Source organism: Muntiacus reevesi, chromosome 3 (assembly GCF_963930625.1).
Source record: "Muntiacus reevesi chromosome 3, mMunRee1.1, whole genome shotgun sequence".
NCBI lineage: Eukaryota > Metazoa > Chordata > Mammalia > Artiodactyla > Cervidae > Muntiacus > Muntiacus reevesi.
In genome coordinates, this window is record NC_089251.1 from 32,669,609 (window position 1) to 32,806,337 (window position 136,729).

Consider the following 136,729-nt stretch of genomic DNA (forward strand, 5'->3'; position numbering starts at 1 on the left):
GATGCCATCCAACCATCTCATCCTCTGTCGTCCCCTTCTCCTCCTGCCCTCAATCTTTCCCAGCATCAGGGTCTTTTCCAATGAGTCAGCTCTTCGCATCAGGTGGCCAAACTATTGAAGTTCCAGCTTCAGCATCAGTCCTTCCAATGAACACCCAGGACTGATCTCCTTTAGGATGGACTGGTTGGCTCAATAAAAGTTGTCCGAAAGCAGTAGCCTCTCATCTCAACATCTTTTGCTTGGCTGGGTTTTTGTTTTTTGTTTTTTTTTTTTGGCTGAGAAAGGCTCCTGACGCCGCGCCGACCCCTAGCGTGGAAGAACCCGGCAAACGCCAACGACTACAAGTCCCAAGCTGCCTTGCGGGTGGCGTCACGCGCCGCGAGGCCCTGCGAGGAGACGTGGCAGAGCGCGGCGCGTCCGCACCGGACCGGAAAGCTCGGGGAGGCGGCCGTGGCGGGAGGGTCGGAGCCATGGCGGCCAAGACGGCGGGTGGGGGGCACTGGGAGGTGGTGAAGAAGGGGCGGCGGCCTGGGGCCGGCAGCAGTGGTAAAGGCGGCGGAGGGGACCGCCGGGCGCTCGGGGAGGCGAATGGAGTGTGGAAGTACGACCTGACCCGTGAGTACCCACCCGGCCCGCCGGCTCCTGTAGCCCTCGCCCGGCCCCGGGTCTGCCCCCCACCTCCCCACCCGGGGTGATAGCGAGCAGCTCCCGGGGCCCAGAGGGTCCAAACACCCCTGGGCTCCTGGAGTCGCGAACTCTCCTGCCGATCGGTACCTTCCCCTTGAGCCGGCGCTCCCCTGGCGTTTCTCTTGACCCTCACAAGAGGTAGACAGCGCGAGGGAGGTCGCCGTCCTCGCCACTCACATGAGTAAACTGAGGCCCAGCTAAGTTAGACGCCTTCCCCAAGATCACTTGTTAGAGGGGACCGGGAGTCCGGTCTTCGGACGCTCAGCAGACAGCACACACTCCCTGCCAGCTGTTCCCGGACCCTATAGCCTGGCCTCGCTGGGCAGGTGTCCGAGAGCTGCGGAGGGGCAGTCTGGTTCATCATACACTGGGCCCCCCGCCTTAAGTAACCGGCATGTAGGGTGTGGGCGTGGGGACCGGGACGCTCATGAGGCCCGGCAGTGGGAGAAAATAATCCACCAGACACATCTCCACACCCATCAAGTGTTATTCCAAGCGGTGCCTGTTTCCTCAAAGCCTCTCGTAGAAGCAGAGAAAGCTTGCCACTTGTTGATTATAGAGTTGTCACATCAGAGCCAAGAGGAACTGGGGTAGAACCAAGATGGGAAAACCGTGATCTCCCAGACTGGTAGCCACTCAACAAAGAAGACAGCCCTCTTTGTTGGACACCACCCACCCACCCACCTAATTTTCCCATACTCTGATTTCCTAATGAAGAAATGCCTCCTCTCTGAAAAAGCCCATGAACTCAAGAGTTGTGGTAACTGAAAGAAGCCACCAGGAGGGCTCCTTAAGTAGGATGCAAGAAAGGGCTTTGAGGCAGGCTCCTCCCTGGAGATTAATTAAGTGCCAGTGTGTGGGGAGGGACCACTATTTCTGTGAGGCCCTCCTGATTCAGGGCTGCCCCCCTTTCTCTGCCTGTCATTACCCCAGCTCCAATCCAGACGACAAGCACCCTGTATGAGCGGGGCTTTGAGAAAATCTTGAAGCGGCAGAATAAGGAGCAGGTTCCACCTCCTGCTGTGGAGCCTAAGAAACCGGGGAGCAAGAAGCAGGCTAAGAAGGTGGCGACCCTCACCAACCAGAACCAGAAGCAGGGCCGCTTTCGCAGCCTGGAGGAGGCACTGAAAGCTGTGAGTGTGCCGAGACTTTAGGCAGGGGAAGAATGAGGACCCAAGGAGTAGAGAGGGTGAAAGAAGTGGGACAGGGACGGGCTGCTGAGGGACCTGTGGGATGAGGAACACTGCTGACTGAGAGGAGGCCTTCAGGAAAGGATGGAAACACAAAGGGATGCAGTGTCTGCACTTAGGATAGAGAGGGAATGAGTTAATAGAGAACCATAGATTAGTGAGAGGAAAACCTTGAAAATCCAGAGATACACAGAGGGTTTAGAAAAATTGCTTGTGGTTCCTCCCACCAAGGAAGGAGTGATCTTTCATTTTCCATCTTGTCTTCTGTTTTACCCCTTGAACAAGTGAGGGGCCCAAGAGTATTAGTTCTTGAGATCAGCAGTTACAACTGTCTTGTTTTCTAGTTCCTGAAAATCTGGATGCAGAAAAAGTATAGCATTCCACATACTTGCATCGAAAAGCAGAAACCCTTTGTTTTTCCTGCCACCACCTAGTTCAACCATTTCCCCACTTCTGCCCCGTTACTGTACACCCACAACTCACCATGAGGTACCTATGTTCCTGGCAGCTGGACCTGGCAGCTCTGCAGAAGGAACTGGACAAGAGCCAGAGCGTGTTCTCTGGGAACCCATCCGTGTGGTTGAAGGACCTGGCCAGCTATCTCAACTACAAGCTCCAAGTACCTCCAAGTGAACCCACACTTAGCCAGCATCCTCACGGTTAGTTCTCCAGACGAGTTGAAGAAAATTCTGAAAGGGCTGTATGTAAGTGCATTACTTAGTAACTGAGCCCCATGCCCCCCACTGCCCTGACTTACCTGGGTGATTTGAGCTGTCCTCAGATTAGCATGGCTTCAAAGTTTCTGGGCCTCCTTTAAATAGGGGGGATGCCAGTCACAGTGCAGTGACCTCTGCCTTCACTTACAGTTCTCAGGAAGCAAAGCAGAGGCCTCAGAGCTAGCAGAGGCTTCTGGTGCTAGCTCTCATGTGAGGCCTATCGACCCCAGATTATCCCTACAGCCTGGTGAGCCGGGAGCTGCGTGGCATCATCCGAGGGCTACTGGCGAAGGCTGCAGGATCCCTGGAGCTCTTTTTTGACCACTGTCTATTCACCATGCTACAAGAACTGGATAAGACTCCAGGTGAGAGGGTCCCATGAGAAATAGGCCAGTCCCATCTTGGGAACCTATCCCCCTTTCCTGCTTCTAGAGTAACTGAAGAGGTTCTGTTTTAGCAGAGAAACATGCTAATTCCAGCACTCTTGGAAAAGAAGGAGGATGCTAGGACTCCCTGGGGCTGGGTTCTGGGCTCTCAGCTATTGAAAGGGAGATTACAGGTTTGGGGTGCTGATTAGTACATGTGGGTCTGAGAATGTGTATCTCCAGGGGAGTCACTGCATGGTTACCGCATCTGTATCCAGGCCATTCTGCAAGACAAGCCCAAGATTGTCACCACGAACCTAGGCAAGGTGAGCTCAGGGTTGTGATGGGACCATCGGGAGGCCAGGACTGGGGAGACTGGGCAGAATCGACTCTGTTGAACCCAATTAAGGGATGCGGGAGGTCCTGTAAGACAAGTAGTAATAGCTAACGCCGTTAGCACTATGTATATATATGAGGTAGGTGCTGCTATTCCCATTTCGTAAATGAGAAGATTGAGCCACAGAGGGGGTCAGTTACTTTGTAGAGTTGGTCAACTAGTACGTGATAAGTGTGAGTGAAGACCAGAGCCTGTGCTCTGAGTCACTTCACCACGTTACCACACTGCTCCCTTGTCCTCTCCCAGTTGAATTCTGTCTTATTCCTTGGCTTTGGGGGTGCTCCTGGTGCTTTGCCCTTTCCCAACCTGCCTCCCTCACTGGTCTCCCCAGTTCCTGGAACTGCTGAGGTCCCACCAGAGCCGACCAGCCAAGTGTCTGACCATCATGTGGGCCCTGGGTCAAGCGGGTTTTACCAACCTCACTGAGGGACTGAGAGGTAAAAGAAAGAAAGAGGTTTTGGAGCTGGAAGTTCCTCTTTAATGTCCCCAGTGGGTCCAGGCTTGAGGCTTCCTCCCTGACCTTTGTCTCCACAGTGTGGCTGGGGATTATGCTACCTGTGCTGGGCATCAAGTCTCTGTCTCCCTTCGCCATTGCATACCTGGACCGGCTGCTTCTGTGAGTAATGGGGGGTGAAGGGAAGCAGCAGGCCCGGGGTGTTTTTAGGTAGCTATTTCAACAAAATGGAATGCTGTGATCCTGGTTTCCATAGATGTGAAGGAGCATCAGGACCAGTTCCTCCCAAGTCAGAAAGTGATGGTGAAGAAGGAAAGGAAGGGAGCCAGGAAGTGGGGCAGGGGGTGGGGGTGGGGGATGGAGTGGAGTTTATGGCCTTTTTCTTAGATGTTCTTAGCTGGGACTGTGGCCAGGGCAGGTGTTCCCCAACAAGCCTGTTTCTTTCCTCCCCAACAGGATGCACCCAAACCTCACCAAGGGCTTTGGCATGATTGGCCCCAAGGACCTCTTCCCACTTCTGGACTTTGCCTATATGCCCAACAACTCCTTGACTCCCAGGTAGGGCTGTCCCGGGCCACAACCTGCTGTGAAGGACCCCAGCAGAGTGTTAGGACACTATATTTGTCCCTTCACCTCCCACCACCCTCAATTGAAGATTATCAACCCTCATGTTCACGGGATCATTGAACCCCTGGAAGAATTACATGTGCCCTCAATGGTGATTGCCCTGTGGGCATTTTCTGGGCAGGGGACCCATGACTCTGAGCAGATTTTCCAAGAAGTCTCTGAGTCTAGAAAGATGCAGAACCATTACAAGGCCCTTCATGACCACCACCTTGGGCAGGGTGTGGACTTTGCGGCAGGTACAAGGGACACAGCACACAAAGCCAGTTAGAGTCTATACTCAGCTCTCCTCTCAACCCCCTCCACAGCCTGCAGGAGCAGCTGTGTCAGCTGTACCCACGACTGAAGGTGCTGGCATTTGGGGCAAAGCCAGAATCCACGCTACATACCTACTTCCCCTCCTTCCTGTCCAGAGCCACCCCTAGCTGCCCTCCGGAGATGAAGAGAGAGGTGAGGAACTGGTGGGAGGTGCCTCTCTTCTTCCTGGGGTCTGTTGGGAGGTCCCTATCTGCTGACAGGCTCTGCCACTGGGAGCCTGTTTTCTCCCCTCTCCGCCCCCCCTCCCCAGCTTGGTCCCAACAGCCAACTGCTGGCTCCCTTATGCTTCACCCTCAGAAGAATGGCGCTGAAAAGGCAACCTATTCAGATCTGACCAATCTCTCATGGTCCCTTGCAGACAAATGAATGTTGATCTCAGGAGCCCCTTCCTTCCCTTTACAGCCTCTTGGAGATTTTGAGGGTATGGGCACAATTTCTCTGCCCTTCGGGGTGGAGTGCTGCCTGGGAGGCCCCACTTGGCACTAACTAGGAGGGGGAGGTAACTCTTAGCACTCCCCACCATAGCCCGGGACCCAGCAGGCTCTCCCTTCTATCTCCTGTGCAGCTCCTGAGAAGCCTGACTGAGTGCCTGATGGTGGACCCGCTCAGCACTAGCGTCTGGCGGCAGCTTTATCCCAAGCACCTGTCACAGTCCAGGCAGGTTGGGGGGTGGGGGTCACCTGCCTCCGATCCACACAGAGAAACCTTAATTCACGCTTCATGATGTGTCCTGTCCGAAAGCAGAAGGGGGATGTTTGTCACTGTTGTTCAGGCTCATACCTGTGGGAGCTTTGCAGAGAGGCTTCCAGGAAGCTGCTCCTCTGTGAGGATGGGGGACGGGACATGGAGGGTCTTTCAGCCTGAAGGAGCTGGGGCCCATGGATGACGGGAGGGGCCAGGTGGGCCTCCTGATGGGAAAGGATTGTGCTTTCCTCACAGCCTGCTGCTGGAGCACCTGCTCAGGTCCTGGGAGCGGATTCCCAAGAAGGTGAGGAGCTGGGGACACATGGCAGGCTGAGCCTCGTCTGGGTTCTGGGTTCGTACCCTCCGCCACTGGCCCCACTTTCTGGGAAGGCGCTCCATTAGCACTTTCGGCGTGGAATACAAAGCAGAATGGAAGCTCAGGGTTCCCTCCTGGGCTAAATCTTAACATTCTCAGCCTAGACTTTTCTTTCTCTACAGACACAGAAGTCATTGCAAGAAACTATTCAGTCCTTCAAGCTTACCAACCAGGATCTGCTGAGGAAGGGCAGCGGCAGCAATCAGGATGTCGTCACCTGTGACTCGGCCTGCAAGGTGCCAGTGCCCAGCCCCCTGCCCTCGCCTCCCACCACCATCCACACACTGTTCTCCTCACAGTCTCTGCACACCCTGAGTTGGACCTGTATAACATTCCTGTCCCACCTGCCGCTGGAGCCCCCACCACCTCTGGAGTAGCGTGAGGGCTAGATCCTCTCTGTGGAAGGCCTAGCTTGGGGCCTGCCTTAGGAGGCCAGAGCCAGCCCCTCTCCCTTCTGACCACTGCTCCCTGCCCCTTCTCTTTCTAGAGTCTGTTGCAGCAGGCTCGGGGCTTCCGGCTGCCCTGGGCACGGCTACTCCTGTTGGTGCTGGTCTTTGCCGTAGGTTTCCTGTGCCATGACTTCCGGTCACACAGCTCTTTCCAGGGTAAGCAGGAATTGGCTGGCAAAGGAGATAGCCAGGGGCTTTTTCTGGGGACACGGAGCTGGATGTACCACTCCCCACCCCCACACACATTCCATAACAGACATTTTTCTGACAGATGTGTCTGTGCTTTGCATTGTAGAAATGCTTGCATATTCATGGTCTCATTTGAGTAGTGTTATCTTGTCTTTAATTTCTGAGGAAATTGAGGCTCAGAAAGATTTACCAATTAGCATAAGATCACAGCTAGGAAATAGAAAGGCTGACCCTCAAACCCAAGGTTTCCTGATGCCCAAGTCCACGGCTCCACCTGGCTGCACCCTTCTTGCTCCCCTGTCCTGCATCCCTCCCTCCACACGTGCTCCAGAGCAGACTGGAGCTGGCTCTATGACCCTGTGAGCATGTCCAGTTCTGCCCCATCCCTCACTAGGCCTGCTCTGGGGCCTGTAGTGCCTGCCTCCCCGGTCCCTGCCCCGCTCCCCTCCCCACTCACCTGAGGCCCCCTCTCCGCAGCCTCCCTTTCTGGCCGACTGCTTCAGTCATCTGGTGTCTTGCCTGCTGGCCAACAGGCATGCACCAAGATCTACTCCTACAGCCTGCAGGGCTACAGGTGAGAACTCCAGGGGTGGGGGTGGGGAGACCTAGTGGGGAGAGGGAGGCATGGGAGTGAGAGGGCTTGCCTGTTCAGGGTGGTGACGGCATTGACAATCAATGGGAAGCCGCTGTGAAGCCTTTCCCAAGGCCTCCCTTGCCCCAGCTGTTCTTAGGCCAACCTGCTTGGGAGACTCAAGACACCTTCTTCCTCCCCTGTGTCTCCCCTACAGCCTGCTGGAGGAGACATTGCCAGCCTGGGGCTCCCACCTGCTGACCGTGGTGAGGCCTGGCTTGCAGCTGGCCTGGGCCCACACCAATGCCACCATCGACTTCCTTTCTGCCCACTGTGCCTCACACCTTGCCTGGTTTGGTGACAGCCTTGTCAGCCTCTTCCAGAGGGTAAGCCAGAGACAGGGAGGTCAGAGAAGGCTGGTCTCGCCGGATGGCTGTGTTCTTGGGAAGGTGCAGCCCCACCTGGACTGCCTTCCCTGTCGTTCTAACACGTTCATTCTTCATGGTCCAGCTACAGACCCAGCTCCCTGACGCCCTGAACCAGCTGCTCCATTCTCTGAGGGAGCTGCTCCTGTTTCTTTACCACAGCATCCTGCTGCCCACGTGGCACATGCTGCTTGAGGCCCTGGCCCAGATCCAGGAGCACTGCCATGAGGCATGCAGGTGAGGCCCTACCCCAGGGCTCCAGCAGGAGGCCCTGGCCCCAGGCCCTTTCTCCAGGGACATAGCTCCCCTTTTGGTTTTCTCGCTCTGCCCTGCCCCCTGCGCATCCCTTGGGCACTTTGAGATCCATGTTGTGAGTCTGAGCTACAGCTCTTTGACTTGACACAGCTGCACATCACAACTGCCCAACCCCCAAAATGTCTGCTTTCCTCCCAGAGGCGAGGTGACTTGGGACTGCATGAAGACACAGCTGAGTGAGGCTGCCCACTGGACCTGGCTCAGCCTACAGGACACCACAGTGGCATTCTTGGACTGGGCACTTGCCATGATATCCCAGCAGTAGGCCCTGCCTCCCTGGCCGCTGGGCTCTGTAGCAGACCATTGGAGACTGCTGGGGCAGAGAGCGGCAGTTCTGCAGGGGCGTCTTTGTTACTTGGTGCCTGAGTTCTGTCTCCTCAGCAAGTCGTGGGCTGCCTCTGCCTCAGTTCTTCCGCTTTGGTGGCAACGAGCCCAGAGGTATCTCAGCCTCAGACCCACGACTCCACTGACCACTGCTCTGCCCGACTGCACATGGTTCCCAGCCTCTGTCCTTGGGCCTGGTAGCCTCTCTTGTCTCTGCTCTCCACTTCCTTCTCTCTCATTCTTGAAGCCTCAAACAGCTCATCTTGAAAAGGTGGACTCCAGCAAATGGCTTCTGCGTTCTTCTGACAAATGATTCCTGTTCCCAGACCTTAACCACGGCAGAAAAAAGAAAGGGACTTCTAGAAGAATCTAGAAGAATGTAGCACCACAGTGGGCGGCAGCAACTTTGTCTCTCCCCACAGTCTGGGTGTGGCTGTCCGTGGATATGGAGGCCTGGGTGGAGAGGCCTCTCACCTCAAAATGTTCAACCTAGGTCCTTCAAGGCTCCTACTGCCCCTGCCATCATGGTCCTTGCACCCTTGCTCTCTGTCCCCCTTCAGTGCTGGGGGGTCTCGACCTCCGTGTTAAGCCCTTCTCCACTGCCCACCCCTGCCATCTATCTGGAGAGCAGAGCCCAGGTCATCATGTGCCTCAGGCCCAGGAAACCATCCAGCAACCTGTTGAGACAGGACACAGTATGTGATTTGTGGGTATGCCCTCTTGGTGGAAATAAAGGACACAGATTTGATTTCTAGTTTTCCTCTGTGCCTCTTCATACAGAAATTTCTACAGTTGTGGACAAGACGACAAAATGTGAGCTCCTGCACATTCTTTGGCCCTCTGCCCTCCCAAAGGTGTGTAGCCTCTGGCCATAGTTGAACTTCTGGCAAGAAAAACCTGCTTCCATCATTCTAAAGTTTGGCCTGTCAAGCGTTCTAGATACCCTACTTGCTCACTATGGTCTCACTTGTCCTTGTGATTCATGTCCGTAGCTTGAGGATTATATGCCTGGAAAAGACGAGGAGAGTGTCCTAGAGGAATTCTTGGCCAGCAATCAGAGGATGTCTCCTTCCTTGCCAGGACCTTCATTTATTAATTGGTTCATTTTATAGGCAATGAGTGAATGATTCAGAACTCCAAGAGACACATGAGTCAAGGGTTTATCACCCATGTCCCTTTTAATTTTTGACTTGAAACTATAATAAGTCAACTAACTACGGGATTTTCAGCTCTCACCTCGTTTCTTTCCTTGAGTGTTTAAAGAATATAAACAGTGCTAGAGGTGCACTTGCCCACTTCAGCGTCCATGGGCTGAGTTCTGTTTCTATCACAAACACCTGAGATGACTAGCAGGGGTGATGGCCAGCTTACCACTTTCCCTTTCACAGGCAGCCCTGAGGTGCTGCCTCCGTTTTTCAGCCCCAGGATTATAAAGTAGCAAGCATAGCAAAATCTTGACACAAAGTGAGGTCATGAGGACTGTAACATCTCCCTTTCCTTGTTAGGATGTAAATTACCACACTGGGCAGAAGCCTGCTTCTGTAGTAGCAGTCAGCCATGACCATTTTTTCCCAGGAAAAAAAAAGAAATCCCACCTCACGAAGGACCAAAGTGTAGGCCTGCTAGCAGGACTGTCCATAGGTCTCCAGACATGTTCTACTGCTTCAGTTCTCTACCTAAAATCAGTTACAGATGGGTTCAATTCTTGAGTGAATCCTGGTAACTGGCCTGAATTCAAGGCAAATTGAAGAAAATGAGCTGGTATGAGCTTGGGTTGGCACCAGTGCAGGGCCAGTAAAATGGTGACACTGCCCTACAGTGACATCAAGTCCAACCAAGGCTGCGGACTGGACTTTCAAGCCAGCAACTCAGAATCCCACTTACAAGTGCTTCCTTGGTTTCCCACATGTACACTACTACCTTATTGGGTTCATCTAATTTCTAACATGTAATCCTGGGATGCAACATTTTTCTTTAACTCAGCTTAACTGGGGTCTCCACAGCCTCTCACAGAGACACTACTGACACCTCAAGCGGCATTATTTGATAGATACCTGATACTGGAATGGTCAGAATGTTTCCTCTACCCACTGCACCTGCTATTCATGAAAGCTAGATCAGACATGTAGATATTTCACTTTAGCACAACTTTACAGGAATCCAAGCTGAGCCAGTTAGCTGAACCAGTATAGACTGGTGGAGCACACTGACGCTGACAGGCGGGCAGTCACACTGACGGCTGGTGTTACTGGAAGTCGACTGACATCTTGAAGGTCACTTCTAGACACTTTTCACACACAGCTGGAGTTCTACAGATAACACATCGTGTAACTGAAGGTCAGTTTGAGTATTATCTCTTACTAGCTTTAGTTACTAGTTTTTGTACGAACTTGCATATTATATCTCAACACTTCTCTCCATTTTTCTGAGTCTCAATGCATATTTTTGGTTTCCCTGTCTACAGCTTCAGCTTTAGAGCAGGGTGGGCGGAGGGGGAGCCTGTCTTACTATGGATAGATAGTGTTGCTGGACTCATGCCTGTAGCGTTGCCAGCCTGTTCCCAAATGCCATCATTCTCAGAATGGAGCATTTCCCACAGAGACAGGCATACCTGTTCCGCCCTATTCTAGAGTGACCCAGTTGTCAATTATACAGATATTTCAATGGTTGGATGACCTCTGAGCATTTTAATATGTCTTATCTCTCCTGAAGGAGTTTGGATTTAAGTGAACACTTAAAAGTGATGAATTTGTTTTCTAATCGCCTTCCTGGTTCTGCTCCCAAAAGGACTTGAGGGTACAAAGGATCTTGCTTTTCTCTATCTGGTGTTCCATTCTTAACCAGTGGTTTCATTGCCCAGACCTGAGGTATAAGAAAGAATTTTCACCATTCAGTGTATGAGCAAATACCTATTGAATATTTTACCTATTAGAATTAGGAGTTGAGAAATGTTGGATATGCCTCAGTATAATATTTTTACTATTTTAGTACACAAGTTATTAATTTTTAATAGATTTTTTTACAGCAGTTTTAAGTTCACATCAAAATTCAGCAAAAAGCACCATATCATTGCCCCTGCACTTCAGTTTCCCCCACTGTCAACATCAGTGAACCTGTACTAACACATCACGATCACCTAACACTATCACCTCAAGTCTGTAGTTTACCTTAATGATACTTTGTATGATTTAAATCGCTTTAAATTTATTAAGACATTACCTAATATGTGGGCTATCCTAGAGAATATTCCATGTACTCTTGAGAAGAATATGTATTCTGCTGTTGGAGGGAATGGTCTGGTTGGTAGGCTGGTCAAGGCCTCTGATGCCTTATTGAGCTTATAATAAACACATTATTGAATTTTGAATTATGAATTCATGATTCACATTATTAATTCACATTATGAATTATTGAATCCAATTACAAATCAGTAAGAAAAGCACTAAGCAACAATAAAAATATGGATGAAAGATACTTTATGAAAGAAATGCAAATGAACAGTAGACTTGGGAGGAAAAGTCCATTTCACTGCCAAAGAGATGCAAATTTAAAATAAGATACCACTTATTTTTGCCTATCATGTTGACAAAAAAAATTTTTAAGTGATTTACTCAGTGAATGCTATGATAGAAACTGATATAATGTTTCTAGGAAGTAATTTAGTAACACTTGTCAAAAGCCTATAAAGTTTAATATTACTTTACCAAGTAGTTCCACTCCTACGAATATATTCTAGAAGACAGAAAAGTAAACAGAAATGTGAACAAAGATTTACATATAACAACATTTATTGTAGCAGTATTAATCATGAAAAATTTGGATATAAACTGTCCAACAATAAGATGAATATTTCAATAAATTTTGGTAAAAAGCAGATGAGAAATGGCTAGTCAAAGAGTGATTTAAAAAATTTTAATAACAGAAAATTGCTTATTATTAATTGAGCTCAACTTATTGAAACATGGGCTACAATAAAAAATACAGAAAATAATTGTTGACAAGGATGTGGTGAAATTGGCACCCTCTTACATTGGTGGTGGGAATGTAAAATTGTTCAACAGTTGTGGAAAACAGTTTGGCAGTTCCTCAAAGAGTTAAACATACAAATAGCATAAAACTCAGCAATTCCATTCCTGAGTGTACCCAAGACAAATGAAAACATACATCCACACAGAAACTTGTACACAAATGTTTGTAGCACTGTTATTCATAAAAGCCAAAAGGTGGGAAAAGACATAAACAGAAGAATGGACACTCAAAACATGAGTGAAAGAAATCAAGCACGAAAGGTCACATATTTTATTGTTTTATGTGAAATCTCCAGAATAAGGTAAATCCTTGGAGACAGAAAGCCAATTAGTCATTGCCAGGGGTTGGGTGAAATGCGGATGGGAGTACTTACTTTCAGGGTTAACGGGTGTTCTTCCAGAGTGAGAAAAAAGTTTTTCAACCAGAGAGAGGTGATCATTTGCACAACACTATGAATGTACTAAATATCACGGAATTGTTCATACTTTAAAATAGTTAATCGTATGTTATGTGAATTTTGCTCAAAAACAAAAGCCCCAATGTTACATAATTAAACACATTCTGCTTTCCGACCCTACCTTCCCGCAAGAAAGAGAGTGTGGTAAACACCTCTCCAAGAAAACCACCCCGAGCTAATGCTCTCTGACACAATGGTAGGTAGCGTTTGCAGCAGCAGAATGAAGTTAAATCAATGGGAAAATGTTAACCTGTTTTGTGGATGCCCACAGGCATCCCAGTGTGCGTTCGGTAACAACACAAACCTCGGATTTAAAGCTAGCCTGTTCATTTCCAAGGCAAACCATTCAATATCATGATAATCCAAGTCTATGCCCCGACCAGCAACGCTGAAGAAGCTGAGGTTGAACAGTTCTATGAAGACCTACAAGACCTTCTAGAATTAACACCCAAAAAAGATGTCCTTTTCCTTATGAAAGAAAGAAAGTGAAAGTGAAGTTGCTCAGTCGTGTCCGACTCTTTGCGACCCCACGGACTGTAGCCTACCAGCTCCTCCATCTATGGGATTTTCCAGGCAAAAATACTGGAGTGAGTTGCCATTTCCTTTTCTATCTTTTTCCTTATAGGGGACTGGAATGCAAAAGTAGGAAGTCAAGGGGAGGGAGGTGGGAGGGGGGATCGGGATGGGGAATACATGTAAATCTATGGCTGATTCATGTCAATGTATGGCAAAAACCACTACAATATGTAAAGTAATTGGCCTCTAACTAATAAAAATAAATGGGGGGAAAAAAAGTAGGAAGTCAAGAAACATCTGGACTAACAGGCAAATGTGGTCTTGGAGTACAGAATGAAGCAGGGCAAAGGCTCATAGAGTTTTGCCAAGAGAACACACTGGTCATAGTAAACACCCTCTTCCAACAACACAAGAGAAGACTCTACACATGGATATCACCAGATGGTCGACACCAGAATCAGATTGATTATATTCTTGGCAGCCAAAGATGCAGAAGCTCTATACAGTCAGCAAAAACAAGACCGGGAGCTGACTGTGGCTCAGATCATGAACTCCTTATTGCCAAATTCAGACTGAAATTGAAGAAAGTGGAGAAAACCACTAGACCATTCAGGTATCACCTAAATCAAATCCCTTATGACTATACAGTGGAAGTGAGAAATAGATTTAAGGGACTAGATCTGATGGAGTGCCTGATGAACAATGGACGGAGGTTCATGACATTGTATAGGAGACAGGAATCAAGGCCAACCCCAAGAAAAAGAAATGCAGAAAAGCAAAATGGGCTGTCTGAGGAGGCCTTACAAACAGCTGTGAAAATAAGGGAAGCGAAAAGCAAAGGGGAAAAGGAAAAATATTCCCATTTGAATGCAGAGTTCCAAAGAATAGCAAGGAGAGATAAGAAAGCCTTCCTCAGCGATCAATGCAAAGAAATAGAGGATAACAATAGAATGGGAAAGACTAGAGATCTCTTCAAGAAAATTAGAGATACCAAGAGAACATTTTATGCAAAGATGGGCTCAATAAAGGACAGAAATGGTAGGGACCTAACAGAAGCAGAATATATTAAGAAGAGGTGGCAAGAATACCCAGAAGAACTGTACAAAAAAGATCTTCACGACCCAGATAATCACGATGGTGTGATCACTCACCTAGAGCCAGACATCCTGGAATGTGAAGTCAAGTGGGCCTTAGGAAGCATCACTACGAACAAAGCTAGTGGAGGTGACAGAATTCCAGTTGAGCTATTTCAAATCCTAAAAGATGATGCTGTGAAGGTGCTGCACTCAATATGCCAGCAGATTTGGAAAACTCGGCAGTGACCACAGAACTGGAAAAGGTCAGTTTTCATTCCAATCCCAAAGAAAGGCAATGCCAAAGAATGCTCAAACTACCGCACAATTGCGCTCATCTCACATGCTCATAAAGTAATGCTTAAAATTCTCCAAGCCAGGCTTCAGCAATATGTGAACTGTGAACTTCCAGATGTTCAAGCTGGTTTTAGAAAAGGCAGAGGAACCAGAGATCAAATCCGTTGGATCATCAAAAAAGCAAGAGAGTTCCAGAAAAACATCTATTTCTGCTTTATCGACTATGCCAAAGCCTTTGACTGTGTGGATCACAATAAACTGTGGAAAATTCTTCAAGAGATGGGAATACCAGATCACCCGACCTGCCTCTTGAGAAATCTGTATGCAGGTCAGGAAGCAACAGTTATAACTGGACATGGAACAACAGACTGGTTCCAAATAGGAAAAGGAGTACGTCAAGGCTGTGTATTGTCACCCTGCTTATTTAACTTATATGCAGAGTACATCATGAGAAACGCTGGGTTGGAGGAAGCACAAGTTGGAATCAAGATTGCCTGGAGAAATATCAATAACCTCAGATATGCAGATGACACCACCCTTATGGCAGAAAGTGAAGAAGAACTAAACAGTCTCTTGATGAAAGTGAAAGAGGAGAGTGAAAAAAGTTGGCTTAAAGCTCAACATTCAGAAAACGAAGATCATGGCATCTGGTCCCATCACTTCATGGCAAAGAGATGGGGAAACAGTGGAAACAGTGGCAGACTTTATTTTTCTGGGCTCCAAAATCACTGCAGATGGTGACTGCAGCCATGAAATTAAAAGACGCTTACTCCTTGGAAGGAAAGTTATGACCAACCTAGACAGCATATTAAAAAGCAGAGACATTACTTTGTTAACAAAGGTCCGACTAGTCAAGGCTATGTTTTTTCCAGTGGTCATGTATGGATGTGAGAGTTGGACTATAAAGAATGCTGAGCACAGAAGAATTGATGCTTTTGAACTGTGGTGTTGGAGAAGACTCTTGGGAGTCCCTTGGACTGCAAGGAGATCCAACCAGTCCATCCTAAAGGAGATCAGTCCTGGGTGTTCATTGGAAGGACTGATGTTGAAGCTGAAATTCCAATAGTTTGGCCACCTGATGTGAAGAGCTGACTCATTTGAAAAGACCCTGATGTTGGGATGGATTGGGGGCAGGAGGAGAAGGGGACGACAGAGGATGAGATGGTTGGATGGCATCACCGACTCAATGGACATGGGTTTGGGTGGCCTTAGGGAGTTGGTGATAGACAGGGAGGCCTGGTGTGCTGCGGTTCATGGGGTCGCAGAGCTGGACACGATTGAGCGACTGAACTGAACTGAGCTGAGGGACCCCAAAAATGTCGGAGTCGCCAGAGGCTTGAAACCCTCGTCTGACCTGGATTCGCCCTGGGCGACTGTGACCCGGGGTAGCTCAGGCGGTGGTCGCAGAGCAGGCAGTGGAGATCGGGTCTCCCCGCACACCCACCCCGCCACAAGGCAAAGCCGAGCTGCACACACGAAATGGGTTCTAGGCGCGTTTCTTTGTTTTAAAACCCCGGGAGCTTCTGGTGGGCAAAGGATTGTGGGCTGGCACGTCAGGCCCCTGGAAGGAGACGCAGGTGTGAGGCCGGCAGGGGCGGGGGTCTGGGGGAGGCGAGCGGCCCGACTGCCCGCCGGGCTCCGGGCTGCGTCGGGCGTCGCTAAGCCCTCGGTGTCCCGCGCCGCCCGCCCCGGGCCGCCCCCCTCGCCTCCAGCAGCTTTGTATCTTTCTTGCTCTTAGGAGGAAAGGATCCCGACAAACATGGGTTAATTGACTTGAATGAATGTCCTTCCTATCTGGAGGAAAGTAGGACTATATTGGCGCCCGCGGAGACAGCGGAGGGAAACAAGGAGCGGAAATAACGAACGTAAGCCTTCGGCTTTGCAAACCCAACCGGCGCCTGGCGAGAGTAGAGCAACTGGGCATGCTGGCCAGGCTGGAGAAATCAGGAGCAGAAGTCAGGGTCGTGGGCCGGGTCTCTAAGCGTCCGCAGTCCTGTAGAAGCCACCGCGGGTGGAGGGTCGGGGGCCGCCGTTTTGTAAAAAGCACGGAAACGGAAGGGACCTGTGTGGTCTGTGTTTCCTTGGTCCAGGTAGGAAAGCGGGTCCTTTGGCAGCGTCCTTTGCTCGCATTTCTGTCTCCAGGTTCCTCTGTTCTGTGCAGCCTGGAAGAACTTCTTTAGAAGGTGGGCTCCTCAAAGCTTTTGAGACCCTGGAGTGTGGCTTTGGTAAGTATTAGAGGGACAGCGGCAGCCGCTAGTAGCAGCGGGGCCTTCGATAGCTCAGTTGGTAGAGCGGAGGACTGTAGTGAATGAACTGTGGTAATCCTTAGGTCGCTGGTTCGATTCCGGCTCGAAGGACTTCGTACGCTCTTTTTAACCTTCTCTTCCTCGCAAGAGAAAAGCTTACCTAGAAACCCACTGAGTTTGCGCACTGCCTGTGTTCCTTGAAAGATATATGCGGTAAACACTCGAGGTATGGTCCTGCTGTCTTGTGGGTTACAAGCAAAGGAGTGCTAATCTGTGCTTTTAAATAAGGTTTATTATTGCTTATGTATAATTATTATATGCCTGCTTTTAAAAATCCGGTCCGCGGTCCCACTGCACTCAGTGCTAAGCCAAATGAATTTCCCCAACCGCGGCGGGTCCGCTGGTCAGCGGACACCGCAGAACAACCTGTAAGGCAAAAGGAAAGCAGCCAAAAGCAGCTGGGGGATTAGCTCAAATGGTAGAGCGCTCGCTTAGCATGCGAGAGGTAGCGGGATCGATGCCCGCATCCTCCACTCGGTTTTTGCCCCATGCATTGGAATACTTCCCCAACCGCGAGTGGCTGAAGCTTGTGAGTGTTTTGTGATACACAAAGGAGTACGGTAGGCAATGATCAGCTTCACACGCGGCCCTTTTATTTTGCAGGTGAGTCTTTTCCAGGGTCCTTTTTGATCACTGCCTTTTTCTCCTCCCGGTAGCAAGGCCGTTAACCGTCTTCCGAGAAGGCGCGGGTGGAATCCTCCCGCCGCGCCTGCAGGTCGAGCCAGCAAACAGCCCCGGCTCAGGTACCCGCTAAACGTGCGAGGGAACCCCGGTGTGCTGACCAATGGCAGCGCGCCTTACTGGGCGGGTAGCCAGCTGTGCCCGCGGCCAATAGGCGTGAGACTTCTTGTTTCCTGGCAGAGCGGGGTCCCGGCACCGCGGCGCTCGGGTTTTGTTTGGGTCCTGGGTGGAGGGCCCGGGTGCCGGGGCCCAGGTGGCGCCTCGCTAGCGGGAGAGGGAGCGGGATCACCGGCCCGGAGAGAGGTGAGGGGCTCAGCGTGGAGTGCGGGCCCCGGCCCCGCCCCCTTCTCAGCCCTCGACGGCCCGCAGCCCCTCTGGAAGCCCACCCGGCTGGGGTGGCTGGGCCACCCCGCCCCTCGCCCGGGCTGGTCCCGCCCCACCCCCACTCCTGTGGCCTCACCTCTGACCCCTACGCCCTGCCTTGTTAGCCTCAAGTCCGCCCCTACCCATCCCAAGTCAACAAGCCGGGGCAAGCTCGGTCCTGGTGTGAGGGTCCTTCGGAGTCGTGGGTCGAGAAGCCATCCCCTGTCCCCAAGTAGGTCTCTATGGGCCACTTTTGTCTAGAGATGCTCAGAATACCCATTACTCACCCACAACTACCAGGGTAGCTTTTTCAGGGGCCTCAGTGCTTAGGGGGGCGGTGTGGAATAGACTCGTACCCTTAGGGGGATTAAGCTGCAGTCTCCATGTGAGCAGGTGGCTTCTGCCCAGTTAACTTTGGCTTGGCATAGGCCACATATCTAGTTTGATTTCATAATTAATAGGCATGGGGTAATTAAACAAAAAGTACCAGCCCTTCCAGGGCTCAGGGAGCAGCAGAAGAATGCCAGGTCAGTACTTGTGAAAGCAGAGGAGTGGGGAGAGAGAGCTGTCGATCTCAAGTTAGAAACTTGGTTCTCTCCCTTCTGCTCTTCTCCAGAGCAGGGAGCCAGTCTAGGAACCAGAGATCCAGAATGGCCCATCTTTCTAGCTGGCGTTATGTTGTAGTTGGTGTATCATGGCTAGATTTGGGCAGTTGGACCTCTCTATCTTCTCTCATCTTTGGGCTGCAAAGAAGCTTAGAGTCTAGTGTTTCTCGACATACTTAAGTCATTGAGTATTTCATTTTGGAATAGCCACACTGTGGTAAAATAGGTCCTTTGAGGTCAGTTACAACCCTTAGTGTGGGGACAGAATATTGCTTATTCTTGGCCTTTGCTGGAAGGCCACATATACCTTTTTTAAAGGGGAAGAGAGCCTCTTCTTATGGTACTTCCTTAGAGGAGCTCTCATTTACACAGCGATACCCAAAGAACACGTTTTCATTTTTCTTCCGTCTCCTCCCTACCCCATGTTTTTCCAAGCTCTCAGGGCCTGAGTGGTGCAGGAGGATGCTTTCCCAGCCCCACCATGGAGCTGCGCTGTGGGGGATTGCTGTTCAGTTCTCGCTTTGATTCAGGGAACCTAGCCCATGTGGAGAAGGTGGAATCTGTGTCTAATGACGGGGAAGGAGTAGCAGGTGGGGCCTCAGCCTCCACCAGCAGCATTGCCTCTTCCCCTGACTATGAATTCAATGTGTGGACCCGACCGGACTGTGCTGAAACGGAATTTGAGAATGGGAACAGGTAAGAAGAAAGGAATGGAGGGTGGGAGAAGGAAAATAGGCGGGCCCCACGTCCCTCCTCCTGTTAGCCCTTTGAGAGTTCGTGCCAGCACACCATCCTTCCTCTCCCACCCCATCCCCCTCCTCATTCTCTACCCAGTAGCCCTTTCCCGGTTTGGCTTGCTCCAGTCCCTCCCCCCACCCCCACATAGCCCCTCTCCAACCCTCCTGTGTAGAATGATGTGTCTCTTCTACTCTGGCCCTCAGGTCATGGTTCTACTTCAGCGTCCGAGGAGGAACTCCAGGGAAACTCATCAAGATCAACATCATGAACATGAACAAGCAAAGCAAGCTGTATTCCCAGGGCATGGCTCCCTTTGTGCGTACACTGCCCACTCGGCCACGCTGGGAACGCATTCGAGACCGGCCTACCTTTGAGGTAAGTTTTCCATGAGGAGGAAAGACAGACTTGGGTTTCTCTGGTGCCAGCTGGAGTCTGAGATAAGCCCCTGCCTCGGGAAGCCCAGAAGAAGCTGGTTGTCACGGGGTATCGCAGAGGGAGGGGTGTTGGTAAAAGCGACGAGGGTGTGAGGTCAGCTCCTGGTGGTCAACCAGTAGGCTCTTAGTTCTGACACCAGTGGTGTGTTGCCCCTCCCTCTTCCTCCGCTGCTCCTCAGATGACAGAGACGCAGTTTGTGTTATCCTTCGTTCACCGTTTCGTGGAAGGCCGTGGAGCCACCACCTTCTTCGCCTTCTGCTACCCGTTCTCCTACAGTGACTGCCAGGATTTGCTAAACCAGCTAGACCAGCGCTTTCTGGAGAACAACCCTACCCATAGCAGGTGCCAACCCCATTCTTACTCCTGTCATGTAGTCCTGGACCGCAGAGCACCTCTGCTACTCCTGGAACTTGCCCTCAGAGCCCTGACCCCAAACCTCATCTGTCCTTTCCTCTGTACAGCATGTGGGACTTCGGGTACCCCTGACAAATGTTTCTGTGTGATCTTGACATCCCACCATCCACTCATCACCTGCCTACTTCAAGTCTCTTAATATCCCAGCTCCCATCAGTCACCCAGAATTTAGCCAGCACTGCCACTGCTCAGCACACATTTGTTTTTTCCTGCCCCAAGAGAGGCCACCTCTCTGTGTCTATGCAAAGTAGTCTATCTTAGGGCACCATAAACTGGGGAATAAAACCTTAACTTCATCCTGTCCTGTTCCCTGCATTCTGATAGTGTAGACCTGACCCAAATCCTCAGGCTCGTTTAACACTGTGAGGGACTAGAAGGCCCCAAAAGTTAGGGTGAAGGAACAGATCCTACAAATCCTGGGCTGGTGACCATGCCCACTGGTTGATAGGACTTCAGGGACTTCTGGCTTAATGACTTTTACACCTCCAGCCCTCTGGATACCATCTATTACCACCGGGAGACCCTCTGCTATTCTCTGGATGGACTTCGTGTAGATCTACTGACGATCAGTTCCTGCCATGGGCTTCGCGAAGATCGAGAGCCCCGTCTAGAGCAGCTATTTCCTGATGCCAGCACCCCCCGACCATTCCGTTTCACAGGCAAGAGAGTGAGTAGAAATAGCATAAAGGTAGTACCCTGGCCTTGGCTGAGCCCCGGGCACCGCTGGTAGGTTGAGCTCATATTATCCCTTGGCCCCGTGGACACGACCTCAGCCTGTGTTCTTAGGCAGGTGTGACAGCTCCTATTCCAGTTGCATACTCAACCAGCTGGAAATCCAATGGCTGTTTCCACCTCGTCCCACCGCCATCCCCACATGGTTACCCTGGAATGTAGAGCAAATGACCTAATAACTGCTCTCCTCTTCACCTCAGATATTCTTCTTAAGCAGTAGGGTACACCCCGGGGAGACTCCATCTAGCTTTGTCTTCAACGGTTTTCTGGACTTCATTCTTCGACCTGACGACCCCCGGGCCCAAACCCTACGTCGCCTGTTTGTCTTTAAGCTGATTCCCATGTTGAACCCCGATGGGGTCGTCCGGGGTCACTACCGGTAAGAGGCATGCCCGGCCACATGGATTGTCCCGTCCCCTCATAACCTGCATCTCAGTGGCAGCTGTTAGCCTCATATCTAGTGTCTGTGTTCCCAATCCTCTTGCACCCTAACACAGGCAAGTCCCTGTGATCATCCAGTGGCACTTTCTAGGGGAGTAAAGCCAGCATATCCGTAGATCCATCTGGGTAGAGGGAGCTATCTTTTAGATTTCTGTAGGAGGGATAACAGCTGACCAGGGAGAGGGCCAATGTCAGTTCTGTCTTTCCTGTTGCAGCTTCAGCCTCTCGTTTCATAAATCAGTTTCCTTTCCATCTGCCATGTGTCTCCTTCACTGGACCAGCCTTCAAGCCCCTGCTTTGGTCCTTGTCTCCCTACAGCACAGACTCACGTGGAGTGAATCTGAACCGTCAGTACCTGAAGCCTGATGCAGTCCTACACCCGGCCATCTATGGGGCTAAAGCTGTGCTTCTCTACCACCACGTGCACTCCCGTTTGAACTCCCAGAGTCCCTCTGAGCACCAGCACAGTTCCCATCTCCCTCCTGATGCTCCCCTCTCTGACCCTGAGAAAGCTGACAGTCTCCAAAACAGAGCTCACCTTGGGCGCTCATCCAGCGGGGATAAACCTGAGGCATGGACACAGACTGAGGCAGCTGAGCAGAAGCCCAACAGCGTGTGGATTATGCCACAGGAGTCAGCTGAGGTGGAGCAGCTGGCCCCCGATGCCATCCCCCCCAGAGAGAGCGGTGTTGCTTACTACGTGGACCTGCACGGACATGCTTCCAAAAGGGGCTGCTTCATGTATGGAAACAGCTTTAGTGACGAGAACACCCAGGTGGGAATCTTTAGAACATCATGTGAGTGTGGGGAGTGTTGCAAGTCAGGAGATGAAGGTCAGGCTATGAACGGAGGGAAGAGGGCCTTCTGGCAGGAAGGCCTGGGGCTGGCAAGAGGCAGCTTATTCTGAGGGAGCTCCAGGGGCCAAGAACAGTCAGCACCTCATTGTGTTACATCATGACCTCTGAAAGAAGATCAAGCTACTAGCATCATAGGTTTTCTAGAGTTTGGAACACCAGGGGAGAAGGAGAATTTTATATTATCAGAGAGAAGGGCTTAAAAAGAGGTAGAATCATACCTTCCCAACACCTAGAAGTATTGTCAAACATTCAGTGAGAATGTAAGCAATGCTGACTACTGCTGATGGTTCTGAAGGTGTCTGTCTGCTGTGTGAAGGCACGTGACCCCACACTAGGCATCTCTTCCTTGCCCTATCCTTTCTTTCTCTCTGTCTCTCCTTCTGAGTTGCCTTTTTCCTCACCCAAACAGGTGGAAAATATGCTGTATCCAAAGCTCATCTCCTTGAACTCAGCCCACTTTGACTTCCAGGGCTGCAATTTCTCAGAGAAGAACATGTATGCCCGAGACCGCAGAGATGGCCAGTCTAAAGAGGGAAGCGGCCGGGTTGCAATCTACAAAGCCTCAGGGATAATCCACAGGTTGGGTGGAAACTGAGATAACAGTGGACGAAATAGCTGCCCAAAGAAAACAATAACCCAGTGTAGGATGTATGAGGGGCAGGGGATGGATGAAGTCTTCCCAAAGGACAGATTCAGTTTGTGGTGTTGTCTTTAAGTCTGGGACAGTACCTTTTGGGGGACCTTCTGTGATAAAGTGCCAGGGTCAGTTGCTAGTTGCTAGGGATCAGCCCTTTCTATTTGTGCACACTCTACCCCAGCTGATTATCTCGTAGACCACCTAGTCTGTCCCCCATGGTTCTGTCCAGATTCTGTCTGATAAAGGTCTCCGTGTCTTAGCTACACACTTGAATGCAACTACAACACTGGACGCTCAGTAAACAGCATCCCTGCCGCCTGCCATGACAATGGGCGTGCCAGCCCCCCTCCCCCGCCGGCCTTCCCCTCCAGATACACTGTGGAACTGTTTGAGCAGGTACGAATGCAGGGGATGAGTGGGGAAAGGGGAACCTCAAAGTCTGGAAAGGCCTTCACCTCTGCCACCTGACTCTCAGGTCCTCTGAGGAAGGCTCACCATTGTCACTGTCTTACCTCTCAACCATGGTGGTGGTTTTCCTCAGTTAATAGGCACCAGGCCTCTGACTGTAAAGGTATCGAGGGGATGAATGGGCCCCAGCCCTGCCCTAGAGACTCTCCTAGCACAGCTGGGTCACATTCTTTGCCTGTGAGCTTATCTTCCCCCTTCTATTGGATTAATTCCCTACTGAGTTCAAAGCACCCCCTCTACAGAGGTCCTGATGATCCTGGTGTCCTGGGGCACATGAATGGAACAGAAAGAACTGTGGGTTATAGAAGAGATCCCAGTGCCTTCTTCTGCTGGTAGAACTCCTGCCTGGAGCCATCCCGAAAGCCCACCTGCCCCTGTTCATAATGGATGAGGGCTCCAGACGGGCAGCAGTCTAGGGGACAGCCCTAAATCCACTTTGCAGTAAGAGAGCCTGAGCACCACAGTTGACAGAGTCATTGAGCAGATGTGAGGCCAGTCTCTCCGTCCCTTCCACGGGGCTGTGCACCCCAAGCCAACACAGCACCCGTGGATGGAAACAGATTCCTGGGTTGGAAGACCAAGACACTGAGCCAAACCGGACTCCCCACAGGTGGGACGAGCCATGGCCATTGCAGCTCTGGACATGGCGGAGTGCAACCCGTGGCCCCGAATCGTGCTATCGGAGCACAGCAGCCTCACAAATCTCCGGGCCTGGATGCTGAAACACGTGCGCAGCAGCCGAGGCCTGAGCACCACTGTGAACGTGAGCATCAGCAAGAGGAGAGGCTCTCGAACTCCACCCAGGAGTAACAAGTAAGACGAGCGGCGGGGGGGAGAGGCTGGGGCACTGGAACAGGGCTCTAGAGCAAAGAGTTCCAAGGAATTTGTGTGATTCCCAACTTCCAAAAGAACCACATGGTGAATTCAGATTAGGAAGGCTAGTGCATTTTTCAGAGAATGGGATCCTCTTTCCATTTATTGAGCACTACATACTTCCAAGATGTTGGAAAAGCAGGTTTAGGGGATTCCCTGCTCCAGAGCCCTGCACAAAATCAAGTAGAACTAGGGTGGGGGTCCCCAGGGGTGGGTCTCACCTTCCCGTTGTTGTGAATGTCTGAGGGGCCAGGGCAGCAGCAGGGTGACAACGGGGACCTATCTGGGAGTTAAAGCTGCCCAGGGCCAGCCCACATGGCTCTTGGTATATTCTCAGCAGGAGCGTGCACGTGTGAACAAGGGCCCCCAGGCAGCCTGAGATGCCCCAGGTTAGATTCCTTATCCGTTTACACAGATTCCTCCCTGCCACCTCGGAATGAGTCCCTGAGCCTTTTCACCCCAGAGGTGACACTGTACTGGGCATCAGACCAGGGAGGACAGTGCAAGACAGCCTTCTGGCCCAGGATTAACTGGTGTCTGCTTCTTGCAGCGGACTGCCTGTTTCCTGCTCTGAAAACACCTTGAGCCGCGCACGAAGTTTTAGTACTGGCACAAGTGCTGGTGGTAGCAGCAGCAGCCAACAAAATTCTCCACAGATGAAGAACTCCCCCAGCTTTCCTTTTCATGGCAGCCGGCCTGTGGGGCTGCCAGGCCTGGGCTCTAGCACCCAAAAGGTCAGCCATCGGGTGCTGGGCCCCGTCAGAGGTAAGCTAGTCTGGGAGCCCCTGCAACAGGTGTTCGGTTGTTTGGGGCATTGCTGGGGGAAGTGAGAGCTTGAAGATGCACACTCAGCCTGGGACCAAGGGGTGAATCAATAAAATTAGTTTGTAGCAGAATCTGTAGCCTCTTCTGCGACCTTGGTGTTCCCTGCGGCACGAGCTCCAGACGGTACATGTGTGGCAGAGGCGGGAGTCCAGGGTCTTGGATTTCAGCAACTGCTGGGAGGCAGGAAGTGCCCAAGGAAGACTCACTGGCTAGAGCAGGGTCATGCTGAGACATGGAGCCTCCACGTCAAGGACAGGGTCGGTCAGTCTTGGGAGCAGGAAGGATAAGGAGGTTTCCTCACAGTCAGTCTCAGCACCATGCAGAGATGGTGAATCCTACCCAGGGTCTCTACAGCTGAACTTGTTCCTGGCTTCAGAGCCTGTTCAGAAAGTGTTAGAAGGATGCTCACTTTTCCAAAGAAACATGGAACAACTACAGACAGCTTCTATACTAGGCTCACAGCCCAGCCCCTTCCAGCGGTAGCCACAGTCCCTCAACTGTGCCCTTAGGTTTGGCCAATAAGACCCTACTTGACCAGAAACAGGTGGGCCTTTAGGGAAAAAGAAGAGAAAGGGACTTCAGAGTTCCTTGGGAGTGACCTGGACTGGAGTAGAGCGACTGTTGCTGTGGTATTCCTGGAAATAACACTAGATCAGAAATCAACATTGTACGTGGCTTCTGGGCTGTGGCAGTCTGGCCAGAGTATAGAGGTTTATACACTAGAACTCAGCTTTGCTGGTCTTCAAGCTGCACTTGTCCTTGTCAGCACTTCCCAGCTGCTCAGCTTGCAACAAAGCTTTTGGTGCAGAGCAGAAACTTGCCCTGGCGTCAGTGGCTGTGGAAATGACCGCTAATTAGAGCAGCCACAGGAGAGAGAGAGGTGGTCCTCACCAGCTTTGACCAATAAGATGTTGTCCCTGGCAGACCCCATAATTACCTCTGCTTAGGTTCCAAGCCCCACTCAGAGAGTCTGTCTTCATCGAGAAAGGACACTTGTACACTGTTTTTGAGTATTAAAGCAGTAATAATGTGTTATATTTAAATAGCATTAAACAGTGAACAAAATAGTACCGCATATTTATTTCATTTAATCCTTACAAGGACCCTGAAGATAGGTGGTATTTTCATTTTTCTGATGAGGAAGCTGAGGGGTGCTGAAGGTTAACTGGCCCAAGGTTGCACAGCTATTACGTGGCAGTTATTCAAACTTGTGTCTTTTTGTGTTCTGGCATACTTGAGTTTCCTATCTTAAATCTGGATATTTTTTCTTCTTTTAATTTCTTTTTCTCGTAACACATAGGAATACGAGCACCATAAATCTTCCCTGACTACAAAAGGAAACAGTAAAGAGCCTTTTCTAGGTCGTCACTGAAGGATTCTGGGCAGTTTTTAGTCAATATTTTATTAACATCTTCCCTGCTCCACCCACCCCCCACCCCAATGTAGAGTGCTGTATTAAGTTCCTTGAGTGAGAAACATGTATTCTGTTTCTTTGTTACTTCCCCCAAATAACTAATAGAAAATAGGCACAGTCAGTACAAAGTAACTCCTGGTGGACTGACTGGAAACTTCATAAGGGACACAGGGCTGTAAACACAGCAGAAAAGCGCACTGTTAGTGGGGAACTGGGGGCCGCTGTTGTGGATAAACACAAGAGTCATCGCCCAAAGGATGATCAGTGGAGAAGTGGTTTTGAGGAATGGGTGTGGTTTATGGTTTAACAAGAACACTCCAGAGATGAGAGTGATAGGCAGGATCAGCGCTATGTGTAGAGAGGATGACAAGCAGACACACTAGCTGATTCAAAGAGCAAACCCTTCCCTATGGAAATCAGGAAGAAAGGTGGGAGGAAGAATCCGAAATGGCTTGAAAACAAAAGACATTATGGGTTAACAAGACATATGGCAGTGACTGTGTTTCTCATGATGGGAACAAAAGATCTGCTTAAGCGAGCTGTCTGTGAACTGTTTATATGGAAATCAGGCAGGGATGGGAGATGGGGTCTTTGCAGTAGTTTACACATGAGATGACGAGTGCCAGGGTCTACGAAGGTATATAACAGAAACAAGTGGAGGGATTCAGTGGTGGTGGAAGAGAAAGACAGAGAGCTTCATGGTTACAAGCTAAAGGAGTATGTCATGATCACATTAAGACATTGTCTGAAGAAGAGTGCTGAGTTTATTTATTTTAGACATGCTTGGATATCATGAGCTAGCTATATGGAGATGGCCTACAGGCAGAAAAGGGCTTCCCTAGTGGCTCAGCTGGTAAAGAATCTGCCCACAATGCGGGAGACCGGGGTTCGATCCCTGGGTTTGGAAGATCCCCTGGAGAAGGGAATGGCTACCCACTCCAGTATTATAGCCTGCAGAATTCTATGAACTATATAGTCCATAGGGTCGCAAAGAGTCAGACACAACTGAATGTCTTTCACTTTCACAGGCAGAAAAAGGGCCAAACTGCAGAAAGGTGACATCAAAGTTGTATATGAGAGTCCTCCACATACAGGTGCAGGTGAAACCAAGTGAGAAGCTATATTCCCCCAGGTAAATGAGCTTAGAAGCAGAAAGAGAGCTGGTCTGAGAATCAGGACACCCTGTGGACTTGCATAAATATTTGTAAGAACAAGAAACTGTCTCTGAATTCAAGAGGGCAGGAAGGTCCCTAATAATGCCAGAGAGGAACACTGGAAGGTGCTGAAAGCGCAGACCCAGGGAGCTCGACTCCTCTGTTCCGAGCATTTGCTGGTGCTCCAGTGTTTGCCACTTGCATCTCAAAGTCTCTGATAAGACTCCAGGATGGGAGACTGGCCTTGGCTTGGGATAGGGACCTCTGATGCATACTGTGGTACTGGACTTGGCATCTTCAATTCACCTTGGGAAAACTTCATTTTGTCCTGTGCTGTAGCTTTGTGACATCTCCTGGTTCCACACACCTGGCTCTTGGCCCCTCACCACATCTAGGCATCCTTTGTCTTCCAAGATAAGAAAACCATGACCCTCATCTCTCTGAGATCTAACTAAAAAGCATCTGTAAATACACCTTCCAAATCCCCAAACTAGGATTGCTGAAGTTTTTTTTTTTTAAACTTACAAACTTATTTTTAGGAAAATTCCCACTAATGCACAAAAAATGATATCCCATGTAACTGTAGGTTAGTTAATGGCAGTCCTTTATTGGCTAGAACAGAACATGAGGTTGGGCTATCCAGAAAACTTCAGACAAGATTTAGGTATCCTAGTTAGCAGCTCAAGGCAGGGCCTCAGAGAACTAACTAGTCTGGCTGGGTTTGTCCTTAGAGGCTGGGGGATGACATTTTAGAAGCCAAAAAGTAGCCAACTTGGGATGAATAGAAATGTTGCAGGGGCAGGAGGCTGGAAGATCCTGAGTAGGCCTTGCTTCCTAACACTCCCCTGGCTATAGTGCCAGAATCACTGGGGAATAGCTAATGCCACTGCTAAAGTGGGCAGTTAAGTGGTATGAAAGCGGATGCAGACAGTTCAGAGGAGGGCCTGCTGGGTAGAGGGTGGAGAGTAAACGAGCTACTCCTCCCGTTGGCTATGCATTCATGAAAACAAGGCTGGGGGGCTGGGGGTGGAGAGACACCAGCGAGGTGCCCAGGACACATGACTGAAGAAGGCACTTGCTCTCAGGATCAGGCAAGGACCTGGACCTCCCTAAACTGCACCCGAGGCACTCCCCTTCCAGCCTACACAGCAGGCTACTGGTGTAAAGACCAGGCAGGGACCTGAGAGTAAAGCAGGGAGCCTTCAACCATCAGCCTACCATGGCCACTCTAATCCATCCCAGCTCTGGCACTTAAAGCTGAGATTACCAAAACTCTTTCCTGGCCTCCATGCTGCCTTGTCTCAGCTGGCTGGCAGCTTTTGGTGGAGCACCTCAAGGCCGATGATGAGTAGAGGTTCCTTTGAGAAGTGAGTCAAAGGACATAGGAAGCCTCCAGCTCCATCACTTTTACCTTTTCCCATGAAAACAAAAGTTCCATGTTAAATAGCCGTATGCCCTTAGACTAAAACTTATCTGATGGCAGGAAACATTTCCTAACACATCTGTTCATTCCCTTATCACCTAGCAACACGCTTGGCACTTATTAAATGATTTCCAAATATTTGTTGAACAAATAAAAGGCAAGAAGCTGGGAGGTGAATGGAGGCTTGTCTGCCTATCCACCCCTTAAAGGACATAAATCAGGTCTGTGATCATCCTAGGGATCCAGTGAGACCTGAGTGCTACTTGGAGGGACAGTTCTAAAGATGTCTGGGGAAAGTGGGGATGATGCCGGACCTAAGCCCAGGGTACACAACTGCTCCAGAATTGTGAGCCCTCAGAATATCCATTCTGACTCACACGATGGTGAGGGCAGTCTAGTTCTGCGTCTTGGGCCTCTGCCCAGGACTGACCCAGATGGAACCTTGGGGCCGATGACCATGCTGCACCCTCTCAGAACTGGTCACAGATGCGCAGCTGGTCCCATCACCACTTGCGCTCAGCCTTAAGCTGCCGTTTCTAGTTTAGAACCAAGAAGAGTTGGAGCTCCTCCCTTTAATTCTTGTCACAATGAGACTGGATAAGCCTGGAAGACCCCAGGGCCCAGAAGTCAAAACACGAGAAGCTGGGCTGTGTGCTTACGCTGCCAAATTTACGGGCAGGCCCCGCCACATCTTAAGACAGGCTTTTAAGTGATGACGTGCTACCTTTAAATGCCTCTCATTTTTCAGATCAAACCTCTCCTAAAGCAAACTTGTCTCCTATCCTGAAACTCTCTTTAGTGGCAGGATTCCAGAGATATATTCTTAATATCTTTCCCTTGATCCCTACATTTCACTTGGCATTTTTTATATCATTTGCCCATTTTGCTTTGTATCTTCTTGAGTGTCACTTGGTTCCTTATTGGAACCTACAAATGTCCCAGAGGCCTTCACTCTCTTGCCTGCACTCTTTTATCCTTTCTTGGGGTAGGGTGAAATTTCATCCCCTAACATGGTTCCAGCATCCTTCTGTGTATAGATATTTCTCAGATCATCTATCTCCTGCTGTTTCTCCCTCTGTCATAAAGTTCATTACTTGAAGTGACTCAAGTGTACGGTCACTTGACAGCATCTTGACATCCCTGTTTTTTTGTTTTTTTTTTTGACATCCCTGTTTTGACTGAAGCCACAACCAAGGTCTAGGCTCTGCAGTATCTCTGAGTCTCTGGTGGTGGATAATGTTCCAAGTTATTTGACTGTGGCCATGAGTCTCCGGCTTCGGCTGTTTTGTTGGCATCACTGTGCCAACTCTTACTAGCCCCCTAAGGTCTGGTTGTTTTTGACTCCTGTCTGTGGTCTTATACTCTAATTAGTACCCAGCATCTCAGCAATCTCCTCAAAGCTAGAGTAGCTTCCTTCTGAGATCTCTCCCTTTTTTCTCGTCCTTTTTCATACAAGTATCAGTTTTTTAAAATTTGGTTTGGAAACGTTCCAGAAGTACCCTTGTCACTGCTAGTGTAGTTAGACAAGATAATACTCCTGTTACCTACTTCCTACTTTTTAGATGAGGCTTTTTACATGTAACACATGTTGCTTTGTCAGAAGTCAGCTGGCATCCTGTAACCAGCATCAAATTCCGCTCCACAGAAGTTAATGGCTCATTTGGTTGAGAACATTTGGAGCCTGCTATCCCCCTATGATGAGGACAGACCTGCCATGCCTCAGCACCTCCCTGCCGCTTCTCATCACCATCCACCCAACTGGGACCCCGCCTTTCAGAATGTGTAGCAGTGAGGCTCTAGCCACAAAGAAGGGACCAAGAGAGTTGCCCCATAAGAGTATAACCATATGCCCTTAGACAGAGACTGCTGAGTCAGCTCATGGTCTGCAGTGGGTGTCTGCTCTCCAGGCAAACAAAATCTTTAAGGTCTTTGTTTTTCCAGGTAGTACTTTACAGGCCCTGAGATACAGTGTTGAAAAAGACCAGGTCCCTACCCTCAAGAAACTCAAAATTTCAATTAGAATATTAGCTAACATATGTGCCAGGCACTGTTGTAAGTACTTTACATATACTAACATTTAGTTAAGGAGACAGAAACCATAAACAGTTACTTGCCGAGGGCACAAAGAACAACTGAAGAAAAGAGAACAATTAATTTTACTGTTAATGGTCAGGGAGGCTTTCATAGAGGTGACATTTGAGATGGGACATATAAGATGTCCAGAGTTCACTGGAAGAAACAGGCATTGCAGAGGAACAGCAGAGCCAGTAGCCACAGAAGCTATAGCAGAGGATCAAGTCAGCATCCTACTGAGGGTGTGTAGACTGGACCGATAGTAGGTGGGGCTTTGAATGCCATGTTCAAACATTTGGACTTTATCCTGTAATAGACCTTTAGCATCTCCCCCTTGTCTGAGCCAAAATGATTTTTGATCAGGTCTGTATTTTAGAATAATAATTTCTGGCACCTGTGTGAAGGATGGATTATAAAAGGGAATAGACTCAAGCTTGGGAGGCCAGTGGAGAATATTTTTTTTAAAGCCTGGATGAGAGATAAAGATTGTATCTGGACACTGGTAATGCAAAGGTGAATAAAGGGGGAACTCAAGGCAGTGGGAGAACTGTCCAGGTTTGGGTTAAAAACAAATCTAAATGTGAAGGAGTCAAAAGATGAAACAAATTTCTAGCAGATTTTTCACCAAGACAGGGAGAAGGAAAGGAAGCAAAGGGTCATGAGACACTGCTAGGTAGAAACAACCAGTAGATAGTTAGAACTGCAGCTCAGGAAAAAAGGGCGAGAGGGAGACTCAGGAGTTTTGACCACATAGAGCAGGAGAAAAGGATAGAATGGTGAGGGATACTGGCATTTAGGGGCAGGACAAGTAGTTGAAGAGGGGCATTTAGAGGGAAGAGAAAAAGCCAAGCTCAGTAACTTAAGAATGAACTGGTGTGAGTAAGCTAGTTAGCTACAGAGGTGAAGTGGGATGAGGGCTGGATGAACAAGGAAAGCTGGAATAAGTTATTAGGTCTTTCTACCCATCTTAGATTTACTTCAGAAGAGGGATGCTGGTGTGATAACAAGCTGGAAAACAGGCATCTGCTGACAAGGGAAAGCCAGTGGGGCAGTGGAGTGACAACACCTCACTTATTTGCCTTTTTATCTGCTTGTGTCCCTTCCACTCAGAGCCCCGAAGCCAGGACAGGAGACGGCGGCAGCAGCCAATGACCCATCGCCCTACTTCAAGCAGCCTGGCCCCATCCCCAACTCCTGCTAGTTCTAACCTAGCCTCTTCACACATGGGCTCCTGCCTACTGCCCAACTCACTCAGCGTATCAGGTCTGTATTCACTGCCACTGAAATCTGGGTTGGTCAACCTCCTTCCTTCCCTACCTCCCAGGGTGTAGACCAGAGTCCTGACTAGTCTTGAAGAAACCCCTCCAGGTGCCATGTGACCTGCACCTCCTTCTTGACTTCATGTTATGCAGGCCACTCCAGACCAGGGCCATCAGTTATCCTCCTGGATTATCCTAAATCCCTAAACTAACATCAGTGCCCTTGTATAGGAAGCTAGAATTTTATGAATGTATAATAAAATAAGTTAACCACTTACTGAGCGTTTACTATGTGGCAGGCACTGTTCTAAGCACATTATCTTATTTAATCTTATTTTTACAGTTGAGGACCCTGAGGACTTTTTTCCTACCTGCTTTTATTCATACTCCCTGACTCCAGGAGCTGGGCAACATTAGACAAAACTGAAGAATGAAAACAACATAGGCCTTTTCACCCGTCATCACCACACATGTTATGGGATCGTGTCATTCACATAGAGAGCCTAGACCATCTGCTTTCCTTTTAAGTTCTAGACCCAGCCATGTAACAGACTGGATGGGAATGATTTCTAAGGCTCCAGTCTGACATCTTCTGCCTCCCCTAGAGCCTGCTACTCCCAACCTGTTAACTCTTCGGTGGGTAGTCCTGAATCCACCGGTCTTGGTGCTGCTTGATCCTTAAATACTTACACACACAACTGAGATAACACTAACAAATTCAAAGCAGTTCAGCTTGAGTGGGTTCTAAGTCAAGCTCCAAGTTGCCATTCCACCCCTTGGACCAGACTAGAGCATGCGGTGCTTCTGAACGAGGGGCAGTTTTGCACAACAGTAGACATTTGCCAATGTCTGGAGAAATTTTTGGTTACAGTGAGGAGGAGGCAGGAGAAAAAATGCCATCTGCTGAGTCGACGCCAGAACTGCTGCTAAACATCCTGAAACACACAAGGCAGCCCCCCACAACAAAGAATAATCCTGTCCAAAATGTCAACAGTACCAGTATTGAGAAACCCAGATGGAAAGAAAGTTACCTCTTCTCCATGGCCCCCTCCTGATCCCATTTCCTTTGTTCCCTAGGGAGCAGCTGCTCATTCCTGTCTTCAGGAGACAAGACAGAGGCCGTCATGGTGATAGGGAAAGGTCTGCTGGGGGCTGGACCTCGGATCCCCTGTATTAGGACCCGACTGCAGGTAACATTTTGGGGTCTTCCCCAGCCCCCAGCTAACAACTCTTGGCAGAGCCCAGCAAGGTGCTGTTCACCTGGGGAGCGGGAGGGAAAATGCCCAGCACTGCTTTACATCCTTGCCCCACAGCCATAGCAGGGAGCTGCTCTGATGCCTGAATGCCTGTCTGTCGAGTGCCCCCCGTCCCCTTCAGCCAGGTCTCTTGCTTGCTTCCAATCCCAGCATCCCTGCCAGATATACCCTCACCTCAGCCTGCTAGCTTTGGCTTTGCCTGCCCCTGCCCTTAGCTTCTCCTCTCTTTCTGCCCAGACCTGCCCGAGGAGACTTCCTGCCAGGAGGGGTCCCGGATTCCCCAGGTAACACATCTGGTTGCTGCTCCTAGGACCAGCTGTGCCACCCACTCTGATTCAGTCCAGATCCCCATACTAGGCTGACTGAAGTTGGGTATAGGCAGAAGCTGCCTGGATGGGTGAAGCTTAAGCTGCTCTGGCAGGGGCTGAGGCAATGAAGGCTCTGAAGTAGACCTACTAATACTCCAACATCTTCCCATATCGTGCTTTTCTACTCCTCCAGATCTCGGCTGTGGTATAGCCATGAAAGTTAAATGCTGGGTCCTTTGACCTCCCCTAGTTAAGTAAAGCTTGGACTGTATAATCATAGACTGAACCAGAGTTTTTTAGCTATTATCCTGCCTGACCCTCTCAGCTAGACATAGTGCCCAAGAACTCAAGGTACCCATGCTGACCCCTATTCTATACTCGTACACGTGGAAACTAGAAGGAAACCTAGAAGCAAAAACGTCCATGGAAGAATCCAGCCTCTTAGCCTCCCCCTGTCCACACAGGCTAGGCCCAGGTTGGCCCAGGGCTCACCACCGACTCGCAGAGGGATGAGAGGCTCTTCGGGCCCCACATCCCCTATCCCCCAGACCAAGGAGAGCAGTGAGCCGGAGCTGGGACCCCGCTGCACACCACGGTGAGCACCAGTGTCCAGCCCCTCATTCCACCTCTTATTCCCATTTCTGCCATTCAGGACCATTTTCTTCCTCCCCTTCTCCCTTTGACCCCCTAAAGACTAAATGTACCTCCAATAAGAATCCAGTCGCTGACGTTTTTTCCATCATGCTCTCAGTCTTCACTCCAGCAGACAAGAGAACAAACTTCCAGTCAGGACCTCAGGCACTCCTATCAGACCACTGTGCAGTGCTCAACCTACCTAGCCTCCCCCATCTTGTCTGTCTCATCTCCCAGCCCCTGGCTAAAAGACCAGAAGAAGGGCAGAGTTTTCAACCCTGATTCTTCTCTTTTCTCTGTTGCAGGCTGCCTCAGGCCGGGCCCCCACGGCCCCGCTCCGCCCCCGCCTTTTCTCCTATTTCCTGTAGTCTCTCTGACTCCCAGTCTCGGATTTGTTATAGTGGGGGGCCCTTGGGCCAAACCGAGGTTTGTTTTGTCCCTAAATCTCCCCCATTCACTGTTTCTCCCCGGGTCTGATGCCTTGACCTTCAAGTCCAGGGTATGACTCCACAGTGGGGAACACAGTGACAAATGTGCTAGTCCCCTTTCTCAGCTGCTGATTCCATGTGACAACTCTATGTAACTTCTTAGAACACTCACCACACTGTTCTGAGACATTTGCAAAGCATTACCTTGAGACAGGACAAAGTAGGGACCTGCCATCCCTTCCCTCCCTCCACAGCACAAGATTTTGGGACCACAAAAAATATATATATTTTTTTATATTGGGGGGAGGGAGTAGAAAACAAAGTTGCCCCTATACTGGGCCCTATTCAGTGGCAGCTTCTTGTTCCATAGGGTTAAGGAAGACTTTGAGGAAATAAAAGTTGTTTGGAAAAATCCAGGTGTAGTTGCTTTGTATGTTGTGATGGGTAGAAGGGATGAAGTGAAGTGTGAAGGCCCCTCACACCCTCCATCTTGCCTCAGACTATGTCCTGGAACCCTAGAAAAGAGGGGGAAAGACCTGAGGTAAGGACAATGCTGCAGCTCTCCTCTGGGGCTATCCTTTAGAATCAACTCCCATCCAGCTTGTTCCCACCCTTACAGTTCTCACCCACTGTTACAGGTTGGTTTACAAGCCCTTCATACAACCTCCCCCCATCCCACTCTTATCTATGACTTAGGTCTATAGTAGCCACCCCCAACATAAGCGCCCTGTTCTCCTGAAATAGAATTCTCTATTTCTACAACCCCTCACAAAAAAATTATGCCTAAATAAAGACCTAACAACCTTGGAAAAGTAAGGACTATTTTAAGTGAAGGGCCCAAATCTTCATACTTGGATGGCATCGTCATTACCTTTATTCCTTAGGGTGTCAGTACCTCCTTGCACCCATACTATCAATTTGGAAATTGGGAACCACATGAAGATGGGGACTGAGTTGACAGTACCCACCCCGTTCTAGCAGGGAGCAGTTTAAGGGGGAAGGGGGTAGGGCACTCGCTACTTTGTGTGGATAAAGGGGCCCAGTTCTGGACTGTATCATGCTTGGCCCAACACGTTCCGGTTTGAAGTCTCGAACCCTGAAGGCCCTGGCGCGGCCTTCCCGCTCACTCTCCAGGGGCTACGCGCTACAGCCCCGCACCGTTACCTGGGGCAGAGAAAGCGCCACTCTCATTCCTGCTTCTTGGGATTGTTGACGGCCACGTAGTGATAGAGAACGACAAGCAGGAAGAGCGACACGCCCAGCATGTTGGCGAAGATGGCGAGCTGCACGTCCGTGATCATGCTGAGGAGAAGAGGAGCGCCTGAGCCGCGGACCAGCGCACTCCTCACCCAAACCAGGACCCGTTCTTGCTCCCCCTGGTCCAGTCACCGCCTATGGGTCTGGGATCGCGCCTGCGTACCTCTTACCTGATCAGCTGGGCTCGGTTCCGACGCGGTCTGGGGTCTATCTTGAGGTAGGAAACCTGAACCGGAAGTTTGCAGCGCCAATTCTACTCCAAACCAGGCATTTCCGGTTGTGAGGCTCTGCCGGTAAGGGCTCTCTAGCTTCAGCGTCTCGCCTGCTCCCGCGGCGCGCTCGCGAGGGGCTGGGTCTTGGGTCGGGCCGTAGAGGGAGGGGCTGCCGTTTGGGTCGCGGGGCGGACGCGCGCTCCGGACGCCGCGCTGGGCAGCTGACTGCAGCTGGCGCTTCCCCGAACGCGGTTAGCGGCCCTAGGGCAACCTCGCTGGAGCTAAGGAGTGGGCTAGAGAGAGGGTGCGGCGGCGGGGCCGGGCGAGGAGCTCGGCCTGAGCCTAGACGGTGCCCCCCCACTCTCCTGTCCTGGGCCCCCGCGCTGCCGCCCATCCTTCGCTTCCCGGCCCGGCCAGGTGCTTCCTTTGCGCCCTGCCCTCAGGGTCCCCTCCCTGTCCCGGGCGGCGGAGAGAGGGATGAGAGGCGGTGTAGAATGGGAACTGGAGTGGGGCGGCCGGGTCCCTCTCCTTGGCGCGCCAGCCTTTCTGCCCCACATGCGCCAAATAGAACGATCCTGCCTGTGATCTGACCGGTGCCTCCCTTAGTGGGACTCCCTCCCTCCATCCCACCCCAAGAGGTGGGCGTCGGAAATAGGGCGGACCCTCCTGGAATCAAAACCCAAACCGTGGGACTTGGGCCAAGTGGGAAATCACCCCCCGGATGTCAGGGAGGGGGGAAAGGAGGAAGGGCTGGGAGCGGCAAAAGGGGTCGTGTGGGTGGTAAGCAGAGTGGGCCTCCCAGGAGAAAAAAAGATGACAGTGGGTAGATGTCCGAGGGTCTCTCGTGAGGGGAGAGGCAGCCCGGGGCTTTACAACCCTCTGCCCAGCCCAAACCTACTCCCCCTCACTTCTTGCTTTCCCTCAGCTTCACCATAAAAGGGAACGGCACTAAGCCAGGCTGGGGCCGGGGGCTGGGCTGTTGCTCTGGAGCTGTCAGGGGTAATGGAAGCCAGTTGCTTTGCGGTAGAGGGGGGCCAGGGCTCAGGGGACGCCTCTGGTTCTCTGAGCCAAAGAAAACTACGGGAGCTGCTATGGGGCTGGAACAGCTGGGTGAGGGGGCTGACTCGCTCCCTGTGTGCACAACGAGCTAATAAGGGTGCACTCATTAGCCGGGAGTGGGCTTCCCTGACTTGGGACCATCAGCAGTTTGTCCCCCATGCTCCAGCCCAGTGACTCCTAAACTCCATCTCTGCCTTTAGCGGTCTGTATTTCCCCGGCCTCCCCTACCTCATCACCCAGCCCCCACCCAGTATTTCCCAGAAGTTTCCTATTTAGAATCCCAAGCGCATGTTCCCTGCACATAACAAAGTGAAACCCAGCCGTGTACTCACTCCCTCACGTGTCCCTCAGTGAGCAGTCTGTTCCCATCTCTGCTCTGGGAGAATGAGGGTCTGGGTCTTAAGGGATTACACACGTTATGCTTTGCATCTCCTGGAAATTTAAAGCAGATCCAAGTGCAGCCTAACATTTAGATCTACTGTTGAAACAGAACTAGATCCTAGAAAGTACACTTTCTAGACTGTAAAGAACATGAGGGAAGACCTTGGAAGTGCTTCAGCTTCTCAAGGCTGTCCTAAAAAACCAGCTGACCCGGGTGTAAAGTAAACTAGACTCTCAGAGCTGAAGGGGGCCTTCAAGGTCATTTTACGAGGCAGGAAACTGGAGCCCAGAAGGTAATTGATTTGACCAAATTTCTACAAATGGCTAAAGACAGTGTCCCCTGATTCCTGCTCCTCTGTTCCATACTCCCTGTCAGATAGCAGACCCAGTAGATTGGCCTAGGGTCAGGGACAAGCGGAATAGGCTTTGTTTTTTATAATCATCCAGAAATGTCCTTCACCTCCCAGAACTTCCTGTGCCTAGTTCAGCGAGTCTTAATCAGCCTTGAATGGGTCAGTTGGCTTAGTGCCTGGACGAACTTTTTAACCAAGTTAAAAATGATCTCCAGGGACTTCCCTGGTGGTCCACTGGTTAAGAATCTGCCTGCCAGTGTAGGGGACATGGGTTCAATCCCTGGTCTGGTAAGATTTCACATGCTGCAGGGCAACTAAGCCTGCGTGCCACAGTTACTGAGCTTGTGTGCTGCAACTACTGAAGCCCACACACCTAGAACCCGTGCTCCGTAACCTTAAGAAGCCACCACAACAAGAAACCCTCACACCACAACAAAGAGTAACCTCTGCCTACCGCAACTAGAGAAAGCCCGAGTGTAGCAACAAAGATCCAATGCAGCAAAAAATACATAAATAAAATAAGAATGGTCTCTAGGACTAAGCTGTGCATGCGTGCTAAGTCACTTTAGTCGTGTTCAACTCTTTGAGAGGCTATGGAGAGTAGCCCGCCAGGCTCCTCTGTCCGTGGGATTCTCCAGGCAAGAATACTGGAGTGGGTTGCCATGCCCTCCTCCAGGAAATCTTCCCGACCGAGGGATCAAACCCACATCTCTTATGTCTCCTGCATAGGTGGGTTCTCTACCACTAGCACCACCTGGGAAGCCCAGGACTAAGCTAGGAACTAACAAATCTTGAAAAAATCTTGGGTGAAAAAGCATGAGGGAACTGAGTCAGGTGAAGCCTTATCCTGGGGGGAATTAGGGGAGAGAGAGGATGGGGGGGACAAAGAGTGGGGAAATGTGGAGCTATGTCTCTGTGATTAATGTGACATTTTCAAGAAGTCATGGTCAGGATTAGGCTCAGGAGTGAAAAAGCAACAAGACCTGGAAAAGAGGACTGGGTTCCGAGTCCAGGGAGGTTGGCTCCTAAATATGACACCTGTGGGAAGGGTTGGAAGGAAAAGGTAAATGTGTGTAATTGTGCCAGAGTGAACCTTTGCCTAAGAGTCCCTACAAGCTGGAATTCCCCTCTGGATTTGTATGACCAAAGGCCCAGTTCATATTATTCCCCCTTTTTTCCTCCCACCATTCAGTCTTCGGACAGAGGGCGGGTAGCCATAAAACGCTCCTTACTGCCCATGCCCCTGTTTGTCCTGGCCCTGATGTAGGAGCTCACCGCTGTCAGTGATGGTTGACTGAATGAGTTAGTCCCCTGCTGTAGCCAAGATTTCCCATTGGCACTAGACCTTTGGCAATTTCCTATCTTGGAGTGGTTATAAAATAGACCTTGTCCTACTGCCCCAGGGACGCTTAGCCTTTTTTGGTCTCAAGAATTCTCTTGCCAGTCTCTGGAAATTTATGGCTGCCTATCAATACCACCACTGCCGCCACTGCCTTCCCTGAAAACTTAGTCTCCGGTGCAGCCGGCTTGTCCAACCCCTCAGGCCTCCCCAGTGAACCCAGGAATTGTCCCCCTGCCCCCCCCCCCGGCAGTGAACCCAGAGCCACTGATTTCTTTTCGATCTCATAAACATTCATGTCAGTCCCTAGATTTTGGCTCCTAATTACAGGACTAAACAAAATGCAACCTACTGCCATTATATCTCAAAGCCAGCATTTTTAACTTGACACACTTAAGATACAACAGATTTTTTAACTTGAGGGGTCAGGCAAAGGCATCGGTGACAACTGGGTAGTAACAAGATGGCTGGGATGACTTCAGGTTGCCGGCGGCTGCTGAAGGGAAGCAAGTTGGCTTCCTACCAGGGCCAGAGCCAGGGCCTAGAACTTATGCGGAGACCAGGGACAAAGCCGCAGCCTCCCAGTAAAAGTGACTTTGAAATCAGGACCTTCCTAGAGATCATTTCCTTCAAGTCTCCCTAGGTTTGGGCCCCTCACCTCTAAGGAACAGCCACAAATTTCCATTTCCAATGGTTCCAGTATTTGCTTTCACCATCGTGTCTTTTTGGCAACATTTCTGCCAGTCTTCAGGATCGTATTCTGGGCCATAGGACCCAAGGGTGCATCATTCAGAGTCACATTGACATGGTGGCACCCATTCTCATGTGTGTGCTAAGTCGCGTCAGTCGTGTCTGACTTTTTGCAACTTCTTGGACTGTAATGCACCAGGCTTCTCTGTCCATGACATTCTCCAGGCAAGAATACTGGAGGGTTGCCATGCCATCCTCTAGGGTATCTTCCCCACCCAGGGATCGAACCATGTCTCTTATGTCTCTTGCATTGGTAGATGGGTTCTTTACCATCAGCTCCACCTGGGAAGCCCTACCCATTCTCATAGTTTCCAACTATTGCCCTGCAAATGATTCTCAGAATCAAGACCCACTTTGCTAACCATCTCCTTTGGATGTTTATTTCCATCCAGATGTGTTGTTGTTGTTCAGTTGCCCAGTCATGTTTGATTCTTTGTGACCCCATGGACTGCAGCATGCCAAGCCTCCGTGTCCCTCACCCCCGGAATTTGCTCAAGTTCATGTTCATTGCATCAGTGATGCTGTCCAGCCATCTCATCCTCTGAAGCCCTCCTCTCCTTCTGCCCTTGATCTTTCCCAGCATCAGGGACTTTTCCAATGAGTTGTCTGTTCACATCAGATGACCAAAATACTAGAGCTTCAGCTTCAGCATCAGTCCTTCCATTGACTATTCAGGGTTGATCTCCCTTAAGATTGACTGGTTTGATCCCCTTGCTATCCAAGGTACTTTCAGGAGTCTTCAGCACCACAGTTCAAAGGCATCAATTCCAAAGAACACCAAAGTGTTTTGCCTTCATTACAGTCCAGCTCTCACAACCATACATGACCACTGGGAAGTTCATAGCCTGGTTACTCTCCTCTTAAACTTGGAATGCCCAAACTAAGATCATCTTTCTTCCCTTCAAACCAGCTCCTCTTCTCAACTTTCCCATCCTGGCTCAAACCCTGGAATCTTCTCTCTTCATCTGGTCCCTCATTCCCCAGGCACTCACCAAGCAGCCACAACCTGCTCTCCCAGGCTGGCATCTCTTTGCAACGTAGAATTTGGAAGGGACCTGAGATGACAGACAGACAGCAGACCCCCAGTGGAGTCAGGGGATTTGTTCAAAGTGATAACACTACTTAGAGAAGAAGCTGGAACCAGCATTCTTGTGCTCTAACACCCAGTCCATTGCTCTTGCTAAGAATATCTTCTTTCTGTGTGTGTATTTGCCCTCATACTAAAAACTTGTAACCCAAACTCTTAACCAGTCTTCTGAGCCTCTCTCTGATTTTTTCCGCAATCGACTTTCTGACACAGAGAAGAGCTAACACTTATGTAGCATTTACCACATGTCAGGCACTATTCCAGATGCTTTACATGGATTAACTGAATCCTCACATACCTAGGAAGGAGGGGAGTACTATTATTCCCATGTTACAGATGAAGAAACTGAGACAGACCGCTTTTGCCAACCTGAAATCTCTCCCCTCCCCTTGTCTCTGTGGTTCACTTTTCCCTCCAACACGGATCAGGTTCTCTTTCTTCTAACAGCTCTTCTCTGACTCCCCGCAGCAGTCAGCTGTCTTTCTCCTCCTCTTAACTGGAGCACAGCATCCACCTCTCTGGCCCCCTGGCCTTCTGTCCGTCCAGCCTGTGTTCGTTCTCTCTTGTGTCCTGTCCCCCAACAGGACCAGCTGCTCCTTACTGAGTCCTTTGTGGGCCTTTGCTCCCTGGGCACCTCGTCAGCACCCACAACCCACACTCTGGCCTGCTTTCAGTTTAGTACTTCTGCCTCTGTCTCCCAAGTGACCCACCATGCAGGGAGACCTGGACAGAACCCAATGCTGAGGGCCAGATGGTGAGGGGGGCCAGCTGACAGATTCGGACATCTCATGAGAAGCCTGCCGGACAGGCTGGTGGTTGAGTCAACTTCCTTGCCTGCCTCAGAAGCTATCAGACTTGGCTCCAGGGTAGGGAGTGACTTCCTTCAGGCTAAACAGATAGGGCCCAACTCATCTCCCTGCCTCCCCTCCCCCACTCATGGCTTTCACCAAGACAAGCCTGACACCTATGATCACTTGGCCTTAGGAGTATGAAGTCTTTCTCCTCTTGCCCATGTCCTCTCCATTCCTGATAGAAGCTGCTCTCCATTGCCAGACTCCTTTCTTCCTCTGGCTTCTCTGAATTTCCTGCTGACCTCAGTGGAGTCCTTCTCCTTTTGCTCCATGGTCCAGTAGCTTTTGCTCCTCTCCTCTTTCCTCCCAAGCCACTGACCTGGGTACTATTTAGATTCTAATCTGAGCCATGCTCTCGACTTGCTGTGTTACCTTGGACTAGTTACTTTCCCACTCTGGGCCTCAATTGTCACATCTATAAAAGGAGGCAGCTGGACTAGATGGTGAGTGGCGGTTGTGTTGAGCCCCTGCAAGTTCATTCTCCCTTTTACGGCTCTCCTCTCCACCTCTCCTAGGTCTCCTCTCCCAGGGGGGCCCTGCCCTGGCCCCAGGAGAGCTGTGGCTCCAGCTCCCGTTTCCCGTCTAAACGACCAGCCCTGGGCCTCCTCCCCAGCTCTGGCCCCGGCTGTGCTCCATGTGGCCTGTCTGAGAGGCTGGCCCCAAGCCCGGCGGCAACTCCACATTTCTCTGTTTTTCCTTTTTTTTTTCTCTCTCTCTTTCCCGGAGTTAACAAGAAGCAGATGTGGCGCACGATGGTTGGAGAGGTGGGGGGAGGAAGGGGGAGGCTGGACCGCCAGCCAGACAGGGGGGGAAGGGAGGGGAGTGAGGGAGAGAGAGAGGCGGGAGGCCAGGGCCCGCCCCACAGCCACTCTTGCGCCTCTGAGCAGCCACAGGGGCAAAGCCCTGTCACCCCCAGGATCTGGTCACTGGGGAAAACCGACAGCAGAGACCAGAGGAGGGCCAGATGGAGCGAAGGGGTGGAGGCCCAGGAGGCGGCATCTGAGAGGGCCAGGGACCAGGCGCAGGAGGCCGGGGTGTGGGGGGGGCACAGAGAACAAACTCCCCTCAGAAGTGGAGAAGAGGAGAGCGGAAGGAATCGAAGGAGGGACAGACAGGAGCCTGAGGAGGAAAGAGAAGGGGGAGAGGGGTCAGGCCAGGCAGCCAAGGAGGAGGCGTGTGGCTGGGGGCTGCCGGCAGGAAGCTGGGGACAGGACCTGCTGTCCCTCAGAGCAGCGGCATCCCCCCCACCCTCGCTCCAGTCAGAGGCGCCAGTGGTCAGGCCAGGATGTGCCTCTGAGGGCCACCGAGGAGCGCCCCCACCATGGCCCCCGGAACCCTCTGGAGCTGCTACCTCTGCTGCCTGCTGACCACCGCTGTGGGGGCAGCCAGCTATCCTCCTCGCGGCTACAGCCTCTACACTGGGAGTGGCGGGGCCCTCAGCTCTGGGGGCACCCAGGCCCAGAGTGCCCCCCGACCTGCCAGCCGCCACAGGTAGGAGTCGGTCTCAGCCCAAGACTGGAGGTAGGTGGGAGGGTGGGTGTCCTGGCCCCTGGCCCCGGATACATTCTTCTGGGCTGTCCACACTGGGGCAAAGGAAGGGGGAAGAGGAAACCCATCCACCAGGTGGCTCTTCGCATGCCCGCCTTCCTTCAGGGCCCCCTGGAGTAGATAGGTACCCCCTCACCCCCATCTAACCTCAGGGGGAATCACTTCCACGTTAGGTGCCCAGGGAAACCATCCTGAGAGCCACAGGCCAGGCCTTCCTGTCACTGCCAGCCCACACCAGCCTGGGAGTCTCAGCAGACCCCTCATCCCATGCTAGGGCTCCCTCAGCCCCATGCAGTAACCCACGCTTCCCACACCACTTCTCCGCTCCTTTCCTTTCTCCAGCAGACATGGACTGGAGGCTGGTTTTGGTGGGGGTGCAGAGGGGGGACCAAGAGTGTAGAACTCAGAGGCCTAGGGCGGGCAGGGCACATCAATGGCTTATTCTCTCCTTAACCCTGAGCTGGACCCCTGCCTGCTCCGACCACTCCCCTGAGGGGTGAGGAGAAGCCAGGGGATCACCAGGGAACCCGGCCAGCCAGCTCACGCAGGCTACGCCAAGCTGGGGGTTGAGACAGAAAGGGACATGAATGAATGCGTGAATTCAGACGCTCCCCAGGCGCCCCAGCCATGAGGATCAACATCCCGTAGTTGTGGTTTTGCCTTCTGGGCCTCCTGTTCCCATCTTGAAAAGTCTTTATCGCCTCCTACTACAGGGAAGGTGTGGGGGTAGGGTGGGGGGAGCTGTCCCTGCCAAAGCCCTGGCTCCCCCTGGTCCCCAGAGGCCCTTTATCTTGTGACCCTCCCTTAGCCCCTCTGGTAGCCCCTAGGCCTCCCCACGGGATGTGTGTTTCTGGCGCTGGGACCCAGGTGGGGTTGTGCCTGCAGGAACTGGTGTGCCTATGTGGTGACCCGGACAGTGAGCTGTGTCCTTGAGGATGGAGTGGAGACCTTCATCAAGCCCGACTACCAGCCCTGTGGCTGGGGCCAGCCCCAGTGTTCCCGCAGCATCATGTGAGGATGGGTACTTGGTGGGGGCTGGGCTCGGGCCGCCAACCTGGGGGATCTGTACAAAGCAGGTAGCCAGGGGCAGGACCAGGGGCTTCGTTGAGAGCCATTTGAGGAGATGCTGAGGCAACTCTTTGGCTGGTGGGATACCGAGGGCAAACTCACTTGGACCACCCTGCCAGCCTTGGGCCTGGCCACATTCAAGGAGAGGAGTTCAAAGCTCCAGCACAGGACAAGGGGAGGAAGAATAGGGATTTGGCCTTTGGCCAACTGGCTGACAACTGTCAACTGAGCAAGGCCACATGCTGGTCAGTAAGGGGAACCCAGCCTGAGGGACAGACCTAGCCCACTAACAGCGGCCCATCTCTGAGGACAGGGGCCAGGATCACTGACAGTACAGGAGGAGTAAGGGGCCTCCCTCCGCCTCTCCTAGGTACCGCAGCTTCCTCCGTCCTCGCTACCGTGTGGCCTACAAAACGGTGACAGATATGGAATGGAGGTGCTGCCAGGGGTACGGGGGTGATGACTGTGCAGAGGGCCCTGCTCCAGCGCTGGGCCCCGCACCCACCACACCGCGGCCCCGGCCCCAGCCCGCCCGCCCCAACCTCTCCGGCTCCAGTGCAGGCAGCCACCTGAGTGGACTGGGAGGGGAAGGTGAGTATGGGAGTTGCTGGGGAGAGGAATGGAGACAATGATGGGGAAAAGCATGGGGCCAGGCTGCTATGGGGAGACCCCTGCTCCAGGACAGGGCTGGGGGCTCGGGGGTGGGGGGTAGTACGGAGAACAGAAGATAGTTAATGAGATCCCTGAGGTTCCTTTCCACACTTGAGAGCAAGAGAGAGAGAGAGAATGTCTGTGTGTGTGGGTGTGTGTATGTGTGTGTGAGTGTGTGAGAGAAGAGAGATTGAGACCCAGAGAAAAGGAAGGCAGAGAAAGAGAATGTGCTCGCACACGCCCACGTGTGGCCAAGATACTTCCTAGTTGGGAACAGCTGCGGGAGGAAGGGGGAATTCCTTGGAGAAGCTTGGTCCAACGGGATAGACACTTGGGACTACAAGTCCTAGCATGCACTGCAGCTGACTACAGGTCCCAGGCGCCCCAGTGGCCTCTAGAGACTGCAGGTCCCAGAATGCAGCAGTCCCCGTTGCCCAGCACTGCGGATGTGCTGTGTTGCCTGCCAGGAAGATAGCCGTGCTGCAATTATGGAAACAGGAACTGCTGACTGACTCTTCCAACACCCAGCCAGATCCCCTGCAGCTTGCCTTGGAGTTGTGTTTGTCCCTGTGGTGGTGTGGAGAGGGACCTCCCTCACTCACCCTGCGGAAGCGATGTATTGTCAGTTCCTTTTTTTCAGCTGCAGAAACAGTTTCCATAAAGTTAGGAGGCATTCTGGATGATGGAACCATATTAAACTTGTAATTCATGGCCCAGTTAATTAACCTCTCTGGTCCTCTATCTCCCAGTCTATCAAATGGGAAGAGCTAATGGGCTTCCCTGGTGGCTCAGATGGTAAAGAATCTGCCTGCAATGAGGGAGACCTGGGTTTGATTCCTGCTTTGGGAAGATCCCCTGGAGGAGGAAATGGCAATCCACTCCAGTATTCTTGCCTGGAGAATCCCATGCACAGAGTAGCCTGGCGAGCTACAGTCCATGGGGTCTCAAAGAATTGGACATGACTGAGTGACTAAAACACACAATGATATTTGTGCAATGCAGTTGTTATAAAGGGGAGGGAGCCATGGTGCATATTTGACTTAGAGGCATTCAGTGAATGGAGTTTCTTTCCATCTTTTCTTTTTTGGGATTTTGTTTTGCTTTTTCTTTCTTTCCATCTTTTCTTGCCCAGGTCACCCAGCTAAGGAATGGCCAAATCAGCTGGGACCTCTGCCCTCTCACTGGAGCTGGGGAGAGAAGGTCCCTAGGAGGTAGGCACTGAACTCTGCGGTCCAGTCCCTCAGCCTTATCCCTCCCCTTTTCTACCAGGTCCTGGGGAGTCCGAGAAGGTCCAGCAGCTGGAAGAGCAGGTGCAGAGCCTGACAAAGGAGCTGCAGGGCCTTCGGGGTGTCCTGCAGGGACTGAGCGGGCGCCTGACGGAAGACGTCCAGAGAGCTGTGGAGACAGCCTTTAATGGGAGGCAGCAGCCGGCAGATGCAGCGGCCCGCCCGGGTGTGCATGAAACCCTCAATGAGATCCAGCAGCAGCTGCAACTCCTGGACAACCGCGTCTCCACCCACGACCAGGAGCTAGGCCATCTGAATAACCATCACAGCGGCGGCAGCGTCAGGGCTCCGGACCCGACCCCGGCCCCTCCCGGCCACAGCGAGGAGCTGCTGCGGGAGCTGGAGCAGCGGCTGCAGGAGTCGTGCTCCGTGTGCCTGGCGGGGCTGGATGGCTTTCGACGGCAGCAGCAGCAAGACAGGGAGCGGCTGCGCGCACTGGAGAAGCTACTGGCCTCCGTGGAAGAGCGACAGCGGCACCTTGCGGGGCAGACCCTGGGCCGCTGGGCCCCTCAGGAATGCTGCCCTCCAGAGCTGGGCCGGCGACTGGCCGAGCTGGAGCGGAGGCTGGATGTTGTGGCTGGCTCGGTGACAGTGCTGAGCGGGCGGCGAGGCACCCACCTGGGAGGAGCATCTGGGCAGGGCGGCCACCCACCAGGCTACACCAGCTTAGCATCCCGCCTCTCCCGCCTGGAGGACCGATTCAACTCTACCTTGGGCCCCTCGGAGGAACAGGAGGAGGGCTGGCCGGGGCGTCCTGGGGGGCTGGGCCACTGGCTGCCTGCTGCCCGGGGCAGACTAGAGAAGCTGGAGGGGTGGCTGGCCAATGTGAGCGGGGAGCTTGGGGGGCGGCTGAATCAGCTGGAAGAGCAAGTGGCAGGGGCAGTGCAGGCATGTGGGCAGCTCTGCTCTGGGGCCCCCGGGGAGCAGGACTCCCAGGTCAGGGAGATCCTCAGTGCCTTGGAGCGCAGGGTGCTGGACAGTGAGGGACAGCTGAGGCTGGTGGGCTCAGACCTGCACAAGCTGGGAGCAGCTGGGGAGGCCCAGCAGACCACGCTGGAGCAACTGCAAGGGGCGGTGGGCCTGCTCCATGGTCGTGTCGATGCGCTGGGCGAGACGGCTGCAGAGTTCGCACTACAGCTGAACCTCACAGCGGCACGGCTGGGCCAACTGGAGGGGCTGTTGCAGGCCCGGGGGGAGGAGGGCTGTGGCGCCTGTGGAGGTGTCCAAGAGGAACTCGGCCGCCTGCGGGATGGCGTGGAGCGCTGCTCCTGCCCGCTGTTACCTCCCCGGGGCCCTGGGGCCGGCCCTGGGGTCGGGGGACCCAGCCGTGGGCCGCTGGATGGCTTCAGTGTGTTCGGGGGCAGCTCAGGCTCAGCCCTCCAGGCCCTGCAAGGAGAGCTCTCTGAGGTCATTCTCACCTTCAGCTCCCTCAATGACTCACTGCATGAGCTGCAGACCACCGTGGAGGGCCAGGGTGCTGATCTGGCTGACCTGGGAGCCACCAAGGACCGAATCATCTCTGAGATCAATAGGCTGCAACAGGAGGCCACAGAGCACGCCACAGAGAGTGAGGAGCGCTTCCGAGGCCTGGAGGAGGGACAGGCACAGGCCGGCCAGTGCCCCAGCCTGGAGGGGCGACTGGGCCGCCTGGAGGGAGTCTGTGAGCGGCTGGACACGGTGGCCGGGGGACTGCAGGGCCTGCGTGAAGGCCTTTCCAGACACGTGGCTGGGCTCTGGGCTGGGCTACGGGAAACCAACAGCACCAGCCAGACACAGGCAGCCTTGCTGGAGAAGCTGCTGGAGGGGCAGGCCGGCCTGGGCAAGCGGCTGGGTACCCTTAATAGCTCCCTGCTGCTGCTGGAGGACCAGCTTCACCAGCTCAGTCTGAAGGACCTCACCGGTGAGCGGGCAAGAGGAGGCACTGGGGCGGGGGCTGCGGGGCAGGACCTTTTTCCAGTCTTCTCTTTCTCCTCCCCTGACCCTACAACAGCCTAGCCTTAACCTCGTTTACTTCCTCTTTGCTCTGCTCTACATGAATCGCATACCCACCGCTGTCCCTGGGCTTGGCTTGTGCACAAGAGATGACTCAAGGTCCCAGCTCCCCACCCTCCTTGATGGCTCAGACAGGCCTGTGGGTGGAGGTGGGGTGCTGCTCTGCCACCTAGGTACCCAGCGTGGGCAGCAAGGGGCCCCATCACCCTGTCCCTGGATCTACCACCTTCCTTGTCTTTTGGAAACTTGTTTTTATGGCTCTCCTCCAACCTAGTTTTGTCACCGTAGGGCCTGCAGGTGAGGCTGGGCCGCCAGGGCCTCCTGGGATGCAGGGACCCCCTGGCCCTGCTGGGCCTCCAGGAGCTCCAGGCAAGGATGGACAAAAGGGGCCCATGGGGCCACCAGGTGAGCGGGCTGAGATCCTTGCAGCAGCCAGGGCTGCCATCCCCCTGGGCAGCCCTGGGCTTGACTTCCTACTCTGAACTTGACAGAGAAGGGGGAAAAGGGTAGGGAACTGGGGCACCTACATGGCTGGCATTGACTAGGAAAGTAACTAGGAGATAGGATAGTCAGTGTGCTGGCCAGTTGACTGTGGGTGGCCTTCCTGCTGTGTTGAAGACTGTGGCTGAGCCTACAAGGTTAAAGAGAACAGATCCCATCTGTCTCCCCCATTTCTGCTTTGGGGGTCTGCAGAGCACCTGGCACAGTGGGAAAGCAGGTGTTTGCTGAGTGACTCAGCGAGAGCTGCCCTAGTTCTCACTGCTCCCTTTTCTCTCCCCACAGGTCCCCAAGGTGAACAGGGTAAGTTCCCCTCATTCAGTGCTGGAGGGAGGGGACCTGAACCAGGATTTGGAGGACAGAGGGCCTCAGGCAGCCCTGGGGGGGTGGAGACTGAGGAGTAGAAGGGGGCTGCACTGAGCATCCACTCTGACACCCTCCCCCCACCCCAGGACCCGAGGGGGCACCAGCAGCCTCCGTGCCCCGGGTAGCCTTTTCAGCTGCCCTGAGCTTGCCCCGGTCTGAACCAGGGACAGTGCCCTTCGACAGAGTCCTGCTCAATGATGGGGGCTACTACGATCCAGAGACTGGTAAGCCTGGAAGTGGGCAGCTGGGCACTGGGGGGATCGGGGAGGCTATGCGGTGACATATCCCCATTCTTGCCCTTTCAGACAAGCTGGATCCTTTCATTCTCTGATTTGGGGAGACCCTGTTCTCGCCTTCATTTATTCCTTCTCACCACAACTTGGATTGAGGGGTGGGCGGGGAGGGGAAGAGCCTATCCTTCCACAGCTCTTTCTGGGGGCCTGCTATTGCCCAGGCACTGTCCTCAAGTGCTGGGGGTGCAGAAATGAACAAAAACACCGACTTCCCTGCCGCCTGTGGAGCTCAGGTCCTGGTAGAATAGAGGTAGAAAAGACCCAGAGGGTCCCTCCGTAGTACAGTTCTGGAAGGGCTCCCGGACGCCTTCCCGGCCCCTGCCACCTGTCCCTCTCTTCACTGTCACTCTTGTCCCCAGGCGTGTTCACGGCGCCACTGGCCGGGCGCTACTTGCTGAGTGCAGTGCTGACGGGGCACCGGCACGAGAAGGTGGAGGCCGTGCTGTCCCGCTCCAACCTGGGCGTGGCCCGCATAGACTCCGGTGGCTACGAGCCCGAGGGCCTGGAGAATAAGCCGGTGGCCGAGAGCCAGCCTAGCCCGGGCGCCCTAGGCGTGTTCAGCCTCATCCTGCCGCTGCAGGTCGGGGACACGGTCTGCATCGACCTGGTCATGGGGCAGCTGGCGCACTCGGAGGAACCGCTCACCATTTTCAGCGGAGCCCTGCTCTACGGAGACCTGGAGCTCGAACAGGCGTAGACGGCGGGGTGGGGAAGCCGGGGGGACCGGGTCCCACCCGCCCGAAGTGTCTACGCGGCCAAACAGCCAGCCAGGGGCGGGATCCCCAGGGTCTCGCCTGGGACGCGGCGCCGACCCCTGGGGAGCCGCAGCAGAGGCGCCCCGAGCCGAGCGGCGTCCTCCCCATGATTGGAGTGCACCGGGTCGGGGACTCTGGGGTCCCCTCGTCCAGACCGTTGGCCTGATCGCCGTCCCTGCAGGACCCAGACTGCGGAGGGGCCCATCCTGGCACCCTCTGCTCCCCCAACTGGCCTCCAGGCCGAGTCCCTCGGCTCCAGGGCTCTCTCGAGGGGGCTCCGGCCCCCACCGCCATACTAAACTATTCAGGAATAAAGACACTTGGTTTTTCTAAAAAAAAACAAAACTAAACAAGCCGTCTGCTCTACTATGTGTTCATGGGTCGACAGGAGTACAGAGGGGACGGGGTGAGGGAGCCCCCGACCAGGTTCTCGCCTTCAGCTCCGGCCGGAGTAGCTCTGCCCGCACCTGCTCTGGACGCGCGAGAGCGAAGCGCGTCCACCGCTTAGAGCCCCAGCCAGGCCCTCCTCCTGGTCGCGTCCTTTCCACTCGAGTTCGCCAGAGGGCGCCACCCGAGACCTTGGCGCCGCTGGGCGGGGTCTCCCGTCACGTGACCTTCGCGGCCCAACTTGCGTGCCCCGGCTGCTCCGCGGCAGAGGCGAGGCCTCGGTCTGGGATTGGCCCGACCTCGGGGGCGGGGCGGGGCAGCCGGGATAGCGCGAGTCGCGGCTGGGGATGCTTGCGGGTCAGGCCGCAGCTGCGAGGCCCGACTCAACCCCGCGGGCCTGGGGTCTGGAGAGAGATCGGCTGGTGCGGGAGCGGGTGGGGCATGGGATGCTCTTCTGCTGTACTTTCTCTTGGCGTTCAGGAGGTTGCCTAGTTACGCTTTAGAGAGCTTTGCATCAGCTCAGAGTTCGTCTGACAAGTGAGGAAACTGAGGGCAAGAAGTGGAAGACGTAGCCATCTCCTGGGCCACGCAGATTGCCAAGGAGAGACCGGGTACCGAGACCTCGGGGTCTGCGCTCTCAGGTCTGCTGGAGTGGGTGGTCGTGGGGAGCAAGGGCCCCGCTCCGTCCCCTGCACCCCACGGCACCCCTCGCCGCCGCCGGAGGCTCCCTGGAGGAGGAGCTCCGAACGCGGAGGAGGAGCCAGACTCTGGGAGCCGGGACACCATTCACCCGGATAGGAGGCAGAACCAGGGAGGAACCCGTCAGCCAGGTGGGCAGAAAGCTCCGGGAGCAACCTCATGGAAGAGAAACAGATTCTGTGCGTGGGGCTAGTGGTGCTGGACATCATCAATGTGATGGACAAATACCCAGAGGAGGACACGGACAGCAGGTAGGGGCGCCCGGGCCCCTTGGTGACCCCAGGGGCCGCTGCAGCCCCGCGTTGTGCCAGGCGGCTAAGACTGCAGGGATGCGAAGCCGGGGCCCCGCAGCGAGGCTGTGAGTAGCCCTGGGAGCCGGTGCCTCATGCCCTCTGCCGGGGACCTGGGGAAAGAATTGAGGCCTTTAGTATTAAGCTCCAGGCTTTGGATAGCATTGTGTTCTTCACTAAGCATTTCCAATCCTGGGACCTGTCAGACACCATTATCCCCATTTTACCAAGTAGACTAAGCAAGTAGAGACCCTGAGAGACACAGTGACTTCACCGAAGGGCATACAGCTAGGAAGGTGCAAAAGCAGTGCCTTCCTTTTTAACGAGACCTGTGCACGTGCCTATCACCAGCATTTACTTCTAATTTATTTACCACTTATAGATCTCATCTGTTTCTTTTAAACAGTGTTTTCGAGGTAGCTTACAATAAGAAGTATGTGCAGTTAGACTGTTCAAAAACATTGAAAACCATGGTCTTTGAGCTTCATTGTAGCTCAGGGCTTGCTGGCGCTGCAGGCAAATTTGGAGATGCTATGAGTTATGGTCTAGCTGGTTCATGAGCCATACAGACTTTTTCCTTGTGCTGAATTCCAAAAGGAGTTTACCAGAAGTCCTTTTTACAGTACTCGGTGAACAACATAGTGGAAAACACCCTTCTTGGTTGTCTGGTGGAAGTTGAAGAGTCATTTGTTGGTTCCTATATTTACTCTTGATAAGAACCGCACCATTACATTGTCATCCCAAGACACTCCAATGCAGTGGAATCTGGGACTTTCTCTCGGGGTAGTCTAGTGCTCAGAATACAGAGAAGAATTGCTTCTTGGCTCTCAGTTGTCTCAGCCAAGACCTGGACAAAAGGTGAGTTCAAGATTGAGCTCGGGAAGACACTATAGTGCCAGTAACCATGAGGCTCACTGAGGGGAGAGCGCCGGGAGCTCTTCAGGCCTTGGGCCCATAAAGCACTATCACAGGCGTTATTACATGCCTTCCTCACAGCAGCCCACGGGAAGCATGTAAGGATCAGTCCCGTTCCCTCTTTATAGATGAGGAAGCTAAGGATTTGGAGAAGTGAGACAGTTTTTGTAAGAGGCCACATTGTTAAGGAGCGGCGGAGCAGTAGTAAAACCTAATTCTAGGTCTCCAGCCCTCTACCCTCTCAGGTGCTCCCTGTTGCTTTGCTTCTGCCCATCTCATGGAGGTGACCCTTTGCTTTGGGCTGCTTCGTTTGCCAGACGTTAGAGCCCCTGGCAAAGGGTGAAGGGACAGTGGGGCCTGGGCCAAGGGTGTGCTGCTGTATGGACCTCACCCACCTACCAAGGTCAGGCCGGCCCCAGGACTTGGTACACAGTGAGGGATAGGCTTACTCTCAGGAGAACAGTGAATTCTAGGGCTACAGGTTCTCCACGAACTCTGGGGGACCTTGGGGGAACCCAGAGTGCCTGCTCCACTAGAGCTGAGTCCCAGCCCTTTAAGCTTGCTTGTCAGGAGGCTGGGACCAGAGCCTGCTAGTCCCCCTGATGGGGGCCAGTTCTGAAGGTTGGCACTAAGTGAGGTGCCTCTCTGAAGAGACCCTTCCCATGTCTTCCACGCCCCCTGCCCTTCAGGGGGTGCCTCCCCATCCCCCAGACCCATGGTTCTGCTCCACTGCGGAGCAGTTTGCTTGTCTTCAGGGCCTCTCTCCCATGCACCCATCCCATCTAGCCCAGCTCCTGGACTCTGCCTCCCAGATGGGCAGACCTGAGTGGGGACCCAGGCCTTCCTAGCGTCTCAGCCCCTCCTGTCCCAGGCTCTCTCCCTGGGCAGCGGAGAACTCTCAGGAGGTGCCACCTGGAACTCGGCCAGACCCCTGAGGAATGGCATGGCCTCTCAGAGTCCAAGCCTAAAGGGCCTTCCAGAAAGCATCTTCATGCTCAGCAGAGCGTTTCTGCACAGAAAGCTGGGCGTCCGTGTGACTTTGAAGGGTTTCCACAGAGTAAAGTTATAGCCCCTTCCTCTGAAACCTCCTCAGGCTGGGACCCAGTTAAAAGTACAAAGTATTTGGAGTGGTTTGGGGTCAGGAAACCTGAGTTCTGGTATCAGCATTGTGTTTAACTGTTGGTGTGACTCTGAGCAAGTCCAGTCCCTCCAGGCTTCTCCTCTCTTCACAGCAGGAAAATTTCTCTAAAGCTCATAGCTTGAGAAATGTTGGATCCTTTACAGATTAGTATCCTTTCTCATGGGATCATGGCCCCCTTTTCCAAAGGCTAAAGGGAACTTGTGTTAAGTTTTGTGTACAAATAGACCTTAGTCTAAAAATTCTACTTCATTTATTTCTCTTAATTAGTGGTTCTTTGGTGCTTGTTCCCCTTATGGTAAGCTGCCGCAGTTATTATTGTTATCCTTTTTGAAACTGGAAGAATAGAAATAACAGCCTGAACTGTTTACCTCACAGTATTATTGGAACACAAATGAAAAATCATTCCAGTGTTTTGACTGTATATGCGTGAATTATCATTTTTGTTGTTGATGATGACAGCCCATCAGGTGTATCCTGACTTAGTTTCCTTTTGTTAGATTTTCAGTAAAGATGGATAAAAACAAAGGAAAATAAAAGGCAACTATGTGCTGGAATGGATGTGTTAACTAACCTTATTGTAGTGATAATTTCACAGTATACACATATATCAAATCATCCCTCTCTTCACCTTAAACTTACAGAATGTTATGTCAATTACATCTCAATAAAGCTGAAAAAAAGAAAAACAAAGATGGAGAAACACTTGTCTTCACTCAACAATCTTTTTCAACTTTTGACAAGTAAAAGTTATCATGCAACCCCCCTCCTCTCCACCTTCTTAAATAATCACGGTGTCCAGGTTTGCTTCTTTTTTTTTTTTTTTTTTCCAGGTTTGCTTCTTGTCTTAATCATTTTAGTCTAAGTTATTACTGAAATGGGCTCTCCTAAGACAGGAGCAGCAGTAGATTTGCCACCTTTGGGAAGAGGCAGCTGTCAAGGAGGAGGCTTGATGGGAGGAGGGGGAAGGTGGGGAACTGGGTCACTGTTACAGAGGAGGAGGTAACCTAGAGTCAGTGGAACCCTCAAACTGTGATGATACCGAGGGAGTGCTTTCCTGATGTCATAAGAATAGTGGGAGACAGATATTAATCACTGTGAGCTTGAATTTAGCCTGGGCTGGGGAACAGATCTGGTCCTCACCCGAGCCTCTTCCCTTTGCTGAGCCTAAGGCTGGCCTGGATGCTCTCTGAGGGGGACCTCCTGGCTTTTTCATTCTGGGGGCCCCAACCAGGGCTCAGTCTGCTGGAGCTGCAGGGACCCTCCTTGTGTTTTGCAGGTGCTTGTCCCAGAGATGGCAGCGTGGAGGCAATGCATCCAACTCCTGCACCATCCTCTCTCTGCTTGGAGCCCCCTGTGCCTTCATGGGCTCGCTGGCCCCGGGCCACGTTGCCGAGTGAGTGGTGGGAGCAGGGAAGGGCGGCCCTCAGGGTGGGGGGGAGAAGGAAGCCTTGGCCCTGGGTGGACAGTCTCTGAGAAATGGTTTGTGACCTCCAGAAATGGGTAGTGGTGCGGGGCGGGGGCAGGGGGTGGGGGAGTCGGGAAGTGGAGGACCAGCATCCCAGACTCTCCCTGGTGTGGCTTATCTGCTGCTCAGTCATTAATGTTGCTCTTGTTAAGGTTTCATTTTCACAGCCTGTTTCCTTGGCCACTCCCTGGAGCCTGCTTCAGCTTCCCACCTTCTCCTTCCTTGCTTCCAACAGACTCTCCGCGGTGGATGTGACTTTGCCCTTCTCATGATCCTTGTCCTGCCTGTGCTTGTGGCAGAAGGCAGTTAGGGACATGCTGTACCCACCCGCCCTCCGAGATGTCCTGCATCCATGGTCCCAGGGTCCAGGCCCACAGTTTCTTCCTTAACTGAGGGGGCAGGGCCAGTGTTGGTGTCCCTGTTGTTCACTGAAGCAGCAAGAGCTCCCTGCCCAAGGACACCCCGATGCCACGTGCTAAAACTGGGCCCAGACCCATGCTTCCATCGGCCAGAAGGCTGCCACCCATAGTGGCCCATGCACTTGCTCTGTGTTGGTTGCTGCAGGGACCCAAGAGCCCTTTGACCCCTGGCACTGCTGACTCAGCAAGCGCTTATCAGGAGGTGAGGCCCACACTTTGCCCACTGTGGGCACAGGGGCAGGCTGCCAGTTTGTTGGCCTGAAAAGCATAGCCCTTTGAACACTGTTAGAGCCCAGCCCCAAGTTGCAGCCAGGTTCCCTTCCCTAGGAACTGGCATGGAGCAAATAATGGGGCTAGAGCCTGCCCTCTGGGGTGGGACAGAGGGACCCAGAGCCAACAGCCGCTTACTTGCCAACCCTCTTCAGCAGCTGCCTTTCCTCCCAGCTAGAGCGAGGCCGGGCCTCTTGCTCTGGGTGGTGGGCCCGACTTTGAGTAGCAGTCATGCTAATAAGTGTGCCATTCCAAATTCTCCCCACATGCTCAACAAACACTGCATGAGCAGCTACCATATGCCTGGCACTGTGGGGACAAAAAGTTATTTGGCAAACCAAATCATATTTTCCATCCATGCAGTGGAAGTGTTAGTCACTCAGTCATGTTCAACTCTGCAACCCCGCAGATGGTAGTCCCCCAGGCTCCTCTGTCCATGGGATTCTCCAGGCAAGAATACTGGAGTAAGTTGCCATGCCCTTCTCCAGGGGATCTTCCCCACCCAGGGATCGAACCCGGGTCTCCTGCAGTGCAGGCAGATTCTTTACCATCTAAGCCACCTGGGAAAGCTACTGTTTAAAGGATCCTTAAGGTGTAACACAAAGAATGATGCCCTGATGTGGTACCTTTATACCAATCTGTATTGTCCAGCTTTGCTGTTGCTGAAAGTGGGGTCCAGTCATAGGGAGAAAGGCCAGGAGGGTGGCTACACTACTGGGTATAGTTGCCAGCTCCCGGTGACAGGACTCTGCATTTCCAAAGAGCTGGGAGGGGTGGGGTGGTCTCCTTGTTCTGCTGGTGCAGTCTTCCCAAGGGACAGCCCCCACAACTCATTCTGATCAGAGGGGATTCTGAGCAGGAGTTCTGGACCCATACTGAGGGGCCTCAGGCACTGGGAGGGCTCACCATGCTGTGGAAGGCGAGGGCAGTGAGCGGACCCCCCGGCCCCCGCTAAGGCAGCACCACCTCCTGGCTGTGCATCATGAAGGCAGGTGTGGAATGAGAGCAATCACATGAGGACGGGAAGGACTTCCAAAAGAGGAGTACCGGGGGGATGGGCAAGCAGAGGGAACCGGGAGACAAAGTTCAGTTTCAGTTGCTCAGTCGTGTCTGACTCTTTGCGACCCATGAACTGAAGCATGCCAGGCCTCCCTGTTCATCACCAACCCCCGGAGCCTACTCAAATTCATGTCCATTGTGTTGGTGATGCCATCCAACCATCTCATCCTCTGTCATCCCCTTCTCCTCCCACCTTCAATCTTTCCCAGCATCAAGGTCTTTTCAAATGAGTTGGTTCTTCATACCACATGGCCGAAGTATTGGAGTTTTAGCTTCAGCATCAGTCCTTTCAGTGAATATTCAGGACTGATTTCCTTTAGGATGGACTGGTTGGATCTCCTTGCAGTCCAAGGGACTCCCAAGAGTCTTCTCCAACACCACAGTTCAAAAGCATCCATTCTTAGGCACTCAGCTTTCTTTATAGTCCAACTCTCACATCCATACATGACCACTGGAAAAACCATAGCTTTGACTAGACAGTCCTTTGTCGATAAAGTAATGTCTCTGCTTTTTAATATGCTGTCTAGGTTGGTCACAGCTTTTCTTCCGAGGTGCAAGTGTCTTTTAATTTCATGGCTACAGTCACCATCTGCAGTGATTTTGGAGCCCCCCAAAATAAAGTGTCTCATTATTTCCATTGTTTCCCGTCTATTTGCCATGAAGTGATGGGACTGGATGCCATAATGTTAGTTTTCTGAATGTTGAGTTTTAAGCCAACTTTTTCACTCTCCTCCCTTTTCACTTTTTTTTTCCCCCTTTCTTTTTTTTCCTCTTTCACTTTCATCAGGAGGCTCTTTAGTTCTTCACTTTCTGCCATAATGGTGGTGTCATCTGCATATCTGAGGCTATTGATATTTCTCCCAGCAATCTTGATTCCAGCTTGTGCTTCATCCAGCCCAGCATTTCTCATGATGTACTCTGCGTATAAGTTAAATGATCACGGTGACAATATACAGCCTTGACGTACTCCTTTTCCTATTTGGAACCAGTCTGTTGTTCCATGTCCAGTTTTAACTGTTGCTTCTTGACCTGCATACAGATTTCTCAAGAGGCAGGTCAGGTGGTCTGGTATTCCCATCTCTTTCAGAATTTTCCAGTTTATTGTGATCCACACAGTCAAAGGCTTTGGTGTAGTCAATAAAGCAGAAATAGATGTTTTTCTGGAACTCTCTTGCTTTTTTGATGATCCAATGGATGTTGGCAATTTGACCTCTGGTTCCTCTGCCTTTTCTAAATTAAGCTTAAACATCTAGAAGTTCATGGTTCTCATAATGTTGAAGCCTGGCTTGGAGAATTTTGAGCATTACTTTGCTAGCATGTGAGATGAGTGCAATCGTGCGGTAGTTTGAGCATTCTTTGGCATTGCCTTTTTTTGGGATTTGAAAGAAAACTGACCTTTTCCAGTCCTGTGGCCACTGCTGAGTTATCCAGATTTCCTGGCATATTTAGTGCAGCACTTTTACAGCATCATCTTTTAGGATTTGAAATAGCTCAACTGGAATTCCGGGGAACAAAGTATCACCTTGTAATTATTAATACTGCCTTGCCTTGAAAGGTACAGGCCACAGTGCCCTCACCTGCTTGGTTCAAACAGGGTACATATCCTCAGTCCCCAAATCCACCCCATCTAGTGAAATCTTTACTGCTTGAAGCAGACTGAAGGCCAGGCTCAGTTAGGAACTAAAAGAATGTCCATGAGGATTTTCCACCCCGAGCTCTGGCCATGCTCTCCCACCTCTCCTGCCCCCCCAAGCCTGTGAAGAACCCCAGTCCCTTCCTAGCCTCTCTGCTTGCACCCCAGGGTCCCCAGTGGCCCCACCACCTACCCTCTAATCCCCAAACCCCCGCCGAACTGCGCCTCCCCGGGTTACTCCACCCTGGCAGTTTTGTCCTGGACGACCTTCGCCGCTATTCCGTGGACCTCCGCTACATGGTCTTTCAGACCACAGGCTCCGTCCCCATCTCTACAGTCATCATCAGCGAGGCCAGCGGTAGCCGCACCATCCTACATGCCTACAGGTTTGTACACCTGTCTGCACCCTGCCAGCTGCCGCCGCCACCATCACTCAGCCCCCAGAGCAGGACCCTTCTCTCCGATGCCTGTGTGCTCCCCACTGGAAGCACCGCTCCCCACTGGAAGGTCTGGAAGGCCCGGGCCACTTGGAGTCTCTAATCTGTGTCTCCTTGCCCTTCCCTTGGCTCGGGCTTCCCCCACCAAGCTTCCTGGTGGCTGACTTCAGGCAGCGGGGCGTGGACGTGTCTCAGGTGGCCTGGCAGAGCAGAGGGGAGACCCCGTGCTCTTGTTGCATCGTCAACAACTCCAATGGCTCCCGTACCATTGTACTCTACGACACGTAAGGCCCCCTGGCTGGCCCGCCATAGCCCACCAATCAGCCTCCTTACTTGCCACGCAGGCATCCCAGTTGCCTGCCCTTTGTGGCCTCCCTCTATGTACCAGAAATTGTCCCTATGCCATACTGTTCAGTGATTTTGGAATTGTTTTCAATTAGGGGACAAGTGAGGTGGGAAGGGGTGAACTTTGCTCTGCCTGGAGACTTAGCCTTGGCCAACACCAAAAAGGGGCAGGCAGACCTATACAAAATATAATTTGTGATGTGATTCCTCCATAATTAGCCAATCAGAAGCCTGGGGGTGGGGGTGGGTAAGTCGTTCTGAGGGCAGGGGGATGGGAGATGTGATTCAAACCATCTTGATCCCTGAAGGGGGCACACTGGAGTTTCCAGGATTGCCAGCCTGCAGCATGGCACCAGGAGCTGGGGTTTGGGTATTCAAAAAAGATGAGCCACTCCCAAGGGTCCAGCATAATGAGGCTAGACCAAATGCCACATACCATCCACAGCCATTGCTGAAAGAGGGAAGAGGGACATTGGGTCAGCAGATAAGGGCCATCTGATGATTTGCTAACCTGGTAGGGGGGTTCATTTTAGGGTCCCAGGCTGCCAGGGAGAGACATCTCTCCTAGATTCCCTCCTGAAAAATCTCAGAGGTTTAGTTTCTTGAGAACCTAGTGTGTGTGTGTGCCAGGTACTCTTTTAGGGCTGAGATGGCCCAAGCCCAACTGCCCTGGGGTTCCGGCTGACCCTACCGCCCAGCATAACCACTGGGTCTGGGGGAGGGGCAGTCATTCTAGGACAAGATTTGTAACCAGTGGCCCTGGGCTCTTTGTGTCCCAACGAATGAGTGGGTAGGCATACACGCTAGAGGCAATCTTCCCATTGGGCAACGCTTGGCCATCTGCCCATTAAGTAACACTCTATAGCAACTTTGATCAGGGACACAATATGGGTATTCACAGGAAGGGAGGGAGAGAGGCTCCAAGGAGAACTGTCTGTTGCCTACTGGCCTCGGTCCAGGCATATTCACACATGTTATCTCCAGCTGCCGCAGGACTGTTAGGCTAGGGGTCAGCCCCGTTTATCAATGGGGAAGCACCTCGGAAGGGACACAGTTAGGCAGCTAGTCAAATCGAGGGAGGATTCAGTGCAGAACAGGGATGGGAGAACACTGGCTGTGTGTAGGTCTCTGGCTAAGGAAGATCAACGCAGACCCTTCCCTGGTTTCCACACCTAAGTCAGCTAAAAATAAATTCATCCTCAAGCACCAACCTTGATCTCAGGATCATAACATGGAGCTGCTCAACTCAGGACAGTGGTGCTGACACTGCTGGGGCAGCCAGAAGTGAGTAGGACCAGACCTGAGCTCTGGGAAGAATGAATGGTGGTCCCCTTTGTAGTTTCTCGGGACACTGCATGCTGGGAGCTGTGCGGGCTGCTGGCAAGAGGAATTCTGGGAATTGTAGTCCCTGGTGCTGTTAGAGCATTTGGGAGATGTGGTCTCCAAAGCATGTAGATTGGCCCCTTACTGGACAAATGCGGTGGATGAATTTGCCTTTAGATAGTATCACAGCCTCAAACACAGGAAGGGGCACTCTAGGAAACTGCCTCCAGTCCTCTGTCTGGATGGAGCTCAGTGGGGTAAGGAGTGGTCTCAAGTTTAGCCTGGAACAGGGTCTGTTCCAGGGCTGAGCCTCAGAGGCGTGTGCTATAGATCCAGCTTCCTGCCATGCTGCAGGCAGTGCCAGGCATAGGGGCCCTAGCAACGAGTTAGAGATCCTGGCTCTGGCTGACCTCACCTTGCCCCTTCTCTGTCCTGTGACTCAGGAACCTGCCAGATGTGTCTGCTAAAGACTTTGAGAAGGTTGAGCTGACCCGGTTCAAGTGGATCCACATTGAGGCAAGCCCTGCCCTACCTGTGTTTTGAGGGCCTCGACCTTCCAGCCCCTCCGCATGTTCTGCCTCCTTGGTTTTCAAACCATGGGGTTCCTTAGAGATAAATGAGCCCAGCACTGCCCAACCCATCCCCTCGCCGTCCTCATTTATGTTTTCAGATGGGCAACTGAGGCCCAGAAAGATTCAGTGATGTACTCCAGATCACACAGCAGGATACAGACACCAGAAGCGGGAGGCTGGCTCTAGGCAAAGTCCGGTGCTTTCTGTGTTACAGGCTGCCCCACCTCCTCCAGACTCTGGCAGGAGCCAGGCCATGGGAGACCTGATCTGTTAACTCTGGGGAAGGCAGGAATGAGAGGCCCCAACCCAGCTCCCAAATAAAGGGAACTAGAGTCTTCATTCCAAGAGAAGTTTGGAGTCTAGATGGAAGGAGATCTTGAGATCCTGAGTTCTAGTTCTTGTTTGTCACTTAATTTATTGTAGTCCTTAGGAGAGTCTCTCTCTTTTTTTGGTCACACTGTGTAGCATATCGGACCTTAGTTCCCTGACTAGGAATTGAACCCATGTCCCTTGCATTGGGAGTGCTGAGTCTTAACCACTAGACTGCCAGGGAAGTCCCAGGAAAGTCTCTTTTATTCTTTAGTCTTCTCATCTGTGAAATGGGAGGGCTGGTTGATAAGGTCTCCAAGGTCCATAACAGCATTGGAATTCTGAGACTTAGGATGAGTTCCAGCCCAGAAGCCCTGGCCCGTCTCCCCCTATCACCCATAGTTCCAGCAGGAAGGGAAGAATGAGCCCAGCTCGTCCTGAGCTGCCTGCCCTACCCTGCTCTGCTTCAGGGCCGGAATGCATCAGAGCAGGTGAAGATGCTGCAGCGGATAGAACAGCACAATGCCAGGCAGCCTCCAGAGGGCAAGATCCAGGTGTCCGTGGAGGTGGAGAAGCCGCGTGAGGAGCTGTACCAGCTGTTTGGTTATGGAGATGTGGTAAGTGTCCCCTGCAGCACCCACCCCCCACCCCACACACTCCCCCCAGCTCCCAGTCACATCCAGCTTAATTTGGTTCTTAAATGGAGTCTGAGTATTCCCTTGTCCTGCCTTTCACACATGGTGATGTTGGCAGGTGGGGGCAAAGCAAAGAGACAGACTCCCTGCTTTGGGCTCTTGCACAGACCTCAACAGTAAGCAAGCAGTAGAATTTCTCCACCCCAGGGGGCTCATGGGTATGTTCAGAGGGATTGGACAAGGCCAGGCCAGCCAGCCACAGAGCCAGCCTCTCCTCAGTGGGCCTCCTGACTTTTCCTCTTATCAAATGACAGGATGGCACCATTCTCCCAGGTGCCCTCCAGCTATGGGTTGGGAGCCACTAGGGGGTGAGGGAGGATGGGAAGGGGACTTACCCATGTAAACTTGGAACATAAATGGAATCCGGGTGGTAATTCTAGCACCATAGTGAAGCAGGTTGGGCTCTTGGCTGCCCGTTAAAAAATGTGGATGCCTGAACCCCACCCTCATTTTTTTTTCCCCAATTTGGTTGATAGAGGTGGAGCCTGAAGTATTTTTTAATAAAACTCCTTGGTGATTCTAATGTGTAGCTGGTGTTAAGAAAGCTCTAGAACCCCCCAGCCCTTTGTTTTAAAGACGAAGAAATCAGAGGGCACAGTTGTATGAGGAAAGCCAAACAAAACAAAAACCCTCCCGAGAGCTGTGATTTAACCCGCTCATGGTAGACTGCACCCCAAGATGGCGCTCAAGACCCGCCCTGGGTTTTCAATTGTGAGGCTATTCGTTGACCTGGGACTTTTGTGTCACAGCTTACATGGCTGCTTTTCCAGCATATCTTGAGCGAGTGAGAAAACCTTTTGTGAGGTACAGCGGGTCGCTACCTGAGGGCTTAGGCGGCCATGTTGGAGGAGCAGCGTTATAACATCAATGCCAGGCGGCTGGTGGTATGGGACAGCTGGGGCTAGAGCTCAGGTGACCATCAGCCTCTCTTCCACTGCCCACAGGTGTTTGTCAGCAAAGATGTGGCCAAGCACTTCGGGTTCCGGTCGGCAGAGGAGGCCCTGAGGGGCCTGTATAGCCGCGTGAGGAAGGGGTGAGCTCGCAGAAGTCAGGCCATGTCCCTGTGCGGGTGTGAGGAGTGAGGGAGCCTGGCATCCAGGGTCTGCCCTGGGAGGGGGACGAGGCTGGGGCCAGGGTTGGGCTAACAGCTCGCTGAGAGGAGGGTGTCACAGGGCCACACTGGTCTGTGCCTGGGCGGAGGAGGGCGCCGACGCACTGGGCCCTGATGGACAGCTGCTCCACTCGGATGCTTTCCCACCACCCCGCGTGGTGGACACTCTGGGGGCCGGAGACACCTTCAACGCGGCGGTCATCTTCAGCCTGTCCCAGGGTGAGTACCCCAGAAGGAGGCACAGGGCTGGGGCCTGCCCCTGTCCCAAAGACCTGGCTGACCTGGCCACTCATCCCTCTGTCCAGGGAAGAGCATGCAGGAGGCGCTGAGGTTCGGCTGCCAGGTGGCTGGCAAGAAGTGTGGTCTGCAGGGTTTTGATGGCATCGTATGAGTGCCCTCTGGCAGTGGACACCGGCTCACACCCTGCCCCTGGCTGGCGTCACTAACTTCTGTTGCCTTTTCCTCTGAGGCCAGCCTGGCATCAGGCTGCTCTACTTCCTGGGCCGATCCAGGCTGCGGGAGGGCTCCACCTGTGACCTGACATCTCACTTGGCAGAGTCGCAGAGCAAATAAATCTTCCCAGAGCCAGTTTCCTCATGGCAGTCTGTGAGTCTTCAATAACTGAGCTGCTCTGGCTGGGGATTCTAGAGGTTTTGATCCAACAATCCTTTGCCCTCTTTTTCTCTATTCCCCAAATTCACCTCTTGTCCAGGCCCAGAGGAGGGCCCACGGAGACTAGAGCAGCAGGAAGGGCGCCAGGCTTGCCATGAGCTGTGCCCTTGCTGGAGGCCCAGGTCTTCCTGGTGAAGAGCAGCCATAGTGTGGGTGTCAGTGCCCAGGAGGCAGGGATAGAGGGCCTGACTGACTTGGAGCCTTCCTAGTGGGAGGGGAGACATAACTCCTTGCACCCCAGGGAGCCTTCCCAATAACCACCAGCCACGAGACAAGCTCCTCTGGGCGCTGGTGCTGTCACAAGACTCCAGTGGCCACAAGCATGTCCACGTGGCTGAGCCAACCTGAGAGGCCAGCAGGCAGGGAGCCTACTCTGTGGTTTGGTGGAGCAATCCAAAAATATCTCCCCAGTAACTGCCCCCAAGCCCCACCCTGCAAGTTGCCTTGAAGTCAAGACAGTGCCTCGGCCACAAATGTGACCCAGGATACAGCGGTGCCTTCCCTGGGAGAGACCCAGATAAAGGCATGTGGGAATCAGCAAGTGTCCATATGGGCGTTGGGCAGCAGGGTGAGGCCATAGAATGTGATCAAAGGTGTGGGTTTTAGGGTCAGACAGACCTGAATTCAAATTGGCCACTAGTTAGCTACATCACCTTAGGTACGGGCTTCCCTGATAGCTCAGTTGGTAAAGAATCTGCCTGCAATGCAGGAGACCCCGGTTTGATTCCTGGGTTGGGAAGATCCCCTGGAGAAGGGAAAGGCACTCCAGTACTCTGGCCTGGAGAATTCCATGGACCGCATGGGGTTGCAAAGAATAGGACATGACTGAGCAACTTTCACTTTCACCTTGGGTATGTTACTGAATTCCATCTTCCCCAATTTCCTCATCTGTCAAATAGAGATCATTCCGCCTGGTCATACAATTACGCTGAGGATGAAATCACAATCTATAAAATGCCCAGCATGATGCTCGGTGTGCACTAGGCACTCTGTACATGGCAGTTATTATTATATTTTCGGGGATGGGGAGCAGATACAGGGTGATGGAGCAGATCTGCCCTGAATATAGGAGGGTGCGTCAGCGGTTGGGCCCTGGGGAGAGGTTGAGCTCCCTGCCCTGGTTGTCTGCAGCTGGCCGTGGCCTAGTGCTGAACTCTTCTGTGTCTTGTCTGGGAACACTGGGTAAACTGAATTCCTGCCCTCCCAAGAGGCCTGTTCAGTCCCTGACCCCTGCAGTCTGAGGCCAGGGCATGCTGGGCCAGAGGATCGATGGCCCAGGGGGATGGGTTCATTCAGTTCTTTATTGGTCATCTGGGCCCTAAAGCTGCCCTTCAACTTAGGGTCTCCCTGAACTGCATAGACTGAACTGAACTGCACAGAAAGACCTACCACCTACTGGGGCCAACGAGGGGGCACAGAGGTGGTCATCATCCTAATATACACACCCTACTCTTAGAGCTTATGTTCCAGCACTGAGACTTCTAGTGGTGCAAACCTGTACCCTCAAGGTTTACATCTCACTATTCTCCAGCTGAATAGCATGAACCTCAAGCTCATTTGGGGTGTTCTTAGACCCCAGTGTTTCTCCTAGAAGTTCTTCTGCTCTCCCTCCAGCATCCCCAGTCTCTACCTGTCCCCCAACCTCCCCTCCAGGGCCTGGGGCTTCTCTTAAAGCATCAGCCTGTCCCCCAGCCTCCTGTACAGGCTCCAAGAACTCCCTTCTGGCCTCTGCCTGTCCTCCAGCTGCTTCTCCAGGACGCAGGGCTTCATGTGCTTCTTGTCTCGATGGGCTTTTAGCCAACAGAGGCTGCATCCCAACATCTTGTGGCTCTGAAGGCTCTTTGGGCTCTGTGTGCCTCGGAGCCTCTCCAGGGAAGTTGACAAGCTCTGCAGGGGTCATAAGCCCATCCCCATTCAGGTCCTGAGTCTCCAGCACCTTGTCTACTACCAGGATCACCTGTGGAAGAGTCTGTAGTGACTGGAGATGCTCCCAGGAACCCTGACCCTCCCCCATACACCCTGCATCCCTGCCATGCAGGCTCTGAACCCTCCTTTTACAGGGGATTCACTAAAAAAATTTAAAAAGTCACGAAGAGAAAAACAAAAGCAGATGTCCCTGGTGGCTCAGTGGTTAAGAATCCCCCTGCCAATGAAGGGGACATGGGTTCAAGCCCTGGTCCAGGAAGATTCCACATGCCTGGGGGTAACTAAGCACACACACCACAACTACTGCAGCCTGTGCACCCTAGGCAGTGCTCTGCGACAAGAGAAGCCACCGCAATGAGAAACCCAAAGCCCGCAACTGGAGAGTAGCCCCTACTTGCCACAACTAGAGAAAGCTCGTCTGCAGCAATGAAGACCCAGTGAAGCCAAAAATAAAAATAAAATTAAAAACCCCAAAGCCCCAAGGAGCTGGGTCTTCTTCATGGAGAAGAAGAAGGGCCTACCGGGTTGGTGGTGGGAGAATCAGAAGCTCCAGGGGCCAGAGCGGCTGTCAACATGGACAGCAGCTCCAGGCCATCCAGCTGTCCACTCTGGTCGTAGTCGTGGAGTGCAAAGAGGTAGAGGAGAACTAAGGAAGAGAAGCTGGATCAGAAGAGGCATCAGGGAACAGCTGGATCAGGCAGGAGTCACGGGATGGCCTGATGTCAGTCCCAGCTCTGGTTGTCCTGAGCCTCCCATCCACAGGCCCCATCAGTGCAGCCTCTTACCCTGCTCCCGGCTCATGTGCTCTGGCTCCTCTTCCATCCTCTCTAGTCCCTTTAGGTAGCTCTGTAGAAGTCTGGCAAAAAAGTGGAAAATCAGTCCACTAGATGCTGGTCTGCTGCCCCAGGCCTGGCCTCACCCCAGCCTACTCACCGAAGTTGCTCCTGGCCTGGCTCAAAGGGGTTGGGCAGAGGCAGATGCTGTGCTTCAGGGTCCAACCTGGAGAGGGAGGGAAGGACTGGCCTTGCAAAGAGCCTCCGCAAGGGCCCAGCCTCATAGCCTTCTACTCCCAAGCTCCTGATAGAGATCGCCTCCCAGGCCCCAAAGGAGCTGCTTCTCCGGGTCCCCAAAAGCCTTGGGGGGAAACTCAGGAGCACAACCTTACTCCGCAGATTCTGCCTTTGCAGATTCCTAGCCTAGATGTTAAGTGAAAATTCCAATAAAATATCTGGTTAGGTGGTGGCTAGAGGAGGCCACATCCAGTAGACACAAGGTGGAGCCCCAGGAAACCGGCACAGTGGGCGGCAGGACGATGTGGATTGTGGCAACTCTTCCTGTGATGTTGGTTGCTAAGGGACAGGTCTCTAGCTGAGCCTGGTGGTACTGCCCAATTTTATATAGACCCAATGTGCTCCATAATACAAAATGGACTCTTTTCACCCCCCACATTGAGGCATAGACTTTGGTTTTGAAGTTTCAATCTGCTCAAGGGTTTTTATAACACTCAGGATTTACTCTTAGTTCTGGATAGGGATCCCTGTTTGCCCAAGTCACTCCAGATGTGTGATGTCAGAGAACTGTCAGGAGCCGTTACAGCAACTTTTGTCACAGCTGCCAGACCTCACTGCTCCTCCTGTATCCATCCCCTGACCCCAGCCCACATACCCCCTGCATAGTACTAATACACAAAACCTCAAAGAAGATACTCGAATAAAACAGAAATGATATGCTAAGGATCTCTCTTTCTTTGGAGCTTCCACTGTAAGAAGCTCCTGATAAGTGGACTGCAGCCCCTTCCCAAGGGCATAACCTCACACCTCATTGGAAACGAGCTCCCAGTTCCAAGTGAATCCAGAAAACAGGTGTCAATGCCCCCTTTGCAGAGGACACTCCGACAAGCACAAGGCAATGGCTGAGGTGGTGGGGATGACACAGAAGTCAAGGAGTGTATGCCCACTCTCCCAGCTCCCAGAGGGGCCCACACCACACGTTCTGAGACTCCCCGTGCTCCCGGCCCATGGCCCTGCCCTCTGAACGCCATTACCTCATGGTGCCGTCCTTGGGAGCGGCCTGACTCAGGGGTAGCAGCAGCAGCAGTAACGTTCTCATCGTCACAGGTAACATCCTTCCTGTAACTGGAAGTAGGAACAGGGGTAGGGACTCTGAAATAGGTCAACGCTCAGGTAGGACTTGAAAATACAACAAATCAGGGTCAATATAACAATGGTCTCAAGAACTGCTATTTACTTAACGCAGTTGGGGAAACCAGATCTCAGTAGACAGGAAAAAAGCAAACACAAAAACATTCTTTTAGGCCTACATTGTGTAGGCCCATTGGCAGCACAACCAATTGATTAAATAAAAATAGTCAAATAGGGGATCAACCAAAGCACAGGATCATGTACATATCATGTGAATTTCTGAGGAAGCAGAAGCCCTCCAGAGCTGAGGCCTGAAATCTCAAACTCGTCTCTAGGAAGACAAATCAACAGGTGCTTGATAGTCTACAGCAGACAATTAGGAACCCTCTGAAATAGTACTCTATACTCTGGCTGGCATTGAATTTTCCTGGAGAAAGGAGGATAGCTTTCAGCAGATTCTCAAGGAGTTCCATGACCCCAAGAAGATTCAAAACCACTGCAAAGGAAGATATCATCTTCCTAAGAGATCTTCCTAGAGTTGGTGAGCATCTGGCCAACAGGTACATGCTTGTGTAGCTATTACACAAATAGAGCTGTCTTGAGCATGGAAGACCACAAGTAGGTGAAGCTGCTGAGAGTCACAGAAACTGTCCCCATTTTTCTATCCATAAGTTGGCCCCAAAAGATACAGTAAGTCTACATGGTTTGTTGGTGTGGCCAAGTAGATGCACAGCTGCCTTAAGGCTGTTCATGGGGACTCCCCTGGTGGTCCAGTAAAGAATCCATCTTCCAATGCAGAGGACGTGGTTTTAATCCCTGGTCCAGGAACTAAGACCCCACATGCTGCAGGGCAACTAAGCTCACATGCCTCAACTACTGAGACCAAGCACAATAGAGGTTCCTTAGTGCTGTAGCCAAGACCCAATGTAACCAAAAATAAGTAAATATTTAGATTTTTAAAAAAATAAGAATGTTCATGAACTTTGGCTGGCAACATAGATCCTTGGGCTTTAGTTGTTGTAGCCAGGAGAGAAGATAGGTCTTGGACCCATCCATAGGGGACAGAATTGAGCTCTCTATACTGCTTGGTGACTTTTAGAGGTCCCGCCACAGGGAACACACCTCAGTGAAAGGATGGACTAGAAAAATATCCAGGCTTCCATGTCTGGGAGTATGAGAATAAACAAGTTGCAATGAAAGTAACCACAAAGCTAGATAAAAATAGAAAGTATATTTTTAAATGCATTTAGTTGGCAAGAAAGTAAGAAATACCCAGAGTATAAAGGCACAGTGGAAAGAATAATCCCTGGGGGAAAACTGTGCTTGAAGTCAACTTTTGCCTAGGGTATCTGCCAAACCAAGTCAATTGAACTTGAATTATCAGCTGAATGCTTCATGAAATAGCAGAGACCAGAGATAAAGAATGCTTGGGCCCATTCAATGTGAAGAGACTAACAGGAGATTCCTTACATATAGTTGGGATTCAAATAGCTATCCTCTCAAAATGTAATTTATACAAAGAAAAGATTGATTCTTTTTTAATTGCAATGAGTGAGTTAAATAAATTAGACACAGATGATGTAAGAATTAGTGAACTGGAGAATAGATCTAAATAAATGGTCCAGAGTACAGTTAATTGAGTCAAAGACATATAAAATATAAAACAAAGCAGCATGGAGGAGATAATACAGACAATTGGATTAAAAACAGAATTTGAAGAAATAGTAGCTGAGATTATTCTACTATGTTGCAAAAACACTAACACTCCCATCCAGGAAGCCGAACAATCCCAGGCAGATTAAATAAACAGAAATACACATCTAGAGTTGCTGTTCTGAAAAAACAGAAAACCAAGAAAAAGAGAAGATCTCAAAAGTACTCAAAGAGAAAAGACAAATCACCTAAAAGGAAGAATAATTAGACTGACAGCTGATTTCACAACAGCAACAGTGATGCCAGAACACAGCAGTATAATATTTCAATGTGTCAAGGAAGGGGGTGGGGGAAATTGCCATTCTAGATTTTTATTCTCAGCAAAATTATCTTTTAAGAATGAGATTAAACAAAAAATGTTTGATAAGTTTTAGATAACAAATTAGAGAATTTATCACCAACAGTTCTCTATTAAAGGAAATTCTAAGAGATATAACTCAGGAAGAAGGAAAGTGATCCCAGAAGGAACATTTGGAATGCAAGGAAAAAGAGTGAACAAAGAAATCAGAATGGGACTTCCCTGGTGGTACAGTGAATAGGAATTCGACTGCCAATGCAGGGGACACGGGTTCAATCCCTGGCCTGGGAAGATTCCACATGGAGCAGAGCAGCTAAGCCTGTGAACCATAACTATTGAGCCAGCATGCAGCAACTACTGAAGCTCATGCACCTAGAGCCCGTGTTCCTCAACAAGAGAAATCATCACAACAGGAAGCCAGTGCACTACAATGAAGAGTAGCCCTAGCTCGTGCAACTAAGCCCGCTCGTAAAAATAGACCCAGCGCAACCACATGCACACACAAAATCAGAATGTGGGGAAATCTAACAAAGATTGTTAAACAATGATAATTATATTACTGTATGGAGCAAAAAAAGATGGCGTGAGCTACATTATTGGATAACATTAAGATGTAAGGTAAGGACAGTTGTTTGGGAAGAGAGTGGACATAATGATCAATTGTGCATGTAAACAACTATGCAGGTAAAAATCTTCTAATAACCACTAAAAGATAGAAATGAAATATCTGACCTCAAACCAGCAGAAAAAAAAGGGAATGGAATTTTTAAAAAATCATTCCAAAGGAAGGCAGGAAAACAGAAAAAAGAGAAGCTAAAAATTAATTAAATGATTAAAAAGGAAGACACATAGAAAGCATAAAATAAGATAGTAAAATAGATCCAAGTATATCAGTAATCATAATAAACATAAATTGTATAAACTCATCAGTTAATAAATAGAGATTATCAAAATTACATAAAACAACATACAAATCACATGCAATTTTCAAGAGATTAAGAGATTAACACAGAAAAGTTGAAAGCAAAATGGTGGGGAAAGGATACATAAAGCAATATTAGAGAAAAGAAAACCAACATAGCTTTATCAACATTAGAATAGATGGACCTTAAGGTGAAAAGCATTATTATAGATAAAAGCACATCATTATAAAATGCACTAAAATTTAATTCCCTAGGAAGGTATAATAATTCTGAACCTGTAGGTACCTAATAGCATAGCCTAAAAACATCTAAAATGATAAATGGCATAACATTACACACTGATTGTTATTTAGTTGCTAAATCATGCCCAAATCTTTGTGACCCCATGGACTGTAGCCTGCCAGGCTCCTCGTCCATGGGATTTCCCAAGCAAGTATACTGGAGCAGGTTGCCATTTCCTCCTCCAGGGAATTTGTTCAAACCCATAGAATGTACAACACCAAGAATGAACCCTATGGTTGACTGTGGACTTTGGATGATTATGCTGTGTCAGTTTAAGTTCTCAATTCATCATGTACCATTCTGGTGGGGCATAGTGATACTGGACAAGGCTGTGCATGTGTAGGGAGTTATATGGGAAACGTCTCAGTTTTGCTGTGAACCTAGAACTGCTCTAAAACAAAGTCTTTATAAAAAAAAAACACGCATAAACTCAATCAGAAAAATCTAATTTGCTATTATGGGGGAAAATTTAACATATATCAAACAGTATCTGAAAGATTAAATAGACTAAAAATTAGTAAAAATGTAGACAGATGATTGGATAAAACATTTACTAAACTTGAGCTAATGGACAAATAGAGAACCCAACTCCAGTCACTTAGTAAATGCATATTCTTCTCAACACATGTGGATTACTTATAAAAACTGAAAAGCAGAAGGCCAAAGAATGTGACTCAATGAGTATTAAAGAATCAGTCTCATATTGTTATGAGATTAAAAGCAATTACACTAGGAATCAGTAACAAAAATGATGTAAAAAATCTCATTTAGGGAATTCTCTGGCAGTCCAGTGGTTAGAACTCTGGGCTTTCACTGCTAAGGGTCTGGGTTCAGTCTCTGGTTGGGGAACTAAGATTCCAAAAGCTGCATAGTACAGTTAAAAAAAATTATTAGTTATATAAAAACTGTAAAAGGCACACTTAAATATACATCAGAGAAAAATATCATAATGGAAATTTTTCAGTACTTAAAATTGAATAATATTGGAAACATTTATATCAAAGCAAGATACATAGTTAAAACAGTATTAGAGGGGAAATGAATTGACTTAAAAACTTATATTAGAAGAAAGGCTAAAAGCTAATGAGTTAACCTTTCAACTCAAGAAGCTAGTAAAAGAGAATAAACCCATAGAAATTAAAAGAAATGAAATAACAAAAGATAGAAATTTAAAATACAATAGAAAGGAGTGTGTGTCTATCTGAGTGTACTAAGTCACTCCAGTCATGTTTGACTTTGCGACTCCATGGACTGGACTATATGTAGCCCGCCAGGCTCTTCTGTTCATGGGATTTTTCAGGCAAGAGTACTGGAGTGGATTGCCATTTCCTTCTGCAGAGGATCGTCCAAAGCTAAACAACTGTGTTTCTTCAAAAGGAGTAATAAGTTAGAAAACCTCCAACAATTTTCGTTAAGAACAAAGAGAAAAGGCACAAATAAACAACATTAGGAATTAAAAGGAGACATACCTGTAGAAATAGAAGAGAGCTGTAAACTTAGCAGATATAGCCATTTTCCTAGAAAAACTTAACATCAAAACTGACATCAAAAGAAATAGCAATTTTTGTTTTGTTTTTCTGCAAATTTTGAAAGTCCTACAACCCTTGAGGAAATTGAATTAGTGAGTATTAACCTATATTGTTTTAGGAGCTATAAACTATAAACTAAAGCTATAAACCTGAACTATTTCTAGAGCAACCTGCCAATTAATTGCCATAAATTGCACTCTGATCCAACAGTATCATCCTGAGGATTACATAAGGAAGAACACAAATAGAAAAGAAATTATAAAGATATTTATAGCTGTGCTGTTAATAGTAGTCAAAGAACTGTAAACAACCTGAATGTGTAACATTTAGACAGGCTAAGCAAGTCATATTATGTGACAGAGCCATTAAAAATGATAAGTATTTCTAATTTGTTTTAAAGGGAAAAAATTTGAGTATATTAAAAGTATGAACTTCTGTAATATGAGAGACCATGAATCACGTTCAGAAGACAAGTGATGAAGGACTGGAGGGAACAGGGTTCAAAGCTATTAGGGTTTTCAGGATGGTGCTGTTCACCACCACTCCCAGCAGGGGCTTTGAGACAGAAATCTCCATGGAAATCCCATGGAGACTGAGTGCAGATCCAAGGACTGCAGCACTATGTGAGGGTGAGGATTAGAGAAAAGGCCCTGCCCACAGGGGGTTTGTGGTTAGGAAGCAATGGCTTAGCGAGGGTCTAGGTGAGTGGACAGGAGGGCTGCCTCGCCCAATTCTTGGTGCCCAGTATGCTGCGCATTTATTTATTTATTTATTTATTTTTTATTTTATTTTATTTTTAATTATTTTTTTATTTTTCAGGGGGTTTTGTCATACATTGATGTGAATCAGCCATAGAGTTACACGAATTCCCCATCCTGGTCTCCCATCCCACCTCCCTCTCCACCCGATTCCGCTGGATCTTCCCAGCCCAACAGGCCCGAGCACTTGACTCATGCCTCCCACCTGGGCTGGTGGTCTGTTTCACCACAGATAATATACACGCTGTTCTTTCGAAACATCCCACCCTCCCCTTCTCCCACAGAGTTCAAAAAAATATGGAACGCTTCACGAATTTGCGTGTCATCCTTGCGCAGGGGCCATGCTAATCTTCTCTGTATCGTTCCAATTTTAGTATATGTGCTGCCGAAGCGAGCACTATGCTGCGCATTTAAAGAGAGGAGGCTGAGGGCTCCAGGCTCTAAGGTGGAAATAGGGGCACAAAATGGTTGAAAGGGCCAGCCTGGCCAGAAGAGGCCAAAAGGAGAATGACAGTAGGCATAGACTCTGGTCTGGATGTGACAGAGAACGCGATGGGAAACAGCAGCCCAAGTCATGACCTTTGGTGACAAGGACCAAGGAGGTGAGTCTTCAAAGGGAAGGCAAGTGTCGATATAAGTTTTATAGAATAAGGGCTAGTTTTATTCAATTCTTAAATTTATTGAGCACCTACTATATGGTAGGCATTAACTTGTAAGTAAGATAATAATATTAGGTAAAATTACTCATTCTTTTTTCTCCATAACACTTACATATTCACGTAAGTAGGAAAAGATACAAATGTTAAAATGACAATTTAAGAGAAAAACAGAAACACAGAATTGCTAAGGAATAGGGGATGTAGCCCAAAGTTTAATGGTATGGGCCCTAACCTCAGGTTGGCCTAAGTTCAAATGCAGACTATACAACTCACCAACTGTGTGACTTTTGTGTTTTGGAACCTTGATCTGTAACATGAGGATGACGAGAGCATCTCCCAGGGTGTGGTGAAGGTTCAATAAGACAAGATGTGTAAAACGTAGCGCCTGGTGATATACAATAAGGCATTTTCCTTCCAGAAGTTTTTCTGGACTGCTCTGCAGGGGCTTCACACATACCTACAATTCTGGTCTCCCCACCTGGATATCTTCAAATTGCTTTCTCTTCCCCATCTGTTTACTGTCAGGACCTGGGCCAACAGGAGGCACAGGAATAATTTAAATCCCCCAGAGCTGCCAAAACCTATTATCCAGGCTTAATGCATTATCACCACTAGGAGTTGCCTTTTAAAAGAGGACATTTGGAAACTACAAAGAATGACTGGTGGGAGTCGTTCAGGCATAAAGGAGAAGCACCCATCAGATCCCCCTAATCCAGTCACTCATTAGGCCAACGGTGCTGGTTTGAAAAACGTGTCTACCCTCAGTGAGGGAAGGGGAGGGTGGGATGAGTTGGAAGAGTAGCACTGGCATATATACACTACCATAGCTAAAACAGATAGCTAGTGGGAAGCTGCTATCTAGCACAGGGAGCTCTCAGCTCGATGCTCCGTGATGACCTAGAGAGGAGGGATGAGGGGGTAGAAGGGAGGCTCAAGAGAAAGGGGATATATGTATATGTATGGCACAGCGGCAAAGAACCTGCCTGACAACGTAGGAGATGCAGTTTCAATCCCTGGCTCGAGAAGACCTCCTAGAGAAGGAAATGGCAACCCACTCCAGTATTCTTCCTGGAAAATCCCGTGGACAGCAGAGCCTGGTGGGCTATATAGTCCATGGGGTTGCAAAACTGTCAGTCACAACTTAGCGACTAAACAACAAATAGCTGATTCACTTCATTGTATGGCAGAAACTAATACAATATTGTAAAGCCATTATACCCCAATAAAAATCAAATAAAATACAGAAAAAAGGAAAGGGGAAAAAAAAGAAAAACATATCTACCAAGTCTTTCTTGTGAGAAATAGCTGAAATCAAATTTGCCTTTCCTTGTATATGATCTAGACTTAGGAACTCACTTATAATGAATAGTGGAAATGATGCCACATAACCTCCAAGTCTGAGTCATAAAAGGCAACAGGGTTTATGCCTGGTTCTGGTTCTCTCTCTCTCCCTCTCTTGACATGCAGATACACCCTGAACCACTGTGGAAGAAGTCCGCTGTGCTGAAAAGACCACGTGGAGGAAGCACATAAGGATAGGGATGCTTGAGAGGTCCTGGTTGTGATTCCTGCAGCTCCCAGCTGCTCATTTCCCACCCAAGGGCCAGGCAGGTGAGAGAGCAAAACTGCAGATGATTCCAAGCCCCAGCCTTCCAGCTATCCCAGCCAACTCTGCCAGAGCAGAACTGAGCTTGTCTTCACAGTCCTGCCTAGAATGTACACTCACAGGGATAGTCAGTGCTATTGTTTTCAGCCACTAAGCTTTGAGGTGATTTGTCAGTTGTCATAATGATAGATTGGCTTCTTGGCAGTCACACAGGACTCCACTCTCAGAAGGTCCCTGGGCTTAGACTAAGGCTCTGCTGTCTCTGTCTTGAAATTCTCAATCTTTTCTTACACTGGGCCCTGAAAAGGATGACCTGGTCCTGAACCCTGCCCACATGAATTACTCTTATTCTCCTCCTTTTGGTCCTATGTATTTGTCACACACAGTCAACTATTCAGCATGTGCAGTAGACAGGGCTGTGAAACCAGCCAGACCTAGGTTCAGATCCCAGCTGTACCACAGACTGTCCCCGTGACCTTGGGTAGGTTAATTATCCCTCAGTAAACTTATCTGCAGAATGGATATAATAATATTTATTTCACAGAGTTCCAGTGAATACTAAGTGGATAACAAATTACTCCTTGCACAAGTAGTCTCTTATTCTTGTCCCTGTCTCTGATAGCTTCTTGTTTTAAAGAACCCTTCATAGCCACATCAGTTTCCCTGGTGGCTCAGTCAGTAAAGCATCTACCTGCAATGCAGGAGACCTGGTTCTGTCCCTGGATTGGGAAGATCCCCTGGAGAAGGAAATGGCAACCCATTCCAGTATTCTTGCTTGAATGCTCCATGGACAAAGGAGCCTGGTGGGCTACAGTCCATGGGGTAGCAAAAGTCAGATTCGAATTAGTGACCAAACCACTACCACACCCACATCAGAGTAATCTTTTGCTGGAACTCCACTGCTCCAAAACCTTCAGTGGCTCCCTATTTCTATTATAGTTCAGTCTTCACCTGGACATTCAAGCCCTTCTCTGATCAGATATCATGTTACCATTTTTAGACATCTTCCAATTTTCCATCATCCTAACATTTTGCTTCAAATAGATGGATTCAGGAGTCTGTGGAAATACTTTTCACTTTCACCTTGCAGTTCTTTTGTTCAAGCTGTTTCATCCCTTACCTGAAATATCCTGGGCCTTCCTGACAACCTTAACACTCTGGTTGCAGTCCACTTCAGAAGCAAATAACTGCATGTGGGCTTTCAGTGTCATCTCAGTAATATTCTCCTAAGTCATGCTTCTAAATGTGACATTTTTAGTCCGGGTAACTCAACTCTATGATTTAAAGGAAGCCAGACTAAGGCATGCTTCCCTGGTGGCTCAGTCGGTAAAGAATACACTTGTAATGCAGGTAGACCCAGGTTTGATCCCTGCACTGGGAAGATTCCCTATTGAAAAAATGGCAACCCACTCCAGTATCTTGCCTAAGAAATCTCATGAACAGAGGGAGCCTGATGGGCTACAGTCCATGGGGTCACAAAGAGTCAGACACAACTGAGTGACTAAACCACCAGCACCACCAGGCTAAGGCAGCTCAAGTAACATTTAATGAGGTTGGTGTAATGTGATTTCTTCACCCTTTCATATTTCTAACTATTTATTGAAGAGTTGTTTGCCATGTCCTCCAGAGGATCTTCCCGACTCTGGGATCAAACCTGGGTCTCCTGCATTGTGGGCAGATTCTTTACCTTTTGAACTACCCGGAAAACCCTTGTGAGCAACAGAAATAAAGCAGTTATTGAAAACTGCCTGTCAAATAAATATGTTCCTAATCATTTTCTGTAACTACAGTGTGCTTAAACACAATTTACCCTAATGACTACAGAAAAGTCACCACAATTATTAGGGTTGTTATATAATCCAATAAAGTTATTTACATCACACACACACACACACTCACAGTGACCCTCCAGTATTTGATTTCTTCAAGCCTTTGCATTAGTGCATGGGAGGAGAGCCTGGCCTTGGAGTTGGAACGCTGATCAAATCCAGTCTGTCATAGTACTAACAGTGTGATCTCAGCAGGTGTTGTGGGGCCTTCACTTTAAAAAATGAGGATAGGGACTTCTCTTGCAGTCCAGTGGTTAAAACCTTGTGCTCCCAGTGCAGGTGGCTTGGTTGCCAGGGACTTAGATTTGATCCCTCATTGGGGAACTAATATCCCTCATGCCCCATGTGTGTGCTAAGTCACTTCAGTCGTGTCTGACTCTGCCTGACGCTATGGACTGTAGCTGCTAGGCTCCTCTGTCCACAGGATTTCCCAGGCAAGAATACTGGAGTGGGTTGCCATGCCCTCCTCCAGGGGATCTTCCCCATCCAGAGATGGAACTGGTGTCTCCCACGTCTCCTGCGTTGCCAGCCAGGTTCTTTACCACTGGCCACCTTGGAAGCCCCTCATGCCCAATAGTGAGGCCTAAAAAATACAACCCTCCCCCCCAAAAAAACCAGCAACAACCAAAAAAATGAGGATAACGATATCTGTCTGGAAGGGGTTCGGGGAGGATGCATTGGAAAATGTAGGTAGAGTGATTGGCAGTGAGTATTGCTCCCTGAGTACTTCAGAGACTCTAGGATGTGGGAGAGCCTTTTCATTGTTTGACTTTCCATCTAATGCAAAACTACTTGCACAGCACCCTTGTCAATGACCATCAGCCTCCACTGGACTTCCCAGGACAGGAGCCTGGCACCTCACAGGGCATCCACTCCATTTCCAGCTAATACTGTCGGAAGTTATTTGGAACTCAATCTTCTCCCTTAACTCCTCCCTCCAGAGCCGCCTGTGACTCTAGCGCAACCGTCCACCCCCACCCCCCACCTCCCCACAAGAGAAGAGGCAATGGCTATACAGACCGAGAAGTCCCACACCTGAGAGCTGGGCTCCCCTGCCACTTCCACCAGGGTGATAACCCTCGGCTCCTCCTTCTCCTCCTCTGTCAAATGAGGACGAAACTCCTGCCAGCCTCCCCTCCCCCCGGGGTTGTCAGAGCAACGAATAAGACAGAAGGGAAAAGCCCTTGGGGGGGATAATGAACTTCACCCTCCCCACCCCCAACCTTGCCCCATCACCGCGAAGGAGCTCAGGTCTCAGGTCTCCCTTTCCAGGCCCTCCCTCTACCTGCTCTCAGGGGTAACCTCGGAGAGGCGCCCAGAGGCGGGAGCCGGCGCTCCTACTGCGTCCGAGCCGCAAGGGATGCGGAGGGACTGTGCCTTCAGCATCCGACCCGGAGCCAGGAGGCCGCCCCCGCCCGCGGTCCAGCCCCGCGGCGCGCAGCATCGCCCCGCTGCCCGCTGCGGGGTCCCAGGCCACCCACCGGGCGGGGCTCGCACCCACCTGCGGCGGCACCGGTTCGTCTGGGTCGTCGCTGGAGGCTGTGCGCCGCCGCCGCCGCCGCGCCTCGGCTCCCACCGCCTGGCCCTCCCCCGGACCGCTCCACGTGGCCGCTCCACGTCGCCCTCCGGGCTGCGGCCGCCGCCCTGGCCCGGGCAGAGTCCGGAGCGCCGGCGCCGCGTGCAGGATCCCCGCCCCGCCCCGCAGACCCTGGCCCACCGCCGGCGAGAGTGTGTGGTGTGTGTACATGTATGTGGGTAAGCGCGCGTGACAGATACAACTAGAGAGGCAGAGAGACAGATGATGAAGCTGATGTGTATAAGAAGCACATTTAACTGGGGGGCCACTCCCTGCTGGGACCCAGATGTGTGTGACAAGACAGAAGGTAACTTACTGTTAGCCTGTGGGATTGTGACTGTGTATGTAGCTGTGTGGATGAGGGGCTGGTGACACCGTAGGGAGGGGCTGTTGTGTGTGGCCGTGTGTCCAGTATGACAGTACTTGAGAGAGTTTGGCCAGTGCATGACTGGCTGACTGGGTGTGTGACAGTACAGATGTTAGCGGTGTGTCTGTTAGGGTATCTGTGTGAACTCTTCCTGTTTGTGATGCTCAAGTGACACTTGCAACTGTCGGCTTCCAGTGAAGGTATCATTGTGTGACTGTGACTGCCCATCCCTGAGAGGTCGCTCCATCTGAGCCATGGTCGGGAGGAGGAGACCTGGGAAAGTACCATCTTAAGGGCCACGGTTTGCCAGTACAGTGATGCAGTGTGTGGTTGTAGCTTTCCAGTCAAATGGAGTATCCCCAGTTTTCTCACAGAGGCCAGTTCCTCTACCGAGGCTTCAGACTACTTCCTCCCTCACTGGGTCAAGACCTTTTTAGTGAATGACTTCTTATCTCCCTAGAATCTTCAACTTCTCCCTCTCCCAATCAGCTCCTTCTCATCAGAGTCCATTGCAACAACAAACTCACTCTCGTCAAAGCCATCTGGTCCTCCTTCCTGTGGTGGACACTGCTGGACACTACCTCCTTTGGTCATGGTATCGTTGGTTTTGGCGACACCATTCCTCTCTCTCCAGTCTTTTCTTTTTAGTTTCTTCTTGTGTCATGGAGTTCCTCTGGGCTCTCTCCTCACTCCCCATCTGCTCATGTGTTCTTCCACTCACATAGCTTCCATTACTATCTCTTCTGGGTTGAATTCTGTACCTCAAAAATTCGTATGTTAGAGTTCTAACCCCTAGTACTTCAGAATGTGACTGTATTTAGAAATAGGGTGGTTGCAGATATACCTAGTGAATATGGGGTCATACTGGAGTAGGTTGGGCTCCTAATCCAATATTTTTTTTCCAATAAAAAATGGAAATTTGGACACACATACACAGGCATGTGTGCATACACACACACACTCTCTCTCTCTCTCTTTCTCTCTCTCTCTCTCTCACACACACACACAAACACACACAGGAAGAACAGCATGTGAAGATTCAGGCAGAAATTAGAGTGAAGCTTCTACATGCCAAGGAATGCAGGAGATTTCCAGGGAACCCCCAGAAGCTAGAAGAGAGGTGTGGAACAGAGTCTTCCTCATTGCTCTCAGAAGGAACCAATTTGATCTTGGATTTCCAGTTTCCAGAACTGTGAGACAATAAATTTCTGTTCTTCAAGATACCAGCTTGCAGCACTTTGTTATGGCCATCCTACAAGTTAATATATCATCTGAATGCTGATAACTACCATATCTCAGATACAATCTCTTAGCCCCAGAACACTTCTGGAGTTGAACAGCCTACTGACTTGTGCGAGATTTTAAGTTTTAAAGGTGACTGAATGACAGCACAGAGAAGTCAATGCCAAAGAAAGAGAAGTTTAATGTTACAGTTCCCTTAGGAAGAAGAGGCACAGCTTACTGAACAGGATCACACAGGGAAGCACCAGAGTTGGTCAGAGCCAGAAAGGAGCAAGGGGAAGGACAGCCCACAGTCTTTATTAAGATAGAAAAGCAAGACAGGGCAGGGTGAACAGTTTAGGGTTGACTAGCTTAAAAAACTTCAGAGGGCTTTGGGGGCACAGAGGCTGTCCCTAGTTGACGAGTCCCTGGTTCTGGGTTGATTTAGGAAACAGAAAATATTGGTTTGGTGTGTGAGAGTTGGATAAAGGAAGTGGTTCAGAGTATGGCCTCTAGGAATTTTTTTTTTTTAATCTTTTGGTTGCACCATGTTGCATGTGGGATCTTAGTTCCCCAACCAAGGATCAACCTCTTGCCCCTTCTCACCCCCAATGGAAACTTGGGAATCTTAACCACTGGGTCACCAGGGAAATCCCAGAGGATAGCCTCTGGATTGCAGGAGGGAGGTGAACACCTCTGGCTGTTAGTTTGGCCTTGTGATTAACTGATGCCAAATAGACAAATTCAGAATCTAAGAAAACACAATTAGAACACCTATCAACACCCCAGCCTCTATGTGTCTGAGTCAGAATACACCATCTTCCTCCTCAAAACTTCCCCTCCCCGCTATCCCAGGGTCAAGTCCCATACGCATCCCTGAATCTACATAGTCAGAAAACTGGGGGTCATTCATGATTCCTCCTTCTTCCCCACCTCTAACCTACTACCAAGTCCTATCAATTCTGTCTCCTATCTTAATAATCTTCACTCCTCTCCTGAGCTCTCCCCAGGCCAGGCAGCCACGCTCCATGCCAAAATTCTGTTAACAGCCTCTAACTGATCTCCTTCCATTCTCATCCTCCTCCAGTCCATTCTCCAAGTAGCCTGAATGTTTCTTCTAAAACATAACTCTGATCATGTCACCCATGCATGCTAAGTTGCTTCAGTTGTGTCTAACTCTTCGTGACCCTAGACTGTAGCCTGCCAGGTTCCTCTGTCCATGGGATTCTCCAGGTTAGAATACTGGAGTGGGTTACCGTTTCCTTCTCCGGGGGATCTTCCCCACCCAGGGATGGAACCCACATCTCTTATGTCTCCTGCGTTGGCAGGCAGGTTCTTTACCACTAATACCACTGGGAAGCCCAATCATGTCACCCACTAAAACTCTTGGATGGCTTTCCTCTACCCTTAGGATAAGCTCTAGCATCCTTTATGCAGCTGCCCACACCAGATTCCTGACCATCTCATATGTTCCAGCAACACCCAGTTTTTTTTGGTTCCTTTCAGAAGCCTCACATCCAGGCTTTTGTTTGTGCTGTTCCTTCTTTCGGAATAACTACTCTGTCCCCTCCTCCACCTTGCCTTGGAAACTCCTTTACTTTTTTTAAAAAAAAATTCACCTTAAATGTATTGTTATTTAACATCTGGGTATGCTTTCTCAGATCCATGAAGTCTGGGCACCTTCCCCAGGTGCTAGTACTTCCCTTATCTAGCACCATACCCTTATTGCAGGGGTTCAACCCTTACTACACATTAGAGTCTTCCAGAAAACCTGTAAGTGATATTAATACCTAGGCTCCTCTCCAGACCAACCATATCAGGAGGTGGGGCCTGGGCACTTCTAGTGTTAGAAACTCACACACAATTCCAATCTTCAGTCAGGATTGAGAGTCATTGCTCTAGTAGATTACTGACTTGTTTCCATATCCCAGTGAAGACAGGAGCAGCAGCCCAAGCTGGTAGAGTGATGAGTAAATATCTACTTTACATGTGGACAGCATAGAGCGACACTATGCGTGGCTTTAACCCATGTGAATGTGACACTGTGTGAAACACCACTCATTCAGTAGCTGAACCCTGACTAAGTGACACCGTGTGTGTCCCAGTGTGAATGTGTCCTAGTGCGAGGACCACTGTGAACGGCTGAACACTGGGACTGGAAGGAGTTACCACACGAGTGGCTGTGCCCTTTGTGTGTGACTGATGAATGACTGGGGGACTCTAGCCAGGCTGCCAGCCTCGCCGCGCCGCCAGGGCAGGGTTTGAGGAAAAAGGAACTGGAGCTGCCCCTCACTAAGATGGCGACTGCAGGCGAGGTTGCTAGTCCTCACAAGAGGCTGCACGGCCGGTGACCGTGAAGCGGAAGGAAGAGGCTCACAGGCGCGAGACCTGGGCCGCCAGCAGAAAAGCCACTCGCAGGTCAGTCGGGTCAGTTCTACGCAGTGGCCGGCGCAGCCCGCCCACCTACTCGACGTCTTAGCACCGCCCCTCGCCACGCCCGCCGCCTGTGGGCGGGGCCCACATCCCCGAACCGCCAGGCGGTGGAGGCCGAACTTGCACAGGCCGTCCAATGGCGTGTAACGGGCGGGGCCCAGCGCGCACCTGCGGGCCTATTAATCGAAGTTCAAGCTCCGGATCCAGTCAAGAACTTGGGAATCGAAACAGCAACACAAGATGCTGAGCTCCTCTCAAAGCCCCCAGGATGACACCTGGACAGAGTCCTTCTCTCTGCTTTTGGGACTTGGCGCTGCCCTCTACTTGGGTTACTACTGGACATGGGTGCCCCAGGTGGGTGCGGGTCCAGAGCTCTCGCCGGCGGGTTTAGGTTACTGGAGCTCAGGGGCCACTTCCAGTCGGGGCTCGAGCCCTTTGTGGGAGCTGGCTTGGTTGGCTGTCCAGGTCCAGGTGAAATTTTGACGCCACAACCCCACCACTACTCCTGCCTTGCGCTCCAGCCAGGCTCAGCTTTGCTATTAACACCGAAGAGAGTTGATTCTTTGTCTGCCTAGATTCTCTGCATTCTCCGCGTACTCCCTACATCCGCTGGGCCTCTCAGGCGTCGGAAGGATGCTGTTGCTTATCATGTGGACCAACGCTTGCGGAAAGGCGGGGTGGAAGGTATCCTGAGGTGACAGAGATACACACACTGTGGTTTTCTTTTTAGGCTGTCTAGCTGACTTCCTCGTTAGTTGCACTGAATGAAGAAACCAGTCTATGGGGTGATAACTCAACATCACCCCATCAGTAGTAGGACCTTGCTTCTCTTAAGGACTGGCAGAGGTTCTTGCCTATCTCAGGAATACCCTAACTGTCCTTGCTCATTGAGCCCTGTTTTAAGTTCTACGCTCTCCATGTATAGTGCCATGGAAAAATCTGAAGAGGATGATTTTAATGAACTTGGAGAGTTTATTCTCACTGAAATTTGCATATCCCCCCAATCAAAATCTTTTAATTTTCATTAAACTCAAAGTAGCTGAGTCTAATAAGAAACCTATTGATTGAAGCCCTTTAAAAAGATCTATAGGGAAATTTAATGTTACCTAAATATTCCTATATTTACAGAGCTTTAATCCTATGTATTGTTTATAAAATACTTCTGCCTTAATAAAAGCAATTTTAAAAATCCAAACTTTACAATACCCTATAAACCTTATCTTACATGTCTGATTTGAAAAGTCAGTTATTTCAGAACAGAGTTGTCCTTAACTAAACACTTTAGTTTGCTTGCAACCAGCCAGAGAGAAATCAGAGACCTCTGCCACTATGTACTACAAGTCCTTCTGTGAGTTCCAAATCCTGGTTAAAATCCAGGGCAAGTATCATTCTGGACATGCTGTTCGGATTATCCAGCTTGGCAATGGATTGGTACTGATTCACCAACAGTGATTAATTGCATTTTATTCATTAATTCTCAGGGATAAGTCAGGAAACACTTTACTAGAGTTAAAATGAAACTCACATACATCAAACGTGTGATTTTATTAGCACTTTGTTCTACACCTCTGAGGTGACTGACCAAATATTTAATAGATTGATAACTCAAAATCTTGGCAACTAGGAAATAATATAGTAAAATAAGTAAGAACACAAGCTCTTGAGTCAGACAGACATGGGTTTCAATTCCCAGCTCTACCACTAGCTAGCTTTGGCACATTTTGTGCCCTTTGACACATATTCATACACATTTCCATGGGAGGATCATAGATAAGGTTTATAGGGTATTGTGACATGTGGATTTTCAAAGATATCTCAAACAGCTGTTGTGAAGGTTACATGATATAATCATGTACTGTGCTTAGCACAGTATCTGGTACGTAAGGAGCACTCAAAAAATCTTACTAGTATTAGAGATAATATATATTTTTTACATTTTTAAATTGAAGTATAGTTGACTTACTTTGTTGTCTTAGTTTCTGCTGTACAGAAAAGTGATTCAGTTACAGAGTATATATATATATATATACACATTCTTTTTTAAAATATTCTTTTCCATTATGGTTTATCATAGGACATTGAATATAGTTCTCTGTGCTATCCAGTAGGATCTCGTTGTGCATCCATTCTATATATAAAAGCTTATATTTGCTAACCCAACCTCCCACTCAGCCCCCTCCCCCTTGGTGACCACAAATCTGTTCTTTATGTCCATGAGTCTCTTTCTGTTTTGAAGATAGGTTTATTTATGTCATATTTTAGATTTCACATATAAGTGATATCACATGGTATTTGTCTTTTCTCTTTCTGACCTACTTCACTCAGTATGATAATCTGTAGTTGCATCCTTGTTGCTGCAAATGGCATTATTTCATGGGTTTTTATGGCTTAGTAGTATTCCATTGTATATAGTTACCATATCTTTTTTATCCATCTGTCAATGGACATTTAGTTTGTTTCTATATTTTGGCTATTATGACTAGTGCTGCTATGAACATATGAACATAGAATGTATCTTTTTGAATTAGAATTTTGTGTGGCCGTATGCCCAGGAGTGGAATTGCTGGGTCATACAGTAATCCTAGATTTAGTTTTCTGTGGAACCTCCATACTGTTTTCCATAGTGGCTGTACCAACTTACATTCCCACCAACAGTGTAGGAGGGTTCCCTTTTTTCCACATCCTCGTAAGCACTTATTACTTATACAGCATTTAATGATGGTCATTTTGATTGGTAGTAGTTCACTATACCTCACCGTAGTTTTGATTTGCATTTATCTATTAGACATGCTTAGCATCTTTTCATGAGCTTATTAGCCATTTGCATTTCTTCTTTGGAGACATGTCTATTTAGGTCTTCTGCCCATTTTTTGATTGGGTTGTCTATTTGTTGTTGCTGAGTTGTATGAACTGTTTTTATATCTTGGAAATTAAGCCCTTGTTAGTTGCATTCTTTGTCAAATATTTTTTCTCATTCTATAGATTGATTTTTCATTTTGTTTATGGTTTCCTTTGCTGTGGAAAAGGATGTAAGCTTGATCAAATCCTATTTGCTTATTTTTATTTCTATTGCCTTGGGTGACTGACCTGAGAAAATATTGTTATGATTTATGCCAGAGAATGTTTTGCCTAATATTATTAATTTCACTTTGCCTTTTGCTTGCTGTGTGACTCTGGGCAAACAACTTAACCTTTGTCATAGTTTCTTCATTTATAGTAAGGTTGGGTTTAGCCTAATGCTAGCAAATAGCATATAGTGAATCACAGATGTTATTATTCCAGGGCTTAAGAACCAAGGTATGAGTCACAACAGTCATACTACCAACCTGGCCTCTCGAGTTCATCACTTACTTAGCCCCTTTTGACTACAGGAAGAGATAGGAGACTGGTCCTCAGGTCCCCTCAGGCCTGCAACAGAAATGCCATTTCTGTTTTTTGATTCTGAGACCTTTTGTCTTTGTACAGCATACTCCCCGTTTACAAGCCTTCTATGTGACAAGGCCCTCTCATTTATTTGATGTATATCCAGAAGAACCAAGCACAGAGGGGTTGAAAGTTAGGGCTAAGCGCCCACTGACCTCATCTGCCCCCTCATCCTATCCCTGTTACCTTCCCCTTGGCTGGCAGGAAGGAAGAGAAAATCTCTTTACACTGGGACTATTCCTCCATTAGAGTACAGTCAACAGCAGGGGCTGCTAAGTAAGAAAACAAGGTTTTGTGGGAAAAAGAAGCCCTTCAGCTGCAAGCATGCACAGTAAGGGATGGAAACATATGACAATGGGGTGCTAAAATTAGGAGCCAGTGTGGCCAGAGATGGTTTTGAAATGAGAGTGTGGATAATTCAACTGCAAGGCAGAAATCACAGGTTGAATGGTGCTGCATTTCTTCAGTCTCTGCTCAGGACCCCAACATTTCCTGCAGGAGATCAGCTGGGTAACTTATATGACCTGCTATCTCCAAAATGGGTTTGGGGCATGGATAGGCTGAGTGTGGAAGTTGGTTCACGGTCAGTTCTGGAGAGGTGACACTCTAGGTCTGGAGTTCCCAGGGCTCCAGTGGGACTCTAGATTGAGGTATGCTAGATTTCTCACCCCCAGATGAGGCAGTGCCCTCCAGGCTGGCCTCTGGGAAGAGGTCTCTCTGGTGTTGGGCACCTCACTGGCTTGGTGCAAATATCAGGGGAGTGAGGCCGGTGGTGTTGTGTGGTTACAGAGGCCACAGCTGGTGACTGGGTCCCGATTTCTGGCCTTCCTGGAGCGACACTGTCCAGTCACTCTGGAGACTTTCTATCCTACGCTCTGGTGTTTTGAGGGGCGGCTACAAACCATCTTCAGAGTCTTACTGCAGTCCCGGCCGGTAGTCCCTTACTCGAGGTAAGAGGAACAGATGGGGGTGAACAGGAAGCTGCAAGTATAAGGAAATCTTTATAGGGAATAAAATTATTTGGCTGCCTCAGGTCTTAATTGCGGCACCCGAGATCTTTTGGTGTGGCACACGAACTCTGCAGTTGTGCCAGGCAAGCTCAGGTTGTGGCTTGCAGGCTCGAGTACGTTGGGCTTCAGCAGTTGTGACATGGAGGCTTAGTTGCTTCATGATACGTGGGATCTTAGTTCCCTGACCAGGGATCGAATCCATGTCCTCTGCACTGGAAGGTGGATTCTTAACCACTGGACCACCAATAAAGTCCCTCATCTACCTCCTTTAAAATGGAGGTAACCTTCACTCCATCTACCTCAGTGTGCTGAGGGTAACCAGGGTAGCTATATGGAAAGGCTTATGTACAACCTTGAGGTAATTTAATATTCAATCTTTTATGTCCCCATTATACCTTGTTATGACCTTCAGGTTTTGCACAATGCGAGCCCTCAAATGATAAGCAATTGTGGGAGTTGCTTGGGGAGGGAGAGGAAGGTGTAAAATATTTTGAAGTACATGGAGTTCTTAATCCTAATAGTATCTTTGTGTGCCCTTTTCTCCAAAACCACAGTGAAGTTCTCGAAACCCCAGATGGAGGCCAGCTCCTCCTAGACTGGGCCAGCCAGTCTAACAGTCAGTACCCCGACCCTAGCACCCAACCCACTGTATTACTGCTTCCTGGCATCACAGGCAGTAGTCAAGAGACATATATCTTGCACCTAGTTGATCAAACTTTGAAGGATGGCTACAGGTAAGGATGGGAACAGCCCAGAGGAATTGGGTGATGTCTGATAACTTGTAATTGTGTGTCTGTGGTGGGGTGGGATGGGGGCGGTGTCAATTCAGACCCTGCTAGCTCTGGGGAGAAGGTGCCATATGAAGGGCACCTTATGACTGAGGTCTTTCTGAAAGCTACCAAGAGGGGAGAAGAGCCTGTAGGGAGGGTCTGGCTAACATGTACCTGTGTGTGCCACAGGGCTGTTGTATTTAATAACCGGGGCTGCCGCGGGGAAGAACTGCTGGTGAGTACCCTCCTTCCTCTCGTGGTCCTTCAGTCCTTTTGGATATCCTGGGTCCTGCACCTCTACCTACCTATCTTCCATTTCTTGAGTCCTTTCATTTTTCTGCCTTCTGGCCAAGGCCCCCCTCTCTACCCAATGATCCGGTTTGCCTCAGACCCATAGGGCCTTCTGTGCCAGCAACACTGAAGATCTGGCGACAGTCATCAACCACATAAAGAGTCGCTACCCCCAAGCCCCACTGCTGGCTGTGGGCATCTCTCTTGGAGGGTAAAGACTGCCTCACGTAACCCAAAGGCCCAGTCTTCCTTCTCCCCTTCCCTCCTCCACATCCTCTCCCCCTCTCCAGCCCCGACTCCCCAGTGCAAACCCTTCTTTCACGGCCCCGTCCGACCCTGCAGGATATTAGTGCTGAATCACCTGGCTCGAACGGGACGGGCAGCAGGCCTGGTGGCAGCACTGACTCTGTCTGCGTGCTGGGATTCCTTTGAGACCACCCGCTCCCTGGAGACCCCCATGAACTCACTGCTCTTCAATCACCGCCTCACTGCTGGGCTCTGTCAAGTCATAAGCCGGTAGGGTCCTGAGGAGCAGCAAAGGGCAGAGAACAGGGTAGGATGGCACACATGCCAGGTCCTCCCGGTGCTCAGGTCAGCTCTGCATGTGTACTTTTCTCCCTCGAGATAAGACCGAGGGTGGCTCCAGGTCGGCTCCAGGTGCAGAGCCAAACCTCTATTCTTTTGCAGAAACAGAAAGGTGATGGAAAACGTGGTGAATGTTGACTTCATCCTACAGGTGTAGTCTTCCAGCTATCCCCTCTGCCCTGTATTGTTCTTCCCACATCTTATTCCCTTGTCCTCATCCTAGCCTATCCCGCCTTCCACCACCTGCAGGCCCGCACCATCCGCCAATTTGATGAGCGCTACACAGCTGTGGTCTTTGGCTATCAAGACTGTGCTGCCTACTACCGAGCAGCCAGTCCAAGAACCAAGGTCAATGCCATCCAGATCCCTGTGCTCTGTCTCAACGCAGCTGACGACCCTTTCTCCCCTGTTGACGGTGAGCACCGGGGATCCAGATGCTTTAGGCCCCATGGGAAATGGGCTGTGTGTGAGGTGCAAGTGGAGAGCGCCTGGACTCCCGGCAGAGGCCAGGGCTCCTAACCTCCTCTCTGACTCCCCTCGCCCCAGCCCTTCCCCTACAGGCTGCCCAACACTCCCTCCACGTTGCATTGCTAGTCACAGCCCGGGGCGGCCACATCGGCTTCCTGGAAGGACTGCTTCCCTGGCAGCACTGCTATATGAGCCGCCTCCTGCATCAGTACGCCAAAGCCATCTTCCAGCACCCAGCGGAGTTGCCGGGCCCCAGGTCACCCACCCCTTCAGAGGCAGGCAAGAGCTGACAAGAGTCTTAGTTCAGTCTTCCCTTGTTTATTAAATATCAACTTTTCCTGCCAAATGGGCTGAAGTTCCTTTTCCCTTTCCTCAAGGCTAGGGCAGACTCTCCAGGAACTTACTGCATATGGCCTGGTGGGCTTGGAGCTACCCAGTGGAACCCAAAGATTACTGCCTGGATCTTCATTCTGCTCCTTCCTTTCCTAATAGCAAGTCCCAGGCCAGTGCAGGCCCCCAGCAAATTCCAGGGGCTCATGTGAAGAGCAACTGGACACAAGGCTGTGGGGTATGAGGAGAAAATGATTGTTTCTGCAGGAAGGACAGCACAGCAGTGCCTCCAAGTTCTTGGGCATCTTCACATATTTCTGGAGAAAAAGTTCAAGCTCAACTCTGGAGCCCCTGGTAGACAGAGGGAAGGAGGCAAGTGGTATAGCCTGGCCCTCAGACACCACTGTCCTAGGCGGATCCACAGATGATGAATGCAAGGTTCCCAGGACTCAGGGTTGCACAGGGCCAGAGCCAGGCTTTAACTGGGAAGGGCAGGCACTGCCCATTAGTCTCACCCATGGCAACCTCAGCTGTGGACCCAGGTGGAGTGAGCAGTGGGGTCCAGGCCTCCGTTCTGGTCTAGAAGGTGGCAGTGTCCAGGCCCCTGGTTCCCTGGGAGCAGGGAGGCTAAAGAAAACCTGGAAAGGCACTCTGGAGCAGCAGGATGGTCATAACAATAAGCCCAACACACAGCAGCAGCAGCAGCCACACAGGAGCACTTCCTGCAGGAGGGAGAAAGGAAGAATTCAGAAGGCAAAGGGGTGGTGTTGCAGCCCAGAGAACAGAACCATTCAAGGAGGGGACAGATGACTATAGATAAGCATCCTATTCTCTACGGGGCAAGTTTCTGCTCCAGCTAAAGGGGAGTGGTACCCCCACCCCATCTCAAGGACTCACGTCGTGAGGGCAGTAGGTGCAGCTGGCAACGACTATCCACAGCCACAGAGAACAGAGCAGTTTCGTGGGACCCAAGGAGCTCTGGACCACGACCTTTCTCAGGCAGAAAGGCCACATCTGTCACCACAATGCCATGGGCCTCCTTCACATAGTATAGACGCTGGGGACAAGAGGAAAGCTAGTGAGGGAAAGCCCAGTTGGGAAGATTCCTTCTGGAAAACACACCCTCTACCCCGAGACTTTTCCTCTACAGGCTGGGCCCGACACCTTCGCGCACACTCAGTGAAGAAGGAGGCCTAGAATCTCTACCCCAGAGAGCCCTCATGGCTGTGCCCAGGTCCATCCATTACCTGGAGTGAGAAAGCTATGTAGATGGCAACAGAGCCAGTGACCGTGCCCAGGCCCAGAAAAGTGCCCGATTCACTGCAACAAACAAAAAAACACTCACTGTCCTGGAGTCCTATGCAGCAGCAAGAGCCCCCAGGGACGTGGGCAGCACGTCTCCCCAAGCTGCCCCGGGCACCCTCACACCCAGCCAAGCCACTGCTGTCTCACACCTGACACTAAGGCAGGAGATGACTTCATGGCCACAGGGCCTGGTCCGAAGGGGCAGGAACGTGGAGCCATCCCAGGCTGTGAGGTAGCAGGGCGGGGGCTGGCGCAGACGCTTGTGGGGAATCTGCACCGTGAAGAGTCGCAGACCGGCAGGCTGGTCCGGAACCTGCCCAAACCTGGGGGCCAGGCGAGAGGCTGTTCAGCTCCCGGGGCCTGACCAGCCCTCCTCAGAGGTCTGTGTCCTCCTGCACCCTGGTCAGGTCTGGGGTGACACCCGACAAGGCTCTGATCCCCTCCCCACCAGCTTCCCCCCGGCCTTTTCCCACTCCCCCACCACACCTAGGCTGCGCCTCTTTAAGCCACCCTCTGGGGTCTTCACACCTGCAGGCCTGGTAGCGATAAGGCGTGTTAGAAAATGTGGGTCCGTTCTCTTGCCAGTGCAGCTGTGTCACCAGCTGATCCTTCTGCCACACGGAGGCCTTAAGGTCCCAGCCCACAGTTACCAACTATTCAGGGATCAAGATTCCAAGGATGGACAGTTAGGGGGATCCACTTACTGGACAAGCAGCATAATCACCTACTTTCTCCACCCTCTCACCTCCTCACCTTGCCATCAGGCCCCAGAGCTAGGTCTTCAATCTCCCCTTCGTGGGCTTTGAACTCCAGAACCTTCTCTAAGGTGGGTACCTGCAGCCAAACCACCACCACAGTCAGCCTAGGTACCCGGCAAGAGTGCAAATGATACCCACTCCTCTTCTCTACTAATGGCCACTCGGTGCAGGCTTTACTCACAAGTTTCCCAGGACCCAGGTTCAGTTTCTCACAATTCTGGCCTTGCTGTTACTGACACTCATCCTCTACCTCCCCAAACCACACCTTCCAGACACGAACGCAGCCATCTGTCCCTCCGGTTGCAAGCAAGGTATTATCATGGTTGAAGCACACAACTTTCTGCAGTGGATCACGGCTGAAGTCTGTCTGCACTTCCTGCAAATTCTCTACGCTGAATTCCACGCCCTCCTGGTGGGTTTCATCGCCAGACTTCTTCTCTGCTGGGGCTGCCCCTTTCCTTTGTCGAGGCCCCTGCTCCTTGGAACCTGCAACACAAACAGCCTGCCAGGTTCCAGGCTTCTAGAGTAAGTCCTACTGGCCCTTTCCAGTGGCCTACATCAGCTTCTCTCTTGCTACCATAATCCCACCTCCAGTCCCACTTCTTCAGAGACCAAGATGAGCAAGAGTTCACTCATTTAACCCTTTGCCCAAAGCTAGCAGGGAGGCTCTCACCTGCCTTCTCTGCCTTGTTTTTGCCCTTCTGCTGATGGATCTGGAAGCGCAGGAGCTGACAGTGGGCATCCTGCCCTGCAGCAAGGATGTTACCAGCCAGTGCCAGGTTCATGGTGGCCCGAGTCTCTGTGTCATGAGAGTGTAGTAATGAGGCGCTAAGGCGCCCATTAATCTGCTCCAGTTGCAGAAAGTGCTGTGGGAGAGGGAACCAGGACAAGCAAGGTTCAGAGAGCACCTCAAGGGCAAACTTACATCCTGTAGTCTGAAGCCCCACCCCCTCTGCTACCCGCATTTTCTAGTTTAAAGACTTTTTCCAAACTTTTTTCTTTTTTGAGCCTCACTCATGTATACTGGTGGAGAAGGCAATGGCACCCCACTCCAGGACTCTTGCCTGGAAAATCCCATGGATGGAGGAGCCTGGTAGGCTGCAATTCATGGGGTCGCTAAGAGTCAGATGCGACTGAGGGATTTCACTTTCACTTTTCACTTTCATGCATTGGAGAAGGAAATGGCAACCCACTCCAGTGTTCTTGCCTGGAGAATCCCAGGGACGGGGGAGCCTGGTCGGCTGCCGTTTATGGGGTCGCACAGAGTCGGACACGACTGAAGTGACTTAGCAGCAGCATGTGTACTGGTCTTCGATGGTGGCTCAGACGGTAAAGAATCTACTGCAATGCAGGAGACCCAGGTTCGATCCCTGGGTTGGGAAGCTCCCCTGGAGAAGAGAATGGCTACCCACTCCAGTATTCTTGCCTGAAGAATTCCATGGAAAGAGAAGCCTGTCGGTCTACAGTCCATGGGGTAGCAGAGTCCGACACGACTGAGCGACTATCACTTTCACTTTTTTTTCCCACTTTCTTGCGTACAGCAAGCAAGGCTGGGATTATCACGTCTAGTTTGCAGAACAACATGATAACTCTCAAAAGAGTGAAGAATCCTAGCTTATATTTCACTCTCGCCGCTACCAGTGGGCAGACAGACAAGTCTTATGTAGTCTCCCCAAGAAAGCCAGGTTACGACCCCTGGAGTTGATTCCTGAGATCGAATTGAAGCGTTCCTGCCTAGGCAGCGCTGTGTGCAGTTTTCATTTTATCTCAGGAGCCTCTCAATTCACCAGTGAATGGTTCAAGACAAATTCGTGCCGGGACGGCCGGCACGCCGCGGTTCCCACCCGGGAGGGGCAGGGTCCGAAGCGGGGGTGCGGCCCGCTCCCAGACCTCCGGGAATCGCCCTCAGCCCGCTGTGCGACCCGGCCCCAGCGGGCCTGTATACTCACCACCCCATTCTTTATGCCGGTCTTGGCGGCACCTCCTCCGCCCGCAGCGATGAGCAGCCCCGCGCTGGGGTCGACCCGAAGCGCGTACAACGGGAACGGGGCCCGGTACAGCTCTGGCGTCCGGCGCCGACCCATCCCGCTCGCCGCGCGCTTCACTGTCGGCGCCTAGGTCCCCGGGACATGCCGCGCCCGTCCTTCGACTGCTGTCCCGGCCGCTGTGGACCTTGGTCGGGTTGCTGCCGGGAGGACTCCAGACCTTTCTCACACCCGCCGAGCTGCCGAAACTCTAACCACACTGTAAGTATCCTTAACACTGCCCGGGGCAGTCTAACCCGGTCTCTCAGACCCGCAGCGCGCAGGCGCACCTAGCCCGCTCTCCTCGCGCAGGCGCAAAGCCGCCGATACGCGTCAGCACTAGCCGGCCTCGGGCTGGCGGAACCCGGGTGCGTGAATTCCGTTCTCAGCTTTCAGATGACTGCAAACTACGCCATCTTTTTGCGGGGCGGTGGAGGCGGGCGGCCGCTTCACGGAAATGTCTGGCTCGGGGCGGGGGCAGGCTAAAAGATTAAGGGAGGTTAATAAGCCTTTAATAAATCCTCGGATCAGGGCTGTCCACACTTCAAGAGTGACATGCAGACTCGTCAAGCGTAGCCCTTATGTTTACCGCCCTGCACCGAGACAAAGTGATTTATCCAAGGTCACACTCCTGGCTCTTTTGCTTCTTAAACGGAGGCAGCGTGAACTTGAAAGGAAACTTGGCTTCAAATCCCGATGCCACCGCTTCCTAGTATGAGGAAGCTACTATTTACAGTAGCAGAGGAAGTTTGCAGAGGTGGGAGCTGGCCATTCTCAACGTTCCACACCCGCTCCAGGCACCTCAGGGTTCGTGGGCAGATAGGCAACTTGGCCCCCAGGCAGTTGAAGGTCTCTGCCTAGCACCCCATCCTCCTGAGAGGGCCCTTGGGTTTTTGATCTCCATCCAATGTGGGGATTCCCTGTTTCTCTGCAGTGAACCCTAGGCCTGCCCTTCCCTTCAAGGGAACACCTCCTGCTGCTCCCTGGCATGTCAGCATGAGTCTTTGTTAATCTGAGTTGCAACCAGAGGAAGGGACCCAGTGGCTTCATCTCTGGGGATGCCATTAACTGTCCTACCAAATTGAGTTAAATGTATGAAGGGCCTGGCGGAGCCTTCTGCATCTCTCAGTTGCTCAGGTCTTGTGGGTCCCTTGACCTCTTCAGATATAGCGCGTGCACTCTCCTTGACCATTCTGTTAGCTTTGACTCTCCTGCACCCCTTGTTGGGTTCTGGTCACCCTGAAGGTACAGCCACCCACAGTATCTGCTCAGCAAGACGCAAACACAAGCTTTGCAGGGTCAGGCTTTTTTTTTTTTTTAATTGGATACACATAAGGCTGAGTGGGGCCTCAAGATGCCCTTGGTCCTCTTCAGCCAGGAGAAAGCAGACTCCACAAGGGGCTCCCTGGGTTCAGGACTGGAGAACACACCTGACCTCCAGTCAGCCAGCCCTTCAGAGTGTCTCGGGGGCTCCCTGAGGTCTGGGGCCGGGCAGGGCTGGTGGGGTTCAGAGGAGGTGCTCCAGGGGGCCTCCGTGGCTCTGGAACTAGAGTGGTGACTTTTGGGGAATGGGCCCTGGAGAGGCAGGTCTCTTTGGGGCAGAGGAAGGCCTGGGCTTCAAGTGGACCATAGCCTGTTTTGATGCCTGAGTTAGAGATTCTGAATGGCGCGTGGAGTTTAGTGACTGGCGGCCTACAGACCTGAGGCTCCCGTTCTGGGAGAGGGTGCCTGGGCCTAGATCTGCCTGGGCCAGAGCTGCTGGGGCTTGAGCTGCCTGGGCCTGACACCCACTGGCCTGAGCAGCCTTGGTCTGAGGCCCTGCTTCCTCCGGCTTTCTTTTTGGCAGCAGATGTAGGGCCTTGGCCTGGCCCTGAGGCAGGCGGAGGCCAAAGCCAATGCCCATGCGGAGCGGTCCGGATTCCTTGCCCTGGGTACAGGGCAGCAGCTGGGGGAAAGCAAGCAGTCTGGGTCCAATCCCGTACCTGGGGATGGGGCAAGAGGGGGTGCGGAGCCGGAGACACACCAGGCATACAGGGTACTCCACGACCGGGGCCTTGTCGGTTTGGCCTAGCCACAGGCGCTGCAAAAGCAGTAGCTGCAAGTCGTGGGCGATACGGCGGTGCCCCAGACGGAGCACCAGGGCCTGGGCCAGGGCTCCTGGGTCCTTGAACTCTGCAGGGTCCTTCCCGCTTGCCACGCATACCCCCTCTTCCCCAGGAGACCTGGTTTTCCTGTACTGATGCGAGTGCCATGCCTGGCCGTTAGAGTGGACCCCACGAGAAGGTGGGCTGGGGCTCGGGGACGTGAGAGTGGAGGTAGGTAGATCTTCGAGGTGGAAAGGCGACTGGCAAGGTGAGTCGGGGAAAGAGGAGTTCTGTGGCTGAGAGGGCGAGGAGGAGTGCGTGAGGGTAGCAGAGGGGAATAGCCGGCGGGAAGGTGAGGAAGAACAGGGAGGGGAGAGAGAGAGGCAATTCTGATGAAAGAAAGTGGGGGAATTTGAAAGAGAAGAAGAGCAGGGATGTAGGACAAAGTCAGAATTTGAGTCAGAAGAGTAGAGATGGGAGCCCGCAGAGTGGGACCGTGGGGGAGGAGAGCAAGATGACTGGGTGGAGCAGAGTGATTGTTGGCGAGACTGAGGTTGTAGGTTATAGAAAACGGAGTCTGCAGTTTGTGAGGGGCCCTGAGGGGGCCGCCCAGGGGACGCTGTGTTCCGTAGCAGCACCTGGGCCTTGTTTGGAGGCAACATTGCCTTGAATCCGGAAAGGATTGGGGCGCCAAGACCAGAGATAAGAGACCTGGCAGACGCAAGACCAGTATCTCTGAAGCCTGAAGTGGCTGAGAAATCGAAGCCTTCTGTGCACAGAATGTGGCTCTAGCCTGGTGTTGGTATGGCTCTAGGTGGCACTCGAAGGAGCCACCCAGCCCTGGAGCACCAGGTTCTCTGAGTGTTCGGGCAGGAGCTTGGCTCTAAATGTGGCCTCTCACTTGTTTGCAGCCGGCCATTGATGAGGGGTGGAGGGCATGGAGGATCTGAACTGCCTCTTGGGAGCTGAGGGGCAGCAACAGTTATCTGGGTGGGCCGCGGGGGAAGACACAGCCCATAGGATCTGTAGAGAAAGAAACAGAGTCCATTACACAGGGAGACTGGGTCCATTTCTGGCTCTGGCTTATGTACTATATACAGGCTGGTTTGCCACGATCCTAAATCCATATCACCTCTGGGGTCAGAAGAGCTGGCAAAAAACTCCAGAGAAAGTGAGACGGAGGAGGAGAGGAGAGGCAAGGGAGGGTAGGGTGGAGAGGCTGGAGTTAGAGGAGGGGAATTGGGAGATGGAGACTGAGACGGAACTAGGAATTGAGGTTATTGTGGTCCTGGGAACTCTTACCAATAAAGATTCCTCTGGGCCGTTTCTCAAGGCACTTCATTGATGAGGGGACCTTGGAGAGAGGGAAATACAGTCAACAAATGGTGGATATGCCCCTCTCTGTCCCCAGCGTCTGTCACCCTAAACTCACTCTGACTCAGATTTTGGTCTGAGTGTTGCCCTCAGTCCTTCAGCCAGGAGGAGGTCTTCTATTACAGGTTTTCGTTCTCTTAAATCCAAATCACAGACTCTGCGAGCATCCTGGTTTTGTGGCACTCTGGTGGCCCTAATCCCTGTCTTCCCTGACGCTGATGTCCTCTGACTCAGCCTGGCCCCAACCCAGATGGCTTTTCACACTCGAATAGCGGCAGTAGCAGTGGGGCCGGCTGGTGAAAGCCTCTGGGAGACGGAGACTGTGTCTAAGGGGCGGCGTTGCCGCCCCCCTTGGGAGCTGGGAACCCCATTTCCTGGAGCAGTTCTCCCTGGCACCTAGTGCCTATGTCACAAAGGCCGGGTGCTGACATCATAGGCTCTCCTCATGAAGGCTCTAGGACCTTCTCTCAGAGATCATTTGAAGGCTGGCTCTTGACAAAACTGAAGCAAGCACGAGTCTTTGGGGCATTCAGTCTCTCCTTCTGGGCCTAGCCCCCACCTCTGCTCTGCGCCCTTGTACTTTACAGCTCCCAACACCTCCTCCAGTCAGGGTTCTCCCCAACTGTACAGCCTCTCTAGGCTGGGCGCTCCCTTCAACTTCCTGTTTTCCTTTGCTTTCTGACCGTGGTTCATGGTCCACACCTTTCCCTCCTTGGATTTGCTTATATGTTTGCTTTTTTTTTTTTTTTTATGTTTGCTTTAAAAAAAAATCCTTTGTGTTTTATAATTTTTAGCTTTATTGCAGTATAACTCATAAATAAAATTATAATACATTTTAAGTGTATATAGTGATATTTGGTACACCGTGAAAGGAATTCTCCCAACTGTTAATGAATACATCCTTTACCTCATATATTTACATCTATATTTGGCAGGGAGATGAGAAGAGTTAAGTTCTACTCTCTTTGGATATGCTTATATGGGTTTTTGTTCGCTTTTTTTGTTGTTGTTAAATTTTTAGGCCATGCCACATGGCATGTGGGATCTCAGTTCCCCAACCACAGATCAAACCCATGTCCTCTGCATTGGAAGCATGAAGTCTTAACCACTGGACTGCCAGGGACATCCTGCTTATATGCTTTTACATCTATTTTCTTAATGGCTTTACTAAGATATAATTCACATATCATACAGTTCACTCATTTAAAGTGTGTGATTTACTGTTTTTTCGTTATACTCACAGGGTTGTGCAACTATCACCACAATATAATTTTAGACCATTTTTATATCCCTCCCCAAAGAAATTTCATACCCACAGTCACTCATTCCTCCCTCCCCCCAGTTCCTTAAATCTACTTTCTGTTTCTATGGATTTGCATATTTTAGACATTTTATATGAGTGGAATCATACAACATGTGACCTTTTGTGTCTGACTTCTTTCACTTGGCATTATGTTTTCAAGGTTCCTACATGTTGTAGCGTGTATCGTTACTTTATTCCTTTTCATCACCAAATAATATTATATGGAAATACCACATTTTGTTTTCCCATTCAGTTTTGTTGGGTTTGCTTTTTTTGTCAATTATGAGCAAGGCTGCTGTGAAAATTCTTGTACAAGTTTGTATGGACGTATGTTTTCATTGATCTTGAGTAGATAACAGTGAGTAGAATTGCTGAATCACATGATAAGTCTATATTTAACATTTTGAGAAGCTGCCAAACTATCTTCCAAATTAGTTGTACCATTTTCGAATCCCACCAGCAAGGCACAATGCTTCCAAGTTTTCCTATCTTCACCAACACATGCTATTGTCTGTCTTTTTTATTTTAGCAATCCTAGCGGGTGTGAAGTAGTATAATATTAGGATTTTGATTTACGTTTCACTAGTGACTAATGATGATGAGCATTTTTTATGTGCTTATTGGCTATTTGTTTATCTTCTTAGGAGAAATATCTATTCAAATCTTTGGCCCTTATTTTAATTAGGTTTTTTGTGTTCTTATTGTTGGATTTTTAGTGTTCTTAAGGGAATGGATACCCATTCTAGTATTCTTGCCTGGAGAATTCCATGGTCAGAGGAGCCTGGCGGGCTACACTCCAAGGGATCACAAAGAGTCAGACTGAGCAGCTGAATGAGTAACACTGTGTATTTTGGATAAAGAAGTCTCTTATCTGGATATACAAGTTTCTTATCAGATACATGATTTGCAAATATTTTCTTCTGTTCTCTGGATAATCTTTTTAATTTCTTGATAGTCTCCTTTGATTCATGAAATCTTTTAAATTAGAGTCCAATTTATTTATTTTTTTCTTTCCTTGCTTCCTTTTGGTATCTTATCTAAGACATTGCCTAACCCAGGGTCACAAAGATTTATTGTTTTCTTCCAAGACTTTTGTAGATTTACCTGTTAAATTTAGATCTACGATCCACTTGAGTTAATTTTTGTATGTGTTGCAAGGTAGGGGCCCAACTTCAGTCTTTGGCATATGCCGGAAAATTGTCCCAACACTGTTGAAAAGTCTATTCTTTCTCCACTGAATTGTCTTAGTATCCTTGTCAAAAATCTGTTGACCATTGTTCCAGTTCCCTGTTGTTCCTGTAACAAGTCACCTCATACTTAGCTTCTTAAAACAACAGAAATATATATCTCACAGTCCTATAGATTAGAAGTCCAACATGAGTCGTTAACTGCGCTGAAGTCAAGATGTTGGCAGGGCTGTATTCCTTTCTGGAGGCTCTCAGGGGAACCCATTTTCTTGTTTCTTCTTCCAGCTTCTAGAGGTTGCCCAAATTCCCTCTCCTCTTCAAAGCCAGCACCGTTGTATCTCCATGACCATTCTTTATATATATATATATATATATATATATAATTTTATTTATTTATTTATTTATTTTTGGCTGTGCTGGGTCTTTGTGGCTACGAGGGCTTTTCTCTAGTTGTGATGAACAGGGGCTACTCTCTAGTTGTGTGGGCTTCTCATTGCAGTGGCTTCTTTTGTTGTGGAGCACAGGCTCTAGGGAGTGGGGGTTTCAGTAGCTGCAGCATGTGGACTCAGTAGTTGGTGGCTCCGGGGCTCTAGAGCACAAGCTCAATAGTTGTGGCGCACAGGCTTAGTTGATCCTTGGCATGTGGGATCTTCCTGGACCAGGGATGGAACCTGTGTCTCCTGCGTTGGTTGGCAGATTCTTTACCATTGAGCCTCCAGGGAAGCCCTCCATGACCCTTCTTCTGACTCTGAACTCCTCCGCCTCTCTTTTCAATTTATAAGTACCTGTGTGATTCCATTGGGCCCAACTGGATAATCCAGGATAATCTATTTTAAAATCAGCAGATTAGCAATCTTAATTTCCCCTTCCCAGGTAACCTAACATTTGCACTGGTTATAGGGATTAAAAACCGGACCTTTGGGGAAGGCATTACCCTACCTGCCCAAATCTTGACTAGTTGCCTTGCTAGAATCTGCAGAACAACATTGAATAGAAGTGATGAGAGCAGATATCCTTTTCTTCTCCCTGATCTTATGGAGAGTCCTCTTTTTTATTCTTGGTCAGTCTAGATAAAGTTTTGCTGATTTTGTTGTTCTTTTTAAAGAACCATTTATATTTTTCATTTTCTCCATTATTTTTCTATTTCATTTGCTTTTGTTCTGATCCTTATTATGTCTTTTCTTCTACTTGCTTTGAGCTTAGTTTTTTCTTCCCTTTCTGGTTTCCTAAAATGTGATTAGATCATTAGTTTGAGATTTTTCTTCTTTTCAAAATGTAGACATTTACAGCTATATATTCTCCCTTTTTCCCACTGCTTTAGCTGCATCCCATACGTTTTAGGGTGTTGTTTTTTTGTTTTCATGAATCTGGAAATAATTTCTACTTTTGCTTGGAATTTCTTCTTTGACTTACTGATTGTTTAGAAGTATGTTGTTTAATTTCTACATATTTGTGAATTTGCTAGATTTATTCTATTACTGATTTCTATTCCATTGTGGTTGGAGAACATACTTTGTAGGATTTTATTTATTTATTTATTTTAAATGTAGCAAAGGTGAATATTTTTTTAAAGATGAATATTTTTAATGATAAAAGGTATAATTCACAAAGAAGATAGACATCATAAGTCATTAGACACCTAACAATAAAGAAGCAAAGATACATAAAGCAAAAAATCAGAAGAAATATAAGGGGAAAAAAACATACAATCATCCATAGACATATTAATATTTCTCTGAGAATATTTTATAAAGTGCAGAAAAAATAGAAATAACATCTTGAATGATGTTATTAATAATTTAAATAGATTTATATTTTATATTTAATTTATACTCATCTTATATCCTACACAAATCTATTTAAAATTTTGTATCTCATACATTGGAGAAGGCAATGGCAACCCACTCCAGTACTCTTGCCTGGAAAATTCCATGGATGGAGGAGCCTGGTAGGCTGCAGTCCATGGAGTCGCTAAGAGTCGGACGTGACTGAGCAAATTCACTTTCACTTTTCACTTTCATGCATTGCAGAAGGAAATGGCAACCCACCCCAGTATTCTTGCCTGGAGAATCCCAGGGACGGCGGAACCTGGTGGGTTGCCACCTGTGGGGTCGCACAGAGTCAGACATGACTGAAGTGACTTAGCAGCAGAAGCATCTCATACATTGTTATTAGATGTCCATAGGACATTTAGAAAAGCTGGCCAAAAGATAAATGTTACAAAATTTCAAAAAATAGAATTCTTTGTTGTGTATGTGATTCAGTTATACACATACACATATATTATTTTTGAAATTATTTTCCATTATAGGTTATTACAAGGTATTGACTATAGTTCCCTATGCTATACAGTAAACCTTTGTTGCTTTTTGCATATCTATTTTTGGATTTTTTTTTTTAGTTTTAAATCCACTATTATCACTCAAGTTCCACATAATTATTACCTAGTAGTAATTAAATTAATGTGATAATCTGTAACCTAACAAAACCTCTGAATGACTTTCTCTCTTCTCCTTTTTTTTTCTCCTGTGCAATTCCAAGCAAATGTGTATGTGCAGTATTGATTTCCAGTCTCTAAACTCCTTCAAGTCTGTGCTAGTGAACTGAGACAACTGCTTCAAGATAGAGTCTATCATAGGATTCTCTGAAGCACAGAATGAAGAGGAGATTGAGCAAACAGGACCCAGGAAGGCACCAGTTGAACCAAGACAACTCTGTGTGATAAAATGTGAGAAACAATAAAATACTCCCATGAATGTGTTCGTTAAGTGACAACTCCACAATTCCTAATTCCTTCTGGAGCTGGGTAGACAGTTTCCACAAAAAGTTCAAAAAATGTAGGTATACTGATATTCAGGAACACTCCCAGGAAAATACAGGTGTACACTGTCACTGCTAGTGTCAGAGGGTCTCCTGAGGAGGTGGGGTCGGCAGTGGCTTGCCGTGGGGACTGGGGCACTGGCAGCAGCCTACTTTGTCAAATTTTTATCTTTTTAAATCTACCAAGGCTAGTTTTATGCCCTAACATATGTTCTGTTCTGGAGAATGTTCCTTGAACACTTTGGAATACTGTTTATCTATTGTTGTTGAGTGTTCTTTGATGCCTGTTAAGTTTTTTTATTGCCTGTTATTGGTTTATTTAGTTTATTGTGTTGCTCGAGTCTTCTATATCCTTATTGATTTTTTTTGCCTAATTGTTGAATGCTGCTGTTTAGTCACTAAGTCGTGTCTGACACTTTTGTGACCCCATGGATTATAGCCTGCCAGGCTCTTCTGTCCATGGGATTTCCCAGGTAAGAATACTGGAATGGGTTGCCATTTCTTTCTACAGGAGATCTTCCTGACTCAGGGATCGAACCTGCGTCTCCTGCTTGGCAGGTGGATTCTTTACCACTGAGCCACCTGGGAAACTCAACTGTTGAATACTGTAAATTTAAGATAGATTGATAGACCAGGCATGAGATTTTCCATGAATTTGTCCATGAAAGGAGGGACTGCAGTCTTCAGTGAGGTTCTCAGGACACTTTCCCTCTCAGAAGCAAGCCTTCTTTAGAGAGTTGCTTTCCAGAAGTGGCATATATATTATGTCACCAAGGAGGGCAGTTATATCTGAACTCTCACTTTCCATGATACGAAATGAGCTCTTGACTCTGCCAACTGAAACACACAGCCTGAGGTAAGTGCCAGAATGCCAATTTAAAAATTTACCCTAAAAAGTAGCTCACATGGACTTGCATATTCTCCCTTTATAGTCTATTTGGGAAGTCAAAATGTAATCAGAATCCACATAATTAATTTACCATGAGAAATCATAGTTGCAGGATTGACATACTGCTTTCAACATCACCGATTCTCTCAAATCATGTAGACTGAACTGCCTGGGGGTCAGAAAGAGGCTTGATGCATGGTCTCAGAACCAGGAAAGCTGGGCAAACTAATAAATCGATTGCCTGATAACACCAAGCTAAGAGGTTAGTTTCATTTATCGCAACAGAAATACTTAAAGTCTGTTGAGCAAAGCATTATCGTTTCTGGCCAGTGCTGGAATGAGTATTATCAGATTTGTCTCTGTGATTCTTCTTTTCTTATTCTTCCAAAGTTGATCGATAATATTCTCTCAAACTAGCTGCTATGGAGACTTGCCAAGTGGGAACTGTAATTTGCACTCCTGTGTTCTGACCCTCTGTGAGTTGCTTTTGTAGTTCAGCAACTTGATTTGCCATATCCTTGAGTGCTTGTTTGTATCTAAATAAAGTCTTTAGTTACTTACATAAAATTTCCCACATTACTCTTTTTGTGTATGCACATTTCAGTTATTTACATTAAAAAATTTTTTTACAATGTTGTGTTGGTGTTTTGCCACACAACAATGCAAATCAGCCATAATTATACATTCATCTCTTCCCTCCTAGCCTCCCTCCCCTCCCCCCATCCCATCCCTCCAGGTCATCACAGAGCACCAGACTGGGCTCCCTGTGCTACATAGCACATTGCTCTTATTTCCTACTTTGCAAATGAGTTTTCTAGCCTAGGAATTATAATTATCCCCTTGTATATTGATTTCAACAAGACTTTGACAGTACTGTGGTGGAAACACCTGAACCAGCCAGTTGAACCAAAGGCTTGTTTGCCTTTTAGCTTTTCTTGTTCTTTGAAGTAAACAAACAATGCACAGATAAATTCCATTATTAAAAAATCCAAATGATGCATACATATACAGAGTAAAATTTAAAAGTTGGCCTTGATACTCTTTCTATTTCTACTCTCTCCAGGAATGTCCAGTGTTTGTCCTCTATTTATGGACATTTGAGTTTATCAGTTTTATGGATTTATCATAAATATGGATTTATCAATTTTATCAATTTATGGATATTTGAGTTTATCTAGTATTTGAGTTTATCGATTATAATTCAGTATCTCTGCTTATGTATCTCTAATCTATCATTTTCTGAAAGAGATGTGCTAAGTTCGGTTTGGCTCAGTTCAGTCGCTCAGTTGTGTCCAACTCTTTGTGACCCCATGGACTGCAGCACACCAGGCCCCCCTGTCCATTACCAACTCCTGGAGCTTGCTCAAACTCATGTCCATTGAGTCAGTGATGCCATCCAACCATCTCATCCTTTGTCGTCCCCTTCTCCTCCTGCCTTCAATCTTCCCCAGCATCAGGGTCTTTTCAAGTGAGTCTGTTCTTTACATCAGGTGGTCAAAGTATTGGAGCTTCAGTTTCAGCATCAGTCCTTCCAATGAACACCCAGGACTGATCTCCTTTAGGATTGACTGGTTTGATCTCCTTGTAGTCCAAGGGACTCTCAAGAGTCTTCTCCAACACCACAGTTCAAAAGCATCCTTTCTTCAGTGCTCAGCCTTCTTTATGGTCCAATTCTCACATCCATACATGACTGCTGGAAAAACCATAGCTTTGACTAGATGGACCTTTGCTGACAAAGTAATGTCTCTGCTTTTTAATATGCTGTCACGGTTGGTCATAGTTTTTCTTCCAAGGAGCAAGTGTCTTCTAATTTCATGGCTGCAGTCACCATCTGCAATGATTTTGGAGCCCAAGAAAATAAAGTCTGTCATGGTTTCCTATCTATTTGCCATGAAGTGATAGGACCGGTTGCCATGGTCTTCTTTTTTGAATGTTGAACTTTAAACTAGCTTTTTCACTCTCCTCTTTCACTTTTATCAAGAAACTCTTTAGTTTCTCTTTGCTTTCTGCCATAAGGGTGGTGTTACCTGCATATCTGAGGTTATTGATGTTTCTCCCGGCAATCTTGATTCCAGCTTGTGCTTCATCCAGCCCAGCATTTCTCATGAGATGTATTAAAATCAATTATAACTGTTGATTTATATAGTTCTCCTTGCATTTCTCTCAGTTGTTGCTTTATGTATTTTTGAAGCTGTGTTATTAGATGTGAAGTTATGTTTATGATAATTAAGTCTTCTTGTTCTATTGTTCCTTTTATCATTTAGCAAATCACAGTGAACTTCAAAGACAAACCAACCCAGCTTTCTTTTCCAGAAGTTGGAAAATGACCACTAGGGCAAAATGGAAGAAATGAGAAGGAAGAAAATAAAAATAAGGCTAAAAATGAGTGAAATAGAGACTTTAAAAGAATAGGGATTCACATTCATTAAGATGGCAATTATAAAACAAAACAAGGCAGAAAATAAGTGTTATGGAAGATGTGGAGAAATTAGAACTCTTGTGCACTGCTGGTGGTAATATAAAATGATGCAGCTACTATAAAAATCAGTATGGTTGTTCCACAAAATATTAAAAATAGAATTATTATATGATTCAGCAAGTTCACTTCTGGGTAAATACCCCCCAAAATCAAAAGCAGGATCTCAAAGAGATACTTGTACACTAATGTTCTTAGCAGCATTATTCACAATAGCGCTAAAGTAGAAATAACCCAATGTCCATTGACACATAAATGGATAAACAAGATGTGATAAATGCATACAATGGAATATTGTTTCACAAAAGGAAAAATAGTGCTTGATTCTACTCATATGAGGGACTCAGAGTAGCCAGATTCTCAGAGACAGAAAGTTCAGAGGTGTTGGGAGTAGGGGAAATGGAGAATTATTGTTTAATAAGTATGGAATTTCAGTTTTGCAATATGAGAAGTGCTCTGGGGAGGGATGGCAATGATTTTTGCACAACAAAGTGAATATACTTATTGCCACCGAACTGTATACTTAAAAATAGTTAAATGGTACATTTTATAATAACTTTTAAAGATATAGAATATTAAAAAAAAAAAAAGGCTGATCTTTGAGCAGGTTGATAATATAGGCATATTTCTGGCAACACTGATCAAAAACACAAAAAACAGTTGTGTGTGGGAATTCCCTGGAGTCCAGTGGTAGGAATCCACACTTCCACTTCAGGGGGCTTGGGTTCAATACCTGGTTGGGGAACCAAGATCTCTCATACTGAGTGGCACCAAGAAAAAAAAGAGTTGGGTGCAAATAAAATACAAAACAAAAATAAATGGGAATATATCTAGAGACATAAGATTGAAAAAGAATAAAAGTGTATTTTTCCTTTGGACTGGAAGTAATCATCACACTTCCAGGTTGTTTCTATAGCACTTGAGGCACTGAGAGAAATATGAATGACTGTTCCAGAAAGAGAGGAAGAAGGCTACTCTTCTTGTCCCTTCGCACCAGTCCCCTGGCCATACAGATAGATTCTGAGCTTACTGAGTATTTCTTTCTCAAAGGGACCTCAAATGTGAATAGTATTCAAGAGGTCATTGTTCCAGGTGTAGATAACAACTCCTAGGAGATGGAGCTCAAGTTCTTGGTTGAAAATGATCCTACTCTATCTATATCCAGTTCCTCTCCACATCTCTGTAGACAGAGCCAGTCCCAATGTGAACTGTGAAGGGGCTTCGTCCTCATCCTGAAATAGTGGGGGCTGGTGGTGCTTTGCTGAAACAAAGCCTAGGAGGAGGAGAATCTGTCATCAGTACTAGAGGCCGAGATAGGAGCCATTAGACCCAACTTCCATTAGTTAGACCAGTTCCTGGGACCCTACCTGTTTCCTACTCAAGAAACAGATGTCCCAGACCAACTTCGAAAGAGAATACTTGGTGGCTCAGTGATGAAGAATCCACCTGCCAATACAGGAGACACAGGTTCAGTCCCTGACCCAGGAAGATTCCATGTGCCGCGGAGCAAATAAGTGCTGCGCCACAGCTATTGGGCCTGTGCCCTGGAGCCTCTGCTCCACCACAAGAGAAGCCACCACAATGAGATGCTCACGCACAGCAGCTAGAGAGTGGCTCCCACTCGTGGCAACAAGAGAAAAGCCAGTGCAGCAATGAAGATCCAGCACAGCCAAAAATAAATAAGTAAATTAAATTACAAAATACTTTAAAAAAGAGAGAGAACACATGGCAGAAGCTGTGCCTTCACCCATCATCTCTCTGTGTTCCCCATGAAGCCCATTTGGACCAATGTGGCAGAACCTGCCCTGCTATATCCGTGGCCTGGCTGTTAGGGACGAAGCCCAAGACTGGGACAAAGCTGTACTTCACAGGACTGTCCACACAGGTACATGCCAGTAGTCCTGTACCTGCAGAGACAGCCAGGCATGGCATGGACCTGAGCTGTGCTCTGTAGATGAGTCTCAGCCCTCATGCCTTCAAGACAAGCTTGCAGAGGCCCAGTCTGCCTGTTCTGCAGCCTGATAGGAAACTTGTGCAAGATACTGGAGCAATAGAAACATCCCCTGGATTTTGACCTGGGAAACACCACCCCTGTACATCAGGCTTACCCTGTCTTGGTTCACCTTCTGGGGCTTTGTGGACACTGTTTTTCATTGTGTAAGTTTTCCTTTCCTTTCTAGCATCTCTGCTGAGGATGCAAATCTGAGAAGTGAAAGTCTTGAGGTGAGTTGAAAGTCTTGAGTCCTGAGATGAAAGTCTGAGAAGTCCCAGGTTAAACTGGCCATGACTTGGCAGTCCTGAGGACTGAGCATATGGGTAGAAGAGCTCCTTGAGAGTGTAGGAATGCACTTGGGCACAAGGAGATCTCTTTCCATGTGGCTGCAGGTATAGTTTTAATTTTTTTTCTTCTTTCCTATCTGTGTCTTGACTCAGAAAAGTTGGAGCCAGAGCTCCCTCCTTCCTTGATAGGTTAAGTTCCTCTGGAAGGAGAGAGATCGTACCATTTACCATCTGCCAAGGGCTTTCATCAGTTCCCTTAGAAGTCTGGCTTTGACATTGACCTGATTACATTTCAGATGGGCTCTGGATGGAAACTTGGGAGAGGCCTGCCTTATTCACACCCAAATGCCTTCTGAGAAAGACAGTATTGAACTGAAAGCCTGAAAATACTTGCTACTCATTCTATGGGCCACTCCTCATCTCACAGATGGTTAGATTTGGAATGCCCAATTTATCTGTTTATGGCAGTGGAATTCTCTGTAGGCAGCTTTTCAAAACAGGGCTGAGGGTCTTGAGATGAGCGTCCCACTGATTCTTAGCTCATCACTTGAAGGTTGGCATCTGATAACTTTGGAGTAACTACACGTATAACACAAGACAGTTCTGTTATGTCTGAAAAGTATGCAGTTATTGCTTTTTCCATCCATATGCCATTTTTGTGTCCTGAGGGTACAGTGAACAGGTCTTTCAAGATTGGTATGACCTTTGACCCCAAAGAGGATTGCCACAATAGTTTCTGATGACCCTTAGTTTCAATAACAGAGAGGTTCTTGTATAAGGCAAGGTTCTTATGCCCCTGAGAATGTGTATATCTCTCAGGTAAAGCACAGAAATGTTTCATATCAGTCTCATCTTGCGAGCCCTGAACAGGATGGTCAGCCTGTTGGAGTTGTTGGAACTTTAGGTTTTTCCCATTTTCTAAGCCAGGTGTTGCTGTTAGACAGTCAAACTGCCTAGTTGGGATGTTATTGTACATAGTGATCTACAACTAGGTTTCGACACTTCACTGTGTATTGTGGAGAGTTTTTTCAGGTCACTATACTCAGGTTTGCTTCTTATTACTGCATATCATTCCACACTATAAATATACCTAAATCAATGTCATCACTTCTTTACTGATGGACATTCAAGTCAGTATTACTTCGCCTCTGTTTTCCTTTCTCTGGTTGACTGAATGTCTGTCTTCCAGTACATCCTCCTTTGTTTCTCTGATCTCTCTGTACTTTCCCATTACTTATTCTGTCTCTGCTGGCATTTAAGATTGGGAGATAAGGGACTTGCAGTGATTCTGCTGCAGGGAGGGGTGGTAACTCAAGATCAGGGGTGACTCTGGCAGGCTGGCTATTCTTTCAGCCTGTCCCCTCCTAACCAGCTGTATGGAGGATTTGAGGCAGCTTACCAAACAACCTGGTCCTTGCCCTCAAAGACCTCGAGTCTCACAGGGAAACACACATGTGAGTGATCCACCCAAGGCAGAGCAGCATAGGGTGAGGGGCAGCATTCCAGGGCCCACTTGCTCCTGGGCTTTCATCACCTTTATCACTTGCTCAGTGTTTGACATTGCGCAAGGTATTTCACTTCTGAATACCTCAGTGTTCCCTTCTGTAAAGTGATGACTTAAGAGTTTTTTTCTTAAAAGGTTGGTCTAAGAAATAAGATAATATGTGTGAAGTACTTACCACAGTGCTTGGCCTGTACTGTTCTAGAACAGTGAACCGTTAGGAAGCTAATCAGGGTGTGACTGTGCATAGAATGGGGTACCAATCAAACAGGGAGATGTGGGTTCTGGGTTCGGTGCGGTTATGCCCAAAGGATGGGTAGCTTTTCCCCTGGCAGAGCTGGAGGGAGGTATTCCAGGGGGACAAAGAGGTAAGAGTTACAGTACTGAGTTGGAAAGAGGAGACATGCTTGGGGTAGGGGGAGGAGGACCTGTGGCCAGAAGGTCATGCTCACAGGCAAAGGCGAGGGAAGGTCCTTTCAGGGATGTACACAACCAGGCTTCTGGCACCGGGAAGGGAGTTCAGGGCCCTTTCATGAACTTGAGCCCCAAAGCTGAAGCAGCAGGTCTATCCCAGGACCACCGGCGGCATCAGGCAGGGCTCCGGGAAGGGTGCTCCTTTCCCACCGTGCTCCTGCCTTGTTCTGCAGGGGCCTCCTCCCAGAGCTTGGCCACTCCCCGTGTCCAGCACCCCCACCCCTCAGCCGGTTGGGAGGCAGTCAGGAGGCTTTCTGCGGGGGCTGTGCCGGGTGGGCGGTTTTCCCAGAGCAAGGAGCTGAGCAGGAATGAGTTGGCGCCAGCTCCCTCAGATATAGACATTGCTGGCTGGATGACCAGCCTGCCCCGCTAGCGAGAGCCTAAGGGCTCCCTTGGGCACTGCGTCCAGGAGCTGGGGACTGTAGCACCACACCTCAGGGGTGTGCATGGCACAGAGGGAGGCCAGAGGGGCACGGGCCATGCCAGGACTGAGCCAGAGCCCAGCCAAGGCCACGCCGAGGTTGTCAGCAGGCACTGAGAGGAAGAGGAACCGCCTGAGCAGGACAGGGCAGGACCTGTGGGAAGAGTCCAGCTGGAGCAACCAAAGATGGAGCCGAGCTGCCCTGAACCCTCGAGGAGCCAGGGCCAGGAGCCTGGCTCGGGGTCCGGTAAGAAAGTCGGGGCCTGAAGAGGGAGCTGCGGGAGGCAGGCATGGGAGGCGCTGCAGTGTCATCTCTGATGGCAGTCTCATTCATGGTTACTGTCCTGCCCAAGAGAGGGGCACTGGTCAACTGCCGCTTCAAGGCTCCATGCTTGGGACAAGTCAGAACTGGCCTTCACCAGAGTGCAGCTCAGAGAGCTGGCCCAGCTGACTTCTCGTGAGGAAACTGAGACCCAGAGGAGTAAGGTGTTGCCCAAGGTCCCAGAGCAGCCATAAGCAGCAGGGCCAGTGGGCTTTGCTGTCCTTTCCTCTTTATCACAGCCGCGTCCTCATCTCAGGACCTGGCTGGGCCAGGGTCAGCCCTACAGAGCAGGGCAGGGCTGTGCACTCACTGTGGCCCCGGGGCATCCTGATAAGCAGGATTCAGAGTTAGGTGTCGATGGGGCAAGAGCCGAGGGAGGCCCAGCAGAGGATGGGAAAGAGGCTAGGGCTTGCAGTTCTGAGCCCAGGCGAGGTCTTCTCTCTGTTTCCTCCGCTGTAAAGTGGGGCCGGGTCGAGAGCAGACAAAGAGGGGACGAGGCCCTTGGGTCTCTGCCGATTGGCTTGCTACTACTCTGGCAGGAAACCTTGCCCTAGGATACACCTAGCACCCAGGGGCGAAGGGGGTCTGGTCAGATCTACTCACCCGGGTCCTCTGTGCAGAGCGAGGCCAGTCCTGAGAACGCTGCGCGGGAGCGGAGCCGGGTGAGGACGTTGCGCCAGGCCTTTCTGGCCCTGCAGGCCACCCTGCCAGCCGTGCCGCCTGACACCAAGCTGTCCAAGTTGGACGTGCTGGTGCTGGCCACCAGCTACATAGCCCACCTCACCCGCACGCTTGGACAAGAGATGCCTGGCCCTGCCTGGCCGCCTTTCCTGCGTGGACTCCGCTACTTGCACCCTCTCAAGGTAGGTCACAAGCCTGGGGCCTTGGGAAAGGGGGTTGGGGATGGGGAACCCTGAACTCAGGCCCCATCCGTTGGGCACAGCTGACTTTGGGACCAGCTGCTTCCTGCTCTCTCAGAGGGAGAGAAGCTGAGGCAGGCTCTTGGGACTGGGCTGACCCTGTGTTTCTCATGGGATGCAGTGGGAATGATGATTAGAAATGACTCCATGAGAATGTGGTTCCTCCAAGGGGAGGGAAATTCTTAAGAGGCCCCAAGACTCTGAGGCACTTAGTGGTTGAGGAGCGAAGTGGGCAGTTTCCAGGGCTGGGGCCTGGGGAAGAAAACCACACTTTAGGGAGATTCCTAGATTCCAGGGCCTTCATGCCACCATACAGGGCCCTGGTGTCCTCTGGACTTCTGTCTCAGGAGGGGTTGGTCTAAGAAAACATCACTTTGGAAGCTACCCAGCCGGGTAGGGGACCAACAGAGGCTGGGAAGTCAGGGAGGAGGGCGTACTGCATACAGAACTTACCAGTCTGCCACCTACCTTTCCCAAACTTCTATTTTATTATACGTAAAAAGGAAGATAATGTGAGTCTGACTTCGCTTCCAGGGAATGAAATGAGATCATGAAGGAAAAGTATGATTAATAATAATCATCATTGCAATAACAGTTAACATTGTGATAACATTATGTTAAGTTATTCCAGGAGCTGGACTAAGGGCTTTAGAGCATTTTCATCTTTTAATCCACATAAGAACCAAATGAAGGTGGTTTTTTCTTTTTTTTTTTTTCAATTGAGAATTACTTTACCGACAAGGAAAACAAAGCTTAGGGAGGTTAAGTGTCTGAATGCTGTTTGAACCCTAGAGTGTCTGACTTTAGACCCCGGGCTCATAGCCACTAGGCAGGCCGCCGGGGTGGAGGTGGGGGGGCGGTGCAGAGTAAGTTCCCGATTGCAGAGTGTAACTGTGATAAAGGGTCATCTTTGCTCTCTGAGGATAGCAACTTTATTTTTATGGAGGATACTTGTCACCATCTCTCTCCCTTAAACATCATAGTTCTGAAATGTCTTGAGACTTAAGATATTTTTCTTTGATGTAAATACAGCTAAAATGCAAGAATTTGAAACAAAAAGGGGTCACTCAGAAATGCCAGTGGTGGCACCTGGTGCAGAGTCCCTGGGTGGCACAGTCATTCCTTAGCTGTGAGATGACAGCAAGGGGAGGCAGTTGCATGAAGCGGGTGATGGATAAATATGTATGAATGTATGTATAATGTATGTACTTATTCATAAATAAGTATGAATGAATACATGAGAGCCTGGCTAGGGCTAGAACCCTGGCAGCTTGGTGGGGTTGGGTAGCTACCCAGGAGCAGGGGCCCTCAACCACTGGGTCGGGGGGCTGTCAAGAGGAGGGCAGATCTTAGGGCAGAGTCAACCTGGCATTTTCTGGGACTGCCTACGTGCCTGCTGCAAGGACAGACGGGCCTGAGAGGCCTGCTGCTTTTAGAGAGAGTGGGCAGCACTGATGTTTGTGGCCAAGGCACTTGGGTGGGTGCTGGGCGAGAGAAGGGGGCAGGACTGTTCAGTGTCAGAAGAAGCCTCTCCCTGCCCCACTTGGCCGCCCTCCCCACCACCCAGCCCCTGGCGGCTGCCCACCTCCTTCCCCACCATGGTGGGGGCAGTTTCCTCTTGTGTCCATTGCTCTCCTCAGACAGGTCCTCCTGTGCCTCTCAGCCAGGCTCAGGTGGTCAGGAGGAGGTGTGAGGCCAGGAGTGGGGGTGAGCCCAGGACCACTGTCACGGTGCAGTTGTGGTGGTGGGAGGGGGTAGTCCCAGGGAGGGAGGCTAGGGAAGGCCCAGTTTTGGGTGCCAAGGGCTACAAGGGGCTTTGCTAGTGAGCTTGACTCTCGTGCCCTCCCTGTGTCTTGCAGAAGTGGCCAATGCGATCTCGTCTCTACGCCGGAGGCCTGGGGTGCTCTGGCCTTGACTCCACCACAACCTCCAACTCGGGCCAAAGAACAAAGGAGGCAGAGGCCGGGCCCCAGGTCTCTGGAGAGGCAGACGCCCTTCTTCCCACCAGACCGCTGTCACCAGCACCCGGTGACAAGTGATCGTCACAGTTGCCCCCTTCTCCTGGACTGCAACTCAAGCTTCAGGACCTAGATTCTCTGCCATGCCTCACCTGTCTTCATTCTGCCTCTCACCCATCAGATCTGATTCAGGCTCGGCTCTGGGTCCCCGCAGAGCAGTGGGCACCTCTGTAATGAGAGTACTCAGGAGGACCAGGAGCAGATAGAGCCTCAGCTTGCCACCCACGGGTGATGCCCCAGGGGCTCCCTTGTGGCAGTTACAAGGGGAGTGGGCGAGGAAAGGGTTTGATTGAGTTGGAAGTTGAATTCGTGCACTGTCCCTTGCTTTTCTCCCCTGAGGTTCCCACAAACCCTGGGAGATTGCAAGACCACAGGCACACAGGTAGCAGCTGAGGCTGAGGTAGCAGCCGAGGCTGGCAGAGGCTGCAGGGGCTGATGGGAAGACCAGGGGACAGACTGGCTCTTGGCAGCTGTGAGTGTAAACAGAGCTGGGCCAGGGCCATATAGACAGAGGGGACACTGAAGAAGGAAACACGCTTTGCTATTGGCACTGCAAGATGCTCACTAAACGTCAGAGGCAGGGAGGAATTTAGGAGTCTCGTTATCTGCATCACGGTCTCTCCAGCTGCCCCTCATCACTACATTTTCTCCCTCTCTGGGCCCTGCAGCCTTCCACTCTTTTCTTGATATGAGTTATATTTACAGGTTAAGCCAGAAAGCTTACATTGCTTACATTCCAGGATGCAGAGACATCTGTACATGGTCCTAGCTGCCTGGTTTGAAATTTCATCCCAACACCTTAAGGCCTGATGTATGAAGACTCAATTACATCCTTGAAGGACCTAGAAGGAGAATGTGTATCTTTTCCAGGGGATAATGACAATCTGCCATTGTATTAGACACCTAACCTCCAAGACAAACAAGATAGGCCTGGGTTCACTGGGTTCCTTCCATGATTTTGGCTGAAGGCCTCACTGGCTCATGAATTATTTCCACAGTCTGTCTTCGAATGAGCTCTCTTGGGCCAGCTCCTCCCCACAGGCACTGCCCTCTCAGGCTCTCCCCCCTGTCCTGCCATGGGGTGCCAGAAATCAGATAGTGCTTCGATAGAATTTATCTCTGGCCCTGTAGAAGTTGTTTGAGGAAAGATCACAAAGTCTATACATACAGAAAGGAACTTTTCAGATCAGGTGTGGCTTTAGATCAGGCACATGAAGCCCAGACAGAGAAGAAACAACCTTTTTATTAAACTTCAGTGCCTTGGAGTGGAAAGGCAGGGACCAGGCCAACTAGAGTCCCAACAGGGATGGATAGCCTTAGACAGAAGCCACCGTTGCCACCATGAGAGCAAATGAGATTCTGGCTGGCTGTGAGTGGCCAGGGCCTGAACTCTGGTGTGCGGAGCGGCTATTCCTCCACAGGGCTGGCCAGGACAGCGGGAGAAAGGGGGCTGAGGGAATGACTCAGCAGACTGGGGCGGAGGCAGGAAAAGAGACACAGAACGTCCCAGCCGAGGCTGCGTGAGACGTGGGAGAGCAGCTGGACCGGGGCTGGGAGCCACGGGGAGAAGGCCTCAGCCAAGGCCAGACTCGTAAATCTCCTAAGTCTCCGCTGAGGGGCCCGGAGAGCTTGTGCAGAGCCACTTCTGGGCAGCTGGACGGGGCCAGGCAGGGCAGAGACCAGGTGTGGGTGGGCATAAGCACAACGTTCTTCACAAGACCTTAAAAGTCCAGCTTGAATGTTCTATTTTTAAAGCCAAATAGCAGTATCTTCCTTGTTGAGTTTGAGCATGATCGGAAGAGGAATAGATGAATTTCTTCATGAGCTGGTAGCATACCATCTCTCTGGGGATGAAGCTGGGAAAGCTGGCTTTGAGGGTGCTTTGGGTCCCTGCTCCCCCCATCCCCCATAGCACAGGGCTTCTTCTGCTAACTCAGGGTTTGGAGCTTGCTCCATCCACCCGGTTTACACTCCAGTCTTTGCCTTGTAATGTCACATCCTTTGAGGGCAGAAGGATCGCATTAACCTGGTAGAGAAGACAAGGAGGGCCAGAGAAGGTTGCAGCTGGTGGGGGCTGGGGAGGGCAAGTGCCATCATGACAAGTTGCTAAGTCTGCCTCGGGATCTTTCCAGGCAAAGCTGCTTTCCTTAGTGCTCTAGACAGGCCCTGTGGGCTCCAAAAGCCTTCTCCAGCCAGACAGCACCAAGCACAGCTCAGACCAGGAAGCAAAAGGGTGCAAGAGGGCAGGCATTGCCAAGGAAAGGACCAGGGGATGAATGGGAACAACCAGAAGAGATGTCAGGTTGGAGACTTTGACCCACAAATGAACCAGAACCAAGATTAGGCCCCTTTTCCTCTGTAGCAGAAAAAGAAAAATACCCTCTCATTGGGAGACCCTGGGGACAGGGGTATGTGGGAAAAAGTCTCCAAAAGGAAACAGGAGCCTACGAGTGAGAAGGATGCTGGTTCATTGGGGGGCGGGGGGGGGGGGTGTGTTTTACCTCCTGCCCCATCCCCAGGTGCCCATTCACCGTAGGGGTGGGGCAGTGATGGCCAGGACTGCTTCTCTGGGACTGATGTGTGATGTGCCTGTGCTTTCTGAGGGTCTGCAGAGTTAGAGGGCAGAGGCTTAGATGCTCTTTGGGAAAAGCAGAGCTGGCCAAGGGATACCAAAGTATTAAGGTGGAGACTGCAGATTTCACTAAACTGAGAACTAAGTGATTAGAAACAGAGAAATCTAGTCTTGTCTGAGAAATTCCCTTTCTCTTCCTCTGGACAGAGCTGGGCAAGGATGAGTCAGATGACCCTGATGGATGAGATGCATGTCCTCTGCCTTGTGTGGCCTAACCCTTAAACCCAGGGCCCCTGCAAGCTTGGTATTCGAGAGCAGGGGTTTGTAATCTAAGGCCAGCGAGCCAAATGTAGCCCCAGATTTTGTGCTAAGTCACTTCAGTCATGTCTGACTCTTTGTGACCTCATGGACTGTAGCCTGCCAGACTCCTCCTGGGATTCTCCAGGCAAGAATACTGGAGTGGGTTGCCATGCCCTCCTACAGGGGATCATCCCAACCCAGGGGTTGAACCTGAGTCTTCTGTGTCTCCTGTATTGGCAGGAGACATCTGGGAAGCCCGGATTTTGTAAATAAGTTATTGGAAAACAGACACACCTATTTGTTTACATACAATCTATGGCTACTTTCCTGATACAATGGCAGGGTTGAATAGCTGCCACAGACAGAAAAGGCCAAAATATTTAAAGTTCCTGTGAAGGAGCTCTAGCCCTTTACAGAAAAAGTTTGCTCTTGATCACAGATATGCAAAGTGTTGGTCTAGGAATGCTGGGGGTCCCTGAGACCCATTCTATGTTCTAAGTGGCCAAAATTATTTTCATAATACAAGAAATGATTTGCCTTTTTTCACTCCTAGTCTCTCATGAGTATGATTGAATTTTCCAGAAGCCAAATGACAAGGGATATTGCAACAAAAGATGGAATGTAGAAGCAGATAGGAGAATCCAGGTCTCAATTACAATAGACATTAAAGATATTTGCAAAAATGTACAACAATACCCCTCTTCTCACTAAATATTTTCCAATATGGAACATAATTATTTTTCATAAAAATGGTATGTATAGTCATATATAGTGGGTTAATTGATATTTTTTAAAATAAATATTTAAGTCTATTTTCATTTCTAATATAAATATCAATAGAAATTACCCACAGTAAAAGTTTTTCAGAGTCCTACATATTAAAGAATGTAAAGGGATCCTAAGACCAAAAATTCTTAGAATCTCTGCTCTAGAATAGATTGGCAAAAGTCAAGAAAAGCTCTCACCCCAATCTCCTGACCCTGTATGTGACAACTCTACCCTCTGCCTGGGGCAGACACAGTGATTCAGTCCTGGCCTTCGAGACAAGGGGCTTGAGGTAATGAGGGGCAGGGTGTGCCTGGCAGAATGTGGACAGAGGGTCCTGAGTCAGGATCACAGTGAGGTCTCCTGGAGGATGAAGGTGGGGCTGATCCCCGGCTGGGCGGCGCCTTCTTCAGGCACGGCCATGGCCTCCTGGTCTCTGCTGCCCCTCAGCATCCCATTGCTCATCTTCTCTGGAAACATAGTGGCTTCCGAGGAGACGTCCTGGGGAACATGGGCAAAGGGTGGGGTGAACGTGAGAAGAAGGGGAGGTGGAGGAAACTCCCTTTCCTCTTGCAAGAAGGGTGACCCTGCTGTGATCCCGACTAGAAAGGGGACCAGCGAGGGGCAGCGGGGGAGAAGGGGAGGAGCAGGCCTGGGGTGAGTATGAGGGTGGGCGGAGGGAGAGGACAGGCCAGCAGCTGTGGCCTCTCGGGGCCAAGACCCTTCTGCCCACCAAGCCCCCACTTCCCTGTGGGAAGGAGCCGGCACCTGCTGCCGGACCATCCAGGCTCAGGCAGATCATCAGAGAATGGGGGCTGGGGGAGAAAGATAAGGGGGGGGGGCCAGAAACCAGAAGGCCCAGCAGTATGAGAGGGAGAGGAGGGGCGATCTGACAACAGAGGAACTACCTGGCTGCAGGCTCTGCAGGGAAGTCGCTTCTGACAGGACACGGGCAGGAGGGCAAGGAGTTTCAGCAACACTGGGCAAATGGTCCGAGGGTCCACGGTCTGGCCCCGCATGCCCCCTGAAGACAAAGTGCTCCTGAGACTCTAGTGTGTACCTAGGGCACACCTGCAGCCCCCTACTCTCCCCCTGCTCTGGGGGCTCTGAGCCCCCAGCCCCTGCCCACCTCCTAGAGCTCCGCCAAGAAGCCTGACTGTTCCAGGATACCCAGGAGCCCAGGAGTCCCTGTGCCCTCATTCCATACCCCCATCACCACTGCACAGACTACCTGGCCCCCTGATTCCTCTAGACTTGTGGCCAAGCGTAGATCCCCACGCCCCAGGCAGAAGTGGCCTCCAGAAGAACCACACGGTTCCAGCTTTGATGATGAGAAACCCCAGGAGTGAATATCTATCTCCTCTTTATTGAGCCTGGGTTTCCTACTCCCCCCACCCCCAGGTTGGCTGCTGGAGCTCTTCCCCTCTCTGGAGGCTCTGCCTATCCAGCCTCAGTTTGGGAGAGGAGCCCCCTCCCCACAGGCAATACAGCTAGGGGATGGCAGCTGAGCACAGAAAGAAAGGACAGGGACCATCTCAACTCCCCAGGGCAGGAGCAGCAGGATTAAGTGTTGCCCACAGGAGATGCTGGAAAGATGAAGAAGAAACCAGCAGCCACTGGCAAGATCATGGGGACAGAGTGGAAGCTAGGATCATTGAATTAGCTGAGAAGCTATGAAGGGGGAAAGCTATGAAGCTATGAGAAGCTGGGTGTTTTTTAGCCTGTAAGAAAATAACAAATTATCAGGTTAGGAACACTCCATATTAAGGAGGCTGGAAGGAGAAAAATAAGTTGAGTAAATCAGGCTGGCCTAAATACCAGCAGGTCTATCAAGGTTTCAGTGGGTCAGAACCTCTGGGTTGGGTCCAAGTTAGATGAAAATAGGTTCTGTGTCACACGTCCCAGAAACCACCGCTGGCTGCATGGTGGCAAGCAGAGTCTTGGAGAAAATATAGGTACACTCTCTCTTCAGATGCAAACTTTGAATTGGGCTTAGAGAGTGAGCCATGTGAATATAAAACTGTCAAGATGTGCTGTGCTCTGAGAATAAGGGTAATAGCATAAAGCAGAAGCTGAAGCAAAGCTCAGCTCTAATCCCCGAAGTGTGGGTCCGTGCCAAGCATGCAGGGAAGGGCTACGTCTCATCACAAAAGGCCTTGGCCCTGACGCTGGGAGGGCAGCCACATGTGGCAAGTGCCGGTCAGCAAAGCTCCTCTTCCTTCACCTCCAGGTCTGGTTTAATGTGCCTCAAACATGTGGTGATACTTCACCAACTGGCCAACGAGGTTCCTCCTTGACCAGTCTTACCAGTTGCTTGTTCGCAACAACATGCCGCCAACATCACTTCCCTGGACAGAAGGACAGACCAAAGCAGACCTGTTTCGCTCTCAGAAAGTTGTCATAAAATATGTCAGTAACCCAGAAAGGTCGGCCTCTCATATGTTCCTGCAAAAATGAATATTTCCTGGTGCCTTTGAAAGGTGGAACTCTACATGAGATTTAAAAAAGTGTTACTAAAAAATTGTGAAATCCTAGGTTGTGTTTTGATGACTAACAGGGCCCAAAGTTAACAGCTTTTTATGGGGCTCCTGTTACATGTGAACCATGGGGTGGGCGTTAGGCGAGAAGACTGGATAGCCCTTTTTGAAAGGCAGCGACACTTCTCGAAGAGAACCTTATATTGCAAATCCTCTTAAGAAACCAACTGTTAAAAACACTACCGGTGAAGTGATGGGATATGTTATTAACACCAAGCTTATTTAAAACCTAGAATGAAAAACAGCTGGTCTCCTGCATATTAAAAGAAGCCAAAAAAAAAAAGAGAGAGAGAGAGAGAATAAGCCAGAGCCATCCATAGCCTCCCAGGAACAGTAAAAATCCCAAGTTGGTCTTCCTAAAGCTCTTTTAGGAAGGAGAAAATGTCTTTTCTGGCTTAAGGAGACACAAAGATTCGCTGGGCTTTCTGCCCACCACCTTTACTACAGGATTTTTTTTTCTTTAAAGCATTTCAAGGATGATCTTTGTATAAAGCCAGAATTGGGATTGTTCAGAAGCTGGCTTCTGAATTGTTCACCCACTGGCTTCTTTACCAGAACTTCTCCACTTAAATTTACATCCCAAGACAAAAAGCTCATCTATTTTAAACAACTCCAAGCTCTTTGTAAACTGAAAAATTGTGAAAGAAGATGGCTCTGATCTTGACAGAAGGGTATTATTTGGGTTGATCAGTTCTTCCATAGCTTTTAGTGTTTTTCCCAACTTAATATGGTCCTGGATGATCATCTCATTACCTGGTGCAATAATTGCTCTTCTTAGGGAACTTTCATTCAATTTGTTCTCAGTTATGGCAACCACACATTTACAGAAGGAATTTCTCCTGAGATACCCTAAGTGAACATGAAGAAACACAGCAGGAGAGAGAAAACTTGCGCTTGTAAAAAATCCTTAACTGACTGCTGAAAAAGAAATTATATGCTTTATGGGACTCCTGCATGAGTGCCATATTTTCTAAGAAACATTATTGGACTTCTATTTCTGACATTATGGTAGACTAATGTGCAAGAAATCCCTTCTGGTACAGAACACTCAAAATGATGGATAAAATTTTTTAAATGTTTAAAAATGCCTTGCTGGGCTGGCAGAAAAGTAAAGGAAAGGAATAAGATAGTATAAAACCAAAATTGGTAGGCCAGCACTGAAACCAGTGTAGCCCTGGTGGTATATGCAGGTTCCTGGTTTTAAAAAGCCAAATCTGGGGACAAGAGACAAAAGACCGGGGTCCATACAAAGTGTGGAGTTGGATCAAGGACTCTGTGATCAACCTGGGATTCCCCAAATGCCAACATCCTTCATGAGTAAAAGAAAGATGAGAATACTTGCCCAAATAGGTCTGGGCTTGGGGTGGAGGTGGGGGAGGGAGTCTCCCACAGATTTCCAAACCCTTAAAATTTGGGGGAGAAGCCCAAAGCCCCCTATTTTAAGTGATTTCAATTTAGAAGTATTTCTAAGCAGAAGAAAGTACAATTCTTTTCTGGAAGAACATACTTTAAATCAGCCTTTGAAGGAGTTCCATGGATAAAAACTTGAGCTCATAGCAAACAATTATAAAAATCAGAAGGAAACACGGAGCCATAAGCAGTGAGAGCAGAAACCCTGAACTTGCAAGTGGTAGGACCACACTTGCCGTGACCACAGATACTGTAATGTTTAGGTACAGAATACACATTAAATATGTTTACTTTATGTATAAAGAAATAAAGAGTATTTTGAAAAGACAAAGGAGGAACAAGAGGCTGTCAAACATGACCAGGCAGAACTGGAGGAAAATACAGAATTTCTAGAAATTAAAAACATAATATTTTAATTAGAAATCCGGTAGATGATTCAAAACTGTTGAAAACAGAACTAATAGGAAAACAGATTTGAAGAAATTACTAGAATTCAGTACATATGGACAAAGAGATGGAAAACAGAGCAAAGAAGAATATCAGAAAGTATTTTCATCACCTTAGAATAAGAATGTCCTTAAAAAAGACACAAACAACACTAACTCTAAAGGAAAAATTTATGCATCATGCTACATGAAATTAGGAACATCTGTTTGTCATAAGATGCCATTGAAAGAGTGAAAAAGGCAAGTTCACAGACTAGGAGAGAATATTTGCAATATATAGGATTAGAAGAATTGTATCAAGAACTTTTACTTAAAAATCCTATAGTACAATAAGAAAAAGACTGACCACCCAATTGTAAATGGTCTAGAGATGATCAAAAACCTTTCTAAAGAGGATATCCAAGTGATTGAAGATGTTTAACCTCAATAGTAATTAGAAACATGCAAACTGAAATCATAATGAGATACCACTACACATTTGCCAAAATGGTTAATACCTGTGTCCAGCAAGTACACACCTAGGTATATACCCCAAAAATACGAGTGCACAAAGGACATCAAAACTGTACAAGAATGCTCATAGCAGGGATTTCCCTGGTGGTCCAATGGCTAAGACATCATGCTCTCCATGCAGGGGGCCCAGGTCCAGTCCTTGGTTGGGGAATGCAACTAAGAGTTTGCATGCTGTGATTAAAGATCCTGCATGCCGCAACTAAGACCTGGCACAGCAAAATAAATGAATCAGGAAATTTTCTTAAAAAAGAAAAAGAACGCTCATAGCAGCATTGTTTGTGATAGTCCCACAGTGGAAACTTGTATTCCTTTCTTACTAAGGCTGGACTCCTGCAAACCAGCTGTCACCTTGTTAGGTTCTACGAGTAGGGAGTGCTAGAGGAAACCTGCTAGGCAGGAAGAGAAAAGGGATTTGCTTCTTACAGTTTGCTTCCCATACAAATTGTGAAATTATTTGTTCTAGTTCTGTGAAAAATACCATTGGTAGCTTGATAGAGATTGCTTCCCTCCCCAGAGTGTCATGGCGGCAACCGAAGTTTGGGTTTGCAGCCACCACGGGAGCTTCCTCCTGTTGCCACATCTATGTTTCCTAGATTCTTTCCTTTGCAGTTCTTATAACAAGTTCCCTCTGTTAAAAAGAACTGGTATGGGGACTTCCCTGGTCGTCCAGTGGCTAAGGCTCCATGCTCCCAATGCAGGGGGCCCAGGGTTTGATCCCTGGTCAGGGAAGTAGATCCCACATGCTGCAACTAAGACCCAACACAGTCAAAGAAATACATAAAAACAAACATTATTTTTAAAATGGTATGGTTTTTATGTTCCTGACTAGACCCTGAATGATACTACAGCCAAGTTTCAATTCTTTTTGGCAAATTTCAGTTCCGACTTTCCTCCTGACCAGGAATGCATTGAACTCCGCTTTTAAACAGGGAAGCTGAGGGCTGTGACAACTTTCACAGATCCTCAGAGCCTCGCTTGTTGGTTGTCGATGGTGTCTTGACGTGGTCACAGAAATCACACAGAGCCAAAGAGCAGAGTGTCTTGGGTGTCCACCACTATGACTGCCTGCCAGGAGGACAGGGAAGGTCATACCAACGCTGTGAGCATTCTCTAGGTGCATGTTTTTATCTCCTGTGAGTGTGCATGAGAAAATGGTCTTTCCCAAAGTCTTCACCACCCTCCTCCGATGTTGCTAAGGAAACTGGGTTTGACAGCATCAGACTCCAGACCCTCCCTGCTGTTACTATGGCCACCATTGTGTACTCGCATGTTTAATAACGTCATTGTAAAGGCTGATTCTTTAACCAGATTGTAAACATGTGTGCAGAGCTTGCCCAGCAAACAAACAAGAAAGTTGTGTAATTTGTGAGCAAAATAATGTGAGTTGAGACCTTGATGGGCCATTGTCTTTCAGTGTTTTTCCCCTAGCAGGCTTATACCAAACATTATGAATTATCATGAAGTCACTCCACCCTCTGTTCCCCTCAAAATAACCTCATAGTATGTAATTTTCCTAACCCACTTTAAGTACACATCTCCATAGTTCCCACCGTTTAAATCTGTGTCTAAGTAAAACAAGTTGCTTATTCAAAAAAATCTATTTTTATTTACACTTTCAGCCAGACTATTCCTGTAAGATTTTCCTATTGCATACAATCTAATTGCCAATCCTTTGGTTCTGCCCAGAGGTGTTATCCAACATCTTGGAATCTCAACTCCTAACCTCCTCAAGTGCAATTTCCTGGGACTTCCCTAGTGGTCCAATGGTAAAGAGTCTGCCTTCTAATGCAGGGGACACAGATTCCATCCCTAGTTTGGGAAGATTCCACGTGCCAGAGAGCAACTAAGCTCATGTGCCACAACTACCTAGCCTGAGTTCTAGAGACTGCGGTCGGCAGCAAGAGAAGCCACCACACCGAGAAGTCCACACACCATAACAAAGAGCAGCCCATTTCACCGCAACTAGAGAATACCCTGGCACAGCAAGGAAGATCCAGCACTTTCAAAAATAAGTAAATAAAATTAAAGTCCCTAAAAAAAAAACAACTCTGCACTTCCACTGCAGGGGGCACAGTTTCCATCCCTGGTAGGGGAACTTCAACAGTACGTGAACAGTGAACTTCCAGATGTTCAAGCTGGATTTAGAAAAGGCAGAGGAACCAGAGATCAAATTGCCAACATCCATTGGATCATCGAAAAAGCAAGAGAATTCCAGAAATTGACTTCCACATTTATTGACTATGCCAAAGCCTTTGACTGTGTGGATCACACCAAACTGTGGAAAATTCTTCAAGAGATGATAATTCCAGACCACCTGACCTGCCTCCTAAGAAATCTGTATGCAGGTCAAGAAGCAACAGTTAGAACTGGACATGGAACAACAGATTGGTTCCAAATCGGGAAAGGAGTACATCAAGGCTGTATATTGTCACCCTACTTATTTAACTTATATGCAGAGTACATCATGCAAAATGCTGGACTGGATGAAGCACAAGCTGGAATCAACATTGCTGGAAGAAATATCAATAACCTCAGATATATAGATGACACCACACTTATGGCAGAAAGCTAAGAACTAAAGGACCACCACTACAATATTGTAAAGCAATTAGCCTCCAACTAATAAAAATAAATGAAAAAAAAATTAAATTAAATTAAAAAAAAATGAAAGAACTAAAGAGCCTCTTGATGAAAGTGAAAGAGGAGAGTGAAAAAGTTGGCTTAAAACTCAACATTCAGAAAACTAAGATCATGGCATCTGGTCCCATCACTTCATGGCAAATAGATGGGGAAACAGTGGAAACAGTGACAGACTTTATTTTGGGGGGCTCCAAAATCACTGCAGATGGATGGTGACTGCAGCCATGAAATTAAAAGATGCTTGCTCCTTGGAAGAAAAGTTATGACCAACCTATACAGCACATTAAAAAGCAGAGACATTACTTTGCCAACAAAGTTCCATTCAGTCAAAGCTATAGTTTTTCCAGTAGTCATGTATGGATGTGAGAGTTGGACTATAAAGAAAGCTGAGCACTGAAGAATTGATGCTTTTGAACTGTGGTGTTGGAAAAGACTCTTGAGAGTCCCTTGGACAGTAAGGAGATTCAACCAGTCCAACTAAAGGAAAGAAGTCCTGAGTATTCATTGGAAGGACTGATGCTAAAGCTGAAACTCCAATACTTTGGCCACCTGATGTGAAGAACTAACTCATTTGAAAAGACACTGATGCTGGGAAAGATTGAAGGTGGGAGGAGAAGGGGATGACGAGATGGTTGGATGGCATCACCGACTCAATGGACACGAGTTTGAGCAAACTCTGGGAGTTGGTGATGGACAGGGAGGCCTGGTGTGCTGCCATCCATGGGGTCGCAGAGTCAGACGCGACTGAGTGACTGAACTGAATTGATTTCTTCAATCTTATTGAGACCTCTGTCTGTTTGTTTTTTTACCACCTTCTGTTTTGCTAACCATCTTCCCTTTACTATCCTTACTTCCTCTTCATTCATCTCATATTCCATGTTCATTATTATAATCACTCCCTTGCTGCTACCCTTCCCCCTTGCTCCCTCCCCCTCCACTGGTTTTACCTGACAACATCCTGACCCCATACTAACTTCCCACTCCAGGCCTTGCTTGAATAAGGAGTTGGAGATGAAACCACAACTGTGCTCCCTGGCCTCTCTTGAAATTCTCACCATAAATTTCAAATGGGCACTCAGCCCTGCAGCAACCTTCCCACATATGTTTCCTTTCCCACATCCTAACACGCTGATTTCCCACTTTTTTTTCTATAGAGGCCTCTCAGCTTGCCTTCATGACATACTCATGAGAAAACAAGAGCAGTCAAGCAGGAAGTCCTCCATCATCATACCCTCAACCACACCTCCCACTTTCCCAGCTGAGCCCACGCTCACGATGGATGAAGCATGTCCTCTATATAAGCGTGAATCCCACCCCTTCTTGCCCTCCTGAAAGGCCTCACTCTTAAAAGTGTTTCCTCTGTTTCCTTCTGCATCCTTGGTTTTTTTTTCTCACCCCTGGATCATTTTTCCCATTTTTATCAGCCTATAAATACTCTCTAGTATAGCATCTCCCACTAAAACACCCTTCCTTGACCCTGTATCCCTATCTGCTACCACATTTCTCTGTCCCACCTCAGAGCAACGCTTTTTCAAAGTTCTCTCCATTGTCCTTCCTCACTCACTTGCTCCATCGAAGTGTTCATCTCTACTTCTTAAATTGCTCCCCTTTTGCCAAATGTGATGTTCACTTCTATGGCCTTGTCTTGTTTTGTTTTGTTTTGAGCATCATTTGACCCTTTAGGAAACCCTGTCTTCTTGAAGGGTTCTCTAGATTCCTTAATCAGCTGTTCCTTCTCAGTCTTCCTCCTGGCTCCTCCTCCTCCATTCTAATTATAAATATAAAAGTAGCATGTATTTGAGGGAGAATGGATACATGTGTATGTATGACTGAGTTCCTTTACTGGCCACCTTCCACTATCACAACGCTGTTCATCAGCTATCAGTTCAGTTCAGTTCAGTTGCTCAGTTGTGTCCGACTCTTTGCGACCCCATGAATCGCAGCACGCCTGACCTCCCTGTCCATCACAAACTCCCAGAGTTTACTCAAACTCATGCACATCGAGTCGGTGATGCCATCCAGCCATCTCATCCTCTGTCATCCCCTTCTCCCCCTGACCCCAATCCCTCCCAGAATCAGGGTCTTTTCCAACGAATCAACCCTTTGTATGAGGTGGCCAAAGTACTGGAGTTTCAGCTTCAGCATCAGTCCTTCCAATGAACACCCAGGACTGATCTCCTTTAGGATGGACTGGTTGGATCTCCTTGCAGTCCAAGGGACTCTCAGGAGTCTTCTCCAACACCATAGTTCAAAAGCATCAATTTTTCGGCACTCGGCTTTCTTCACAGTCCAACCCTCACATCCATACATGACCACTGGAAAAACCGTAGCCTTGACCAGATGGGCCTTTGTTGGCAAAGTAATGTCTCTGTTTTTTAATATGCTATCCAGGTTGGTCATAACTTTCCTTCCAAGGAGTAAGCGTCTTTTAATTTCATGGCTGCAGTCATCGGCTATACTCCATCACAAAATAAAAAGGTTTTTAAAAGTAGTACGGATAAAATTAGCAAGGCAAAAGTCATTATAAGTAACGTCAGAAGGCAAATGACAAACTGAACAAGAGTATTTAATAGTTCAGGTCATGGGCATAGTGAAAATATCAGTAATATTCATAGAGCTCCTAGAAATTATTAAGACCAAAAACCCAATAGCAAAATGGAAAAAATATAAACAGATCTCTGAAAAGGGAATCAAGCACCCTTTAATATACAAAGAGACAGACACATTCATTACTAATAAAAAGAAATAAAGATTAAAGCTACAATGAAATACCATTTTCAACCATCATACTAATAAAAACCCAAAAGTTTGATAATATGCTCTATGGAAAAACATATATCATCTATTGTAACATTAATATGAAAAGATCTCTGAGACAGAAATAAATGAAGAAAAATTACAAAATAGTATATATTTTATGCTCCTAGAACATATATGGTTTCTGTTAGTGTCTATGTAAGGAAACACACGCACACACCAATGAAAAGCAGTTACTTATTGAAGGGGGAACTGGAGTGGATGGGGATAACGTGGGAGTGAGTGTTTTTTGGGGGTGGGGTGCGGCTGCACTGTGAAGCATGCAGGTTTTAGTTCCCTGATTAGGGATTGCACAGTCCTAACTACTGGACCACAAGGAAATTCCCAATAGTGAGTCTTTGAAAGCTATGCATTTTTAAGTCATTTAACTTTTGAATCATGTGAATGTATTATTTATTTTTTAAAAAAAGAAATAAAAAACAGTGGTCCAAAGTGTGTCTTAGTGCAATTTTCCAGGCATTGTGTTAGTCGCTTAGTCATGTCCAACTCTTTGGGATCCCATGGACTGTAACTGGCCAGGCTCCTCTGTCTATGGAATTTTCCAGGCAAGAATACTGGAGTAGGTAGCCATTCCCTTTTCCAGGAGATCTTCCCAACCCAGGGATCGAAGCTGGGTCTCCTGCATTGCAGGCAGATTCTTTACTGTCTGAGCCACCAGGGAAGCCCATTTATTTTTTACAAAGAGAAACAAAGAGCAGTGGTCCAGAGTGTGTCTGGTGAAATGTTTCTATGCATTAGCTTAAGGAACACAAACACATGTCTTTCATCTTCAGAGGGAGTTGGTGTTGCTGCTAAGTCGCTTCAGTCATGTTCGACTTGTGCGATCCCATAGATGGCAGCCCACTAGGCTCCTCTGTCCCTGGGATTCTCCAGGCAAGAATACTGGAATGGGTTGCTGTTTCCTTCTGCAATGCATGAAAGTGAAAACTGAAAGTGAAGTTGTTCAGTCATGCCCGACTCTTAGCGACCCCATGGACTGCAGCCTACCAGGCTTCTCCGTCCACGGGATTTTCCAGGCAAGAGTCCTGGAGTGGGTTGCCATTGCCTTCTCCTCAGAAGGAGTTAGGACATTATTATTAGCAAGCTGTGTAGATCTGAGTTGTACTTAAGTCCATAACCATTCCAAGATGGTCATAATGGCTTGAAATGACATTTACTATGACAAGCAAGAGCATCATCAGACTTATGTTGATCTATTTGAATACATTGGATCTGTGACTTGCCTATGTACAGACTCAAATTTTTACTAGGGCACCAGTTAAACTTTTATCTGTTTCAATTACTACCTTCAAAAGCAGCACTGGCATTCCTTGGATAATTTAGTTGCTAGAAAGAAAGCAAATACCCCAATAATAACTAATCTCATTAGTCATTAGGGAAATGCAAGTCGACATTACTTCACATCTACTTAGGATGACCATAATTAAAAAACCAAAAAACAACACAGAAGACGACAAATGTTGGCAAGAAAGTGGGGAAATTGAAACCCTCACATGCTACTGGTGGGAATGCAAAATGATGTAGGCACTGTGAAAAAGAATTTGGGGATTCCTCAAAAAGTTAAACAGAATTACAAAATAACCCAATAGTTCCACTCTTGGTATGTGCCCAAAAGAATTGGAAACAAGTGTTATTTATTTGGCTGCACCAGGTCTTAGTTGAGGCAGGCAGGATCTTTTTTTTTTTTTTTTTTTCAGTTGTAGCATGCAGAATCTAATTCCCTGATCAAGGGTGGAACTCAAGCCCCCTGCACCCCCTGCTTTGGGAGCACAGAGTTTTAGCTACTGGATCAACAGGGAAGTCCCTGAAGCAAGTGTTTAAATAAAAACTTACACAGGGGACTTCCCTGGTGGTCCAGTAGTTAAGAATTTGCCTTGCAATGCAAGAGAAATGCCTTCAATCCCTGGTCCAGGAAGATTCCACATGCTGCAGAGAAACAAAGTCCATGCCCCACAACTACTGAACCTGCACTCTAGAACCCCTGTTGTCCAGCAAGAGAAGCTACTGCAGGGAGAAGCTCATGCACCGGGATGGAGTAGCCCTGACTCGCCCCAACTAGAGAAAGCCCACACACAGCAACGAAGACCTAGCACCACCATCCGTAAATAAACTAATTTTTAAAAAAAGCTCATACAGGAGCATTCATAGCAGCCCTATTCATATTAGCCCCAAAGTGGAAACAACCCACATATCCACCAAATGATGAGTAGATAAGCAAAATGTGGTATATCTACACAATGGAATGTTCTTTGGCAATAAGAAGGAATGAGGCACTGGTACGTGCTACAACACAAATGAAGCTTGAAAACCTTAACCTAAAGAAGACAAACACAAAAACCACATATTGTATGACATCATTTTTATGCTGCCAACATTAATCACTGAGAAATCTTAGCGAAAATAGAGACCACTTCATCACCTAGAAGCTATGTTGACTATGTGTTGAGTAGATGAGCTGTACAGACCTACATTCAAGAGAGATTTTGTTGTGAAATTTTTATGTTTTCCTGTTCAATAGCTTCTTGTTCTTTTCGTGTAATCATAAAAAGTGTCTTTCACTGTTACTTGTTAGAACTTTCTTGTAGACATTAGGCCTCTCAAAATTTTGTATTATATCACTTGTAAAGTCCAACTATCAATCTCCTAGACTTGCTGATGAATTGTCTTATAAAATAGCAGTCAGGGGAAACTCCCTGACAGTCCAGTGATTAGGGTTCCTCACTTTTACAAGCCTCTCAGTGTGCCCCCCTCCAAAACAAAACAAAACACCACTTGGTCTTGGATCTATACCTCAGCCACGTAAGTTTCTGGATTTTGTTGTTTGCCAGAAAGGTGTGTGGTTTTATTTGCTCTTGCCAAAAAATGATTCATATAATCACTAATAAAGCATATTCATTGTCTTAAAATTGTGTGTTGAGTTTTTTCCTTTTGTAGTGCAATGAGATGCACGGGAAGAGCCTTTTCCTCTTTACTGCATGAAATCATGTCTTCACTCATTGTCTGCAAACTACTGCAGCCATTTTGAAACCCCAAGTGGAAGCATCACCTATATGCTGAGGCTGGCAAAGCAGAAAGATGGACTGGTTGGTCTTTGGGGATCTGTAATGACCTCATTTAGGCTCTGAGCTGATCTTAGACCACCTAGCCCCTAGACATCTTGTTATGTGAGAAAATGACTGTCCTTAGGGCTGTTCTGTACTTTTTTTTTTCCTATACTTTTATTTTCTTATGATGTATTGAATATTTGTTTGAAGGGGACTCACGAATAAACCATCAACAGGGGAACCCTTTGATATTTGTTTCTGTTGCCCCCTAGTCAGAGAAGTATGAAATGAAAGGTGGTAAGAATGTGATCAAGATACAAGGATTCTTATTTGAATGTTGGATGTGATACCAAAGGTCAATTTTGTCAGCTTAAAAAACTCTGTGCTTAACTACTGCTCAGTTTGGAAAGCTGAACCCAGCAGATAATCATGCAACAGAGCAACATCAGATATGATAACAGGCCAATTATTATTTATGATAAAGACAGAACACCACTTTTTAAAAGTTTTCAAATGCACCCTTATGGCTACTGAGTTCTATATGGCCAATTGTAAAAATATTTTGTGTGTCTGTATCCTGTCGTGGGGCTTCCCTGGTGGCTCAGTGGTAAAGATCCCACCTGCCAATGCAGGAGATGTGGGTTTGATCCCTGTTTGGGAAGATCACCTGGAGAAGGAAAAGCAACCCTCTTCAGTATTCTTAGAGAAGGAAAAGGCAACCCACTGTGGTACTCTTGCCTGGACAATCCCATGGACAGAGAAACCTGGTAGGCTACACTCCATGGGGTTGCAAAGAGTCGGACATGATAAAGCAACTTCACTCTCACTTTCAGTATTGTTTTCTGGGAAATCCTGTGGACAGTAGAGTTTGGAAGGCTATAGTCCATGGGGTTGCAAAGAGCTGGACACAACTTAGCAACTACACAACAACAACCCTGTCATGACCTCTTATTTTAGAGAAAACTGATTGGCAGATTTTTTTTTTACATCAATAGGGTGATTAAAGAGTCTCTAAAGTGCCAGAAAAAAATCACATGGCGCAATGGCTGTTTGGCAGCCCCTGTACAGGATGTTACAACACATTTCCCAAACATTCTGTTGGTGGGAATCTTCCTGGCTACACAGAAGGACAGTGAGTTTGCTTCATGAGAAATGTGTGAACACAGTGGTTGTGGATGACCCGAGAGGCAGAGCAGGGGGTGGAGATTAAAATGAAATGCTGTCATTAGACATTTATAGCAACAGAATTTGGCATCCTTCTCACCGTTCACAATGAGCTATGACAGGCAAGATAATTCACAAGATCCATCAATTTGTAACATGGAAATCCCTCAGAAGAGAGAGCTGGAGAAGTAGCTCTGAGTTTGTCTATGAACTGACACAAGACTCAGGCTCACCCCCAAGCTGTTCATAAGCAAGACACACCCAGAGAAGCAGGCAAAGCGTTAAGAATGGACCTATAACCTATATATATAGATACACATCCAAGTTCCAGACCAACCCCAGAGTTGGACATGAACAGGCAGATCCACACAGTGTAGCAAAGTCTTTGAAAGCTGAACTCATGTGAGAATTACTTTCTGTAGGAGGTGAGCCAGAACTTGTGGTCTGAATCTCATTGGATCGGTTGCTTGTTAAAACAACAACAGAATAATCAGCATTATTCAGAGGATTTACTAGGACCCAGAACCTCACTTATTAGGTGTTTACCCAAGGGAAATGAAAACCTTTGTTGACAAAAAATTGAAAAACCTCTACGCCAATGTTTACAGCAGAACCTGGGACCAACTTAACACATGGTGGCACATTTATCAAACAGATGGCAAGTTAGCAATTAAAAGGAAAGAAGTATTGATACTACAACAACACAGATGACTTCGCCGAAATGTATTGTGCTAAATGAAAGAAGCGAAGTTCAAAAGAGTACATAATTCCTTTTAAGTAAAACCCTGGAGGAATTCCCTGGTTGTCCAGTGGCTAAGGCTCTGCACTCCCAATGCAAGGGGGTAGGTTTGATCCCTGGTCAGGGAACTAGATCCCACATGCCACAACTAAGAGTTACATGCCACAACTAAAAAAAAAATCCTGCATGCCACAATAAAGATGGAAGATCTCCTGTGTCCCAACTAAAACTAGTGCAACCAAATAAAAATAAATAAATATTTTTCTAAAAATGTGAAAAAAGCAAAATTAGAGAGATGAGGAACCACTCTATCGGTTGCACTTTGATTCCTGACCCTTTCCTGTGTTCTGCTGAGCCAACTGATTTCTCTTTAGTGGTGCCCTCCACTACCCTTCAGTGCCTGCAGCCCTTCTTTCACCAACTCCCTTCCGTTTAAGTCTCTCCATCTTGCTACATCAGTTATCAATCATCTATCGGCTTTCATTTTGCAATATTATGTTGATATCTCTTAACTCCTGTCATCATTTGTCCTTTCTCTTTAACCTTACAGGTTTATGGTTTTTTTTTTTTTTTTTTTTTACTGTTATTACAGTGGGGATTTAGAAAGAAACAGGTAAAACATATTCAATCTTTCATATTTATCCAAGCTCTCCTTTAATCAAGTCCACAACATAAATGTAGTTTAGGAAAAGGATATTACTTTTTTCATGAAAAAAAAAAATGTATACACATAAGAAGTTTATTTCCGGTATTTAGGTATTTACCAGACATGCTCCCAGTAAGTGTCTCCAGGCAAGCTGTTTTGGGTTTTTGTCTCCCAGGAGAGACACTTTAAAAGCGTTGTCACACGGTTTCCAGTCTGACAGCCAGAATTTCTGAGCTGCCCAGGTTTCGGGCCAGAGTTCACAGCGGTCTGACAAACCAGTGATCTCACACAGGGCTGTGAGAGCCCGGTAGCTGCTAATAGTGTTAAACTGGTGACTTGCAGAGGAGTTGTGGGTCTGTGTATGTCTTTGAGCAGTCTCCCAGTAGTCACACTTGTAATCAGGACCCAGAAAAGCCTTTTCATTACAGACATCATAATCACCCCCTGGCATAAAAGCATGAAAATAGTGTTGAATTGGCACTGACTCCCATAGGAAATATTCCTATTCTCTCACATCATTTCTACAGCACCTTGATCTTCAGTCCCAAGTGGTATTTGAAAAGGCAGTGATACTTGTCGTCCACACACTAAACTCCAGGGTTCCAGGAAGCAACGGGGCTGCTGTGTCCTCTTCTTTAGATACCACAGCAACGCTGAAGAACACTGGGTGGTTGCTGACCTCGAAAACTTTGACTCTAGTGTAGTGAAAGTTGCTCAGATGTGTCTGACTCTTTGCGACTCCATGGACTATATAGTCCATGGAATTCTCTAGGCCAGAATACTGGACTGGGTAGCCTTTCCCTTCCCCAGGGATCTTCCCAACCCAGGAATCGAACCCAGGTCTCCCACATTGCAGGCGGATTCTTTACCAGTTGAGCCACCAGGGAAGCCCAAAAATACTTTGGCTCCACTAATTACAGATGGTAACTTGCCCTATACACATATTATCTTTAAGAAATCTGTCAGATTGTCTGACCATGCCACCTGACCCTGAAATTTGGGGTTTTATTTTGTAATATTATAAAGCTATAATTTTAGATCTCCCCTGCCCCGCCCCACACCCCCCCACACACATGAAAACCCTGGGCTGCATAAATCAGGATTTTCTTCTGGCTGGGGGGGAGGGTGTATTTTATCAATGGTATGTGACAAGGTAGAGCTCTCTGGGACTCACTTCTTCAGGGAGTCGGGGGTGGAAACTATCAGTTCAGGGAGATTCACATTGTATTGGGGGATAGGATCAGGTCAAGGGCTCCCCAGCAGCTGAGACCCTCTCTCTCCCTCTTGTTCTCTCACTGGGGATGCCGGTCCAGGTCCTCCACCCTGTTGTTGTAAGCAAATTCATTGTCCTACTGGGGAATGAGCTTGACCACATGGTCATTGAGGGCAATACCAACCCCAGCATTGAAAGTGGTTGTTGGGAATTCCCTAGCGGTTCAATGGTTAGAGATCCACATTTCCACTGCAGGGGGCACTGGTTCCATCTCTGGTCTGGGAGCTAAGATCCCACAGACCAAATGGCGCTGCAAAAAAATAAAACAAAACAAACAACAACAAACCTCATGGATGTAACTGTTAAAGTCACAGGAGACAACCTGGTCTCCAACACAGGCAATGGGGCACCATGACGTACTGCTCCCTTTGTACGTGCAGATCTGGACTGTAAACTGTCAAAACCCCATGTATCAAAACCTTATGTAATTGGACTTGGGCTTCCCTGGTGGCTCAGAGGTTAAAGCGTCTGCCTGCAATGTGGGAGACCTGGGTTTGATCCCTGGGTCAGGAAGATCCCCTGGAGAAGAAAATGGCAACCCACTCCAGTATTCTTGCCTGGAGAATCTCATGGACGGAAGAGCCTGGTGGGCTACAGTCCATGGGGTCGCAAAGAGTCGGACACGACCGAGTGACTTAACTTTAGCTTTAATTGGACTTAGACCTCCAGTGGGTGGTACAGTCCTCCAGAATTTCCTGAAAGACCATCTCCCAGCACATTGGTTTGAATAAAATTTTCCATTTCTTTCTTAGATCAACTATAGATTAATTTTGGGGGTGACATCAGCATGGGCTACAGGGCAGGATTACCAGAGATACCCACCAAAGGACCCCTGGCATGTGTGCGTGCAAAGTTGTTTCAGTCGTGTCCAGCTCTTTGCGATCCTATGGACTGTAGCCAGCCCATCTACTCTGTCCATGGGATTCTCCAGGCAATAATACTGGAGTGGGTTGCCATGCCCTCCTCCAGGGGATCTTCCTGACCCCGGGATGAAACCTGTGTCTCTTATGTCTCCTGCTTTGGCAGGCGGGTTCTTTACCACCAGCACCACATGGGAAATGAGGACCCCTGGAGTCCACCCCAAACTGACACTCAGTACCAGGGCCCATTGAGCCCCACTCCCTCTCAGTACTCCTCAGGTGTTCCAGTGAGTTCTCCTGATAACTGGATCTCACTGTTTTTAAGTGATGATCCTAAAAAAATGTTATTCAATGTTATTTTCACTTATGACTTAGAGTCTTAATGGGCACCAGTACTTGTCCTTAGAGGATTTGAGCAGTAGGCTTAGGGAAAACAGAGATG

General features: G+C 49.1%; 10 protein-coding genes and 3 non-coding genes across 23 annotated transcripts; 8 read left to right on the forward strand and 5 right to left on the reverse strand.

Moving 5' to 3' along the window:
* Positions 1 to 420: 420 nt before the first annotated feature.
* Positions 421 to 8,832, forward strand: TMEM214 (transmembrane protein 214). Its single transcript, XM_065928768.1, has 17 exons — positions 421 to 615; positions 1,621 to 1,820; positions 2,386 to 2,536; positions 2,824 to 2,958; positions 3,202 to 3,284; positions 3,687 to 3,792; positions 3,890 to 3,971; positions 4,266 to 4,367; positions 4,742 to 4,883; positions 5,317 to 5,408; positions 5,691 to 5,739; positions 5,934 to 6,047; positions 6,299 to 6,416; positions 6,927 to 7,023; positions 7,238 to 7,406; positions 7,531 to 7,682; positions 7,899 to 8,832. The coding sequence occupies exons 1-17, from the start codon at positions 471 to 473 to the stop codon at positions 8,023 to 8,025; spliced, it is 2,064 nt and encodes a 687-aa protein (XP_065784840.1). The 5' UTR covers positions 421 to 470; the 3' UTR covers positions 8,026 to 8,832.
* Positions 8,833 to 8,970: 138 nt separating this feature from the next.
* AGBL5 (AGBL carboxypeptidase 5) lies at positions 8,971 to 34,925 on the forward strand. Of its 8 annotated transcripts, XM_065928764.1 has the most exons (17): positions 16,376 to 16,681; positions 16,786 to 16,928; positions 17,419 to 17,505; positions 18,847 to 19,107; positions 19,353 to 19,524; positions 19,763 to 19,926; positions 20,488 to 20,665; positions 20,931 to 21,109; positions 21,490 to 21,946; positions 22,438 to 22,607; positions 22,926 to 23,061; positions 23,744 to 23,946; positions 24,557 to 24,771; positions 32,006 to 32,158; positions 33,232 to 33,344; positions 34,183 to 34,313; positions 34,657 to 34,925. In XM_065928764.1, the coding sequence occupies exons 4-17, from the start codon at positions 18,893 to 18,895 to the stop codon at positions 34,826 to 34,828; spliced, it is 2,658 nt and encodes an 885-aa protein (XP_065784836.1). In that variant the 5' UTR covers positions 16,376 to 16,681; positions 16,786 to 16,928; positions 17,419 to 17,505; positions 18,847 to 18,892; the 3' UTR covers positions 34,829 to 34,925. The 8 variants fall into 8 exon arrangements, 7 of the variants coding, with proteins under 7 accessions (XP_065784837.1, XP_065784836.1, XP_065784833.1 ...); XM_065928761.1 differs by lacking the exon at positions 16,786 to 16,928; XM_065928762.1 differs by lacking the exon at positions 16,376 to 16,681 and having other exon boundaries at positions 16,905 to 16,928; positions 17,423 to 17,505.
* On the forward strand, positions 16,725 to 16,813 carry TRNAY-GUA (transfer RNA tyrosine (anticodon GUA)). Its single transcript is given in 2 exon segments — positions 16,725 to 16,761; positions 16,778 to 16,813. It is a non-coding gene; the product is annotated as a tRNA-Tyr (tRNA).
* On the forward strand, positions 17,163 to 17,235 carry TRNAA-AGC (transfer RNA alanine (anticodon AGC)). The gene has a single exon. It is a non-coding gene; the product is annotated as a tRNA-Ala (tRNA).
* Positions 34,926 to 35,056: 131 nt separating the features above from the next.
* On the reverse strand, positions 35,057 to 36,081 carry OST4 (oligosaccharyltransferase complex subunit 4, non-catalytic). The gene is made up of 2 exons (XM_065928769.1): positions 35,944 to 36,081; positions 35,057 to 35,294 (listed from the first exon to the last, which is right to left on the reverse strand). The coding sequence occupies exon 1, from the start codon at positions 36,078 to 36,080 to the stop codon at positions 35,967 to 35,969; it is 114 nt and encodes a 37-aa protein (XP_065784841.1). The 5' UTR covers position 36,081; the 3' UTR covers positions 35,057 to 35,294; positions 35,944 to 35,966.
* Positions 36,082 to 42,948: 6,867 nt separating this feature from the next.
* Positions 42,949 to 50,878, forward strand: EMILIN1 (elastin microfibril interfacer 1). Its single transcript, XM_065928771.1, has 8 exons — positions 42,949 to 43,559; positions 44,502 to 44,627; positions 45,055 to 45,275; positions 46,605 to 48,521; positions 48,902 to 49,018; positions 49,397 to 49,414; positions 49,564 to 49,701; positions 50,130 to 50,878. Exons 1-8 carry the CDS (start codon positions 43,390 to 43,392, stop codon positions 50,465 to 50,467), a joined length of 3,045 nt encoding a protein of 1,014 aa, XP_065784843.1. The 5' UTR covers positions 42,949 to 43,389; the 3' UTR covers positions 50,468 to 50,878.
* A 366-nt stretch (positions 50,879 to 51,244) lies between these two features.
* KHK (ketohexokinase) lies at positions 51,245 to 64,153 on the forward strand. 2 transcript variants are annotated; one of them, XM_065928775.1, is made up of 8 exons: positions 51,245 to 51,862; positions 55,234 to 55,350; positions 59,055 to 59,189; positions 61,352 to 61,424; positions 62,260 to 62,406; positions 63,429 to 63,517; positions 63,657 to 63,814; positions 63,901 to 64,153. In XM_065928775.1, exons 1-8 carry the CDS (start codon positions 51,771 to 51,773, stop codon positions 63,984 to 63,986), a joined length of 897 nt encoding a protein of 298 aa, XP_065784847.1. In that variant the 5' UTR covers positions 51,245 to 51,770; the 3' UTR covers positions 63,987 to 64,153. The 2 variants fall into 2 exon arrangements, with proteins under 2 accessions (XP_065784847.1, XP_065784846.1); XM_065928774.1 differs by lacking the exon at positions 59,055 to 59,189 and adding an exon at positions 59,390 to 59,524 and having other exon boundaries at positions 51,250 to 51,862; positions 63,901 to 64,145.
* Positions 64,154 to 64,350: 197 nt separating this feature from the next.
* Positions 64,351 to 79,576, reverse strand: CGREF1 (cell growth regulator with EF-hand domain 1). The gene is made up of 6 exons (XM_065928776.1): positions 79,433 to 79,576; positions 68,238 to 68,328; positions 67,127 to 67,192; positions 66,979 to 67,049; positions 66,715 to 66,839; positions 64,351 to 66,224 (listed from the first exon to the last, which is right to left on the reverse strand). Exons 2-6 carry the CDS (start codon positions 68,315 to 68,317, stop codon positions 65,778 to 65,780), a joined length of 789 nt encoding a protein of 262 aa, XP_065784848.1. The 5' UTR covers positions 68,318 to 68,328; positions 79,433 to 79,576; the 3' UTR covers positions 64,351 to 65,777.
* Positions 74,129 to 74,235, reverse strand: LOC136165597 (U6 spliceosomal RNA). Its single transcript, XR_010662605.1, has one exon. It is a non-coding gene; the product is annotated as a U6 spliceosomal RNA (small nuclear RNA).
* A 4,124-nt stretch (positions 79,577 to 83,700) lies between the features above and the next one.
* ABHD1 (abhydrolase domain containing 1) lies at positions 83,701 to 90,369 on the forward strand. The gene is made up of 9 exons (XM_065928782.1): positions 83,701 to 83,882; positions 87,741 to 87,901; positions 88,516 to 88,695; positions 88,921 to 88,966; positions 89,121 to 89,233; positions 89,365 to 89,538; positions 89,710 to 89,758; positions 89,857 to 90,022; positions 90,154 to 90,369. Exons 1-9 carry the CDS (start codon positions 83,769 to 83,771, stop codon positions 90,363 to 90,365), a joined length of 1,215 nt encoding a protein of 404 aa, XP_065784854.1. The 5' UTR covers positions 83,701 to 83,768; the 3' UTR covers positions 90,366 to 90,369.
* Positions 90,370 to 90,377: 8 nt separating this feature from the next.
* PREB (prolactin regulatory element binding) lies at positions 90,378 to 94,787 on the reverse strand. Of its 3 annotated transcripts, none has more exons than XM_065928779.1 (9): positions 94,418 to 94,786; positions 93,142 to 93,334; positions 92,734 to 92,954; positions 92,464 to 92,544; positions 92,197 to 92,363; positions 91,860 to 92,033; positions 91,653 to 91,725; positions 91,303 to 91,462; positions 90,378 to 91,127 (listed from the first exon to the last, which is right to left on the reverse strand). In XM_065928779.1, the coding sequence occupies exons 1-9, from the start codon at positions 94,550 to 94,552 to the stop codon at positions 91,033 to 91,035; spliced, it is 1,299 nt and encodes a 432-aa protein (XP_065784851.1). In that variant the 5' UTR covers positions 94,553 to 94,786; the 3' UTR covers positions 90,378 to 91,032. The 3 variants fall into 3 exon arrangements, with proteins under 3 accessions (XP_065784851.1, XP_065784852.1, XP_065784853.1); XM_065928780.1 differs by having other exon boundaries at positions 92,239 to 92,363; positions 94,418 to 94,785; XM_065928781.1 differs by lacking the exon at positions 91,303 to 91,462 and having other exon boundaries at positions 92,239 to 92,363; positions 94,418 to 94,787.
* Positions 94,788 to 94,831: 44 nt separating this feature from the next.
* On the reverse strand, positions 94,832 to 97,238 carry PRR30 (proline rich 30). Its single transcript, XM_065928783.1, has 3 exons — positions 96,138 to 97,238; positions 95,928 to 95,973; positions 94,832 to 94,974 (listed from the first exon to the last, which is right to left on the reverse strand). Exons 1-3 carry the CDS (start codon positions 97,236 to 97,238, stop codon positions 94,832 to 94,834), a joined length of 1,290 nt encoding a protein of 429 aa, XP_065784855.1.
* A 13,923-nt stretch (positions 97,239 to 111,161) lies between these two features.
* Positions 111,162 to 114,643, forward strand: TCF23 (transcription factor 23). Its single transcript, XM_065927217.1, has 3 exons — positions 111,162 to 111,548; positions 112,244 to 112,486; positions 114,403 to 114,643. The coding sequence occupies exons 1-3, from the start codon at positions 111,327 to 111,329 to the stop codon at positions 114,580 to 114,582; spliced, it is 645 nt and encodes a 214-aa protein (XP_065783289.1). The 5' UTR covers positions 111,162 to 111,326; the 3' UTR covers positions 114,583 to 114,643.
* Positions 114,644 to 136,729: the final 22,086 nt, after the last annotated feature.

Excerpts from the sequence above, each read along its gene's own strand:
- TMEM214 (XM_065928768.1), top strand. The coding sequence starts at position 471 with ATGGCGGCCAAGACGGCGGGTGGGGGGCACTGGGAGGTGGTGAAGAAG. Across the intron at positions 616-1,620 it reads GTGGAAGTACGACCTGACCC|CTCCAATCCAGACGACAAGC; the intron begins GTGAGTACCCAC and ends TCATTACCCCAG. Across the intron at positions 1,821-2,385 it reads TGGAGGAGGCACTGAAAGCT|CTGGACCTGGCAGCTCTGCA; the intron begins GTGAGTGTGCCG and ends TGTTCCTGGCAG.
- AGBL5 (XM_065928765.1), top strand. The coding sequence starts at position 18,893 with ATGGAGCTGCGCTGTGGGGGATTGCTGTTCAGTTCTCGCTTTGATTCA. Across the intron at positions 19,108-19,352 it reads GAATTTGAGAATGGGAACAG|GTCATGGTTCTACTTCAGCG; the intron begins GTAAGAAGAAAG and ends TCTGGCCCTCAG. Across the intron at positions 23,947-24,556 it reads ACTCCACCCAGGAGTAACAA|CGGACTGCCTGTTTCCTGCT; the intron begins GTAAGACGAGCG and ends TGCTTCTTGCAG.
- OST4 (XM_065928769.1), bottom strand. The coding sequence starts at position 36,080 with ATGATCACGGACGTGCAGCTCGCCATCTTCGCCAACATGCTGGGCGTG.
- EMILIN1 (XM_065928771.1), top strand. The coding sequence starts at position 43,390 with ATGGCCCCCGGAACCCTCTGGAGCTGCTACCTCTGCTGCCTGCTGACC. Across the intron at positions 45,276-46,604 it reads GAGTGGACTGGGAGGGGAAG|GTCCTGGGGAGTCCGAGAAG; the intron begins GTGAGTATGGGA and ends CTTTTCTACCAG. Across the intron at positions 49,702-50,129 it reads CTACTACGATCCAGAGACTG|GCGTGTTCACGGCGCCACTG; the intron begins GTAAGCCTGGAA and ends TCTTGTCCCCAG.
- KHK (XM_065928775.1), top strand. The coding sequence starts at position 51,771 with ATGGAAGAGAAACAGATTCTGTGCGTGGGGCTAGTGGTGCTGGACATC. Across the intron at positions 61,425-62,259 it reads TCAAGTGGATCCACATTGAG|GGCCGGAATGCATCAGAGCA; the intron begins GCAAGCCCTGCC and ends GCTCTGCTTCAG. Across the intron at positions 63,518-63,656 it reads TATAGCCGCGTGAGGAAGGG|GGCCACACTGGTCTGTGCCT; the intron begins GTGAGCTCGCAG and ends AGGGTGTCACAG.
- CGREF1 (XM_065928776.1), bottom strand. The coding sequence starts at position 68,317 with ATGTTACCTGTGACGATGAGAACGTTACTGCTGCTGCTGCTACCCCTG. Across the intron at positions 66,840-66,978 it reads GCACATGAGCCGGGAGCAGG|TTCTCCTCTACCTCTTTGCA; the intron begins GTAAGAGGCTGC and ends TCTCTTCCTTAG. Across the intron at positions 66,225-66,714 it reads ATTCTCCCACCACCAACCCG|GTGATCCTGGTAGTAGACAA; the intron begins GTAGGCCCTTCT and ends ACTCTTCCACAG.
- ABHD1 (XM_065928782.1), top strand. The coding sequence starts at position 83,769 with ATGCTGAGCTCCTCTCAAAGCCCCCAGGATGACACCTGGACAGAGTCC. Across the intron at positions 88,696-88,920 it reads ACTTTGAAGGATGGCTACAG|GGCTGTTGTATTTAATAACC; the intron begins GTAAGGATGGGA and ends TGTGTGCCACAG. Across the intron at positions 89,234-89,364 it reads GTGGGCATCTCTCTTGGAGG|GATATTAGTGCTGAATCACC; the intron begins GTAAAGACTGCC and ends CCGACCCTGCAG.
- PREB (XM_065928779.1), bottom strand. The coding sequence starts at position 94,552 with ATGGGTCGGCGCCGGACGCCAGAGCTGTACCGGGCCCCGTTCCCGTTG. Across the intron at positions 92,955-93,141 it reads AAACAAGGCAGAGAAGGCAG|GTTCCAAGGAGCAGGGGCCT; the intron begins GTGAGAGCCTCC and ends TTTGTGTTGCAG. Across the intron at positions 92,364-92,463 it reads CTCTGGGGCCTGATGGCAAG|TTGGTAACTGTGGGCTGGGA; the intron begins GTGAGGAGGTGA and ends ATCCCTGAATAG.
- PRR30 (XM_065928783.1), bottom strand. The coding sequence starts at position 97,238 with ATGTTGCCTCCAAACAAGGCCCAGGTGCTGCTACGGAACACAGCGTCC. Across the intron at positions 95,974-96,137 it reads ATTCAGAATCTCTAACTCAG|ACCTCAGGGAGCCCCCGAGA; the intron begins GCATCAAAACAG and ends GCCCGGCCCCAG. Across the intron at positions 94,975-95,927 it reads GAAGGGCTGGCTGACTGGAG|CCTGCCCCCGCCCCGAGCCA; the intron begins GTCAGGTGTGTT and ends TTAATCTTTTAG.
- TCF23 (XM_065927217.1), top strand. The coding sequence starts at position 111,327 with ATGGCACAGAGGGAGGCCAGAGGGGCACGGGCCATGCCAGGACTGAGC. Across the intron at positions 111,549-112,243 it reads GGAGCCTGGCTCGGGGTCCG|AGCGAGGCCAGTCCTGAGAA; the intron begins GTAAGAAAGTCG and ends TCCTCTGTGCAG. Across the intron at positions 112,487-114,402 it reads GCTACTTGCACCCTCTCAAG|AAGTGGCCAATGCGATCTCG; the intron begins GTAGGTCACAAG and ends TGTGTCTTGCAG.